Genomic DNA, 144,179 nt, shown 5'->3' on the forward strand with positions numbered 1-144,179 from the left:
CTCACCCTCACTCACCCTCACTCACCCTCACTCACCCTCACTCACCCTCACTCACCCTCACCCCCTCACCCTCACTCACACTCACCCTCACCCTCACTCACCCTCACTCACACTCACCCTCACCCTCACACAGTGCAATAGTTCTCAGACCATTTCAGTTAGAGCTTTTAGAAATGTTTATGGCTTTTTTTATTTGTAATACTTTAGCATTGGCTACAGGAAACAAAAATGCTAAACATTTACAAAAAAAACCCATAAACAATTCTAAAAGCACTAACTCTAATGGTGCGAGACCTATTGCATTTCCAATGCTTGTTTACTTTCTGTTCTGAAAAAAAAGCTACCTTGGGAGCTTGCTCTCTACGAGCACAAAATGATTACAGCGCAGACACTTTAAACACGGCGCACGCTCCGCAAACTTCATTCATGTGAAGAGAGCTACCATAGCATCGGCTCCCTTCACAGCAGAGATATCTCTCATAGCAGTCGGAGATCTCTAAAAGGGCTCACTCCATGCTCACAAGCGGGGACAAGCAGAAGGCATCAACAGGCACATCACACGAGGCACAGAGTGCGAGAGCCGCGCGCTCACATCCTGATGTAGAAATATACAAATGATTACAAGAAAGGGCCCACGGATGAAAATCAGCACAGCATCCACAGCAGTGTAGGAGCTCACTCAAAATGCAAAGAAAAAAGGAATAGAAGACACTACATAAAGTGTGCTACGTATTTGGGAGATGCACCCCCTAGGTGGGTGCACATGTCAAGCAGTCTGTATTACAGGTGAATGTATGAGGCTCCATTACTGTAGGGGGTACACATATGCATATTGCACACCATGCTGGGAGTGTAGGAGGCACACAGTAACTGCACTGGAGCATGAAAGGGGCGCTATATCAAGGGCGCACACAGCTAGATGCATATGCCAAGCTGGCGGTATCATAGTGGCACACAGCTGGGAGGAAGCGTATGTCATGCAGGCGGTATTAAAGGGCAGGGGTTTACAGGGGCATAGCTACCATTGGTACAGCAGGCGCAGTGGCACCGGGCTCCAGACTCCTAAAGGGTCCAATGAACCTTGATCATTTATGCCTTTTTTCTAACCTAGCAGCAGTCAAGGGACAATTTTCCTTGCTTGTACCTGGGCTCAGGGCTTCATTGCTATGCTACTGGGGGTACATGGCAAGCCGACGAAACCACAGCTGAATACACACCATGGAGAGAATGTGTCCTGGGGCAGGAGGGATACATAACACAGTGATGGGAGACGTACATGTGCACGAACTCACATCCGGTTGGCATCGCACCGTGGGGAGCACACATATAGCTAGCCCCTGCGGCCACTGTAACACGCTCATTACATTTGAAATTTACATTTACTGCTGTAGTGTGAGGATGCATTTCATGGAAGGGAATATAAAGAAAGTAGGGTTGCCAAAAGAAAAATGCCAGCCATGTGTTGGGTGGTAGGTGGTGGGTGGGCCGCCGGGAGGGGGGCCCCTCCATGTGCTTTGCAGGGGGGCCCCCTCAAGTTTCGTTACGCCACTGCCTCTTGCTTAGCTCCTTGGGGAGCTTGATCCCCACCATAGAGGCGGAGGTGGACCTGAAAACGATCACCCCCTTGGCTGAAACCTACTTGAGTCTTGCAGTGCAGAATCTCAACCAGAGAGCTCACGTTGTCTTCAAGGCCTCATCGGTCATCCACGCAAAAAAAGTGGTAGGTATGGCGAAGAGCACAGACTACATACAGACTAGGATCTATGAACCCAACTCCTGGGCTTTGCAGGTATCTTAAGAAAACAGACCAATGCACAGAAACATAATTACAAAGATAGAATGAAACTTAGATAAAGGCATAAAATATGCATTGTAAACTTACTATACATATTGTATATATTTCAGAATTTTCGGAGATTAACAGAAAGTCGTTTAGATTTGGTATGATGGCTACACAAGTCACACATTTCCAGTCATACTCCTTACCTCCTAGCATTCTCTAGAGCAGGCTTCTCCAACCAGTGTCTCGTGAGCTACTAATAGCTCTCCAGGTACCTGTAAGTAGCTCTCCATTTTGCAACCAAGACTAATACATGAGAAGCTTTTACTTGTTTGAATTAATATATGCATACCAAAAGTTAGAGTGTATATTTGAGTCAAAATGTTTTCTTTTCAGAACTCATAAGCTCATATTTGGAGAAACATGGCTGAATTTCCAAAATATATTTAAAGATGATATTTGAGTAACAAATAATGTGGCTTTGGAAAGACATTTTTATAAATGTTATTACCTTGGTGCCAGAGGCACTGCAGCTACGGTTCTTATGTATTACCCACGTGAAGGCATTCCATATTGCCAACTGTTTTTTTATACATTACTGTTTTCAACCATGCCGGATGCACTGAGGTGTTCACTGAAAGTAATCTTGCATATGGTGGCTACTAATGTAACCTTGTCTGATATAGTCACTGTTACAACACTAATAATATGTGATGAGACCCATTGAATATAAGTAGCTCTTATTACAGAGAAGGTTGGAGACTCCTGCACCAGAAGATTGTTGTGTGACGAATAATACACATGTCTACATTTGGCATAAATGTACATTCTCACATTTATTTTCTTCATAGGATAAATTATTTTCTATATGGATAAAAAGCCCTTCTATTAACCCCATGAAAAATAGACCATCACCGACCCACCAAACACATGTGCATTATTCTTTTTATTCAGACCTTGCTTTGCTTGTGTTTCCATGTTGGGAAAGACCATGCAAAGTGATTGTAAATTCACACGATCCTACATGTTTGGTGTGTTATGCTTTTTTGCATTCTTCCTGCCCTCCAGTAATGCCTTGTTTTCCACCTTTAACCCTAAGCTTAGCATTGCAGTAGGGAGGTTGTACTCACGGGCGTTCTGCCATTCTGAGTTCAGTCTTGGAGCCTATCCCCACAGAGCCTCATTCTTTCAATAGGGGCCTTGAAATGCATATACATTTAATCTAAACTAAATCGTAGATTGCATACCATCTAAAATCGAAATACAGCGTAGGTGCACAGAACGTTTTGAAATCGTGGCCAATATGCATAAGAACGTAGATATATCTTTTTGTTTGTATGACAGACTTTCTTTAGAAAAAATATTATCTTGAAAGAACTATGTCCTAAATATTGTTTATAAATGTATTATTCCAATTGGATTCCACATTTCTGTTACTCCAATCAGGTAATATTTTTGTAAATGATACTGAACACAAAATATTTCTGGCAGACTGTCAGACGATATTTTTGTTACAATATTATGGCACATTGCCATCAGTACATAGGCACATAGACACAAAAGTGGAGTTGCAAACATACAGAGGTATACACCCAAAACAACACATGTTAAGCACCAAAAGGCCGAGATTACACAGTATAATGTTGATTTATGTTTACCCTTGTGCTATACTTCTTCTCACATAGGGGTCCATTAGGATGGCGGGCAGACTTTGCCCGCCCGCCATCCCCGTGCAAAACGGGACCGCCCGCCATCGGAGCGGCGGTCCCGCCTTGGCCATTAGGATGCACCCGCCACACTGGCGGGCGCATCCTGTATTTTTACCATTGCGGCGGGCGTACTGAAAGCGCCGCCCGCCGCAATGGTAAAAATGCACGTTGTGCATTTCAAAGCACAACATGACAGGCACCACGCGGTGCCTGCAATGTTGCACTTTGAAATGCGGGGGGTACCATAGGTCCCCCCATGTGCACCCCCCCATACCCCAGAGTCCCAGGTGGCCTGCAACGGCCCCGCAGCGAGTCTCCGCATGCCTTTCCATGGCGGATTTGCTGCCACGGAAAGGCGTTCCCCAAAGCCCATCATAATATGGCTGGCGGTGTCTAATAGACACCGCCACCATATTAAACATTTTCCGCCTCGGCCGCAAGGCGACCGCGGCGGACGGTCCTTCCGTCCGCCGCGGTCCCCCCGCCATACTAATATGGCGGGGGGGTAATGGGTGGCGGGCGGCAAAGGATGTCGGGCGGATCGCCACCACCCGCATGGCGGTGGCGATCCGCCCGACATCCTAATGGGCCCCATTGTTTTAATCCCCATATTTCTACCCCACACCTTTTGAATTCTGCTATGTTATAGCCTCCACTAGCCCTGCAGGAAGCTAATCCCATGAATTTACCACCTTGAGCCATTACCAGCATCTTTTTTTGTTTTGCATACTTGTGTTCAAAAGTTGCATACCTGATGGAGTATATTTCCCTCTTGTACTGCATTTATCTGCACCATGTATTGTAATGTATGCCCTTTTATCACCTCTTGTACTCTTCTATCCCTTTTCGATGCTATTTAATTTTATAGTCATTTACTTTGTTTAGCTGAAGTCATATTAAGACTATGTTCCAGTGCACAAATACACATAATATTCAGCATTGACAGTAGCTATGCAGCCTTAATTTTTCGAATAGGCATGTCTCATGGGATGGCAGCCAGCAGATGCCAGGGGTTGGCAGCCAGCAGATGCCAGCGGTTGACAGCCAGTAGATGCCAGGGGTTCGCAGCCAGTAGATGCCAGGGGTTGGCAGCCAGTGGACGCCAGGGGTTGACAGCCAGTGGATGCCAGGGGTTGGCAGGCAGTAGATGCCAGGTGTTGGCAGCCAGCAGATATAAGGTATAGGTCTGGTGACCATCTGACTGAAGGGGGAGCAGACATGCGCATGCACAGATACAGCAATCGTGGATACATAGAGAATAAGGCTGACATATGCATACATAGACACTCAGACATGTACACAACACTCGATCCTTCACCCTCATGCAGAACTAAGCTGCAGCATTCGAGCTTTGTAATTTCCTTCTCTTCATCCATTTCCCAACTTTGCTGACGTCACCTGCTCCCACGGATACTCTTCTGAGTGACAGTGTGCTTTTTGAATGCTCATGTTAGTTTATGTAATTGATGGTGTGCAATTCTCTATAGATGGATTCAGTAAAGGAGTATGTTGACATTCAGTTTGCCGTAAAAGAGACAAGCTGCAAGTCCAAAGACATCGGGAAAGATGACTTCGAGCTCAATAAATGTGAACACAAGGAAAATGGGGTAAGTGACTCTGTTAGCTATGCCCACCGCCTGTTGGTAGTGAGAAGAGTGAAGTTAATTTACTCATTAGTAAGGGCTGTTGTGTTGCAATGTGTTGTTGTTTTCTCTGCAGTGGCTCTGTACATGTGGCTGTCGGACATGAGTATGCTTGTCTGTGCTGCCTCTAGCTAAATTGGCAGTAGAGTAGTGTGGTGGCATAGAAGATCCGATTGCCCAATGGTTGCAAAGCACTGCACACACAGACAATCCAAACCGTGGACAGCCAGGAGTGCAGAGTCTGTCCACAAAAGGGGTGAAGGAGTTCCCAGCGCCCTGCTGTACCATGGAATACCAGCCCTGAGAAAAACACAGCATCAAAATGGGCACAAAAAATGGTTGAGATTGACTCTGCGTACATAACTTGACAAATGTACTCATAAAGGAACACAAATGCGGACAGTCAAGGAGTGAAACTGATTCGAACCTGAAACAAGCTACTTGAGATCATTGCACCACATGTCCTAGCATCTGATAAATTCCTCCTGATAGGTGATTTTAATTACCACGAGGAACTACAAGCTAACCTGGATACCGAAAAGTTAATCTCCAACATGAATACTCTGAGTCTTGTTCAGAAGGTCATAGGCCCCATACACCGGCTGGTCACACGTTGGACCTCCTCTTTTCAAACTCCCCTGATATCATGGTAGACCCTCCCATCGTATTACTTTGGGCAGATCATTACTCATTGAAATTTTACTTTCCCATCACCATAGCTAAAGTGGCACTCGAAAGCGAACTTACATTACGCAGGCCCCTGAAAAAAATCACATTACCCAAGTTTTCAAAACACTTTCACCCTGATTTGGTAACTCCTACCATAAGTGCAAGTATAGCAGCACAACATTTTGACAATGCCATAGAGACAGCAGTGGACAAAATTGCCCCCCCTGAGTAAAGTCAAGTGTAAGATTAGAACTGCCCCTTGGTTTACAGAGCAGTTAAAAATCACTAAATACCTATGCAGAACTGCTGAGAAAAAATGGAGGAAAAGCAAAGATCAGGCCGACCGAAAAGCATACAAAATATTGCACTCCAGCTATATGAGTGACATAAAGGCGACAAAGAGAGCATTCCTTACGGAGCGGATAAATAAAGCTGCAAACTCCTCCAAAGAACATTACCAAATCTTGAAAGAATTTACCACCTCCAGAAACCCGTCAGCAATACCGAATTCCCAAGAGTGGACCAATGCTCTTTCGAACTTTTTCAAGGATAAAACAACTGCTATTCACCTCTCCTTTCCTCTTCATCAAAATACAACGCAGTCTGAAGCTCTGGCAAACTTGTCACCCGACCCGCTATATGTTCTGAATTAATTTGTAAAATTTGACTGCGATGCGACCATGTCAGTCGGGCTGAAAATAAAGTCCGGGTCTCCCACTGATCATATCTCCCCCAAACTCCTCTCTATACTTGCCCAGTCACTGGTGGAACATTTGACCAGCCTCTTCAACAAATCACTCACGGAGGCAGACTTCCCTACAATATGGAAAGCAGCAAGAATTAAACCAATCCTAAAAAAGCCCACGGCCGACCCTAACATCCTTTTAAACTACCAGCCCATCTCATTACTCCCATATTTCTAAAAATTCCACGAATTCTTTGTCAACAAACAGCTTGTGAGCCACCTTGAAAATCAAGGACTCCTAGGCCCTTCACAATCTGGCTTTAGGGCATCACACAGCATGGAGACAGCGTTGGTCGAGGTTGCTGACAATATCAGATTGGCTTTAGATAATCACCAATCAACCATCCTCGTCCTGCTCGACCTGTCTGCGGCCTTTGACACCATCTCCCATCACATTTTAATTCAACGGCTGTGGGAGATTGGTGTCAAAGGAAATGCCCTAAAATGGTTCACTAGCTACTTATCCGATCGTACAACAGCTGTCCAGATTGACAAAAACATAGCAGATAAAAGACCTGTTAAGATGGGTGTGCCACAGGGCTCTATCTTGAGCCCAACACTTTTCAATGTCTATATGACACCATTGGCCAGAGTGATCAGAGCCTATGGCTTTGATTTTCTATCCTATGCCGACGATACCCAGATTCTAATCACTCTGGGCCCAGATCCAAATGAAACCAAACAGCTTTTAAAAAATTGCCTGACCCATGTTAAGAAATGGATGAACGCCAATCACCTTCAGCTAAATGGCAGCAAATCAGAAATTAAGCTTTTTGGCAAAGCTGCAGAACTCTGGACTCATGAATGGTGGCCAACTAATCCGGGCAGTTGTCCAATGCCCAAGGAATCAGTCCGGAACTTAGGTTTTTACATGGACAACAAACTATCCATGAAAAACCAAATTAATCACATTGTGGGCACTTGCTTTGGACTAATGCGCAGCCTGAGGAAGGTCTTTAAGTGGATCCCTGTTGAGGCCCGGAAACCCCTAGTTCAGGGTCTATTCATAAATAGAATGGACTATGGGAATGCGCTTTTACTCTCCATAAATGAACACCTCCTGAAAAGGCTCCAGGTTCTTCAGAATACTGCAGCTCGGCTGGTTCTCAATCTTCCGCGAAGATCCTCATCGGCCCTCTGTTTGAAAAGCCTTCACTGGCTCCCGGTGAAAAAACTAATTCTTTTTAAAACTCTATGTTTGGCCCACAAACACATGTATGGAAACTGTCCAAAATACTGGTCTCAAAAGCTAAGATGATATCAGCCTTGAAAGGAACTCAGATCTAGTAATGAGTCTCGGCTGACGCCCCTGAGAATACAAACCTCCAGAAATGGCGGTCTCGCGTTTTCTTTTCTCGCCCCCGCCTCATGGAATAAAATGCCTCTTAATCTCCGCATTATCCCTGAACACAGCCGCTTTCGCAAGAAGCTGAAGACCTGGCTTTTTTCAAATTATACCACTTTGATGCTCCTGTCAGAGCAGTCTGCAAGCGCCATGAGACTCCCCGGATGTGATTTGTGCGTGATACAAATGTCCTCGAAACATGAATTCATCCCTGAAGGAGGTTCTGATGGTGGCAAAAGAATCCAGGGGCCGTATTACACATTATCACTGTTTGCGCCAGGCGCACCTTTCAAAAAGAGTGCTGGCGCAAACAGTGATAATGCCCCCCATTATGGTGTGTGCGATGCCCTCAGGGCAGGGGAGCAGCGCATTCATGTGAAAATACAGAACAGCCACTCCGTGTTTTCACAGTGCAGGCAGCACATGCCTGCACTTTCAAAGGGGTTAAGAGATCCCCTTGCAGGGGGCACAGTCAGTGACTGCACCTGCCTGCAAGGAGATGTCTGGGGGATCCATGGGACCCCCGTTACCCCTTGCAGAGGGTTGCTGTCAGGGTGCGCACTGACAGTGTGCCACCTTTTAAATGGCACACTTTCAGTGCGCCTCTTGCGGGCTTCTTTGACTCTGCGCCTATGTTTGTAGTATGGCGCTGGCGCATAGTCAAAGGAATTCCCTCTTTTACATAGGGCCCGCCCCTATGCAAATGAGGGAACACCCGTTGTTGATAGCGCTGGCGCTTTAAGTGTGTCAGCGCTATCGGCATTATAGAAGGGGACGCACAACCGTCTGCGTCCCCTTCTAAAATACCAAAGTGTCCTGGGGGGACGCGCAAATGCCTGTTGCACCCCCCTCCGGGGCACCATCTGTAATACGGCCCCAGGTCTGTCCTGGAATCGAAGACTGTTTAGATGTCGCCAGACAATTTGATATCCCAAAAATTCTGACCTTTATAAAATGGTGCTCAGACATCAGGGTCAATGGAAATACGAGTATGGGAGGAGCATCATCGCCCTTAGAACACCCTTGCAAATCAGGAGGGGACTGTGCAGTAAGAAGGTATTTACATTCTCTGTTGATTTTGTAGCATTTGCTGTGCATGTGGTCCAGTGTCAGACATACTCTTCTGACAAAACGTTGTATATTCTTTTAACAAGGAGGTTGGGATTTACTTTTCTATTCTCTAACCGCATGCTGAGGGAAATTTATTACGTGAACCAAGATACAATCTTGCTGGGGTACAGGGAATGCCTGTTTTCCAACACACGTGCTGCAATCAACAATGTCTCAACAGGTAATACTTTAGTAGGCAGTTTCACAAAGTAAAAACCTGAATTACAGTTGCACGGTGAGAAGGGGAGACAACAAAGATTTGTATGAAACTCATAGAGCAGTCTGTATTTAGAAACATATATAGACAGCAATAGTTATATCAGCACTATTTACATAGTATCTGGGTGTAACCAAAACATTCATGTGCACATATGTGTTCGTACAATAAGTGAGCGGCGCAAGTGACACATGAAATAATGTGAGGAACTGTGAACAGCTCAAAAAATATGATTTGAAAGAATGGTTACAAAACAGTATATTAGTAGTACAAAAAATAATCTACTGATTTGAGGAACCATGAAGAAGCCCAAAGATGCCCTGAATGGTTGATGGCATCACGCGGTGGCAAGCCTTTGAAACTTTGACAGATTTACCCTGGCCATAGGAGTTATTTTCTACCTCTTGTGGACTGTAACCCGGTCCTGATGATGACCTGACTTACTGACAGGTTGAAACGCCGTCGACCATTCAGCAAGGTTTATGGGCTATTTCCTGTCGTTTTTCTTGTTTTCTAACACACAACATAGTTTAAATAGTTGGAGAAGAACAATAATTATATTTCAAAATATATCAGAAACAAGGAAAGTACAAATGAGTCATATTGTTTTTTTTGTAATTCTGAAGTGTGATGGAAACAAACATTTTAATAGAATCAAAACAAAACGAGACGTTGTACTTGTATGATGGGCAAATGTTAAACATATACTGAAACCCTATTTCCACGTTATCGCTTATGCTCCATATAGAGTTAGCACTAGCAGTATAACTACTGCCGTTGTGGTTGTGGTACTTTTTTGGGCGAAACTGCGATACAATATCTATTTTGGTATTTACTAGGCCAAGCAAACTCCCATTTGCTTAGCTTTGAGTGGCTTTGGAAAGAAAAGTAAGACAATGCATTGTGCAGCCTTGTGTTACTTTGCATGAGGTAGGTGTTACATGGGTAGAGCATGGCTTTTCTCTACATCCATGGGTTTGCGTCAAAATGGTCTGCCTAACACTTCCAAGGTAACAAGGAGAAATATCTTTATTTCTCTTTGTTTCTTCCTCTTTGCATTCTGCAGCACACATGCAAAGAGGAACAAGATGATATACAAGTCGTGCAGCGGACAAGCGCAGCGGGCGCGCCGGTGGCGCGCCAAAGGCAAGCCCGTCTGCGCCCGGATGGGACCTAGGGCCCCTCCCCCTGTGTATTTTATTTTCACCTACACCTCTGCTGAACTATTGCACCTTCGGGGACCTTGGACTATCAGTGGTGAACTTTGTGAAAGCCTTGCCACCACTGGAATCTTGTCTTCGTCTCCTTACACTTCCCCTGCTCTCCTGGATGGTTCTCATAATTCCCCTATCACAACTACACACCCTGCCTCGATCCCTTCTAAACTTTCTATTTTTTATCTAAATAACCGTTCATTAGCCAAACATCAGGTCGAGATTTTCCATCTACTCGACACCCTCCACCCAGACATCCTGTTCCTTTCTGAAACCTGGCTGTCATCGGAGTCTACACCAAATATTCTGGCTGTCCTCCCTTATAACTATTATATTCTCCAGGCCAATCGACCAGACGGGAAGACGGGGGGAGGAGTTGCTGCCATCATTGCTCATTCACATATTTTCACCTCCCTCACTATCCCCGACACTCCGCTGGCTGAGATTCTTACTGTCACTTTGCACTCCAAAATTTTTCAATTGGCTTGTGTTCTTTGTTACCGCCCTCCTAATCCTTCCCCAAATTTTGTCCAATTCTTTAGCAATCTTGTTGCTGAGCTGGCAATTAATCATGCCAAGCTCCTCATTCTGGGGGACTTTAATTATTGGCCACATGATCCCATTGAGAGATCCTGCTCTAGACAGTTTAGGGATCTGCTTTCTGGGCTAAACTTCTCAGAACTTGTCACAGTAGCGACACATATTAAAGGACATACCCTGGACCAGGCCTGGAGCCTCAACTTAGACATTTTTGAGTTTGAGGTTTCCCCTTGTGCCTGGTCTGACCACTATTCTGTCTCATTTTCTATCAGCCTGCCGGCCATCATATCTACTCATTCGGCTGCCCCTGTTCTGATCCGAGATTGGAAGCACGTAGACATTCCTTCCATCTGTTCCAATCTCACTTCCACCCTCTCAGTTTTTCCAGATCTCTTGGACACTCAATGTCAGCCACATGTTCAAGCTGACGCTCTCTCTTCCTGGCTGACCCAGGCGAGATATACTTGTTCCCCCCTTAAGATTTTAAAAAACAAGCGACCCCACGACGCCCAACTTTGGTTTGTGGAAAAGTAAATTTTGCCATGTTGTATGTGCCTACGTGTTCCCCATGTTATGATATATGTGCATGATCGATATGCATGTATTCCCCTCTGATCGATTAAAGACGCAATTACAGTTGTGTCCATCTCTAGTATGCCAGTTTCCAGTCCTCGTGAACACAACGAATATTAGGCCTATGTAAAGCTACGTTGCCACGTTCTACAGTGTGCACGTTAATTCATTGAATTGTCCCCGTTTCTAGGCCTCAAAAGGGCCCGGACTCAGATTCAGCTCCTGTCTCCTGAAACCTCTCCAAGGAGCGATACAGCCCCCACCTGTATCCCTGACCCTTCACTTACTTCATGCCTCGCAGTGCCCGGCCCGGCCTGGCTCTGCCTCCCAGTCTGCCAAGAGTATGTTATGATTCTAGTTATCAGTCCAGCCCTCCTTCTCTGCATTCCTAAGCTACTGAATCACATCAATAGTTTCCGTCATGGTCTAGCCTTTATGTCTCCATGTAAGAGAAATACTGTATTAATATTCATAGAATATTCCTCGCACATGCAATACATTTAGAGTTATGCATGCACCAGTCTTAGTGTCTGTTAGCCTTTACCCTGATAACTTTTGGATTCCATCAACATGTACTATAAGCACCAGATACTAGATATGCCTAGGTACATGTCGCTCTGACCCTCCAGACTTTCGTCTCCTCTTCTAGTGCAGAAGTCATAGCCCCAGTTCTCCCCGGTAACACGTCATTGCCAGTTTGCGCGCACCACTAGGTTAAAGGTCCCAGCTGCTCAGGTAGCCCCCTCCATGTTTCCGCCCCTTTTTATGACATATTCTGTTACGTTTACATCACATGTCTATGTATACGCCCTGTACACACCTCTTGTTACACCCACTTTATGCCTTATCTTTCGCGACTGCTACAAACTCCGCCTACTGCTACGCCCCCTGTATTGAATGTAATGTATTTGTTTAACTATAAATATTGTGCACTGTTATTAAAAGTTAGCCTATTCCTGCCCCCGGCAGCTGCCATCCGATTCCCATGCAGGCTGTCCTGTTCCTGTCCTTTTATGATTAATTAAAGCCTGTATACTCCTGCTACCTCGTATCTTGACTCTTATTTATTGAGCTAACCTTTTATTGATTATAGTCAAAAATAGATCAGGTAATTAATTATTTATTTACCACATAATGGCGCCCGAATAGGGACTTGCCCTTTCCCCACGCGCCGGAGAAGCCACGCAGGCCCCCTGATCCTCTGCAGCCGTGACGGAACCATACCGTGCACGTGCAGATATTTCTGCTTCAAGTATCCCTCAGGCCCACGGAGGAGACGGAGGTTGCGGTCCAGCGTCCAGACGAGGCGGTGGAGGAACGCGGCGAGTCCCGACCAGAGCCCAAGCCGAGAGTCCAAGGTCCGAGGTATCCGGAGGCCCACATGTAACTGAAGTCCGAAGTTCGTCCGTCCGTCGTCGTAGCAGTCCAGTCCAGTCCGAGGCCTTCCGTTCTTGCTGCCCGGTGAGTACCGTTGCTGGGGTAGTATCTAGACAGGGTCAATTAATTTGTCTCTGGTCCGTGGGTTTGGGTACACAGATCCAACACGAAGTGTCCACCTAGGTGGATGCGGGTCCTGACGTGTCTCTTTATGAGACCGGTAAGTTTTCGTACTGTTTTAGCAGTACATCTAGTCAGTCCAGTCTGTTCTGTTCTCGAGAAATTCTTGTGTTCTGTTTTCAGTATTTCAGGTAATATTCTGTCCGAACTGTTATTTTAAATGTTAGTTCATGTGTTTTCAGTGTTGTGGTATGAGTGATTTGTTTCCTTAAAGTTATTATTGTGTTTATCGTGTATTGTATTGTGTTCAGATTCCAGTCTAGTTATGCCTCTGTTCTCAAGACTACGTCAGTTAAAAACTAGAAAAGGTCTGCTCGAAGAAGCAGTTCCTGTCCCGCCTAGGGACAGTCCAGGTCATTTTATGTATCATAAGCATGGCATAAGTGCCATATTATATCTAGACTTATGGGTCGAGTATACTAAAGATCTAGAAGAGAAATATAGATGGCCTGTATCAGGTACATGGGAGGCCGAGTGCATCATGCGAGTAGAAGAAGCATTATGGAAAAAGAAAGCCAGACAGTCCCAGAAAGATGCCATCGAGTTATGGCGCAAAGAATCTCATAAAAGAACCGAAAAAGAAATCAGAAAGTCAGAATTAAGTAGGGAATCCTCAGAAAGAGCCCAAGAAAGAGAATTAATCGAAATAGGTGAACGAGTTAAAGCCGAACAGTCAGACAGACAGAGAAATGCCCTTATTAAGGGTATGTATCCTCTTCTTGCCGAGGGCTTGCCAAAAGCAACCCCGGAAGCACCATGTAATTTTCCGCCACCATTAGTTCCGATTAAGCTACGTCACAAACCGACCGCAGCTGATATTTTTCTCTCGTCCTATTTGGACGACACAGTCCCAGAATATGCAAATCCTGTTCCGCCAGCTCCTGTAAATAATGTAATTCCTGCTCCTCCAGCCACCGGGGCACCTGTTACAGCACCTGTTACAGCACCTGTTACGGTACCCCCGGTCCAGCCCGTAGTACAAGTACCCGCTACATCAGTCACTCTCCCAGCACGAATAGTACCAGTCGACGATTCTAGTTTAGGGGCTGCGGGGGGAGGTCCTCCTGGTACCCCGCCGCCACACAAACGTGTAACGTTAGTCGAGTTACATGAACGTGCGTTACAGCGTACGCCCAAACAGCAGTCCGTTGCAGATATCAAGCGAGCTCTTACCAAATGCCGTTATGATCCAGTCCCAGGCGATGATAATATGGTTATATATTCATTGCGCGTAAGACGGGTGACCGAGTATTTGGACACCCTACCGAATATGAAAGAAGATCTAGACAGAGTATATCGTTTCATCCGTACAGGGGATGATCCAGAAAGTATTGGCGAAGCCATGTCTCTAAGGAAAGCTGAGACCCAGCTCATGCTATTAAAGTTTCTAGTTAATTGTTTAATAAGGGAACAAGATTATCCGACTAAAGATCCGACCGAAATGAAAGTCCTGACAAGGTGGAGTGATAATATAGCCGAGGGAAGACACAAGACACTAGGTAGTATAGAGAGTATGTACAAGAAAATTCGTAAGGAAATAATAAGGTTACACGAGAAACGCAAAGCAGTACAAGTAAGCGAGAAAGAAGACGACTCTTCTACTGAAGAGGTAGACGACGAGAATCCTACCAGAATAGCGTATGTAGGTAGAACTAGACTTCCAGACCGACATACACGCCTAGAACACAAGAAAGTCTTTCCTCCTCCAGCACCAGAACAAGGTTCTCTCGAGCAAGTATTTCAAGTTACCGATCACATTCTGAAATCACGAATCGGTTATAGTGAACTTAGTACTATGCATGAACAAGAACTAGCCCGATCAGCAGTCCGATGGACTACTGATTCTACCACTTTTCCAGACGAAATAGTGGCACAAATGTTTCTGAAACTGCCCCCAGCCGAGCAGCGACTGGTGGGTATGTATATGATCCAGCACCTCATTACACTGTATGAGGGACAACATTCTGATCCAGGTCCGTTACATGATGTTCTGATCGAGTTACTCCAGTATAGATGGAAAGGTTTAGGTACCGATTTAATTAGTATCATTCTAGAACAGCGCCACAAATATAGAACGTTCCTGAACCCGCATTTTGTTCACGTCTCACCTCCAGAAAGTAAACCATTTTACATAGATAGGCAGCATCCGTTACGGGAAGTACACCCAGTTAAGACAGAGGGTGGTGAAATGCAACGAGTATTTGTTTACACCCCTATCACAAAGATGGAACTCTTAGAGATGAAGAAATTAATTCCCTGTCACGACAAAGATCCAGCAGGGTTCCATCGAGAATTAAAAGACATGCTCCGTATGGGAGAATACACGTATCCAGATATCATTAAAATGCTAAAGGTCCTGTTGCCCGCAGGGGTATATGAAAAACTCAAGGAAAAAGAATGGGAGGTGGGAGAGAAAAAGATTGATTGGGCAGTTCTAGAAGCTGAAGATAAAATACGGGTACCAGGTACCGGTCTTGGGGAGAAATGTAAAGAATTACCCGAGTTATTGATTCAGGTTTTGCCAAGGTTATTAGCCACGAAAAAGGAAGATTGGGATGCAATCTCAGCATGCAAACAGAAACAGGATGAAGATACTAGTGATTTTTATTCTAGATTCGAGAAATGTTTCATTATTAACAGTGGTTTGAAAACAGGTAGCGAGTCATACCCTCATCTTTTTGTTACTAAACTAGTCGAGAATTCAAGTCCACAAGTTAAAAATCGAGTTTTGAAAGTCGAAAGTACCTGGCAAGCTAATACCCCGTCACAAATGCTTCAAATGCTCCAGTATCACCAGAATAGAATCAGGGAAGAGCAAGAACACGAAAAGAGACGTATGAAAGACACGAAAATGAAAGTATTAGTTGCACAATCTGTTCCACAAGACAGTCAGAAGAGGGGTCCGAATCAAGCCAGTCATCCTGCAGCTCCAGTTAAAGGGACATGCAATTATTGTAAACAGCCAGGTCATTTTATAAACGAGTGTGCAGTTCTGAAACACAACATAGCAACTGGTAAGACTAAAGAAAGACCACGTCTGCCTAGACAAGAACAAGTTTCACAGATTTCTCAGTCACCACAGAATGCACAACAGACAGTTCCAGCACCGCAGCCTATCGCTGCAACACAACATGTTACACAGCAGATGTACCAGTATGCACAGTCAGAGTATCCAGAGTATCAACAGTATTCATGAAACAGCCTAGAGAGGGAGGTAGGCTTGCCTCTCATCGAGATACCTGTAGATCAAGAGGGTCCCTATGTACACAGTCAAGTATTAGGGAAAGACAGAAAGTTTTTGATTGATACAGGGGCAAGTAGGACTACTATCAGTCATGACGAGGTTCCAGGGGCTCCGCTCTCAGGCTCTAGAAATGTTTCCCTTGGATTTTCAGGAAAGCCTATTGTGAACGAGATTTCAAAGCCAGTTTCTCTAGAAGTTGGTCCATTATCCCGAACTACTGATTTGTTACTTACGAAGTCATGTCCAGAAAATTTGTTAGGCATTAAAACATTGAAAGAATTAGGTGCAGTTATTTGCTGCTCCCCAGAAGGAATCCGATTGTTTTTAAGAGACTTTAAAGGTCACTATGTATTACGTGATTTTGATCCAAGGTTACTAAATGTCCCGCAGCATCTATGGGCGCAAGGTCCAACTGATGTAGGTTTTATGCAAATCACACCCCATCGTGTGACTCTCAAGCAAGGTATAGTCTTGCCACGAATCAGACAGTACAGATTGCCACCTGAGGCTGTAACAGCCTTATCCAAAATTATTGATGAGCTTATTTCTCAAGGAGTGGTTGTAGAAACTGACTCCAATGTATGTAATTCTCCTATCATTCCAGTCATGAAACGTACTGATCCAAATGCACTTCCAGTATATCGATTAGTGATTGACCTTCGAGAACTTAATAAATGTATCATACCCCAGTATCCAGTAGTCCCAGATATTTCTTCCCTATTGACAGCCATTGATTCTGAAGCCACGTTCTTTACTGTAATTGATCTCAAGAACGCATTTTTCAGTGTCCCCATTCATCCAGACAGCCAGTACCTTTTTGGTTTTTGTTTAAATGGAAGGAGCTATAAATTCACACGAGCTCCTCAAGGTTTCACAGAAAGTCCTAGTATTTATAGTCAAGCACTTAAAAGACAACTAGACAATATTCACATGCCAACTGACACTGCCCTGCTCCAGTATGTCGATGATCTATTGATCACAGCCCGTTCTGAACGTGACTGCGAGCATGCGTCACTTACAGTCCTGTATTTCCTAGCCGAGATGGGGCACAAGGTGTCCCCTTCGAAGCTTCAATTCTGTGTCCAGCAAGTGATCTACTTAGGCCACTTACTGTCCAAGTGGGGTAGGCAGTTGACACCAGACCGTATCCAGTTAATAGCGAGTCTTCCACAGCCCAAGACACAGAAGGAGGTACGAGCTTTTATTGGCCTCACTTCTTACTGCAGACAATGGATTCCTCAGTATGCATTTCTAGCTAAGCCACTGATACAGTTAACGACACAGGAGGCAGCCGTATCGACTGTCCTCCCTTGGACATCTGAACATACACTTGTTTTTAATGAATTAAAGAAAGCTTTATGCCAAGCACCTGTTCTAGCTACACCGAACTACAGTAAGTCTTTTACACTTTTTGTCACAGAACGTGATGGTACTGCATTATCTGTTCTCACACAAGATCAAGCAGGACAGTACAAGCCCTGTGCTTATTTTTCGAGCACACTAGATCCAGTAGCCCAGGCTCTGCCTGCGTGCCTCAAGTCAGTTGCAGCCACAGCTCTAGCTATCAGACAAAGTGATTCCATAGTATTAGGACACTCCCTGACAGTACAAGTTCCACATTCCGTGGAAGTTCTTTTAAATCGAACACAGACTCAGCACTTGACAATTGCACGTTTAACAGGTTATGAACTGACACTGTTCCAGCCACACATAGAAATCAGACGCTGCAACGTTCTAAATCCTGCTATACTGTTACCATCAGTTACTTCAAATCCTGCCACACATGACTGTGTGGAAGTAGTTAACACTATGACTAAGCCAAGACAAGACCTGACAGACATTGCATTACCTAATCCCGACCTCACACTTTATGTGGATGGTTCATGTATGAGAACTAGTGTCGTGTATTTCTATAGGTTCTGAATCGATCCCCCTATTCCTGACCCTATTCTGGTTAAACTACCTAGCTAGTTAACTAACAGTCAGCCCATGAGGCAAGAAATTCCCCATGATGCAGATACCGTTATCTGACGCAGTCACACTACGGCACAGGAACGTGTTATCTGATTAGGTCATAACGCTTGAGATCTAATTAGACAAGCGATATTCCTCCAGCCCCTGATAAGGCATACGACGTTCTCATAACAAATCAAACCTATGACAACCTGGATAATCCGTGCGGCCATTGTTTTGATTTCACAGAGAACTTTAGTAAAGAATGTGCTAACGAGCAAGTCGTATGACATCTTTATTGACGTACCTATGTCCATCCTTACGTCAATCCCGGCACCTTTAAGGTATAAATATTGCCGATCTTGCCCTATGCAAAACACACGCGTGGTGACAAGACGGAGCAGCCACACTTGCCGAAGCCGAGAGCAGAAGCAGACCCCGCAGGCAGCAGCCCCGCCTTCCTGACGCGCTGAGAGACGCGCTGCTATCTCAAGCCGAGAGACCCAGCACCGGCGCTTCCGGGTAGCCCTCGCAGGCAGCCTGGAATATCGAGAGCAGAGAAAGAGATACCATTCCTCATTCATCCTAAATTCCAGGTACAGAACTGAATAACCCCTCCTAGAGAATTCTTTAGTTATTCACTTGGCAAAAACAAACTTAACTTAAACTGTAACTTTCTATTCCCGCCCACGCATTAGACTTAGGTCAGGTACACGGGGTAGGCGTATTTAGAAACACCAGTTGAGCACGTTTAGTCAAATGTATATGTGTATGTAAATATATTTTAATCATTTTAAACATCATATGGCTCAGAAACCATATCAATGTTTTTACAGTATTATTTTATACTATTGCTTCTAATGTATGCACTTTACTTAACTATAAGTATCGCAATAATATCGATCCATTTCTCTTGTACGAGAAAAGAGACTGATCAATAAATAACATCTTTTTATTGAACACGCCCGTCTCTTCCTTTTCTCTACATTCTGATGAGACTAAGAATGCACGTACTGACTGAGTAAAATAATTGCCTTGTGCTCACACGACTCTTGAGATTGACTCTTGATTAGGGGAGAGCAAAGTTGTCATGTTCTATGGTTGTCAGAAACTAAATCCCTTCTTGTCTAATCAGGGGAGTTAATCCTTCCTTGAACATTCGAGAAAGTTTCTAGCGAACTCTGAGCTTAGCAGGCAAACCCAAAAATTAAGTCTAGTATCGACAGTAGTAGACCTAGTTAACGTCTGGCCTAGGCCTTTACTGCTGTAGGTACTATTCCAATGCGCAGAGCCTATTGGGAAAATAGGAACTACACTACATGGCGCCCAACGCGTTTGGAAAGGGCGATAAAACTAACGTAAGACATTTAGAGTAACTCAGTCGTGCTTTCTCACTCAGACCCCTTTTCCAAAATACTCCAAAGACGTCTGGAGTGGGTGAAAGGTTATAAATCCTCCAAAACCTCGCAGGAGGGAACTCCTATGTATGGTTCTTGGTATAGTCAACGTTGAAGGATAAAACAGTTCCAAAATATTGTGCACCTAATCTCTGTTTCCATAAAGAAACCTGATCTGCAAATAAACATAATACCATCCTGTCTGTAAAATGGGAGACAGTGATGGAGAAAGAGAAGCAGTTAGATTAGCGGCTGAAATAGCAGCAGCTGATAATGCTGCACTAGATGCGGACGCGGATATAATACTCATTCCGGTCGCCAAAAGGAGATCTATAACCTTAAAACTTATAGAAAATGGACTGACACCTAGAGGTGGCACAGTCATATTCGTAATCGAGGCACACGAATATCGGCAGACAGAGGTATACTATACATGGATACATTTTCCAGCAGCAAATGCTGTAACAAAGTACTTCCACTATTACAAAATAGAGGTTCCTCCAGAAACGTACACTCCTTTCGAGGAGGTGGAAGTACCACTCAAATTCCAAGAGCATTTGCTCTTATTTGATGGCGCCCTAAAACATAATAATCACATTACAAGGCTCGGTCCTTTAGGAAGACCAGGAGCAACGTGGCCGGTCTTAGCCGGATACACACCACATCCAGACATCGACGAGATGCCTGCACCAGAGCTATTAATACAGCTAAAACAACTACTAAAAATTCACAGACAATTAGTTCAGTATGTAATGCGGACTTCTACAATTCAGCCAGCGATTAAACTACCACAGCTGACCTCTCACCAGGGGAACACAAATAAAATTACACCACAGAACATCCAATCCTGCCTAGGTAAGGTTCCAGCTAAACGGGAACAGATACCATTCTGGTTGGCACAGAAAATCACCCAAATAGAGGCGGTGTTTCCTGACACCACCCCGCTAGAAAAACACAGGATTCTGACTATATGTCTCCCAATGGGAATCGCACCACACATTGAGGACTGTGACACTTGGGGTACAGTCTTTGCTTCCATCTACACAAAAACGCACGGTGTCCCATCCATTTCGGTGATACCAGATGTGCTAAAACTAATTCAAGATGAATACGGTCCAGAACCTGCTTTAACTCTTGGTATGAAATTACTGAAAGACTTCAAGCAGGTCTCGGCTATATTACTAGCCAACATAAAAGGTGAAGCAGCAAACGTGGCGATCCGCCAGAGGTTAAAAGAGACAGATATAGCAGACCAACCAGCTGAAATTGCCAGAATCATAGAAAAATCCTATGAAGAACTAGGCAGAGATAGTCTAGGTGGAATACCGGTAAAACCGCAACTGACTACAAGTCCAGAAAAAATATTTTTTAATAATAATAATTCACCAAAAAAGAACTGGGATGGAAACAAACAATCCAATCCAAAAGAAAAGAAATTCCAGTCCAGAGGAAGGTCTCCTAGGCGAAGAGAGAAATCTCCAAACCCGAGACAAAGGTCACCTCAGAGTGAACCCTCTGGGAATAGATATAACCTTAGAAATAGGGATAATATTAAAAAACCTGATAGATATCAAGACATTGATACACGTCCCTCTCAATCTTTTCAGAATTCCTCGCAGAAATCGGAAAGAAGAGGACGATCAGAAGAGCACGCCAAGTCCAAAGACAAGGAACCTGCTCAACTGAAAAAGAAATCACAATTTCCAAAAAAGAAGGTAGCCAGTATCAAGGTAGTTAACAATGCCGAGAATACTGAGGACACAATTGAAAAACGGAGAGTGGGCTCAGACAATGCTAGACAGCGCAGTAGAGGTGAGCATAGCTCGCAAAGTCCTTATGAATCATCTGGAGACAGTGGACACGAATGAATACCTTCAAGTGGAAACTGCAGATACCAGAGTTAGCAAGCCCCACAAAATATACGAGATAACATTACGTATAGAGGGAGATAAGACTAGGAAAATAAGGGGACTATTTTTGGATAACCTATCCAAAGGCTATGACATCCTTCTAGCTGAAAAAGACTGGCCACCGGAGTTTGTCAGGGAGTGCCCTCATGGCGAAGAAGTAATTATGCCTGCCTTCTCGAATCAAATACCGATTCATAAAAAATACACACTTGCTAGAAAGTGGGCAGTGGCCTTAGCACCTGCTTTATATAAAAATCATGTAGGATGGGATGAGGATTCTCCTCCTCACAAAGTCCAGTTAAAATCACAACCAACTGCACAAAGGCAGTACCCAATTAAGCAAGAAGCTAAAAAACAAGTAAATGAAATACTAGATCAGCTAGAATACCAAGGGGTGATTGAAACTTGCACCTCACAAATGAACAATCCTTTGTTTCCGGTCTCCAAACCAGACAATTCGTACCGTCTAGTTTTGGATTACCGACACCTTAACACATGTTGCAAAACTTTTGCAGTACAAAACTCACACAGTGCTGCACTAATGAATAACATAGTGCGCAAAAAATACAAAACAACCTTGGACATCTCCAACGGATTCTTTTGTCAAAACATAGCACCAGAGAGCAGATATTTAACTGCATTCTCAGTAAATGGCACTCAAAAACAATTCTGTCGGTTAGCCCAGGGGTACAAGAATAGCCCGGGGGTATTCTCAGCGAGAGTAACAGAATTACTACAACAATATGATGATGAAGCATTATCTTATGTCGATGACATTTACTTAACAGATGATGACTTGGAAACTCACTTGAAAAGAGTGAACACCATAATACTTGGTTTCGCTGCAGAGGGTTACAAATTCAACTTCAAAAAGTCCAGAATTGCCCATCTGACGGTCCTATTCTTAGGATATGAGTTATCAAGTGAAGGCAAAAGCCTGGCAGACAATTTCCTAGAGAAATGTGCCGTAATCCAAGCTCCTAAAACACTAAAAAACCTACAGTCAATTCTAGGCTTCCTAAATTTCGGAAGAACTTACATTGCTAATTACGCAGAAAGGGTCAAGCCCCTTTACGATCTAATTAAACCAGACTTTAAAAGATCCAGTTGGACTCAAACACACACAGAAATTTTGAGATCCTTACAAACAGACATGCTAATTAAAACAAAATTAGAAACCCGTGATAATACACGCAACCTTGTGATCCAAGTCATCCCAGGGAAATGCGGATACACATACCTGACCTCTAATGAGGGAGAAAAGGTACCAATTGCATTCAAATCACATTTGTACACAAAAGCTGAACAGAGATTCAACAACAAAGGAAAAATGGTTCAAGCAGTTCAAACCGCAATAGCTAGAGAAAAAGACATAGCTGATGGTAGACATATCACAGTCAGAACAGCTGAATCAGCCTTCGAGGCATTAACAACACCGTGTAATTTACCAACAACAACATTGGATCCAGATTGGTTGCAATGGGTAAATTCAATCACAACGGACAAAGTATACTACTTCTTTGATCCAGAACTAGAAGAATTAAAAAATCTAAAATATGAAAAAACGTATCCTCTGCCAATCGACATTCTGCCTCTAAGACATTACGCCTGTGTAATCTATACAGACGGACATGCTCAACCCTCCGTTTGGGGAGAACATGCATACAATCCCACATGTGAGATTACAAAAGAAGTGTGGCACGGAGGTAAACTAAGACCTCTATTAACAAAATCACACTCAGTAGAAACTAATTCAGAACTACAAACTGAAATATTAGCTTTGAAAATGGCGCTAGATAATGCGGATCGCGAATTCCCGACACTTATAGTGTCAGATTCATATTTCTGCGTCAAAGCATATAACAAGGATTTGCAGACATGGATTCAGAACGGTTACAAAGATGACACAGGTGCACCAATAAAGCAGAGACTTCTCTGGGAACAAGTAGCTCTTTTGAAGAAAGAACTACCAAAGACTCACGTGACTCACTCACTGAGTCATCAACGTGATGGCGTTCACGTTGTGGGGAATTCATTGGCTGAGACAGCCGCAGCGGCAGCCACTAAATCGGCTCCCGTAGATCGAAAAAAGCGTACATTAAAATACATTGACGGCGAAACATTGCTGGCGGTGAAAACGTCATCAAAAGGCGACTGCTCAGCGTTACCGATCAACTATCCACTCAATTATACATACATAATCGATGCAAACTCCGTCCCTTTTGCTCGAATCCCTGGAGTGGGGGATAGAGTGATTCCAAACATGGACAGGAGAAACTTGTTAATCGCAGACGCACACATGGGCGAGGGTCACAGACACCTTAAATTAAAAGATTCTCTGGAAGAATTACAATCACGGTACTGGTGGCCAGGCATGAGCCTGCACTACACCATGTTTGTAAAAAACTGCCCAAACTGTAACAGAGATCGCAGTGGGGAGAGAAGCAGTTTAATACCTCGTCGTATCAAGGCAGATAATATTACCAGCAAAAAGAATGGCTTGCGATTAACATACACAGGCTAGTTCCACTTATAATGTAGATCCACAGCACTCGGCTGACGTCCGGACTGTTATACAAGATTTGCGAGTCTAAATGGCATATACGCTAAGAGCATGCTACGTTCGACCAATTTTTCTTTTTCTCAGGCAATCCAGCCTGGGGGGGGAAGGAATGGCCAAATGAGCACAGCCCAGCGGGAATCTTCTCACTTCCTTCCTGAGGGTATGGGATGGTGTAAAGAAAAAACCAAGACAGAAAGCAATCTATAATAGAAAGGATATTAGGTTCGGGAGCTGGGTGGGTCAAACATCTAATAAGTGTCCAACGTAGTCTAAATAACTTGCCAAGAAATTCTCTGAAGGGATTCAGTCCGTACGAATTATTATTCGGAACTAGGATGTTGATCTCTGACCTTGATAGTCAGACTTCAGTGGTAACAGAAAAAACCTTTGATGTCAAAGACCGTTTGGCTATTTTGCAGGACTTAAACAAAACAAGAAAAGACCTGAGCAACATACAGTTGAAACAACAGCCAACAACCACTGAAGATTCACCACCTGTCCCAGCAAGACCTGTCTGGATTCCAAAAGTCGGGGATCTAGTCAGGGAAAAGATCGCGGTAAAGAAGGAATTTGGGCCTTCTTACAGAAAAGCAGTTCCTGTCTTGTCTGTCAACGGGACAAGATCAGTTGTACTACCGCCACTTGCTGGAAAAAAGGAGAACCGAGTTGTATCCATCGACCTGGTAAAACCACAACATGTGGCCGATAACAAACAGTAGGCCAAGTGGACTCCCAATAAGTAGCAGAACACCAAGGTTTGCTACCAGTACAGAGGTCCTAACAAAGAGGCTCATCACATTCGAAACGCCTACAGAAGAACAACAAGGACTATGCAACAATGCAATAGAACTTAGACCTCTGAAAACCCAAATAAAGACATTTAGTAGAGACACACCAATCTATACAGAAGTACCAAGTGAAAATGCAAGAAACAAAAATCCTGAACCAATTGGAACAATTGACAGAACTGCATCCGGTTACTTCATCAACTTCGATGATTCCTCTGAAGGCTTCAGCGAACAAAAGACACAGCCATCATCAAAATCCTTTAAAGACAAAGCAAAGGAGCTTTTGAAACAACTAAAAGAAACATATCTGATTTCTCCATGGATTGAATTTTGGGTGGGTTTTGGTGCATTTATCCTCATACTTTGGCTCATCATGGTATTTACCTTGGGACGCTTCATTGAGGGAAAATATGCTAAAATGGACACAGCAAGTCAGAACATCAACTTGGTCCTCAAACCACACACATCTTCACACGTCGAGAAACGAGAACTTTCTTCAGAACTTTCTTCAGCCAACTTCACAGCAATTCCAATACCTGGTGGGGTAGCCTGGGACAACACTGACTATGAAATTTATGGTCCGGTCGAGATCCTGAAATATCCACACCAAATCAAGATCTCTTTGAGTGACTTTGCAAAACCAAACTCATTTGCTGATGATTGGGACTTTGAAAGTATTAACAATATGATGTCTGACTTAGTAATGTCTGCTAAATTTACAAAACATGATTATTTGCAGGGTTCTACAAATTATGATAGTATGTATTGCTATAACCACTATGGTAACCATTTCTTGCATAAATCTGCACAGCCTAGAAATGTTTTAAGTTATAATCAATGGGAACATTGTGCTACACCTCCAAAAGGGAGCTCTAGAACCGTATATGACAAATATTCATATTTTTCAGGTTTTAACATAACTAATGCTGAAACATTTTATTACAAATTGTCAAACAAGACAGGGATGAAAACCATGATAACCAACACAAAATTGATATATTCAGATTCTTTCTTTGAAAAAATGAATACTTTTGGATTTGATTATTGGGACACACATGTTGATTTGAAAAGTGTTTGGGGTACAAAAGAATGGCAAGTACAGGGTTTAGAAGCTTTGTTTAGAGCCTGCATGATCCCAGAACAAATGATATTTTTAAATGACACCGTCCAACAAACCACCTGTCTTGGCCTAGCAAAAATCAAAGATTTAAATAACCTGTCTATTCCAAAGCCAACAATGTTTAGCAATAACTCTGATACAGATGAAGAAATAGACATAAACCATATACTTAACCAAAACAGAACACATCCTGATTGGAAACAATGGTTGATCTGGCCCACAGATACAAATAACTGTCAAGATAGATTCCTGAATAAAACACAGGGTTTCAAAATGAACAGGCCAGACCCTAGATATCCTCAAAGACATCACCCAGGGATAATAACAACCTACAGTGTGGGCAAATTATGCCTCCAATGGCTACAGTATTCCACACTGCCTGAAATTAAGCAACACCTAACTTTACTTACTGATGGTGCTGACTTGCGTGATTTCATACTGGGACCACGCAAACAGCGTCATAAGCGTTTCATAGCAGCCTCTGTATATGCAGCATACAATGAGGCCTGGAAGGTTACTCAAATTGAGACAGCAGAAAGAATACGGGAAATTGACCGTATTAATTTGGAAAAATCACTTTCTGTAGTGGACAATGGGTTAATGACTCTGTCCTCCAGAATTTTTTCATTGGACAGCATTGTGTCTTCAGCAATCGATATATTATCGCAAGACTTACTATTATTACAACATGGTCAGTCACAATTGCGTTCTATTGTACAGCTTGGTTGGACGTTACAAAATCTGCGTTCAGGCTATGTGCCTTGGCGTTTAATCAACACAACGTCACTATTCCAAATCTTTAACCTTACTGATAGACAAATCGGTATGGCGCAGAAGGGTGCTGATTATACAATCTTGAGCATTGAAAAACTAGAAAGATTACCAATGACAATGTCAGAACGACCTGTCAGTGAATGGATAATACACGGAATCATAAATATTCCAATCTCAACCTTCAGGTTTCAATACTGCCAAAAATATATACAGGCTGGCATGTACGAGAAATTGGGAAAAGGGTACCTTAAAACAACTTGGAACCTGCCCTATTCACATGCATGTGTCAGTAACAAAGGACAGAAAGTGTTTCTTAGTGGCAACAATTGTGCTATGTCACTGAGCGGCACGCTTCTGTGTAACGGTATTAGTTTGCACGGAGCCTGTGAAGGGAATTCATACAACCTTTCATGTCACCAGCAAGGCGCACCTGCAACTGAAATAGAACCATTCTTTCAAAGACTCTATAATGGGAGTTACATTCTTATTGTAGACCGCAGATGCTGTAGTCTTATGCCCGGGACTCCTTATCTCGTCACTACGACGGCGAAGGTCAAGTGCTGTGGACGTTCTTTGTTCCCCTGCTCCTTTCCAGACAGGGAGGCAAGGGCATGGCCCGGTCTGAAAATTACTTCTATTCGAATAGACACTTTAAGCAGAATGAAAACAGTGCTTCTTCAGACGCCTACAAGGCTCACGTCATCTAAAGAAACGTATGATCTACAAGTCGCAAGGACGACTGCAGAGATACATACATTATTATCAACCAATTCCCCCGTACATTTCGCGGAAATCCTGAGCGAAATCTTAAATATTTCTGATACCACAGGGGTCTCAAAGGTATTTAAGACAGTATTTTCGATGGCATTAACACCATTCAAAGCCATACTGGGTATTTTTCCAGACTTCGTCCATTCGATTTTTGGCGGACTTCCCCTGATCCTAGGACTAATTGCAGGAATCCTATTCCTGGTCCTTATTTTTCGTTATGGCAACCCATGTCACAGAACAAAATCTCACGACAATGGAAGATACGATCCTAGCCATTGGATACCGGGACCGGATATCAAAAATTCTGGGACTCTCCCGGCTTAGAGACCTAAACATGACTTGGTTTCTATCATTTCGACCAATGTGGCAAAGGTGTGTTTTACCTGTACTAAGGTGTCTGCTATGCGGAGAAGAATGCGTGTTAGACACCTGTCTGACGCTACAATCGGATGCGCCAGTGGATGCAGATACACTGTTGGTTCCTACCAAGGTTCACGCACTGTGCTGCCCTCAAAGGCTGCCAATTCTGATGACGGCATTCCTGGAATCTTCACCACTGCGATTGAAGAGTAGTGAAGTTCAAGATGAAAGCAGCATCGAACAGGTACGACCTTCTGTCAGCAATGCAAATCAGAATGTCAATGGAGACAATCATGCGCACGAATGCATGGTTACCCCTATTTCCGACTTAGTGGAACTTTCCCATGAAGCTGTTGACAGTTTTTTCGAAAGCCTGAATGATATGATGTTCTCTCCGGAACAGAAATAGAGACTTTTGAGTAAACTCGCACGCGGCGTTCCCTGAATTCGGCCTTCAACTTTAATAATAAAGTCACATGAACAATTACAATCCAGTTCACGGACAGCAACTTTTTTGAGCAAGCCCGTAAAAAAATTTTCTATATATTTTTTCCCGGGACACTGATCTTCTGCTTAAAGTAAGAAACTATTCCTAGAGAACTAAGATTTCTATTTTTTTTAGATTCTTTATAGACTTTATATAGACTTTAGCTGCCCACTGGTATGTTCACAATATATTTTATGTGATGAAATGGTTTCGACTTTTTTTCTGTATAGCCATATTAAGAGCCATTTCATGTGTATTTCTCATATACCAACAAACAATAATGCATAACAATGCGTGTTTACTTTTGCATTTGATTCATAGCTTAAGTGCATACGATATATATGACTGCAATTTTTCAGTATATTTGAAAATTTCAAAATGCATTTATGTATTTTGGGGTGGTAAGGTATACACTATACTCTATAGTATGTTGTACTATGTTATACTATGCATAGATTAGTAGATATGACCATAGTTAGCGTGGAGTGGGTGTCGTGTATTTCTATAGGTTCTGAATCGATCCCCCTATTCCTGACCCTATTCTGGTTAAACTACCTAGCTAGTTAACTAACAGTCAGCCCATGAGGCAAGAAATTCCCCATGATGCAGATACCGTTATCTGACGCAGTCACACTACGGCACAGGAACGTGTTATCTGATTAGGTCATAACGCTTGAGATCTAATTAGACAAGCGATATTCCTCCAGCCCCTGATAAGGCATACGACGTTCTCATAACAAATCAAACCTATGACAACCTGGATAATCCGTGCGGCCATTGTTTTGATTTCACAGAGAACTTTAGTAAAGAATGTGCTAACGAGCAAGTCGTATGACATCTTTATTGACGTACCTATGTCCATCCTTACGTCAATCCCGGCACCTTTAAGGTATAAATATTGCCGATCTTGCCCTATGCAAAACACACGCGTGGTGACAAGACGGAGCAGCCACACTTGCCGAAGCCGAGAGCAGAAGCAGACCCCGCAGGCAGCAGCCCCGCCTTCCTGACGCGCTGAGAGACGCGCTGCTATCTCAAGCCGAGAGACCCAGCACCGGCGCTTCCGGGTAGCCCTCGCAGGCAGCCTGGAATATCGAGAGCAGAGAAAGAGATACCATTCCTCATTCATCCTAAATTCCAGGTACAGAACTGAATAACCCCTCCTAGAGAATTCTTTAGTTATTCACTTGGCAAAAACAAACTTAACTTAAACTGTAACTTTCTATTCCCGCCCACGCATTAGACTTAGCTCAGGTACACGGGGTAGGCGTATTTAGAAACACCAGTTGAGCACGTTTAGTCAAATGTATATGTGTATGTAAATATATTTCAATCATTTTAAACATCATATGGCTCAGAAACCATATCAATGTTTTTACAGTATTATTTTATACTATTGCTTCTAATGTATGCACTTTACTTAACTATAAGTATCGCAATAATATCGATCCATTTCTCTTGTACGAGAAAAGAGACTGATCAATAAATAACATCTTTTTATTGAACACGCCCGTCTCTTCCTTTTCTCTACATTCTGATGAGACTAAGAATGCACGTACTGACTGAGTAAAATAATTGCCTTGTGCTCACACGACTCTTGAGATTGACTCTTGATTAGGGGAGAGCAAAGTTGTCATGTTCTATGGTTGTCAGAAACTAAATCCCTTCTTGTCTAATCAGGGGAGTTAATCCTTCCTTGAACATTCGAGAAAGTTTCTAGCGAACTCTGAGCTTAGCTGGCAAACCCAAAAATTAAGTCTAGTATCGACAGTAGTAGACCTAGTTAACGTCTGGCCTAGGCCTTTACTGCTGTAGGTACTATTCCAATGCGCAGAGCCTATTGGGAAAATAGGAACTACACTACACTAGTACAGGGGAACTAGTAGCCGCGTATGCAGTGACTACTGAAACTGAAGTTATTGAAACACACCGTATTGACACCCTGTCTGCTCAAGCAGCAGAGCTAGTTGCTCTGACCCAAGCCTGCATACGTGCCAAGAACCTGAAAGTAAACATATATACAGATTCACGTTACGCATTCGGAGTTGTACACGACTTCGGAGTGCTCTGGCAGGAGAGAGGTTTCATGACTTCTCATGGAACCAAGATTCAGCATGGTCTCCTCATTCAAGCTCTGTTAGATGCAATACATTTACCGACAGCTATCGCTATCATGAAGTGCAAGGCACACACGAAAGTCACTGACATTATTACCCAAGGTAATGATCTAGCAGATCGAACAGCCAAGCTTACAGCTCAGACACCAGACATTCCAGTTAACAAGACACAGACATCCACTCCAGAACAGACTACTTGTATGACAGTTAAGGACCCCACACAAGATGTCATAGACATACAGTTACATGCCACTCCCGAAGAAATCAAGAAATGGTCCGAACAAGGAGGGGTCCAGACAGATCAGGGATGGGTGACGAAGGGAAAAGCCACATGGTTTCTCCCCGACTCTATGGTTCAAGTCATTATTAATACCGCACATAGTCCAGCACATCTAGGAGAAAAAGCTATGTTAGACAGTATCCAGAACCTTTGGTTCAACAAGCACTTACGATCTGCAGCCAAGCAAAAAGTCCGTACTTGTATGATATGTTGTCAGTTCAATCCAGGTAAAAGTGTCCCGGTGGAACAAGGTGGATTCCAACCTCCTGACCACCCTTTTGAAGTCCTCCAGATGGATTACATTCAGATGGAGCGATGTCGAGGTTTCAAGTATGTCCTCGTAGTTGTATGCGCTTTGTCCAGGTGGACAGAAGCATATCCAGTTCCAGATTACACAGCCGCGACCACTGCCAGGCAGTTGGTTCGTGAATTCTTTCCCCGTTATGGACTCCCTAGGGTCGTGTATTCTGATAACGGCCAGCCATTCTCATCTGAGCTTATGAAACATGTTTCCCTTCTGTTAGGGTACCAGTGGAAGTTCCATTGTGTGCGCCATCCTGAAGCAGCCGGTCTCGTAGAGAGACATAATCAAACTCTGAAAATCCGTATTGCTAAGACATGTAAAGAGAAAGGTGTAGACTGGCTAGTTGCCCTGCCAGTTGCTTTATTCTTCATGAGGATGGTTGCACATTCCAGATCAGGTCTGTCCCCTTACGAGGTCGTATTCGGCCGCCCCCCAAATATGTGGGGTACACCTAGGCCCCGCAGTATTACAGATGTTTCCAGTAATATGCTGACAGATTACCTAGCTTCCTTGATGTCTGCCCCACACTCTTGTCGTTCGCAGGTTGCCGCTGCATTCCCAGACAATACTGAAGTGAAACCACACGAGGTCATTCCAGGCGACCTCGTGTTGGTCCGGAATTTTGATCGTTCAAGTCCGCTGGAGCCTCGCTGGAAGGAACCGAGACTTGTCCTTCTGACCACCCGTACGGCCGTGAAGTTGGAGGGCCGTAAGGGATGGGTCCATCTGTCGCATATCAAGAAGTTTCATGGACTCCGAGAAAAGACATTTGCCAAGAACATTTTTAAGGACTGCCAAAATCCTAAAGACTGCCCTATTCTCAAGGACTGTCCCGCTACTGACTTTGAAATCAAGCCCTCCCTGTTAGAGAAAACTCCGCAGCAGGAGTATAAGTTAAAGCTCCGGTCTAGTAAAATAAGTCAGCCAGTTTAATTGTCTAAGTCCCTCTCGGGTGAAACGGTTAGACAGGTTTCTGACATGTATGAGATAGACCCCCATAGTGAGAGAGTTGGTCAAAACTCTATCAGATGTATCGTCATTTTAAGTTTCTTATTGTTTCTAAGTTTAATGGTTACCTGCACAAGTTATGCATTACATTTATGTTTTCCAATTTCTCATGTAAATAAGTTTTCTAATGCTACAGTAGAGCACACATTTAGTGATCTGCCTCCTCACGAACTATCCTATCGTCTTGCTATGCGCAATAATACATTCATTAGAATGTTACACTATTCACACCAGACCAGCAATGCCACTAATTGTTGGGTGTGTGGTCGACTCCCCCCTTTCCAGACACTGAAGGGAGTTCTGCCACTCTTTCCTTATCCATTTTCACATAATGGTTCGTGTGGAGCATGGTCCACGTTAACGTCATCCTCCAATGATATGTCCCTTCTGAATCGAACATGTTTTCCAGACAAGCAAGTTCTCCCCCATAGAACAGGGTTAGATCTAGAAAATGAAGTTTATAATTTAGGTAATTATTCTTCGAATTTTATGGTCCTGAATGTTCAGTCTGATACTACTCCAGACTTGCCTGCTATTTCAGTACTACCAGTCAAAGGCGAATTATGTGTCAGAAAGAATGGTTCCGCACATGTAGGACATAGTGATTGTACTACTACTGTCGAGTATAGTGACAGTGGGAAATCTATTTTCAAAGCCTCACGTCATTCTTATTTTGTTTGTGGCCAGACCGCATATGTTCGTCTGCCCCTCGATTGGGATGGAACATGTTACATTGCCTTCCTACTGCCACCAGTTTTTCTAGCCCCATCTGATTATCATAGAAACACACATCTAGTACACGTCAGACATAGAAGGGAGATCGAGTCCCCAATTGTCGATCAAACTGAAACTGCTCTAGAACAATATCAAGATTTCAATAAAGGTTTCTTCTTCTTTATAGGACCTGTCCAGAATAGTAAGTTAATACGTAGGTTAACCAGAACCCTCTAAGCAGTAGTGAATGAGACTACTTCTGCTCTAGGTAACTTAACCGAAGAGCAATCTGCTATGAGATTTGTCGTGCTCCAAAATCGTCTCGTTCTTGACGTCATACTGGCCGATAGAGGAGGAGCATGTAGAGTCATCGGATCTAGTTGCTGCATTTTCATTCCTAATAACGCGCCGTCTGTTTATTCAGCCATAACCAGACTTCACAAAATTGCCCATCAGTTACACCAGAATCCAGGCACCTGGACATGGTCCGGTTGGCTCTGGGATATTATATCTGCCTGGGGATGGAAAGTATTGTCATTCCTAGGTATTGCAGTAATGATCATATTCAGTTGCTGCCTCTGTATACAATGTGGCCCTGCGATTTGTGGCATGTGTGCTACCTCTTGTATTCCTAGTCCTAAATCCCGTTCCAAGACAATTCGAGACGAGCAAATGATGCTATATGAAATGATAGATGGTATCATGAATATTGATGTTTCCTGATGGAAACGTAGGGCACAAGGAGGGAATGTGGAAAAGTAAATTTTGCCATGTTGTATGTGCCTACGTGTTCCCCATGTTATGATATATGTGCATGATCGATATGCATGTATTCCCCTCTGATCGATTAAAGACGCAATTACAGTTGTGTCCATCTCTAGTATGCCAGTTTCCAGTCCTCGTGAACACAACGAATATTAGGCCTATGTAAAGCTACGTTGCCACGTTCTACAGTGTGCACGTTAATTCATTGAATTGTCCCCGTTTCTAGGCCTCAAAAGGGCCCGGACTCAGATTCAGCTCCTGTCTCCTGAAACCTCTCCAAGGAGCGATACAGCCCCCACCTGTATCCCTGACCCTTCACTTACTTCATGCCTCGCAGTGCCCGGCCCGGCCTGGCTCTGCCTCCCAGTCTGCCAAGAGTATGTTATGATTCTAGTTATCAGTCCAGCCCTCCTTCTCTGCATTCCTAAGCTACTGAATCACATCAATAGTTTCCGTCATGGTCTAGCCTTTATGTCTCCATGTAAGAGAAATACTGTATTAATATTCATAGAATATTCCTCGCACATGCAATACAGTTAGAGTTATGCATGCACCAGTCTTAGTGTCTGTTAGCCTTTACCCTGATAACTTTTGGATTCTATCAACATGTACTATAAGCACCAGATACTAGATATGCCTAGGTACATGTCGCTCTGACCCTCCAGACTTTCGTCTCCTCTTCTAGTGCAGAAGTCATAGCCCCAGTTCTCCCCGGTAACACGTCATTGCCAGTTTGCGCGCACCACTAGGTTAAAGGTCCCAGCTGCTCAGGTAGCCCCCTCCATGTTTCCGCCCCTTTTTATGACATATTCTGTTACGTTTACATCACATGTCTATGTATACGCCCTGTACACACCTCTTGTTACACCCACTTTATGCCTTATCTTTCGCGACTGCTACAAACTCCGCCTACTGCTACGCCCCCTGTATTGAATGTAATGTATTTGTTTAACTATAAATATTGTGCACTGTTATTAAAAGTTAGCCTATTCCTGCCCCCGGCAGCTGCCATCCGATTCCCATGCAGGCTGTCCTGTTCCTGTCCTTTTATGATTAATTAAAGCCTGTATACTCCTGCTACCTCGTATCTTGACTCTTATTTATTGAGCTAACCTTTTATTGATTATAGTCAAAAATAGATCAGGTAATTAATTATTTATTTACCACAGGTTCACCAAAGACCTCAGGGACAGGAAGCTCGCTTTGCGCCAATTGGAGCGCAAGTGGAGGCTCCACTATTGACCCCTTAAGAAAACCCTGTTCCTGAAGGCCTTACAGGACTATAAGTCGGCTATCGTGGCAGCTAAATCAGCACATTTTTCGGCGAAAATTCTTGGGGCCAGTTGTAAATCTAAAACCATTTTCTCCATTGTGGATGAGCTGGTCAAACCTGACCGCATCATCACTAAATCTCCCCCATCGCAACTTCTCTGTGACTCTCTTAACAGTTATTTTATTGATAAAATTACAACAATAAAATCCAGCATTCCGGTTGCTACCATTACACCACACCTCTCCACAGCTGCCCCTAATCACTTGTGCTATTTGGCATTCCCTCCTCTTACTGAGGACATCTTCTTCTCTCTTTTAGGGAAGGTGAAATCGGGCTCGCCTCAGGATTGTTGCCCTCCTGATATCAGTGGTGAGATCTATCATAATATCCCCACACCCCCTTTAGCCCTCCTGAACAATTCCCTTTCCTCCGGAGTGGTTCCCCTTTCTTTTAAAATGGCGGTGGTCTCTCCAATTTTGTAAAAACCTGCATCAGATCCCGACATTCCTTCCAATTTTCGTCCAATTTCCCTCCTTCCCTACCTGGGTAAAGTCTTGGAAGCCTATGTGGGTAGTTGTTTGAGCAGCTTTATTGAATCCCCTTACTTCCTTGACCCCCATCAGGCCGGCTTCAGACCCCAGCATTCCACCGAGTCTATCGCCTTGGCCGTTCACGAGGAGTTAAGAAGGGTGGCGGATCAGAACATCTCTCAGGCTTTGGTGCTCCTGGATTTGTCGGCAGCGTTCGACACGGTTGATCACTCCATCTTACTTGAACGTGTCGAGCACGCCGGCATTCCAGGGGCTACCACTGAAGTGGATCGCCTCCTTTCTTCAGGATCGTACCCAAGCCGTGTCCCTTCCACCTTTCTCCTCAGTGAAAAAACATCTTACCTTTGGAGTCCCGCAGGGCTCCTCGCTCTCACCACTTCTTTTTAATCTTTATATTCGCCCCCTCATCTCGGAGCTTCAACAGAAATCGGTCACCATTTTCAACTACGCGGATGACCTTCAGATCATCTTCAGTATTGATTCTTCTCCGTCCTCTATACAACATGTCCACTCTGTAATGAATTTTATAAGCTCCTGGATGAATCATAATCAACTCAAACGTACTCCTGACAAAACGGAGTTAGTCCTCACTGGTCCCCACGACAATCCATGGAGTTCGCTCTTCTGGCCTCGCTCACTTAGACCCTCCCCATCCCCGGTTGACACTGTCAGGAGCTTAGGGGTTACTATCTCCAAAGATCTTTCAATGAGGGCACAAATTAAGACTGTGGTTTCCACTTGCTTCTATCATCTGCGTCGCATACGGAAAATCAGCAGATTCCTCACCCACGAAGTCTCTTGTTCAGGTCTCCCTAGGATTACTCATCTCGCGAATTGACTATGCGAACTCACTATTCGCGGGTATCCCAGCATATCAAGTAAAAGGCCTCCAACTTATTCAGAACCAGGCAGCCAGGTTGGTCTATGGATTGCCCAAATCCATTCACACAAAGCCCCTGTTAAAGAACCTTCATTGGCTCCCAGTGGCCCAGTGCAGCCTTTTCAAACTTGGCTGCCTGATTCACAAAGCTCTTTCCTCTCAGGGACATTCATTTCTTCCCTCTTACATCGACATGTTCCTCAGCGCGACCTCCGTTCATCCACTCACAATCTCCTCACTCCTTGCTCCTTTAGGCGGAAAAAGCATGGAGGATTGTGGTTTTCCTCACAGGCCCCTCTCTTTTGGAACTCCCTCCCCCTTGCACTGCGTCTTCTCCCCTCTCATGCTCATTTTAGAAAATCCTTGAAAACCTGGATCTTCTCGTCTGCATTCAACTGAGTTCCCCAGACCAGGCTTAGACAGCTCGCCCATCCTAGCGCCAAGATACCGTAGGTGAACGTGCGCTTAATAAATACCATTTACCATACCATACCAAAGGACAGTTTTTGTCCTGGATTGTATTCCTTCCTGCACATAAACTATCCTGACCTTAATGCGGGTAACCTTGCGATATGACACAAGGATGTCTGCATTGGCAGTAGGCAGCCACAAGTGCTCCAGCACTAGGAGAGAGAGTAGAACTGAGCCATGTCTCTCTAAAAATGGCGCAGCTCTGCTTTCTCCCATTTAATCCACACAGCGCAGCAACCTGACCTGATTATTTTAGTAATTTAGGTGCTGTTTCAATGGAAAATGTGCATTACCCTACCTGGTCATACTTTAGTCATATATTCAGGACAATGTGCTCCAAAATGCACTAGTAGACATGTACTACTCTCTTACAACTCATGCTGAATGGGTGTCGCTCATTTATTGTCCTTTGTTTTTGTGTTACGCTTGAATTTTCCACTATGTCCATAACTTCAGTGATGTAGCATTGATGGCAGCATCCCTACTCTGAACATTGTTTTAGGGCCATTGTCAGACACAGGCTACTGTATGTTAGCTTAAAAATATATCTACAGTGGGAAAGGTTGCCCTAGGAACCATGAAAAATATGGAGTTCCTGTTCGAAATATAGAGCGCGGGTTCAGTGAGTTAATATAACATAGCCAGAGGAAATAGGCGCAAATGAAAAGAAAAATTCTGCTCTGTGTGATCCGGGTGCTAACAGAACAGGAGTTGAAAGTTGTCTAGGTGGAAGAAAGAGTGCTCAACATCTAAACTGTCTTGTCCTGAGAGATGCAGTCATAGCAATTCAAATGTTGTTAATGAGATTTGTTGTATCAGAATATTCAATGTAAAATATTGCACAGCTACAAAAAAAAAACTAGAATATCAACTAGAAAAACATTGTGAAGATAAGTAAGTAGAGGTAATTGTGGATTTACCATGCCTAACTTTGCATATACACTTTGAGGATACATATGTCTTTGCGGTAAGTAGATGTGGATTGAAGAATAGGAAATCCGTATGTAGACTTAACTTCGCGATATTCTAGCTACAGTATTTTTGCAGAACAATATTATTTTTGGTTGATAATCTGACATACAACCCATCGAGAATTGTAATCACTTGTTCTCTTAGAAATAAGTTTCGTTTTGTATATCAAAAAGAAAACGTAAAGAAAAATAACATTAAAATACATCTAACTTGGGGCCATTCCGCAGAGAAATTTCCCCTCTGAACAACATTGCTGTAGAATTTCTGCAGCCCAGAACAACAATCTGAATCAAGGGGGGACAACTTGCAGGGGTTACTCAAATCAACATATGATACAAACGGGTTCACCTTTAAGAGACTCTTGCTCAAGTTGAGGCTGAAGGTGCTGCTAACCAGTAACTATGAAGTGACGTAAGTAAGTTCAGCCAGAAAGTTAACCAGATGACAATATGGTTGGATGCAATGGATGTGTGTGCCACTTCTGCAGAAGACGCTTTTATAAATTAGGGAAGGACTCTCTTCCCAGTTTACAGATGTTGACTTGAAGTTGAATGGATTAAAAAACTGGCAGCATCACAACAATGTGCGGGTTACTCATTTTATAATAGGGAGTTGATGGATTGATCCTAAGATCTTCATTGTTAACTTTTCTAATGGCCTTTTAAATCTTAGACTCAATAGGGCTTTATTCAAGAGAGGAAACAACAGAACAAAGCCAAGTCCCCTTTCAATCTATGTGCATAACCTTTGGCGGCATCGAGCACTCCATGTCAATACTTGCCTCATGCATCCAATAGAGTAGGTGGGTCATGTCTTCTTCAGTGCAGTTCTTGGCAAATATGACCCCTCATTGACCCTTTGAAAGGTGATCTTGCAGCTGGTGCAGGACTTGATATACCAATTCACTTCTGTTCTAAGCAGCCAGTAATCTAATGAGGCTGAAGTCAAATTCAATTCAAAAGAGCTTTATTTGGTTGTAAAAAGACAGCCATAAAAGTACAATATGTTAACAAATACATAAAAAAGAGCGAATAAAAAGATATGGTCAACATGATAAAATATCACAAGGATAACAGATTCAAGATTAGCACCATACAGTTCTCTTGAGCTTCCATCATTTGAAGAGCAAACAATTAATTTTCTTAGGGTATGGCTCCTAGCATGAGAGCTACAATATAAGATGTATAAAGTGCTAAGTGTGTACAGGGCTTTTTGCAAATAACCTTTTTTTACGTTGTTGATAATTGATAATTGTGTCTTTTATGATTTTACTATCAAAATAAAGACTTATGAACTGAACTGACAAGTTAAAATTCCGTACACCAGTATTAGTAGAAAACACAACCAGGACTTGCGTTTATCAGTTACAGAGAATCTCCAGATAGAAAAGGAGCAGCCCATACCAATTGTCAGTTACTCCAGGTTCTGCATGTGTTTAACAACCAGCTTCAGGAATTTTGCTATCTGTTTGGCAAAAGGCTCAGCATCTAAAAATTGAAGGGCAAGGAGTGCCGGACGGCATCTGCGTAGGCCAAAGACTTTTAAAAGCGGTATTAACCACTGTTTCCTCAGATCCTGATAGAATTTACAAAACAGTGTTGTATGGATCGTCGTTTGAGGGGAAACTTAATCACAAGGACACAGTTTTAGCGATTTTTCCCAGGTGTTAGTTTTTGGGAAAATGACCAGGTGATGAAAGATGTTTGGTCTGAACCTAATTAGCAAAAATCTATCGTAACCTGATAGGTTGTAAGTTAGATATGGCTGAACCGCCAGAGTTGTTTGAATTTGTAGCGAGTGTTGCACTGTAACTTTGCAAACCTCGCTAGACAGTCTGAGAGATTCTAAGCGAGCCAGGCAGATCTTTTTAAACTGTTTCCTCTGTATTACGGTTATTAAAATAGGGGAATGATAGTATTGCGACATGCCAAGGTCGCCATGGAATTTCTTGATGTAAGCGATCCAGGCAATCTTTTGGGCCTTATCTAGGGAAATACAATCCTCTATGAACCCCCGACACAGAGTGGTTTCACTAGACGACCAAATGCGATGCCATAGGAGAGGGGGTTGGATCCTGATTAAGTCTGTTATGTAAGGCAGACTCACTTCCAGATGACATGCATAGGTCGAAGTACCCCGCGGGAGTGCCAATAGAAATCTCAGGAAGATGTTTTCTACCCTTTGCACCTCCTCGACCTTGGCGTAATCCCAAACGCCAGCCCCGTACGTCACACTGGATATACATTTTGCCCTGTAGATTTCCAAAAGTTCTAGCGTAGGACGTATACCCAATGTATTAGCAAAGTTAGCTAAGGCAGCTGTTGTCCTCGAAAATGTGAGTTTTCTGGATTCGATGGCATACTTCCAGGAACATTTATGGTCAAATACAATGCCTAAGTAAGGATACCTGGTTGTGCTCTCTAATTTTTGATTTTCAATGTACATAGCCTTGGTGTTCTTATTCTTAGTCCTCGAACCTGCGGAAATAAAAAACTTTTTTTAATGTTAATCTTCAGGTCGAGGTTGGCCATGAAGGTATAATATTTCACGAGAGCACGCTGTAGTTCCATGGGGGTATGGGCTAGGATTACAGCGTCGTCCGCATAGAGTAAAACCGGTATAGGGCGATTGTTTATCTTGGGCATATCCTGGGACCCTTCTATCATGGCTTTTTTCAGGCCGTTAGTATATAGATTGAATAGAAAAGGGGCCAGGACACAGCCCTGCCTTACCCCGCGCTCCACTCTGAACGACTTTGTAAGCTCCCCCCCAGGCCGTATCTGACTCTAGCTGTGGCGCCTGAGTAGAGTTCACGTAATAAAGTTATGAGTGACTTCTCCCCATGTCCCCTAAGGTACTCTACAGCTTGTTGTGGTTGACGCAGTCAAAAGTTGCTGAGAGATCGACGTATGCCATATACAGTGCCCCTCCTTTAGCGTTGACATGTTTGCCTATTATTACGGATAAATTAAGGGCTTGCTCTGTTGTACCCAAGCCCTCACGAAACCCAAATTGCAGATCGGATAGAACTTTGTTATCTAATGCCCACTCTTGGAGGCGCTCTAAAATAACGCGGCCAGCCACTTTCCCAGAGAATCCAACAGGGAAATAGGCCGGTAGCAAGATGGTGATTGGCGGTCCCCTTTTTTGAAGATGGGCACAAGAATTGATTGAGACCACGAGTGATTAAGTCCCAAGGCACAGGACGCTTGAAGGACCCTAGTTAGAATTGGCGACCATAGATCCTTATTAAATGTGAAAAGATCGACTGGAACCCCGTCGGGTCCTGGCGCTTTACCATTTTTACTGGCCATCAGGGCAAGCTCCACCTCCTCACGGGAAAGGTGTTGGATTTAACCCCGCTGCAATTGACTGTGTTGCGGTTGGTGGAAGGCTGAATATCCGCTCAAAATAGTCAACCCAGAGCTGTTCATCAATCGCGACGTCAATACTAGGATTAGCCGTTGTATCAGATAGAAATGGGGACTTCTCTACCTTCCAGAAGGCGGCGCTGTCCCTAAGAGTACATGATCTATGCAGTTGGTCCCAGAGGTCTTTTTTCAGGGTGTTCTTCCTACACTTTAAGGCCTGGTTATAGTTCTTCCTGAGAGCTGCAATTTCCTTAGTGTCTCTGTCCTTTTTATTTAAGGCTACTTTTAGGTTCTGATAGGCTTTGGTGCAAGAGCTATCAAACCAGCCCTTAGTTATAGCTTTGCCAGTTTTTGTTTTAACAAATAGGATTTCCTTTATTGCTACCAACAATTTGGAAAAATTTGCCAAAATACCCTCGTTGGTGGTGGCTGGGTCAAGACATTTATCGATTGCTGGTCTTAGGTTTGAGATCAGTCTTTCTGTGATGCTCAGCGGATCCACTTTTTCCCACCTTAATGAGTAGCCATTTAATTTGTCTAGAGTTAAGTTATTTTGGCCGAGGATCGACTTGATGTTAAACCTCTCACGTTTCTGAATAGTTTTTAAGGTGATACTTTTTGGGTAGTGGTCGTTGATTGTGATATCATGGGTTTCACAGTTAAGTAGGTCTTTTCCCGTTGCCACAGAAATAAAAATGAAATCGATTGCACTTGGCCTGCCTCTACCATTAAAAGTAGGTGTAACGGGTATAGGAGGGTATAGCAAATCGTTAACAAGGGCAAGATCTAGGCCACACATGGTTTCGTTCAGGGAAAGCCCAACTGAAGTATGGGGAAAGTGGGTAACCGAGTCGCCGTTTTCATCAATAATGCCACAGACTGTATTTGTGCTCTGCGTGCAAAGAGTTTGGTTAAAATCCCCACCCCATATTATAACCAGCTCTTTATGTACCTTATTAGATACGTCCTGGACGCAGGAATATATTTCCTTTACAACTTTTATTAAATCGTCCACAGGGAGGTTATTATAAAAATTCACGATGACTAGGGCATTGGTGTTATTCTGATGGAGAATTAGTATTTGGAAATTTAAATCCAATCTAATGGGAACTATGCTTGTAAATTGAAGGATATTAGATACAAAAATGTTAAGTCTTCCATTTGCTCTGGCAGAGTTTGAAGGTAGTGCAGGAGAGAAATATGTCTTGTAACCCTCAATGTGTAATTCGGATGGTGCCCATGTTTCCTGTAGACATAAAATGCTAAAGTTGCAAACGAAATCCAACCAGATGTCATTCACAACCTTTGCACGGAGACCAGCAACATTCCAGAATAGTATTTTCAGGGATGGGTCGTCCTTGTTTATTACAGGTTCGGGATCCATTCCCGTGATTTCCTTATGATGGCTGATCTGGGTGATATTAACGGGATCTTCGTTATGTGCAGCACCAAGTTTATCCGAATTATCTAAGCGTACACGGGGGGTGGACATGCTGGTCGTGGTATTAAAAAACAGACCCTCCGAATGAAGTCAGTCCACCCTTTCCAATTCGGAGAGCTTATCAAAATAATTAAACGTTGGTATGTTGTATCTGTTATATCCTTGTAATGATGCAATGTTCCAAAGTCTCTGTGCTCACTGGATTCCAGAGTGTGGAATCCAGGGGGCAGTACACAGATGAACAGTCACTGGATGAGTTGGTCTTGGATCTCCCTGGGGTTGTTACTATAAATAAACTACTTATTTTATCTTCAAATCTACTCTACCTGAAGTCATTTCAGTGGCCACGAGGATGGGATTGTTTTGAAGAAGTTCAACTGAATTAATGAAGACTTCATGAAGAAAATCAATTGATGAACTGAAGATTTTCTTTCAACTGATGAATACAACAACCCCAGATTAAAACTGAATATTTCTGTGGATTTCCAAGGCATCTGATGTATGTATTCAATTTTTTTACCTACATCGTGTTAATGTTTCACCTTATTGCGTTTAAAATCCGAACTTAATTGATAAATTCTTCGTGGTAAAAACTCGCTAATAATCACTTTGATTTTACCACTTTGCGCAACTTTAATATTTTTGCCTAAGCGTATGCCAAAGCGTAGCGCAATTTCAACATTTTTACCAAAACGCAATCTCAACGTTAAAGATCTTCATAGACTACCAACGTTTCTTACTTGAAAAACGCTGTATTCATTCAACTTGATTCCTTCGCGTGCACTCGACCTTCCCATTGTTTTGGTGTCTCTTCAAGCGTCTACAACAAGCAACGCATTGGCGCCAACGCTCCTACGTCACAGCGTATTATCACGCTACTACGCATACGTGGCGGCCATTTTGAATTACCATGGCAACTTGATGCCATTGATCTTCACGTCACGACTCGGCTGCAATTTCCTGGTTTACACGCGTTTTTACACGCTACGTACAAATTCCTTCGTTACAGCTTATAAAACGCTACCAAACTTGTTTATTTTAGTGACATATTTTGAACCTCAAGCATCGCTATAATACTGGAACTGCTTAACAATAATCTACTACAGCTACAGTCTACAACTACATTTAACCTGACAACGGTGACTACATTATTTATTTTAATTCAACAGACAACGGTGACAACTTTTATTATTTTAGTTACTTGTTTTTCTTCATTTCTTCTTATTGTTATTGTGTGCTTGTTATTACCTCTGTGATTAATATGGATGTTTCATCTTCTGTGATTGCTCCCCCAAAATTTTTACAATCTCCTGGTCCTCCACCTATGAATTGGGAAGATTGGTCTGAATCCTTCGAGACTTATTTGGAGGCGATAGGTGGTGATGTATTTTTGCCATCCAGGAAACTAGCTTTACTAAAACATAACTTAGGAGTCGAGGGCAGGAAAGTCTTAAAAACTTTACCTACCATCATTCGTGTCGTTTAAACTGTTGTTGACAATGATGAAAGCAGTGAAACCAGTGAAACAAGCACAAATGATACGTCCATAGATGTATATTCAGATGCATTAAAAGCACTAGAAGAAAACTACGGAAAGAAAACCAGTATTATAGTTGAAAGGCATACATTTTTCTCTAGAGCACAGTTACCCGGTGAAAATGTACAGCAATATGTGGCATGCTTAAGAACTTTAGCCATTACATGTAAATTTAAAGATTTACATGAGGAAATAATTAGAGATCAATTAATAAACAGAATTAAAAACATAAAAATTCAAGAACGTTTACTTGAACTCAAGAATCCATCTTTACAGAAAACACTTGACACTGCTAGAAAAATGGAGAATACTTCCCATTACGTTAAAGAGTTAGGTTCTAAAGATGAGTCCAGTAATGTTAATGCCTTAACTTCAAGCTACAAAAAATCAGACTATAAAAGCGATAGCAAGGAATTTAAACCCAATTTCAGAAATAAGTCTGTTTTCACAAAAAGAGTATGCTTCAGGTGTGGTAGTCAAAAACACACTGCTGACTTCAATAAATGTCCTGCTAGTAAAGTTACCTGCATTAAATGTAAAAAAATTGGCCATTTTGCTAAGTGGTGTAGGACTGGTGATAATAGTAATTGGAAACGTTCGGTTAATCTTGTTGAATCAAATGTTGAGAGTGATGATGAAGAAATTGACAGCAATGACAATAATATTGAGGTAATGATGCTGCAAGATGACTTTGTCAATAATATATCTGATGATTATTGCCCACCTAAATGTGAAGTGTTAATAAATGAAGTATACATGATGTTATGGGCAGATTCATGTTCACCGTATACCATTATTGATAAAGATATGTGGGAAAATGGGAACAAATACTCCTTAATAACTTCTGATGCACAACCTAAAGGGTATTGTGGCATTAAATTACCGGTTGTGGGTTATTTTAATGCTAAAGTAACTTTCAAAGGGAGGTCTTGTTCAACAAAAGTATATGTTGTTGAACGAGGACGTGCACTATTAAGTTGGAAAGATCTTAAAAAGATGGGGTTACTACTGAACCCAAATCATCCTGATCAAGTAGTTTTAGCTTATGATTATCTTGACCAAGTTTTATTAACCAATGAGGATTCATCTTCAAGATGGGAAACTATCTTTCCAAAATTGTTTAGCAAAGATTTAGGATGTCTAATCAAATTCGAACATAAAATCATATTAAAAGCTGACAACACTCCATCTGTCCACAAAGTAAGGAATGTACCTTTTGCCCTACGGAATCCTTTGAAGGAAGAATTAAATAGGTTATGTGATGCTAAGGTAATAGAACCAATTGAAGCTTCAGAATGGCTTAGTCCCATCGTTTTGGCTCGCAAACCCAATGGAAAAATTAGGATGTGTGTAGACCTGAGGGATCTAAATAAAAATATTTGGGTGGATAGATATCCCCTACCACATATCAACGAAATGATTTCTAGTATTAAAGATGCCATGTACTTTTCTTCAATTGATTTGTCAAATGCATATCACCAAATCAAATTACACACTGATTCTAGACATCTAACATCCTTTATTACACCTGAGGGTGCTTTTCAATATCTCAGGATGCCATTCGGATTGCCATCTGCGTCCTCAGTTTTTCAGAGAGTCATGTGTAGCATTTTGAAGGATGAACTGAATGTAAGAATTTTTCAAGACGATGTTCTTATTTGGGGGAAGGATTTAATTTGTCATGACAATGCAGTTCACAATGTGTTGCAAAAGTTACAAGATGCTGGTTTAACTGTGAGTGGTGAAAAATGCAAGTTTGGAGTGAAAGAAATTGATTATCTTGGTCATACCATCTCCAATGAGGGTGTTAAACCTAAAATGAAATTATTAGATGCCATTGAGAAAGCACCTCACCCCATTAATAAAGATCAATTACGATCATTTTTGGGACTTGCAGAGTACTATTCTAAATTTGTCCCAAACTTCGCTGATAAAGTATATAATTTAAGATTACTGATGAAAAAAGGTACCTCTTTTGTATGGTCAACCTTGTGTCAACAAGCTTTTGAGAACATCAAAAATGATATCACAAAAGCTGTAGCTCTTAAACCGTATGATCCTAATCACCCTTCCATTATAGTGGTGGATTCCAGCGCTTACGGTTTAGGTGCTGTTCTTATGCAAAGGCATGATGGAATTGAACGAATCATAGCCTTTGCGTCTCGCACACTTAAAGGTGCTGAACCTTCATATTCTGTAATTGAAAAGGAGGCGTTAGCATGTTGGTGGGGTGTAGACCATTTTAAGACTTTTATTTGGGGAACTTCATTTGAATTAAGAACTGATCATCGACCTCTTATTGACATTTTTACCACTAAAGGTGCTTCAAGAGCTACACCTAGAATAGCAAAGTGGTTATATAGATTACAAGGGTATAATTTTCAAATAAACTACGTTCCTGGTCATAAGAATATAAGTGCAGACTGTTTATCCCGCCTTCCTTTGCCTTGTGTCAAAAATGATACAACAGGGGATAATGATGAGTGGTTAATTGCCAGCATTGAAGAGTCTTGCAACAATGCATTCAGTAAGCAGGAATGGGTTCAAGCTGTGTCTGATGACATTTTGTTACAACAAATTATCAACAATCTACACGTTGGTGTAGATCTGTCTTCTCTAGACAAGTCCATTTTGGCAGACTATAAGATGGTTTGGCCGGAATTATCGTTCTATGATGGAATTCTTAGGAGGGGTGACAGATTAGTTGTACCTGCAGTTTTGCGTGACAAATTATTGAATTTGTTACATGAAGGACACAGTGGAATGACTAGCATGAAAAGAAGGGCTAGAAATGATTTTTGGTGGGTTGGAATGGACAAAGACATAGACAGGTGTGTTAGAAATTGTCTGGCATGTATGTCTAGTGACAAGTCTCACAAGTCCCAAGAAACTACCATCTCTGCTACACCTTTTCCTGACAAACCTTGGGACAAAGTGGCTATCGACATTTGTGGTCCATTTCACGTTAAGGGTATTGAAAACAAGTTTGCAATTGTCTTGATGGACTTTCATTCTAAGTGGCCGGAAGTGGCTTTTGTCAAGGATATTAAGGCCTCCAATATTATTGAATTTTGTGAGGGAATCTTTCGTAGAGAGGGCTATCCAAGTATTATCTTATCTGATAATGGTCCTCAATTTATAGCAGAGGAATTTTCAGTTTACCTTAACAAAGTTGGTATAAAACACATGACAACTTCTGTATATAATCCAAGGGAAAATGGTTTAATAGAAAGATTCAACCGAGTGTTGAAAGAATGCATTCAACTGGCCAGCAATAATGATGATGATTGCAAAAATGCTGTCAAAGAAATGTTATGGTGTTACAGGAATACTCCTCATACAGCCACTGGAGTATCTCCATTTTCTTTATTAAAAGGGCGTGCGGCCGGATCTAAAGTCAAGCCCTCTTGGATGTCCAGAAACTGTCCAAGAGTAATTGATAGCAAGAATTTAACAAGTAAAGTTCAACGATATCAAAACAAATATGTTAATTATCACAATTCAAAAATCAACTGTAGTGGTAGAGCTTTTATGGTTGGTAATTGGGTACGTTCACAATTAATGGGGAATCGGAAACCTGGTTCCTCTAAATGGTCTAAACCCAAGCAAATTGTCTCAGTTACTGGTAACATCGTGAAACTAGATGATGGTAAGCAATGGAATATAAGAAGCATTACAAGATGCAATGATCTTGAATGTAAACACATCTTTGATCAGGCTGTGCGTTCTCAAAAATCATCTGTTGAGAAAAGAGATGTTCCTATTTCTGATTCCACCTCTTTATCTACTGTGCCTAAATGTAATCCTGTTCCCACCTCAGTGTCTTTATCTACTAGGCCTAAAGGTAAACCAGTGTGGATGAAGGATTATGTTTGTTCATGATTTGGTAACACTCTGACACATGATATAGGTTAACAGTATAGTTTATTGTTTTTCTTTTAAGTTTTGTTTTATTGTTTTTATAGAAAGGGAGATATGTTATATCCTTGTAATGATGCAATGTTCCAAAGTCTCTGTGCTCACTGGATTCCAGAGTGTGGAATCCAGGGGGCAGTACACAGATGAACAGTCACTGGATGAGTTGGTCTTGGATCTCCCTGGGGTTGTTACTATAAATAAACTACTTATTTTATCTTCAAATCTACTCTACCTGAAGTCATTTCAGTATCTAATTCTTGTCCCTCCTATCGGTTCCGCGTTTGCTGAACCCCTGTAGCGGATGTTTGTCGGCAAAGGGGGGGATTGGGGATAAAAGAAACTCAGATCCCTAATGCAAATTTCACGCCCACCAAACTGGGCAGGCCAATTACATATGTGTTGGACCACCCGCCTGTCCCTAAAGTTGATAACAATGCATTCTCCAGGGAAATCCTTTCTTCTATGGCCCAGCCAGCTTAACCTTCTAGCAAAAAGAATTTCCACTGGTATATCAAAATGGAGGGGCCTATTCTTGTTTAGCCAATATGCGGCTTTATTTCTTAGCTCAGGGTAGGATTCTGATTTTTCTTGGGGCAACTCCGGGACACCAACTAGAACTACGGTGTATGGTGCTGATTGTGGGGGTAAGTCAATGTGCGGAAATAACCTCTTTGGTTTAGTAGTCAGGGAAGAATCCTTGGCTACACAGATGTTATTATTTGGCAGTCCCGGAGAATCCACGGCATTGCACTGGGGGCCTTCCCCTATTTCCAGGTCCTTAACTTCACCCACACTCAGAGCCCTCTGTAAGGGTCTGCCCATGCTTTCAGTATTCCTAGTTGCTTGAACACTAGGGGCCTACGATCAGGTAAATGCTGGGTAGTTTTATTGGTACCAGTTTTTTAGGCTCTAGGGCGCGACTGAGGATCCGTAGCCTTTACATGTGTGCTATCCGTTTATTGCCCTAAGGTAATAGGGCTGTTTTTTATTACTTGCTCCAGACCGTCTATTTTTTCACCTACACGCTTTACCCTTTCCAGAAGTGGTGCCATTAAGGATTTCATAAGAATTTCGATTTTATCCAGGAGTCCCTGATTGGGTAAGGGAAAAGGTGGAAAAGTAACTGGCTTTTCTATGATTGAGACAAAGGGGCCCCTGTCAATGGATGTATGTCATTACGACGCACACTTTTACAACGCGTTCCATTACAACGCGGTTGTAACAACGCAAGTCGTTACAACGACTTGCGTTGGGGGGCGCAAATTAAAACATTTTAATTTACTATTCCAACACCAGTCCCCGTGGATAGTAGGGAAGGTGTTGGGATAGTAAACTAAATGATTTACTATCCTTGAGCGCTCCCCAGCGCAATTCGTTGTAACAACTTTCGTTGTTATGACCGCGTCGTAATGGAACGGCGTTGTAATGGTTGCGTCGTAAACGTCGCATACCCCTGTCAATGGTTGATGTAGATGCAGTGTCAGGAACGTTGTTATTGACAGTTTTCCCTTTTGTTACACAATGTTTAGTAGTAACTTTCTTCTGCTTATTGCCACCTGCGTTCCCCTTGACCTTTGTTACAGTTAGACTTTCACTGTTTATGTGGTTTAACTTTCGCCTAGCCTTCTGTCCTCTAGTTGTTACCCGCGAGTTCTCATTAATCATACTCGGGGACGAGGCAGAAAGCGAGATTGAGCTTAATGGCGTATCACAGGATCCGATACCTATGGGGTCCTCTACCTGGAGAGGTGAATCAGGAGAAGACTCGTGTAGGAAAGGAGTGGGAGTCATGGATAGCCTTGTTGGTAAGGGTGTGGGCTCAGGTGACACATTGACCATTGCAGGGGCAGTATCCTGGGTTATTGAGGTGGGATGGGCCCTTGGGAGGGCGACAAAAGATGGCGCCAATATCGAGTCCTGAGAGTTAATAGTGAACATCGATATATTATTAGATGGCAAAGGTGGAAGGGAACCAGCAGGGAGCGAGAGGCGGCGTTCTGTATTTTCAATGGCATTAGCCACCACCACGATGGTTTTCTGCAGCATACGGTCTATTGCTGTCAGACTGGGTAGTGGAGGGTTTGGGACTGGTGGAGGGTTTGGGACTGGTTTTTGCTTTGGGATGGGGACAGGTAACACAAGATTATTCTTCCCCATTCTTAACCACTATGTATGCAGGAGTTAATATTGTTGGCGCGCGTGCTGTGGTGTAGACAAGGGCTAGCAAATACAACTCTGTGGATAATTGCTCAATAAAAATTACTAAAAGATAAAACTCACTTTCTTATGTACGACAATAGTTATTTATATTAAATAGCTCTTTTTACACTGATACTAGGTCACAGAGAACCTGCCAGAAGTAGCAGGCATGACAGACTATAGAAGCACCAGCTCACATAGCTTAGAGTGGTGGCCCGACCCGACCTCTCCCGGCCACTAACGGCCACAAACGGTCCCGCCCTTGTCCCGGGCTTCTCCCGGCGCGTCCCGCGGGCATTCTCGCGGGACGAGGGACCCACCGAGTCTTTATGCGCCTCCTGGCGCGGTCACTGGACATGCCGGCGTGCCCCAAGGGATCCTGGGGCTTGTAGGCAGGAGGTGGAAGGTGGACCGGCGGAGCAAAGCCTGGCCGGTCGTTCGCTGTGCAGGGGGGGCGGAGCCAAGCCCGGCCGCAGGGAAGGAACAGCAGACAGAACAAGTGGCGGCAGGTAAGGAGCAGCCCCAAAGGTAGCGTCCAGCTAGCACTGGAAGCTAAAGGCTGAAGTCATTTTTGAACAATTTAACAGTTCTCCCATTTTGATATTTTCTTTTTTGTAGCGGTCTTCCGGAACTTGTTAACAAGTAAGACAGGTTGCCAAAAGTGGAGATGGGACATAGAAAAGGTTGTTGGGGATGCCTCCGTTTCATACTTTGTGGTGTTCTTTAAAGTATTCGGATAAATCGGAGGGGTGAAAGTGGAGGAGCCCAGAGACAACATCAGAGGTAGTTTCATATTGAATGTCTTTGTAAAATACTTTAGCCTACCTGATGCTCGCATTATTAAGCCATGAACACATCTTTGCCATGCTGTGTGGGGTTCTGTACTAGCTACAGATCAGGAAGCATATCCATTTCAAAGCCTTGACTGCACTGCGTGAAGCTGTCTATCAGAAGTCACCTGACCTCATTCCCTCAAAATTCAAATGGTGCATTCCTGGTGGCAAATTCTGTTCTGCTAACTTTACATTTCTTAAATGCCCAAATACAAACTACTTGGAGTGGCCTTAGAAGAAGGTTCTTCTCTGCTTATCCCACAGACTCGTCTTGATGCTGAATCACAGTCTTAAAATGTATGGAAAGCTCAAGAATAATCACATGAATCAAATTAGTAAGGTCTACTGTGAAAGCATAGTTGCTTCCAGGTAGAGATACCATAGTACAGTGTTTTACGTCTAATATGAAAGCATAGTTGCTTCCAGAAAGGGATTCAACAGTACAGTCTTTTACAACAGTAGGGGTTTTTAATGAAAAGAGACAAATCAACATCCTACTGCCAACATTGTTGCTGATGCTCATGTATTTTTTTTTAATTGTTTCCTGAGGTCTTTTAGTTTTTTTTTAAAAATGATTATATTTAAATAGTATTGATGTATGTGTAAATGTGTAAATATGTCTTTTTATGGTTTTTAACCGATAATAAAAGCTTTTTGACTGACTGACTAACTGATGCTAGAAAGGAATTCCTTAGAGTGGCATGCCTATGTCTTTTAATTACCTGTTCCATGTACGAGATACTATTCTGCTTACAAAGTAGGCTCAGGTATTTCAATTTCTTTGCTATCTAATAAAATATGATTGAGTAGTCTGCAAATCCTTGAACAGGTACCTATAAAATTGGGTACTTGTTAAAGATGTCCCTTCTTCCCAATATTTTAGCATTTTGCGGCGAGCCACTAATTGCAGATATTGGAAGGACTGTAATATATATCCCAGCCAGTGCATCTGAGAGAATTTTACAATTGTTTTTTTTTTAAATGATGTCACCCTTTACAGTGATTTACTCTTTCAGCTATGCAAGGAGAGGCATAGTGCTTAAATTGAGCCAGTGGTTGCTTGTCATGCACCGGCACTTAATTTTGGCACTGGCACTTATTTTTTGTCAACAACCGTTTCCCGAAAGCAAAAAAGGGAAAACACGCAACTGGGAAAGATGAAGGAAGACAAAGACCAGCCTATTGTTACAAAGGGAGAAAGCAGGATCATGCAAGAGTAAGATAAAGAGAAAGCAGCGAGTGTCTGGTTGTGGATCAAAGAGGCCTGATCTTGTTTAAGAGTACCAGCCTTCGTTTTCGGTGTGCCAACATTTAATTTAATTTAATTGTGGGTTTATATAGCGCTAGGAATCGACTCCCGGAGGAGTATCTCCACGCTTCGACCGCTGGGGAACCCGTCCTGGCTCACCCTGAGAGATGGTCCCAGATGGGTATCTCTAAGGTGCGACCAAGCATCCCCGGCGATCTGGGGGGGCCGTTGTGAAGATGAGGCAAGCTGATGCCCAGAGTTGCCGCGTGTGGTCTCTGACTAGAGTAGGCACTGAGGCGAGAATTATCGAGTCCGCTGACCCTGGTCCACGACCCTGCCGCGTCGGGAATCGAACCCTGGTCCCGGGCCGTTCTCTGCTTACGGGTCTGCCGCATCTAACCAGTGAGCCACACTTCTCCATTCAATTGCACTGGCTGGGGGCTTCTGAACTGAGTTTCGGTCACCGGCACTCATTCTTTTACATATTAAGCACTGAAGAGGCATATAGATTTGTGGGTCGCCAGGGGTATGAATTCAATATTACAAAATTTAGATTCTTCTTGCTGATTTTATGTGTTGGGAATCTTATAGGGTGACCAAGTAAACTGATTTGTTAGGGGTGACTAAAACAAAACAGAATGTTTCCTTTGAACTAAAAATGCTGTTGTTGAAATGGGCTCAATCAGTGAGGAAATGTTGCAATCGTTTTTCTGAATGATCCGGAGACAATACAAGTTGTGAGATGAGGAGCTCGGATTGGCTATTCTTAATAATCATATTATAAAATTGCTTACTCTGATTCATCTGTAAGGTACAGTTTTAATGTACTACGGTTGATATTAGAATGCTGTTTTTTATTTCTCCTGCAACACAACTAAACTATTTAAATGCGGTTTTCAGACATATTCTCAATGCTTCAGGCTTTAGCAGAAACATATTGAACTTTGTACATATATTTCCATCATACTGTGTCAGTTAGCTCGTTTGGCAGGCGAATTGTGGGAAATGAGGTACACTGTATCTAGCGTTTGCTTCTAGTAAGTGACTATTCTTAGTTATTCAAACAGGTTTGTCCATCAATAACTGATATTCTTTTGTAGTTATATTTGCTAGGTAGTAGCCTAATTAAGATTTGTATTGATGTGGAAAGTTGGACAATAAACTTTTGAATTTATTTTCTATTTAATCTATGTGTCAATAATGCATTGAGCATGAGTCTTTTTTTTCATTGATTGTAAAAATAGGTTTAAAAAACGACTTCAAATTACATAATGAAATGAAATTAAATGAAAAATGCTTTTGTATAGTGCATGGCTACCTGGAGGCATCCCAGCACTGCGGAGATGGATCGAGGAGCAGATGGGATTATGGGAATATACATGTCTTCAGGTGTTTGTTGAATGTCAAGTGGTTAGCTTCCTTGGGGATAGAGAGAGGGAGGGAGTTCCAGAGCCTAGAAGCGTTATGGGAAAAAAGGCGTCCACCTGTCCGAGCCTTCTTAATTCTGGGGACCTCAGCCAGGTGGAGCTCATCCGAGCGGAGATTTCTGGTGGCTTTGTATGGTTTGATCAGGGTTTTGATGATAGGCGGACCCTTGCCCTGTAGATTTTATGCGCGATGCAAAGGGCTTTAACATGTATTCTCTCCCGTATCGGAAGCCAGTAGAGTGATCTAGGGCAGTCTTGGCTGAGCAGCGTTTTTTTGTGCCCATGAGAAGTCATGCTGCCGAATTTTGAACCACTCACAGTTTAGAAGGGACTGGGTTGGGAGCACCCAGATAGAGGGCATTGCTGTAGTCCAGCCTGGAGAGGATAAGCGACTGATTCAGGAGCTTTCTTGAGTGGCAGGGTAGAAGAGGAAGTACTTTTTGTGCAATTCTCAGCAGACCATAGCAGGTGGCAGTGGTTTTCCTGGCTTGGGTTCTAAAGTGAGATTGTGGTGGAGCCAGATACCCAGGCTCTTTATCTCCTTTTTGGGGGTTGGAGAAGGCCCCATGTAAGTCGGCCACAGGGTTTAGAATTAAAAATTGCTTGGTTGCCCAACAGCATGAGCTTGGTCTTGTCACCGTTGAGTTTGAGGTGGGATGAGCTCATCCAGCTAGCGACTTCTTTGAGGCAGGAGCACAGGTCCATGGGGGACTGTTCAGCCTGGTTCAATGCCACGATAAGTTGGGTGTCATCTGCGTAGGTAACTATTTGGATTCCGAACAGGGCTACTATCTCTGCCAGTGGGGACATGTACATGTTAAAAAGTGTGGGGCTGAGAGATGAGCCCTAGGGAACCCCACATTGAAGCGGCACGGGTTGGGACCGGGAGTTACCTTCGAATACCTGGAAGAATCTTACAATTTGTAGTGACCCTGTCTTTGGGAGTTAGACTAGAACCAATGAATCGCGACAACTTGCACAGATAATTTGTGGTGTGAATGTGTGTGAAGTATGCATGTGCGGTTTGATTGTTGTTTGTTCTCTACCTGGTCATATTGTGTTCATTATATGAATTTGTGAATTATTTCTCATGTTGCCAAATTGAGTATACAAGAAATGTCTTTTTGTGCTTTTTAATGATAATAATGTTTAAAAGATATAACAAAGAAAAAAATAATTCAAATGACAAATAAAAAAGTGAATGGAGATAAGTAACAGTACAATTTGTGTTTTGTTATGCCCATGATAGAATTTAAGAGGCTACAACCCTCAAATAAATAGAGAGGTCATGATGGAGTTTGTGCTTTGAGTAGTTGCTGCATTATATTTCTCTCCCATCTTCTCCCTGACCTGTGAATTAGTACCTTAGAGGGGGTCCCATTACTTTCATAGAGAATCTTTCTTCCAGGAACGATTTCAGCCAGGACAGGGCCGTGCCAGTCACTCCCACTTTTTTGAGACCGTGTACCAAGGTGTGGTGGTTCACCATGTGGAAGGCTGCACTTAGGTCCAGGAGGATGATGGCTGAGGATCCTCCGGAGTCAAAAATCTTTCTAGACTCCTCCACCACCGCTGTCAGTGCAGTCTCTGTGCCCTGGCCAGGGCAGAAGCCAGTCTGGGAGGTGTGGAGTAGTTCAAAAGTTTCGAGGTGCGCAGAAAGTAGGCGATATACATATTTTTCTGCGAGCTTGCTAATTCTAGGGAGTAAGGAGATGGGGTGGTAACTGCCCATCTCCGTGGGAGCTAAGTGTTTTTTTTAGTAGCACCTTCACCATGGCATTTTTCCAGTCTTGGGGAACTGTGCCCACTGCTAAAGAGGCATTAATTAAGTTGGTGATGGGGGAGATGATGGTGGGTGTTGCCAACTTCAGGATGTTAAGAGGGGCAAGGTCGAGTGGAGAACCGCTCTTGAACGAGTCTAGGATAGAAGGGAGTAGTTCCTCAGTGAGTGGAGCGTAGGATTCTAGGTGATGGGCGTTATTCTGAGGTTTTAATTTGCAGGTCTCGGGCAAGTGCTCATTTTTAGTGAGTGGGAGGAGATTGAGGATATTTTGGATTTTGGTGGAAAAAAATCCTGTTAATTCCTCGCATCTGTGGCCAGACGGGTCTGAGGTTGTGGGCGGGTCTGGAGATTTTATGAGTTTTTTTTGTGATCCGAAATATTTCTCTGGAGGAGTTGGAGGAGGATAGTTTTTTTTCCTCGTAATAGGCAGCCTGGGCTACTTTTAGTGCTACTTTGTAAGATGCAATGGATGAACTGTAGTCAGATTTTTTCTCGCTTGCAAAGTCTTTCCTCCATGCTTTTTTTTAATCTTTGACACTGTTGATTCAGTTTAGGAAGTTCAGGGGTGAACCAGAGGGATTTATTGGATCCGTTTTTTTTTAGTATGGTTTTTCTGGGTAGTACTACATCCAGTGAATCCTCAATCCACGAGGAGAGCTTTCTGTTGGCTACTGAAGGGTGCGGAGTCGTGGGTGGGTATGGTTAATACCAATTCACGAGCCCAGTCCTCTATGATCAGTTTGGGCTAGAGGCGGACTTGGATGCGTGACACTAGTGTATGAGAGCACGAGGTGAATGGATGCCTCGAAAAAGGGACTAGAAAGTGGTCTGAACAAGGGAGGGGAATGGGACCCTTCCCTTTTAATTCTGCTATACTTGAGAAAATAGGGTCAAGGAGATGACCTTGCATATGTGTGGCTTGGTGAATCTTTAGGTGTAACTTGTAGGCTGCGAGATCGTGGGCGAGGTCATCAGCCACCTTGTCTGAGGGGTAATCGAAATGAAAATGAAAATCTCCAAGAAGGTTAAAATTGGGCGACCCACTGGCAAGATTTAAGACCGTTTCAAGTAGCGAGCTGCAGAATTGTCCCTATGCTCCTGGGCAGCGGTATAGGAGAATGCCAGCAAAAGTGAGTGAGGGGGTGAATTCGATAGAAAAATGGGCATTTTCACAGTCTCGGAGCGGGCTGTCCAGGATGCGGCAGATTAAGTGGTCTTTGTAGACCAGGGCGATCCCGCCGCCCTTACTACTCAGGTAGCCAGGAGTGAGTGCTTGAACAACGTCTGGGTCTGAGCTTGGAGAAAGCCAGGTCTCCATGGCGAACAGAACATCTAGTTCTGTGTCTTGTAATAGTATTGACATTTCAGTAGTATGTTTTGGCATGGATCTGCAATTCAGCAGAGCCATGTTGAACGGATTCCCTGCCGAGGGGTGGTAATTTGCCATTGAAGACAGTTTGTATGGGCAGTATAGACACTTGTCCTGCAATTTCTCAATGGAGATTAAATGGGTCCATGATGTCTTTGGGACTTTCATTATGTGGAGTAATTTTTCCCTAGAGTATCGGAGGTGGGCTGAAGGAGTAGAGGCAGGGGTTCAGGGCCCCGGGCCCGGTCTGGCGTGGACGGGTGCATACGGGCTTGCCTTTGGCACGCCTTCGGTGCGCCGGTGGCGCGCCCTCTGCGCGTAAAGAGAGGCATCGTTTTTTATGGGAGAGATCAGCTGAAGGTCAGCTGACTTGCCTTAGCCTATTGGAAGTTGTAAATCACTTCCTGTATGCGTGAGAAATTCCCTCCATCCAAACCGAAGAATCGGCGGTGGACCGGGGACGTGCTAGCAGTGGATAGTCAGCTGATTGCAAGTACGAGTGATAGCAACAATTCAATTTTAAAAAACGAGTGGGTTTAAGAAGCACAAATACAAGCAAGGGAGCCCTTTCCCAGGCGCTCCTGGTCACAGTGTTGGTAGGGTGACAGTCTCACCTCAAACGCGTCTGAACTCTGAACTCCGAACAAGCATTTATTTTAAAATAGATAGTGATCCTTAAATCCTCTGCTGATGTAAGGATGACGAGATAGCAACCCTCTATCCTTTATAAAAAATATGTCCTGCCACTACTCCGTGTGCCAAGGAGGCAGAAGAAAAGTAAGACTGTTCAATGTAGTTGGCCTGGTCCACTTATGCAAAATATGGGTTTCCTGTATTAAATAATCAAAACACTATAATTTTGAAACCAATTAAAAACTGCTTGTCTTTTCATATTAGCATTTAAATCACTTGCAGTAAGACTTATTATTCTCATGGATCAATACTAAATGTCCATAAACTACTCCGTAAATCAATTTATATTATTTTTGACTGAGAACAGACTTTCCTACCACCTGTAGTGCCCAATAGAAAGCACCAAGTGCACCAACAATAAGCTAGCCAGAGGTGCAATGGCACATGTTTCCGTGGGACATACTGTTCATCATGGCATCTATAGTCTGAAAACACTGGCTGCCACACACTGCCTTAGTTTATTTATTGCATCATGGAGTAATATTTACCTCTTACCTTCCTCCCAATCTCAGAGAATGATGCGCTGCCGAGTGTGTTTCAGTGCTACGAATCAGGAAAATATTCTCATGCATGGACCAACAAACTGCACACCAAAAATGAGGGTAAGTGAGATGATTTTGCTAATAGTATTGATGGAGAGCGGTAATTTCTTCTGGTAGTTTCTCAATGCAAAACCCTCATGCTACCTCTATTTTACCGCTCAAAAGGTGTTGGGCCCTTCACACCATGTATTACCATCAGGAGAAATTTAAATAAAGATGAACAGTCAAAATACAATTATTATTGTAAGCCAATAAAGAGAGTTGTTGATTATTTTAAAGGGTTTTATTTTCTAGTCAAAAAGTTAATTTTTCTCTGACCCTTTATTCATTAGTAAAATATCAATTAGGTTACAGAATTTTGGAAAACAGGAAAAATATCAATAATACAGAACACATTACAGTCTGCATATAAGCATTACATGTAGTTATGAAAAATGTGGCGCAAAATTTCAGTCACAATTCTTAAAGAGTTTCTAAGAAAAATAGTCTTGCAAAGCTAATCAATAATTAAATAGTTGCCAAAAAATCTCCCATTAAGAGAAATAAATGCATAAGACAAATAAATCTTTTAGACCTAATTAATTAGTCAAAACATGAACTTAAAGTTTAGCATCTATCCTGATCCACTGCACTCTCTGTCTGTCTGTGTCTAAAGAGGAAAGCAGCCCCTCCTTCACCAGACCTCAAAGGAATGCGGCATGAAGTGCCAAGATATGACGTGGAAGCAAGAAACCTCCCCCTGAATCTCCTCGGACGCAAACCTACCCTTCAGCAATCTCCCGAGACGTTTCTCGTACCTAACCCATAGAAGCCAGCTGAGCTGAGAAAAAAGAAGAAGTGGCAGCTCCCATCCAGAGAGGACAGTATTTATACCATAATTATTGGCAGAGTACACAAAGATGTAACATTTTTCAGTAAAACCTTACGTGATTGGTCAGTCATAAAGGCATGAGGTCACACTTCCCTGACTCATTCTAAAAACCTGACTTCACTAGTCTTAACAAAAGAAGCATACATGAATAACTACATTTATAAACATTGCAACATTTACTAGGAAAAATGTTTCAATCTAATTCATCTTTCCTTCCTTCTCAGCGCAGTAGATGGACACTTTTAACTAACTGGTACATTGGCAGAATGACAAGAATTCAGGTTGTCCTTGACTTTTTGTCATGAGGAAAGCTGCCACAGTCTGCGCATGCTCCCTTCTCATTAAATTGCAAGCCATAGTCTTGATGGATTCACAGGCAGCCATGTTTTGTGTAGGCCCCAAAAATAAAACAAACACAAAGATAATATTAATTTCATGTAAATCAGTCCATTATGTGTCCCAAGTGCATTATTAATTCACACACATTATAAAAAGAGGTGTTATTAACTGAAAATGTTTATCAAAATATGCAACAAGTCAAAGTCTATTAAGACAGGAATAATTAATGTAGATTATATGGGATGGGCTGGGAAGAGAGAAACACATTCTATTAATCTTCAAAGCTAAAAAGGCCACATTTCTCTAGACTGTAAAAAATACACATGTAAATTCAGCAAAAGCATTTTCAGGCCTCACTTTCATGTTTTTCATGTGCCATGTTTTTAACTTGCACCAAAATGTGCGTGGCAATTTAAATGCAGCCTGTCTGAAGCACAAAAAAATAAACAATGCATGACTGCAGATGAAATCTGCTCCATCAGTATCACCTTGACTATTTTGTACAGTTTGCTTTTGAGATGTCATATTTGTGATTTCTGGCTGGCGGCTATCTGCAATCTCTGTAGATTTTCCACTCCCAGTCAATTCAATTCAAGAAGTCTTTATTCGATTGATGCATCATAAAAGACATAAGTTACAATATACATCAACATTTTTTTATATGAACTAGATAAAAACATCTAAAACCATATTAAATCACTTAAACATGCTTCTTGTGAATGGATACAAAATTAGCATAAACATAAAAATTAACAAAGAACATAAAATATAGTGAACTACTCATAAACAGGTAGGCTAAAGAAAACATTATTGAATCCCTAGTTGATTATTTTTAATGAACCTGATTCTAAGAATCCAATCCCACCCCAAAAATGTTGCTACACCCACAACGATTAATGGGGACAAATTAGTTTTTAGAATTCTGCTTGCTTCAACAGCCGAGCGAGTACCTAGGCTTCTACAGACCGGACGTTACCCCCCACATGCATCAATCTAGGATTTTGCATTTCTTAAATAGCGAAAATTAAGGAATCGCTATTTAGGAAATGCAAAATCCTATGCATCAAGAAATCCTAAAAGTTTTTAGGATTTCTTAATTTTCGAAAATTGCGATTCCTTAATTGCGAATCGCAATTAAGGAATGGCATTACATTGATTCCTATGGGCCTAGAGGCCCATAGGAATCAATGCCGTTTTGCATTTTTTTTTTTTGCACTCGCAATTTGTTGATGCATTGCAAGGGTGCAGAGGGGGGTCCAAAGGACCCCCCCCCTGCACCCCTGAAATGTATTTTCAAGTGCATGTTTCACACACACATGTCCTAAGGACATGTGTGTCTGTAACATGCAAGTGTAAAAAATGCATTTTTTTGCTATTTTAAAAATGTTCGCAAATTAACACGAGGGTCAACCTCGTGTTAATTTGCACTTCCAATTTCAAAATTCGCTATTTTTTACAAATTGATGCATTGCATTTAAGGAATCGCACAAATGCGATTCCTTAATTGCATTTGCATTTTTAAGAAATGCAAAAAATAGCGAATTGTTTCATGCATCCCAAAAACGTATTTAGGAAGTGCAAACGGCCGAATTTACCGATTCGCACCGTTTGCACTTCCTAAATAGGTTGATGCATGTGGCGGTTGACCACTTGGCTCTAGGAGCATTATACAAGGGGCAGACAAACAAAAAATGGTTTAAACTTTCACCCTGACCAAGGCAGTTCGGACAGTGCCCGGTCCCACCAGACCCCCACTTTTTAGTAAAGTCCCTTAATGGCAACGAACCACATCTGAACTGGTGGAATAGTTTACGATCCTGGGGCTTTGCTATCATGTCCCAATATTTTTCAAACTTGGGAACGTCTTTAAAGACGATAAATAGACTAGTCAGATTGCTGGAGCACAAACATGAATGTCTATTGTGAATCACCCATTCCCAATAGTACGATTTTAAATCTTTTTTAGAGGGAAAGATTGCAGATTCGGGATCTGACCACAGATCACCATACCCCAGGGCAATTAGGGTTGATCTTAAATCCTTAAACCAGCCTATGTTTAAAGAACCAGGCAGATATTTGACCTCCATACAGGCCCTAGCATAAAAATGGAATTCCGGCGTTGTCCACAGACGTCGCCAGTATGCCAATGGACGAAATCTCGCTTGGTCCTCCACTGGTTGGCACCCGAGGTCATACAAAAGCGGGATCCGCGGAGTTGACTGAGGCAGACCCGTTGCCACCCTGAGGAATTTATTTTGGGCTGTTCTCAAGGGATCCAATTTGCTAAAGCCCCATAATTCCGCCCCATATAGGACTGAGGGTAAAACCTTTGAACCATAAATCTTAACTAGTGGTGAAATTGGCCGGGTAAAAGAGCCTTTGTGCTCTTTGATCAGAGCACCACCTATCTGTCGGTGCTTTAAAGCCATAAGCTCAACCTGGTGGGACCAACTTAGGGTCTCGCTAAATGTAACTCCCAAATAAGTGAAAAACTCGGTTTGTTCCAGGGGGATACCCCCCAAAGTCACCCTTGCAGTGATCTGATTGTGTCCTCTTAGGACCATAAATTTAGTCTTGGTCACATTCACCTCAAGCTCATGTTCGCTGCAGAAAAACTCAAACCTCGACAGGGCCTGTTGAAGACCCTGTCTGGTTTTTTAAATCAGGAGAGTGTCGTCAGCGAACATGAGCAAGGGGATTTTCATTCCAGCTAAAGTCGGGGCGTCTGTGGGATAATTATCAAAATAATTAGTAACCTTGTTAATATAAAGGGAAAAAAGGGTAGGGGCTAAAACACACCCTTGTCTAACGCCTTTGGCCACAGGGAACCTATCCGTCACCTCCCCTGGTTTTCCCCAGCGGACTTGGGCATAGGTATGTGAATGTAAATTCACCAGAAGGCGCACAAGGGGGGCTGGCATACCCAGTTCTAATAAACCCTTCCACAACCCAGCCCTTGGAACGAGGTCAAAAGCAGACCTCAAGTCCACAAAGGCTGCGTAGAGGTTACCCTTGCCCAAGAGAACCGTCTTCCAGTAAAGAAGCATAAAACGGAAGGCCTGGTCTAGGGTACTCACATGAGACCTAAAACCAGCTTGAAGGGGGGTTAGAATATTGTACTCGTCAATCCATTCCTGGATCCTGGCAAGAACAAGACGGGCTGTGATTTTTTGCACCGCGTCTATAAGGCTGATCGGCCGGTAGTTAGATGGGACCGACCGATCACCTTTCTTGTAAATAGGCAGGATTTCAGCATCTGCCCAGGACTCAGGAACCCTAGCACCTGAGGCCAAGGCATTAACCAGCTGAACTAAGTATGGTACCCAAAGATCATGATCTTGTTGGAATAAATCCGCTGGAATGCAGTCAGGACCAGGTGCCTTTCCCCTTGGAATAGATTTCAAGACTAATTCAACATCTCTAACCGTAAACTCTAAAGGATCAACCGACAATGGCCAGCAAATATTTTCCTGCACGCTACTGAGGCACCTAAATTGTTCCTCAAAGTAGCGAACCCATTGTTGCTGATCCACCGAGGCTGGACTTGGGCAGACATCCTGCGGCAGACCCCATTTAAGAAGATGCCAAAACCGTTGCATGTTCCTGGAGCTACATGCTTCGGTTAGAGTTGACCACCGTTCTTCGTCCCAGTTAGCCTTGGCAGAACATTTAGCAGCATTAAATGCCTTCCTACACAACCTAATTAAAATAGGGTTCTTAAGTTTTAAAGCTTTAAACAATTCTACATGAGTCTGTCGACACTCATCGTTAAACCAGTTGGAGGTTTTTATGATCCCCCTTTTACCCCTTTTAGAAATGGACTTTATAAACAGTTTTTTTAAAGATGTAAACAAACTGTTATGTGTGTCAGTAATAATTGTGTTAATCACCTCCTGTGAATCACATTTAGAGATTTCAGCCAGGGAATTAGAGACCAAAGATCTGATCTTAATACGTGCTTCAGCATCGACAGAGATCTTAGGCCAACGTACCCTCCTCATGTCATTGGTGAGTACAACTTCATCCTGGACTAGATTGGACAAGCATTTAACTGGCCCTGAGAAACTGAAATCCCTTAATTCCACCACCAATGGATCATGATCACTTTCCGGGCGTGACTTTACTTCCATATCCACTACCACAGACCACAGTTTAACATCCACTAATACATAATCAATGCGGCTGCTATGTCTGCCATTACTAAAGGTGTGTTTACCCAACCTATCAGAGCGCACTCTACCATTTAAGGCACGTAGACCCTGATCCAGACACAAACCCTTAATAAAAATAGCCGCCTGGGACCATTTTTTAATCGGGGCTAAGTCCAGTTGTGGGATCCCCCAAGCCAAATCCTCAGGCTCAGTTAAAAGGCCATCATCCAAACTCAATGGTTCAAAACAGGTGTTTAAGTCACCCATTACAACCAAATGACCGACTACTGGAGCATCACTTAAGAAGTCATCCAGACGGAGGAGGGTTGAAGAGACCTTACCACCCTGGATACCCCTAGCATATATATTAATCAACATAATGTTCAACCCACTGGTAGATTTGATGCTAACCATTAATATGTCAGGGCTATCAATAAAAACCTCCTCGGCAGTCACACCCTCATACTGACAAACCCAAACTGACAAGCCACCCATAGCTCGACCTCTTTGACCTCTAATAGCTGGTTTACTAAAGTTCAGGTAGCCAGAGAGGAATATTGGTAAGAGTGCCCAGGTTTCCTGAAAGGACCAGACGTCACCTTGACGTATAAAGTTGATCCAATCAGGAATACACATGCGCGACTCCAGACCCGCTATATTCCAACTACCCAGGATGGTGCCATTTCTGTCTGCTGGAGCACTAGTACAGACTTTGACAGTGGGAAGAGCTTCGTCACCAAAAGTAGTGACTTCTTCTTGCAGAGGGGCGATTCCAACTGTAGAACCAATATCCCTCCTTATGTCATCAGTATAAGTACAGGGGTGCCCACCTTGGATACCTGGCACCGTTATAACACTCTCAACAGATAAATCAACAAATAACACTGTATCAGGTACCAAATCCATATCACCAGTCCCGCACAGATAAGCAGAGCCCCCCTTAGCACTTTGGGCTAGTTGACTCTTTGGAGATTTAACATAACAAAGTGAGTTATCTTGGGCATCTACAATACCCGCACAATCTATATTACCCTCCTTAACCCTAGATAGGATAGCTGGTCAATCATTATACTCCAGCCCCGATAAGGGCTCATAAAAGTTCCTCAACGGAATATTCCAATACTCATTGGGCTGGGTATATTTACTTTGTTTGTTTAGGGCGGGACACAAACTTTGAGGCTGGCTAAAATGTGAAGAAGCTGACATAGTGGGAAAACCAGAAAACTGGGACTTAGGGTTAACCCAGTTCGGGGTAAGTGAAGAGCTATTGTAGGTAGATTGTGCATAAGATCGAAACAGGGTCCCCGGGTTTATAGGTGGACCATAAAAACTGGGAGTAAAATTGGTCCATTTAAGTGTGCTGGTGTTCTCTTTTGGAGCGAATTTGGCCAGGTGGTTTAAACAAGGTCTCGGGGTAAAAATAGCTAAGATTCCGCGTGGAAATCCCTCCCTCATTGTTTCCCACATACCAATCGGTAAGATGGGGAACGACTCTATGATCCCTAAAGTTAATGATCACGGTATCGCCCTCTATATCCTTTGGGCGAGGACCCACCCACTTGCATCTTCTAACTGAAATAATGTCCCCATTTAGATGGGCAGGAAGGGGTCTGTTGGTTTTCAGCCAGAAGATGACTTTATTTTTTAGGTTAGCGCTATTTTCCCGGTTCCCATTGGAGATTGGGGGCACACCCGTCAGGATGATGACAAAATTGGCTGAATCAGGGGGGAGTTCTACAATATTCCTACGATTTAAAGGTTGTCTATAAGCGGGATTGACAGATTTAACAGCCCCTTGTTTTGCCGGTGGCATAGTTCCATCAGAAGATGGCTTGTTCAGGACCACCATAGGCTTCTCTTTAACAGAATTGATTACACGAGAGTGTTTGGATGTCAAATCCAGGGCTTTAAGTTGAGTATTACCTTCAATATTATTATTATTTGTACTTTTATTTTTAGAATGATTGCTAGAAGCAAACGTGGAGACACTGGGCTTAGAGGGTGGAATAGGCTGCCTATCAGAGCTCGTAGGATGGCATGTAGCATCGAGAGCCAGAAGGCAATCCACTTTTTCACCCAGTATCCTTACACGCTCCAATAGGGGTAACATATAGGATTTTAGGAGTTTCTCAAAGATCTTGAAACACTCCTTATTAAACCCAATAGCAACATCTTCGGATAAAGTCGGATTATGAGGGGTACCTATGAGGGCCTCAACCACGGGAAGCACCATAAAGTGGTTAGTAGGGTTAACTATAGAGGGAGAAGGGATTTGTTGACTAGTACCTTTTCTTTTAACACCACCCTTTTTCCTTTTTTTCTTAGGTGGGGAGCACACGACCCTTTTAGTTTTAGTGGACTTAGAACCGGTGTCACTAATGATATGTGACTGAATGTTCTTACAAGGACCAGCACTGTCAAAAGAGCGATTAGTAAGGGTTGAGTGCAAATTGGGAGCCATAGTCTGAGCCGCAGTCTGAGCGACTGGAGTATTAAGATCTATGAGGCTAATAGTAGCAGAAACAGAAGAAGGGCTATTTATGAGGGCCTCACTATTGACAATGGAACGTGCAGGGGAAGTATTTAAGGGCCGAAATATACTGGGAATTTGGTCCATGCTAACCAAATCCAAATCACTGGCCGTCTCCCCTTGAGCAGCCATTTCCTGCGTGATATTTGAGTCAGGTTGGGTGGTCAGTGGTAATTTCTTAAGATGTTCGATAGAGCGACGACGCTCAGCGCGTCTCTCAGCCAAAAGGAGCTCCTTATCTATCTCCTTGTTTGCCTTCTCGAAATATTTGTCAAGAGGCCCAAGTATTGAACCACCCACACCAGAGGGGAGTGAGCTAGACATCTCAACAGCTGGACAAAAGATACAGTAAATAAACAATAAGTGACAGAGACCTGGCCCAGCCCGGCCTCCTTCGGCCCCTGACGGCCACAGACAGTCCCGCCCTTGTCCCGGGCTTAGCCCGTGCTTGGACCCGCGCGCGTCCCGCGTGCGCGATCACCAGTACGTTTAAATAGGAGGGTTGGGGGCGGGAAGAGACACCAGGTGCGCTGTGATGTTAAAGCGCTAGGCACCCTGGGTCTCGCAGTCCCGGCCCCGGCAGCGTCAACGGTGAGTCCCGAGGTCCTTGTAGTTCAGGAGCAGGAAACAACACAGAGTCTTAAAAAGGATTAAAACACCAAAGTCCAGCAAGGTATTCCCACGTAAAGGCTGCGAGCGGCTCCCGCGGAGCGGGGGCCGCGAGCCGCATATAGCCGCGGGAGAGCTGGGGGCGGGAAGAGACACCAGGTGCGCTGTGATGTTAAAGCGCTAGGCACCCTGGGTCTCGCAGTCCCAGCCCCGGCAGCGTCAGCGGTGAGTCCCGAGGTCCTTGTAGTTCAGGAGCAGGAAACAACACAGAGTCTTAAAAAGGATTAAAACACCAAAGTCCAGCAAGGTATTCCCACGTAAAGGCCACTCCCAGTCTTTACTTGGAGTAGAAAATGTAGTGGTTCCGACGTGTGTCCTACTAGAAATGGGAAATGAATCATAGTTCAAAAATGGGATGGGCTAAGGGCTATAAAGGTGTGTCTCTAGGCAGCCAATATAAGTTAAAAAACATATGAGTTAGTAATCCAGAAAGAGTGCTTACTAAAAAAAACACCCAAGTATTAATCAAATATAGTCTAAGTTATCTGCTCCGAGCAAGTACCACACATGCAAGCACGCACACACACACGCACGTGCACACACACACACACACACACAAAGCATTCATGAATGATCACAATCACTTTGAGCCAAAATGGGAATATGAAACAGTTGAAGAGCACGCATTGACAATAAACAGAATAAACTCATTCCAACCTGCTAACTGTTCTCTAAAGCAATTTGTGCACTCTTTGATAACCACCCATGCACCTGTTGAAACAAAGTACATACATCTACAATTAAACAGAGTTACCCACTATAAATGAATTCATACATAGTTCATGTAGGACACCCGAGCCAACCAATAAGCACAGTTGATGTCTATATGGTATTTTCAACCCATGGACTTCTGTTTCCAAAAAGTCAGGCTCAGGGGCTGCATTAGCAAAAGTGCCCTTGAGAGACAAAGGATGTTTGCACTTTGGCCTTACAGAATTGGCCACAGATAGTTGCTCAGCCCATCTGTAATAAGGGTGTCATGGGGGTGTTCTTTCCTTTGCATGGGTGGTGGCTCCATCAAAATGAGAAAACACTTTGGGCCCCATTAGAATGGCGGGTGGATCGCCTCCGCCAGGCCGGCGGTAGCCACCGCCGGCCTGGCGGGGGCAATCCGCCCGCCATCCGTGCTGGAATGACCCCCGCCATATTATCATGGCTGGGGGATCTGCGGCGGACGGAAAGACCGTGCACCGCCCGCCACAATGTCAGGAATGCTGGATGCACCCGCCTCTGTGGCACTTTACTTGAGGTTGTTTGACAAGGACCAAACCTTCAACTTGACATTCCTGAGTTCTTGCATGTCTTTTCTCGTCTGCTTATTATTTCATCTTATTTGTTTTCAAATTATCGCAGCTTGGATTCTTTTCATAATCTTTAGAAGCTTTGGCAGCTATTTGAGGTACTATTATTTTTCGAACCTGCCCGAACATTAGTTCTGGCAGATATTTTCCTGCTGAGTTGATTGATGTGTTTCTATATTCTCCCAAACTTGAAATAAAGCTTGATTTACAGTCAGTCAGTCAGTCTCTTCTTTATTCAATCAATTAGAAAAAGATCATAAAAGCACAGAATAAATACATAATAAAAATGTCATCGTCGTAAAATATTTCATATTCGATCTAAATGTAAAAATAAAAAGAATAAAAAGCCATTTAGCCACAAACTTGTAAAAACACCACTATAGTGTACAGGACAGGTTAACTCGCCGTCCGCACATGAATACTGACAACCCCCCTCTTCCTTTTTCTCATGCAGGCCCAGAGAAACGAGGCTAATGAGAAACATATTAAGGGGTCGGATAGCAATTTTAAAAAAGAAAATTGCAACTCGGCATTGCCTAATATTCTTCTGCTTTAAAATAGGCTTAAGTTAGTACTTTCTCTCTTTTTCGGAGAGACTACAAAATAATACCAAGTGCAATTTAGTTTGTCTTGAAAGGCTATCACATGGACATAGACTTAACTTCGCATGAATATAGGTTTTCTCCGGATAGCCTAGCATTAGAGGTGTCATATTCATGCAGAACCTCAACAGTATAAATCTGTGCTGTGGAATGGTTACATTTGCTAAATAAAAGAACCCTCTCTCTGTCAGTGGCAGATTCAGGCGATAGCTAACACCTGCATATTTTTCTTTATAGAGTTCCTTCCACTTATAATCCTCCATTGAGATGAACATGCTAGAAACCTTTTCTTTGAGATCCTTCTACAAGTCGAGGGTTCTTTGAATAGATCGTGAAGGCCAATTTCCTTCAGAACTAGTTCCACATAACCAAGCCACAACGACATTCTACTGTTTTCCATGCTCAAACAGTCCCTTAGTATCAGTTGTGTGAGTGACACTGTATCCCTCCGCCAAACTGAGTGCCACGGTAGGATTGGAGCCAGTTGAATTGTGTCTTGGATGTACGGGAGGCCCAATTCCAGATGTATAATTTGATGAGGAGGAGGGAGGCCGACCGAGGGCTTAAAGAAGTTGTTTTCGGTGGATTGGAGAGTGTTTATTGCTACCCGGCCCCATACTCCCGCCCCATAAGATACCGCCGCCTTAACCTTGACCTGATATACGTTTTTTAGCGGTATCAAAGGTCTTACACCCAATTTTTGGGCAAACGTTTTTATAGCTGAGAGGCTTCTCTCCATTCCCATCTTCCTACCTTCCACCAGTTTTGACCAAGTTTTGTCAAAAAGAACCGCCAAATAGGGAAAAGTGTCAACCACCTCCATTCTCTTTCTATCTACATGTTGGTAGGGGATTTATCTCTTGGCATGATTTACCTTTAGATCTAGGGAGTCCATAAAATATACATAAGTATTTATCAAACTTTGGAGTCCACGCCCTGTCCTAGCAATCAATACCGCATCATCCCCGTATGCCAGGATAGGAAGAGGCTGGGAACCAACTACATGAACGTCGCAAGGGGCCTTAATAAGTGTGTTTTCAACGCCATTTGTGTACACAGACAAGAGAAATGGGGCAAGAACACAGCTTTGTCTTACTCCTCCAGCAATTTAAAAGGGGTGTGTGCAGTCACCATTTTTCGTATATCGGACTATTGCCATAGCATTTACATACGACTGTCTTATAAAATTTATTATGGCATGGTCGACACCTATCTCCTTTAATCTCTTCCATAGCTTTCCATGGACGACGCAGTCAAACGCTGCCGACAAGTCGATGATAGCCATGTACATCCAACATCCCTTTATTCTAACACATTATTTTGTGATCATTGCTAGATTGCTGGACCTGCTAGGCCTGTATTAGTATATTATTCTACTTCACCCAACCCTCTAGGTTAAATAGAATGATCCGACCTATGAGTTTCGATGTAGTATCCAGCAGGGAAATGGGTCTGTAGTTTTTTGGATTTGCCCTGTCCCCTTTTTTGTATATCGGGACAATGACACCCATGGACCATGAGGGAGGGCGGCCTACCATAGCAATAGTATTTAAAATGTTCATTAGTAAAGGGGCCCATAAGTCCAGTATTTCTTGGAAGAAGTCAATTGGGACTCCATCTGGTCCTGGGGCTTTGCCTGGAATGCATGAGTTCAAACCTTCAGTGAGTGTGAAGGAAAAAGGACTAAAGGTACTCTCTTCTGTGGTCAATGGTGGTGTTCGTGGAAGAGTGCTAGGGACAAAAATATTATAGGTTACCCAGGCTTCCTCACCTACGTTACTGTCTAGTGAGGGGTCCTTGGTATTTTTAAGATGTGGAGCATTCACTAGCCTCCAGAACTCAGTTCTGTTACCTGTTCTGACTGCCTGGTCGAGATCTGCCCAAATTTCCTCCTTCCTATCCTATTCTCTACTTGGCTGGCTAGCTTATATGCAGCCCTTAGTACCTTTATTTGGTCTTGGTTTCTGGGGCTAGTTTTTAGGGCGTACATCAGTGCCTTCCTTGTTTAGTACAGGGAGAATAAAACCAACCTTTGCCAACTTCTGGCTTTGACCCTTTCGAGCGTGTAAGAGCCATTTTTACATTCTCTAAAATGCCACAAAAGGGCATTAGTATTTCCCCTTGCTCTGCATCTGGTTCTATACATAATAATATCTTACTTCTTGTGCTTTGTACAATGGCAGAGGTCAGTTTGAATTTATCAATGTGAGCCCACTTTAGTTGTATTCCATTTCTTCTTGCCACAAGGGGGTTACCAATATTCTGTGTGCAAAAAGGATTTTCTAAGGATACCTTTAAGTGCAATGAGAGGATGGCATGGTCGCTAAAACTTGTAAATTGATTTCGGGACCTAGTGGCCCTTCGACTAATTGGGGTGGTAAGTAGTATATGGTCAATAGTTGACTCTTCACAAATTTCTCTGAAACGTTCCCAGCGGGTTACCTGTTACAGGTTCTGCGTCATAGGTCATTTCCATTTTTCTAGAGGATAATATCCTATTTAAGGCATCACCATATTCATTATGGGTGAAGTGATGTATGGGGTCCCCCCAAATCCTCTAACCCATACACGGGGCTTTATTATACTTACAGGGGTGTATATTGAAATCCCCTAACCAGATGATATTGGGTACATTTCTAGTGTTTCCTATGATGTGTTCAAGAGCTTTATCAACCTCCCCAACAATGGAATGAATATTTAGGCCAAACTTATTATTGTGGATGTTAATCAAGATCCACATGCCTTCCTGTTTTATCTCAAATATAAGAATGTGAAAGGTTGGGTTGGCAGAAATAAACTTCATTACCTTTCCAGGGAAATGATTTGGGATTAGAGTCAAGATACCCCCTTTGCCCTCCCCGATACCGATGGTTTGGCTGGAGTTTGGAATGAACATAACCATATAGGAATATTAGTTCTGTGGACCAGGTCTCCTGAAAACATAAGACATCATGGTCCTGCCAAATTTTTTGCCAATTGTCTCCCAGTTTTGAGAGGATACCAGCCACATTCACGATGCTATCTTAAAGAGATCTTTTGTTGACCACCCTTGCAGATTGGGTAGATATGGGCTCTCTCTGATAACAGGGACTGGGGTGACTTGGCTTTCACAATGTACTGGAGTATTGGTGCTTGGTTTGTGTAGTCAATCACATTCCTCAAGGTCAGACAGGAGGGCAAATCTATTTTCCAGGGTTATATCTGGAATCCCAAGATAGCCCTCTGGTTTCTTCCACGCCTGGCCCTCCATCAGGGGGCAGTTTTTCCTTGGTGCCACCCAGAGGGGGGTCTATAAAAATAACCTAGTGGTAGCGCAATAATCTGAGATCTCTTTGATGGAGCTTTCCTTAACGACTCTAAGAGATATCTGACAACAGCTTTGTCCTTAAAGTTTAGGACCACACAGTCTCCTGCCAGTTCTTTCTCAGCTGAGTCTATCCAAGATATCCTTCTGGCCATGATCAATCGACTCAAAAGATTCCTGCAAAAAAATCCTACCTCTCTCAGATTCAGTGTCAGCCAGTGTAAGGCTTTGGTCATCAGTTGATCTGTAGACTCCAATTGACCCTCCCTCAACTCTGGTAAATCCCCTAGCACTAATACCAAAGGTGCAGCCATCGGGGGGAGTTGAAAAAACTGTAGTCCAGGCACCCTGTGTCCAGTGTTCGGTCTTTCTTCCCCTTAATTATCAGAGTGACCGCCTGCTCCCTTCCGTAACCCACTGTGACCCATAGATACTATATCAGGATTGAGGCTCCGGTAAGATCTTGCATCCTCTGCTCCGCTCAGATGTTGCAGCAGGGACTGGCGTTGGACGGCTGTATTGGAATTTATCTCCATATAGGTGTTTGTATTATCAGAGTTGACAGTGTGGAAATATGACGGATTAGCCCTTTCAGTGGACACAGTCTCAGTATTTGGGCAGTTCGTAGGTAAGACCATTCTACGCGACTGTGCTTGGATTTGAGTCTCTTTATCCGATCTTAACTCCGGCCTAGTGGGCAATGTCTTTAACAAGTATGCACTACTTGTGGCCTGGGTTTCTAGGTCTGCCAGCTTCTCTTCAATCGGGTTAATTTTAATAATATGGGGTTTAACAAGGTGACCACCAAGGTTTCAAATCTCAGCCACATATCCTCATTTAACATGGGACTCGCAGTAGACGGGGGACTTCTATCAAGCTTTCTCCACCTTGTGCGTCATACTCCCCTACTAGTTTGTCGCTCCCCTTTACTTTTGCTGCTCTGGGTTTTTTGTCAGTTTATTGGTCTGCGGACCACCTCTCCTTTTCCTTTTCCTCTTGCCTGGATGCCCATTGTTGGTTCCATGGGGCTTTTTCACCCCTATGGCACTAGATGATGTTCTTTTTGGTAATGGAGCGGGATCTTGCTGCTCCGGGACCCCACCAGTAAATGATATCTTTTCTGCTTCCTGGATTAATGGAGGAGGTTGTGTGTCAGCAATATGCACAATTACATCCCCCAGAGCAACCCCTGTCTGCAACACAGGCTCCAAAGATAAACAACGCTCTGTCAGTTCAATTTCATGATTCAAGACTGGCGTGGCTCTAGTTAAAAAAGAGTCAAGGGTCCCCACTAATCCGTCTCCCGAGCGGTCATTCAGGGTCTTGCACTTAGTCATTTTGCTCATCTTTGGTTGTCTGCGATGGACAATAGGCGTTGAACTGCAAACCAATATGCAGGAAAGGATAAAGGATAAAGAGCAAGAGCCGTTACCTGTACAGGACTAGTAGATGTCAGAAATCAGAGAGCGGGCCCAGTTCAGTCTCCTCCGGGTTTTGACGGGTGTGGACAGGCCCGCCCCTGGCGTCTGTCTTTTAGCGCATGCCCTCTGCACCAGGATTTCTCGGCAGTGAAGTCCCCGCTACTGCCGGTCTCTTCTTCGCTTCTCCACTCCAAGTGGCTGGTGACTGGTGGCTAAGAGCGCCGTGGGCCGGCGTCTGTCTTTTGGCACGTGCCCTCCAAGCTAGGATTTCTGGGCAGTGAAGTCCCCCGCTATTGCCGGTCCCTTCTCTGCTTCTCCACTCCAAGTGACTGGTGACTGGTGTCATTTGAGGTAACTTTACTCTTTGAACAGTGATTATAAGGGTGGCCATGAACCTTTCAGCTGTTCCATTTGCTTGAGGCCACAAAGGAGTAATCATTCTATGATTTACGCTCATGTAAATCATAAATCATTAGAATTTGTGACTATTGAAAGGTGGAAAACTATCTGTTTTTTGGATACTGGTATTCTCCATGTTGAAAAACATCCTCCAACACTGGTAACATAGCTGATGCTGATGTTGATGATATCTGCGTAGTCTTCAATAATTACCAATAAATATTGTCCAGAATCTAAAGTGTCATAAAAGTAAACAGTGAGTGTTGACCACAATGCATCAGGTAACTTTAACCTTTTTTATATTTTCTGGAAGTGATCCTTTCATCGTACATTGACATAGATAGCAGGATTGAACAACTTTATCCACTATATCATTTAACTTTGGAAACTAAACTTCATCTCTTAAAAATCTCTATGTTGCCGTTGGTCCTCTATGACTGTCATCAGCAATCTCAATTATTTATTTTTGTAATGAATGAGTAATCACTAATCATGTCCCTCTTAAGAGAATCCCAGATGAAACTACAGATATCTCATCATGAACATTTTTAAAAGCAAGAATATGTTTCTTACACACTACAGTGGGAAAACTAGATGCCACATTTATAATGCGTCATCTACTTATCTCTCAAATTAAAAAAAAGATTTTTTATCCACTAGAGAGGTTTCCATTAATTCATTTTCTGAAATTCTTTCTTGAATTGCATTTTCTTACAAAAAAAGGAACTATTCCTTTGCAACTGAATCGTGACAGATAGTCTGCTGGATTGTGTTCTTTCCAAGGGTGATGCACTATGTTGAAATTATGGTTCATCAATCTTATAGCTCATCTTCTGTGCGAGGTGGTAAACTTGCCCTTGGATTTCCAAAAATCGGTGTTAATGCTGATTGATCAGTTATTATCATAAACATTTTCCCATATAAGAATTTTCTTTATTTTTTTACTTTTATTTATGATAATGCAGCAGTGACATTTGAAATTTCATTAATCAATAAATAATTATTCACAAAGGTACACATTTTAAAAAACACGACGATGGCCGGCATTCCTTCAGTTATTAAATACCCCAAATTAAATTACATTACAGAATAAAAACTTCCTAAAAAAACTGCCCTCTATCTAAAACAACTTGCTATCTGCAGTCTTCCCCTTCCTCCCAGTTCTGCAAATTTTTCGTAAGCGTTTTATTTGAGCCCACTCTCTTTGCGTGCAAATTCTCATGAAATGTGACCTTGCACATTTTGGCATGCCAGTGGGTCACAGTTGGATTTCATATTCGCAAAAATCAGTGACTTTTCACTAAAGTAGCAATGAAAAAAAACTGTGTCAGCCCAATGGAGAAATGGAGAAATTATTAAAGACTGTCAGAATGCCAAATAGGGCTCCTGAAGCATCAGTAGTGACTTATTTGCCCAATCCGAGTCCTGGTTACAAAGAAAATGTCAGTCCAGTTGGAAAACAACCTGGGACAACTAAATATTATGTTGAGCCAGTCACCAATTTCAGATCCATATCAGAAACATGCCACTGAAACTCCGCCGTACATCTTTTTGATCTTATCTGGCAAATAGTATAACATCCATTTACAGTTATAAGCCATTCTTTTAAAATTAGCCGCACAAATGGTTTTACTACTAACCTGAGTACAGTAACACAATTGAGTGAGAGTTATTTTGCAACCTATAGTGGAGGTGATCTTGCTCATGGGGTCAGGTAATAAATTCAGACCCAAGTTCTAGAGTAAACGTCTATACCAATTTCCAATTCATGCAAATCAGATGATAAAAATTGTCCAGCAGATTTTTTCAGATAATGTATTTGTGTTGAAGGTATAGCTTGAGCAGAAATGCTTGACTTGGGTATAGCTAAAGAAAAGTGTAGGGCTAAGCAAGAGGATATTTTTCGTTAATGTCGGCCATGAAATGATTTGATTGTTATGGAGAAAAACATTAATCTTCCAAAAAGCCAGGGTGGCCCAGCGGCTAAGTATAGACTGACCGAGTTGTAAACCTAACCCAGAGCAAGAAACAAGTTTTATCTGGGGGTGTAGATGAGGAAATTCATATTCTTGCCAGATCTGATTGAACTGATTTATGAAAATTCGAGGGATCTTACACATCGTTTTCTTTGGTAATCTGGGGTTCTGTAAAAAGGAAAAGAGATCAATGTTAACAGCGTTCATCATGATGTTCAAATAGAAATTATCATCACTAGTCATCCTTTTGAATGCACACGACAACCAATCTAAAAGGGTCGCTTGACAGTAAGTTTTAAATTGCGGAAGTGCCAAACTGCCATCTTCCCATATTAATTGGATGGCCCGCAGTTTTATCCGTGGTTTTTTCCTTTGCCAAATGAAGCCATGTATTTCTGCATCAATTGCTTCAAAGAAGGATTGTGGAATTTTAATCATTATGTTACTAAAAATAAATAAAAAACAGTGTTAACACGTTCATTTTGATCACAAAACCTGCCCTATGATCATGAGGGGAAGATTCTTCATTGCTTAAGTAAGCCACTTGCTTTGGTGAGGTTGGACATTAGAGACATAATTAAGAGAGAATAAAACATCAAATGTTTGCCTAACCTAACATCTAAACACCGAATCGGGTGCTCTGTCTGATGCGCCACGTGCATGGTAGCAGGAAGAATATTTGAAGTACTGTTGAAAAATAGAGCTTCAGATTTTGACTGATTGATCTTGTACCACCAATCACTGTAAATTCAGAAATTCTATCAAAAGCACGTTAGCACGTATCTGCGGCTAAATAGTGGACAGTACTATACTTTCCTTTTCTGGTTGAGAATATTTATGTTTATGTTTCAGTTAAACTATGTGACATACTATTTCTCTTCGAGGCTTATGTTGAACTACATTCGCTCCAAGTCCCACAGGACTTGCATCTACACAAGTTCTATACAAAGCATCGGATTAAAATATGCTAAATCAGTAGACAATGATATTTGATCTTTTCAAATCCAGTGTTACAATCATCCTTCAATTGAAATGGCTTTCCTTTTTTTCTTAACTCATGAAGTGGACTGCTTATTGTAGCATAATCTTTTTATATATCTGACACAATATCTAGTCATTTCTTGAAATTAATGGAGTTCCAATATATATTTTGGAGTTGCAGTCAAATTTAACAAAGACACTTTTGCCAGATCTGGTCGCGTTTCTAACTTTGAAAAATATGCCCACAAAATATAAATTTCTGATATTTCAGTTTCACATTTCTCAACATTTAAGGTTAAAGCAGCTTACACTAAACTCTTACACACTTCCTTTAAAGCAAAATCATGTTCTTCTTGCGGCTTTCCATAACCTGAAATATCATCACTGTAATTCATTCAGGTTTTTTTAAGTCTGATGATATTTTTCATAGTATCTTGAAAACTTTCTGCACCAGAGCATATAGTAAAATGTAATCTTTTTTTTCCTAAATAAAGTTGTTATATATCTTGATTGCTCAGCTAATTACAATTGATGATATCATTTGTAGGAATCTAATTTCAAAAACAGCACTGCACCTTTTCAATTGCTGATCATATCATCTAAATATGGACCTGGGTGTCTTTTTCTTCCAATTGCTAAATTTAGTATTCTCATATCCACACATTCTGATGCTATCAGTATTCCTTGTTGGTATTATCAAAATTGGTGAAACCCAAGGAGTTGGACCACTTGTTGGCTCAATTATGTTTTGTTGTAAAAGAGAGTTAATTTCATCCTCCACTTCTTTTTGTAAGTGCTTAGAAATCTGTCTGTGTGAGTTTGAGCAAAAGCTTCATTGATATGTAATGTCAGCTTCTTATTTTTATATTTTCCCAATCCTTTAAATAAACTTGAGTAATCCTTTCACACAGGATGCTGCATTGTTACATTGAATATTAACACAAATAGACCCATTATATGAGCAGTGACATTACTCAATAAGCATGGTCCAGGAACTTCTTCTTTTAATACATGAATTTCTTCTTCACTAGATACATTTCCATATTCCAAGGTTTCTGTGAACGTAGCACACATCACAGGTTTTCTGGCTCTCCACTGAAAAGCACTCACATTTGACACATTGGCTTATTTTGTAATTTCTCATACTCGGTGACACACACCACTAGCTAGAACAAAAGGCACTGCTTTATTTCCTACTGTAATGTCTATGGTTACTCTTTTCTTAATACCATCTCTGTGTATGAGACACATCTGTTCATTTCCTGTGTTTGCTTTATTCTTTAATTCTTGCATCATATACAATTGTTAACTTGTTTCTCCTTCTTTGTCATCCTCCTGATCAGAGTTATGATTTTCCATCCATCTTATATATTTTTTATTCCCTATTCCTTTCTATTTTTGACTATTTTCTCTTTCTTTTCAACTTAGATCTGATTTAGCCCTATATACATTACCGAAATGTTTCAGTTTTCCACACTTACAACATCTTTGTCCCATAGCTGGACACATTCCTAAATGAGGAAATTGCAAACCACACATATAGCATGTTTTCTTTTCCTGTTTTTGATTGTTTACTTTTTTCCTTTTGTAGATTTTTCCTTGTCATATGACAAATTTATTCTATTGCTTTTGGCCTTCCTTTTCCAAAGTTTTTTCTAAATTCTATTGAATTACAGTGTTCAATAATCCTGAGACGTATTGCTTCTTCATTAATAAATTTCCCAAATTCACAAAAGGTAACCAACTGGCTTAGTCTTGTTGCAAAGTCATCCATAGATTCATCTTCATGTTGACATGCAATGTTGAACATGTGCCTCTCAAATTCTAATTTCATTATGGTTCAAATCTTTCATTTAAACATTTGATTTATTTTTTATACTTTCTTGTATCTTTTTCCTGGATATGTCACAATCAAATCAGCTACATCATCGCCAACCAAGTTAAGTAACAAATATCTGGCCTGAGTAGGAGGGAATCTTTTACAATTTGCTTTAAGAAAATTTTCAAATCTTCGTCTCCATTTCCCCATCACTGAGCAACAGTTTGTTGGTCAGATAAATTAAATGGTGTACCAGGGCTGCTATGACAAGCCAAGCTGCTAAGATCAAGGCCCGGTAACAGGCAATAACGCACACACACTCATTGTTAGTGGTTTTGCCAGAAGACCACGTGCGATCCTCAGCCCCTTTATTTATCTACTTAGGTCATACCGGGCCAGAGGGAGCCATGCATTACATCCGGTTTTTAGCTGAGGCCAAATAGTGGCTGGGCGGCTCCCCTACATCTGGTAATGGTCTCCTGAAAAGTGTGCTTGAAATGTTTTCTTCTTCCTCTTGAATTTGCTCACTGTTTTTTTGATGGTGCACTTCCAGTTTCAATTTCCTCTTCCATTACGTGTATTTGCTATTTGATTGTCGTTAATATTGTCTATTTCCACTTTATATATATCTTGTATTTACTTTATGTGCCTGACTTAATTATGGAACTCTCTAGTCATTAAATGAAATTCTGCCTCACTTCAAAATGGCCACTGAGATTTTTGCTAATCTCATGTGTTCTCCTGTGTCCCTGACTTCATTATCATCATCAAACCACATTATTCGGTTCTTACAAACCATAATAGTACCATAAAAGCAATACATAAGTCACATATAACACCCTATAAAATATCATAACCAAATCATCAAGGGTGAGGGCGACAAAGTGCAGTACTGGAGGTTATAAATCAGTATTCATGAGGTTAAAAGTCTTCACTGTAAATAAAACAGTTAAAACAGGGCCTCATACTATAAATAATTCAATGTAAAAAGGCAAGAATTTAAAAGCTGACAATACAATAGACTTTAAAAATACACTTAGGATAGCATAGGATGAAGTTTTTTCCTTAGTCTGACAGCTGCGACGAAGAAGCTAGCAATGTTAAAAATCTCCCATGGGTCATTAAGCAGTTGCAAGTACAGTAAAGCGGGTTTGACCTGAGTAAAGCCTTTCCCCTGAAGAATCAGAACGAGGAACCTCCTACGGATATCATGTTAGTGGTCACAGAACATAGTAAAGTGCATTGTTTCCTGGGTCGAGAAACTGTCACGAGTACAAGGACCTAGATCACACGTCCTGCTCCAAACTTGCGAATTACCCAGAAAAAAGTAAATCAAGTTAAAACGAAATCTGGTTAGGAGCAGGCAGTGGAATGGCTTCATAACAACCCTCAGTTAAGGTTCGATCTCTGGGTTAGTTTTTAACAAAAAATGGGCTTTAACTGTCGTTTCATTAACTCAGTCTCCTCCCACTCTCCCGATTTCATGTTTGAAAAGTGTAATTTTATCCACGCCAAATCATCATTTCTTATTTTATCAGGGAAATCAAATAGATCTGATCGACCAAGCTGAGTTAAAATGTTCTTAACATAATTGAGCCATGGAATGTAATTAGCTTGTTCCAGGGTGACACATTCCCTAATAATCTTATTCAGTGTTAGATGCAGATTGAGCCATGTTTTAAGCCAACAGAGCACCAGGGCCAGCCTCAGCCTGTCCACAACAAAACCAACACCTAATTCTTGCATAGGTAGGAGTCGATTGAGGGACAGACAAGAGGGTACGAAGAAATTTATTTTCGACTATCTGAATCCCCTCCATGGGCTTATAACCCCAAATAGCTGAGCCATATAATACAATGGCTAAACATTTGGGGCCCGATGTAGGTAGGACTTATTTACCGATTTTTAATTACCGAATTTTACCGATTCGATAATTAAAAATCGGTAAATAAGAAGGGGGGGTATGTAGGAACATCCAGATGTTCCATTTACCGAATCGGTAAATATCTGTATTTACCGATTCGGTAAATACCGACCGGTAATGCTCCATTCATTCCTATGGGCTTTGAAGCCCCCTGTCAGATGTAAAGTGCCTGGTGCATTTAATGTCTTGATTGACCCTCACCCTTGCGGTGAGATCCCTGTGTAGGTCAGCCAAGAAGTAAATTAAATTTGAGTCAATGCCCATGTCTAACAGGATATGCCAAAGCTTGTATCTATTTACCAGGTTGAAAGCCGACGAAAGATCCATGCCAGCTGAAGTGTACCCTCTTTAGCTATAACATATTTACCTGCTAGTAAATATAAATTGAGGCACTGAACCAAGGTTCCCCTACCACTTCTAAAACCATATTGAAAACCTGTTAAAACCTCATTTTCTTCCAGGCACTTCATTAGCTTATTTAGGATCACTTTCCCTAAGACTTTTACTGCAGAATCTATTATTGAAATCAGCCTATAGCAACATGGGATCCCTCTCTGGCCTTTTTTAAAGACCGGTATGATAATAGAAGATGCCCACGATGACGGGAAACCCTGACAGCTCGACACATTAAAGACGTTAGTCAGGATTTTAATTTTAGCCCATAAATAGGGATTCTGCTTATATAAAGCAACCAGGGCACCATCTGGGCCGGGGGCGTTATTGCTGGTCATCTGTGTAATTGCCAATTCTACTTCACATTCGTTAAAAACTATTGTTGGGGAGGCCATCATAGATTCACAGCAGGTGGTTGCTTTCGGGCTATCAATGGCCTTACATATGGCTTCAAAAGGGGAGAGCTATTGGTCTTCTGTGATATTACATTCAATGGGGGCATTTCCTTCCCCAGTGAAGAAGGGTTTATTTACAATAGCCCAGAATGCAGAGCTGTCTTTTATAACCTCTACTGATAGGAGGGTACTTCATGCCTCTTCTTTGATTTCGTTTTTTGTAAGAGAGAAGGCTAACTTATACTTCATTCGTAGCCTAACTATTTGTTCACAATCTCGTGGGACCCTTTTCAATTCACTTATCAATTTACGATGCGCTTCCAAGCATTTACTATCAAACCCTTTCTCTCCTATAGCATGCAGTTGTTGGAAGGGTTAAGTCTGACGATACCTGCGTACAGATACCTTCGAAAGCTAAAAGAACACCCGGTCCCTGTTTCGAGTTGTCGAGACAGATTGCTATCATATGCCCAGTCTGCTCACAAAGGTCTTGGAAAAATAAGTCCGGGAGTACTTTGACCCATTTAAGCCTCCGTCCTTGATCAGATATTTTAAGGCAGATTTCACCCCCTAGTTTTTCCAATTTCCCCTTTAGACCACAACCTCTGTCCAAGACAAGAATTAACGGATTGTGGTCGCTAAAATAAGACCACTTAGCTTTATAGGAGATTACTTGGGATGAAAGAGTAGAGGAGATAAAGATAAAATCTATAGAAGTATCCCTTCCCTGTGCTTTAAAGGTCGGAATTCTCTCCTCTTTATCTAGATGGTTACGTTTGAAAAGATCTACAGCAGCCAACTTAACAATGGCACCTTCCATTAATTTCAATGAGCAGCACCTGACCTCAAAATGGCTGCCGATGTGACTAATCTTGCATTATTTCAGCACAATCTCAGTAGGATCCTTTCCCTTAACAATTATAATATTAATTAACTGGCTTTAGCCTCCCAACATCAATGCTGCTCATCTTAAATCCAGTGAGCTTAGGACATTTGAAGATCTTATGTAGGCCTGGGTGGAGTTTGCAGACTTTTTTTCTTCGGGACTCCATGAAATGCCATAAAAACTCTGCTGTGCTCTGCGGACTTCTGCCAGTGGCAAAGTCGGTTTAGTTGTGCTGCTTGCACAGATTTTTAGCTCCGGAAATATAGCCTACAATGTAAAATCAGCATGAGAGACACTACACATCGTGCCAGAGGCACTGCTTCTTTCTGCCGCTCGAGTAGACATTCTACTTGAGCATCCGCTTCCTCAACGCGAGCAGCAAATTTCTCAGTGCTAGCGGTTGCGACCTGCCGTGGCCGCCCACATTGATTATTCTCTCCAGGAGGAGGTCTAGAGCACGATTTATTTCGCGAGCACTCCAAAACTTAGCATTGGCAAGCTGATCGATAGAATAAAATCTGCTTCGAGTCACTTCTCTGAGTCTTTCTGAACTCTGCTCTCTGCATGAAGTGGGCAAAACTCTGCGAACTCTGCCAGTGGAGCTGAATTTTTCGCCCACCCCATCTCTTGTTTATTACAGATTATCATCAATGTCAGCTCGATCAGCAGATCCAAAGTACCCCTTCTGTGCAGCTTGTTGCCAATCTGTCAGGACACGCTCTCGCCAGGGAGAACATCAGAGACTCCATACAACTAGCTACAAGTAGATTTATTCATAGCAGCTATTCATCTCTTCTCCACATAGCCCATGCCCCACATTCTAAATTTAGCAAAATATGACACTCCCCATATGTCAATAATTAAGTCCAAAGTGCCAGGCCCAACATTTTGACAAGGGTGCCCACCTCATGTCAAGAATTATCTACAACATTATCTACAATATGCCAATTCAAGATTTCTGCCACTGATTCTCTGTATTTATACATATGTGACCTTTATGTCAAAAAATACCTCCAGTATGTCAGGGATAGCAGTTGTTCACAGTTGCTCGCCCCCATTTGACATGGCTGTCTTCTCCCTTACACAAAGGTTTGCCTTCAATTTGCCAGTGCAAGTATTGTTGCCATGGATGCCCCATATACCATGAATTACGCTACTAGTGCTGTCTCTTTTGCTCGGAATTACCACCAATAAGCAAGCACTAGCATGCTACCAGGGTGTCTCCATAAGCCAAGTATTTCCTTTGGTATGCCATGACTAGTGTCAGACCCACAGGATATCCCACACTCACTCATATGATAACACACTGTCTCATACATTGTCACATTCAAATGTTCACATGGCCTCACTCACATTCTCACACACTGTCTTACTTACATCCAATCAATCATATACTCAATGACTCCTTCAGTATCTCACTCACATGCTCGCACAGTCTCATTCACATGCTCACTCACTGTTTCACTCGTGCTCACTTGCACACTTAGAGCCCAATTAGGATGGCGGGGGCGATCCGCCCGCCACCCATGCAGCAAAGACCCCCGCCATATTACAATGACTGGGGAGTCCAAAGCGGACGGAAAGATCGTCTGCCGCTTTTCCGCCCGGTCGACTATTCCACCTGGTCGACAAGTCGGCAGGGCGGAAAAGGGTTCAATATGGTGGTGGTGTCTGTTAGACACCGCCAGCCATATTACAATGGGGGCAGAAACATGCCTTTCCGTGGCGGCATTGCCTCCACGGAAAGGAAGCAGAGTTTACTTGTGGGGGCTGTTGCGGGCCCCCAGGGGTGGAGGATGCACATGGGGGGTACCTATGGTACCACCCTGCATTTCAATGTACAACGTGGCGGGCACCGCGCGGTGCCTGTCACGTTGTGCATCGAAAGGCACAATCTGCCTTGAGGCATTGCGGCGGGTGGTGCTTTTAGCACCGCCCGCTGCAATGTTTCAAATGTGCGATGCGCCCACCACTGTGGCGGGCGCATCCTAATAGAGGGTGCGGGACCGCCGCTATCATTGCAGGCAGTCCCGATTCCCGGGGGTAGGGACGGGGGGGACAAAGTCCGCCCGCCATACTAATGACCCCCTAAATGCCTCACTCTCACCGTCTCAATCTCATACTCACTGTCTCACTCTCATACTCAAATACTATCTCACTCACTGTTTCACTCATATGCTCAGATAATCTCTATCACATGCTCACTCACTAACTCTGACAGTCACTCTTTCATTCATACACTCACTTGTTCACTCACACACAGCTTCCCACCCCCACTTGCACATGGAACATCTTAGAGCATATTTTGATAACCCTTCAGCTCCTCAGAAGCCAGTGCTCCAAGGACCCTCTTGGCAGGCACACAACTCCCCCCAGGTCAGAGTTCCTGCCTAAAGCACTGAAGAAGGAAACAGAAAGCTGGAGCCTGCACCATACATCAGAGTGGAGCCGAAGTCACAGGGTCCTTGCTGATGCAGGCTCCAGCTTTTAGGCTCCTGCTTTATGACCACACCTTTCCCAAATTTGTTAAATGGGCTGGGAAAAGAAGGAAGACAGACAGACCTGATGAAGTGATCCACATGTTTGGAACTGTTTTCTAGTAAGCACCCTATGGAAGAGGCTATCGATCTACCGGGGGGGGGGGGGGGTTGGTAGGGTCCTTTTGTACTTTGGGAAGCAGATAGAGAACAGGTGTCTGAGGAAAATCCCATTTTAAATATCTAAGTATTAATAGTCTACATATTCTTTTAACACTTGTTCTCGCCACTCATGGAGGTTATCTCAAAATTTCTCAATTGTTTGATGATATTTAACAAATTACTAAAATTCATATTAGCCCAAAAACACAATCCATAAAATACAAATATTAAAATGCAATAAGAGGTACTGTAAAATAAAATCCCCCAAAATATATGAAAATAAACAAAATATACCAAAGTAACAATTAAAATAAAAATATAAGTGAAACTCAAAACTTTTAAAATAAAAACTACAGCAATTAATACAAATAAATATTTCTTCTACAAAAAAACAAATTTCTTTAAAACAACCTGTACTAAATTACTTAGCAAATCTAAAATTACTTAGGAAATATTTACCAATTTAAACATTTTTACAACTAAATACAATTTACAATGAAACAAACAAAAACATGACACATTAATAAATGTAATCAATAAAATAATGTACATAATTAATAAAATAATGCTATGATTAAAATGTAAAACAATTAATAATTCTTAAAACCATTGTATAGTAATGAGTTTAAATAATTACATAACTAATAATATAATTGAGCTCAAGTTTATTATGCCTCGGGGTATACCTCCAGTTCAGAACACCATTCAGAGATCTTGGAGTAGGCCCCCTGAGAGGCATATCCCACCAAACTACCTCTGACAGAGTGGCCAATGTACCCGATTGTAACTAAACACCTTCTAACCCTGAGCTTTGGTCTAAATATTCTTTGATGTGCATAAATCTCCCTCCTGAAAGCTTTCTTTTTGTTGTCGTCATTGCCAATGTCCGAAGTTAGAGGAAACTAAATCAGAGTCCACTGCTCAGCTGAAAACACAAAAGGCCTTTTTCAAAAGATTTTGCGGTAGGGGGGAGGCGCAGGCCTCCCTGCAGCGCTGCCCTATAGCAAAAGAAAGGGGCAGAAATGTGACGCATCTATGAGATACTGCGCATTCCTGTCCTTTTCGCCTGCATTGGCGCACAATGGTCTGCCATGCACCAATGCAGGCACTTTGCGCCATGGTGCCAAGGTGCCTGCATTGCGGGGATGATCAGTTTTGAGCAGGAAGAGAAACCTTCCTGTACAAAAATAATCACAAGAGGCTTTTTCCTCTTTCTATGTGTGCTGTTGATGTGTGTTTGCATGTTAAGGTTCTTATGTAGTGTACTTCCAAGTGAGTTGGTGGAGTCCACCAGAGTTGGCATGCAGTTAAGTGCAGTGATCAACTTGGACCATTCCTTTGTCTCCTGGGAATTATTAGGGAGGGGGAGGGATTAGAAGAAATTATTTTTTTTGTGAGTTTAGCTTGAGGAAGTTTGTTGTTATCCAGTGGAAGGTCTTTTCGAGTGCCATGTTCCTCGATATTATGTCTTCAATGGAGGAGATCTTGATGTAGAGTTGAGTGTCGTCCGCGTACATGTGGTAGACTATGTTTGCCTGCTGTAATAGTTCGGTTAGCGGTTCGACAAATAGGTTGAATAGGGTGGGGGATAGGGTAGAGCCTTGTTGTACACCCAGAGGGTTCGGTGAGGAGCGAGAAAGATTTTCGTTCACCATGTAAGATTGAGTTCTGTTTTCCAGAAAGAATTTGAAAGATAGAAGGACTGAGCCAGATAAACCCATCCTATTTTACATTCTTTTTAGAATTTTGTCATGATTGACCATGTCAAAGGCTGAGGAGAGGTCAAGCAGGACTAGTAGACAGGTTTCGTTGTGGTCAAGAGCAAGGAGGGTGACGTCCACTATATGTAGAATGGCTGTTTCTGTGCTATGGCCGGGTCTGAAACCCGATTGGTGGGTGTTCAGAAGGTTGAAGTCCATGATGTGTTGGTTCAGTTGTTGTTGAACACATTTTTCCAGGACCTTGGCTAGCATGGGAATATTGGTTATGGGTCGGAAGAGTTCGCTGTCGGTTTCTTTAGTATAGGGGTGACCTGGCCTGTTTTTAGGCAGTCCAGTATGTGCCCTTGCGCTAGCCAGGCGTTGATGATTTTGGTCCAGAGAGGGGAGATGATTTGGTAGATGTGGGGAAGGCAATTTGAGGGGACTGGGTCATTGAAGTGGTTGTTGAGTTTGGTGGTTGCTAATGTTTTGGTGATGTCATTAAGATTGTAAAGTTTGAAAGTGGACCAGTGAGAGTTCTTTTTTGGCAAAAGTAACTCGGTTTGTTCAGGGATTTCTGTTTGAGAGTACTTTGGGGTGGCTGAGTTTGCTGCTGCCATGTTAAGCTTGAGTTGGAGGGAGTTTGTTTTTGCTGTGAAAAAAAGAGGAAAATTCTTCATTGCTAAGCTGTGATTTTGCTGTCAAGAGAGAGGATTTAGCCAATTTGTTAGATTGTTGTTTTAGAATGTCAAAGAGTTTCTTTGGTCTGTTCTTGGCATTGTCTAGTTCTGATCTAAAGAAGTCTTTTTTTGGATTGAAGAATACTTTTGTTATAGGAGTTTCTAGCTTGCCGAAGTAGTTTGAAATGGGGATGGGAGGGATGTTGTTGCCATTTCCATTCTGCTGATCAAAGTTTACGTCTTTCTTTATTTAAGGCTCCGTTAAACCAAGGGTTTTTATATTTGTCTGGAATTCATTTGAGCTTAGTTGGGGCAGCTTGGTCAAAGATCTTGGGGGCATATCAGCAAGGGCCTGCGATGATTATTGCTCAGCGCTCTTAGCGCGAGGATAATTATCACAGGCTAACGCTGGATTCTGTCACGGAGATAGCATGCTATCAGCAACGCGTATCTCCCAAGTGATAGAAATCCATGCGTTAGCCACAAAACAGTGCGATTATCGCTGGTATTCCAGCGATAATCGTACTGCGACCGGCGGTACCGTGCTGATAGGGCAGGGTGGATTTAGCCATGTAATCCACCTCCCATTGGATTACATGGCTAAGTCAGAATAGAAGCAGGCATAAGAAAAGTAGCGATAACCGCGGTTAGCGCTACTTTTCTTATCGCTCTGCATGTTAGCGTACACCTTGATAATTGGAGAAATGTCGGTTAGCGACATTTCTCCAGTTATTTTGGTGAGTAATGCCCACTTTGCATCTCATTAGAGATGCAAAGCTGGGCGTTCAAGAAACAGGCGCTAAAGCATGGATTCATGCGTTAGTGTGTCCATGCTAATAGGGCAGTAAAATTATCGCCGCTTTGCATCCAAAAACGGACGCTAAAGTGGCGATAATTTTATCGCATCGCTTTGCTGATATGCCCCACAGTCATCGTGGAGTTGTAGTGGTCGGTGAGGTCACTGACGTTAGACATGTTGTTGGGAGGGATAAGAACTTTCTCACAGTGGAAGGATAGGGTGTTCCAGTCGAGGTTTTTTGTGTTTCTTTTCCATTGTTTAGGTTTGTTTTGTAACAGGAAGGTTTTCTTGGTAGCGGAGGAAATACTGAAGGTGATGATGTGATGGTCTGACCAGTCACAAGGGGTGATCTGGATAGATTCAATCCTGTTTTGTTCTGCTAGGAAGGTTTTGAGGGCGTGGACCTGTTTGTCAAGGGGGTTTCCCCAATGGAGATTCAAGTGGCCGAGGAATATGTTGTTGGAGAGAGGGGTAGAGTTTGTTGTGATGATTTCCATAAGTTGGTCTGTAAATAGTGCATTCTTACCTGGGGGATGGTAGAGGATATGTGTTGTACATTGATTCTTCAAGTAATATGGTTGTCTTTTGTCTTAGTCCTTTCTTTGTGTTTTCTTGTTCTCTCTCTACCACAATGCCTATGTATGTTCTGACTTCTACCTGGAGAATTCCACTAGTGTCAGTTGGTGGTCTGGTCAGCTGGCGAGGCTTGTGCTCGGCTGTGTCCTACATTAAATCTATATGTAACCAACATGAAGTATCCTGTCATCTGTTCGCATCAACAATACAACATTTTGGCGACGTTTTCTGCTGACCAGACCAGGGAAGAAACCATCAAACACAGCCTGAGCTACACCTCGCTAAAAGAACCCACAACGGTCAACTTATCTACTGCCAGTAACATTGTCAGAGGAAGCTTGAAACCAGATGATTGAGGAAAAACTCAAAGGAATTTAAAGCAACAAAAGAATTGTGAGTACATTACTCATTTCTGGCAGTACGGCGCAATTTTAACTGTGGCAAGTAGTAAGCTGTAGGAAAATAAAAGCGGTGGTTTAACCAGAAACTTTGAAGCGCAGTAAAAAAAAAAAAGTAAGAAACCAGCCGCAAGCATTTGTAGCGCCTCGAGATTTTAAGAAACCTGTCTAAAGTGGCAACTAAAGTTGAACTAAACTACACCTCAAATAGCTGCAGTTAAAACCACGTACAGAAGCAACTGACAATGCTGTGAAACTCTTATCAAAATTAAAAGGAACTAGTAACTGCACGAAATCCGTCCAATGAATTTCTCCTGTAATATTATAAATGAAGTGTTAGACACGGGAAACAGCACAGATTCAAACGAAGTACTTTTGAATGCAAACCAGCTGCTAAATATAAACGAGAGAATCGGATAAACGGAAACATGCTGCCATAAACGAGTGAACAATACACTAAATCGGAGAAAGGGAAAAGAAGCTACACTCAAGTTTTTTTACCGTGAGTTTGACACCCAGTTAAATGTTTGTTGACTGAGAGTACCGGTTGACTGTGGTTCTGTGTGTCTGTCTCCACGCTGATCTGGTCTTCACCATGGCACTCTCTCTAATGATGACGTGTTCGAATCTCCGTGGGACTCAGCGGAGAACCAGCCTGTTCTAAGAGGTCGTCATGACAGAGTCATTACAGTCTGTGGACGAAGCCTGGGTACATCATCACGGCAGCGTGTGACGTTTTTCTGCGACGTAAAGCAGCCATTTTGTAACTCCACGCATTGTGTTCTCATCGCAACTGGTTTCGTGAACATAACGCAACGCAATCCAGGAGCAGCATGTAGTGCTGCTTCAACTGAACTGACAACAATATCTTGGTGTCTAGCCTGCTCTCAACGTGACGCCAACAGAGGGGAAAACGGTCACGAGCATACTGAATGTTGTTCAGATGGTGAGAGAAGCGGAAAGGTTGCTGTTTTGTTTAGGTATGATGCGTGTCAGAAATCATAAACACGTGGAGAAATTAGGTTTTGTCAGTTTCACGTTGAATGGAGGAATATTAATTTCAATGTGTAGTTGAATACAGTTTTGGTGTCAATTCATTAACGATAGTGCCATCTTGTGGTCTTATTTAGTATTTTTGTTGGATTTAAGATCCGAGCAAGACATTTTCCACTGCAGTATTGTGAGTAGTACAATGCAGCGCAGAATTGTACCTGAAGTCAAAAAAAATAAAAAAATAAACACAGAGAACCTATTGACAAATGCACGACTAATAACTTTTAACAGATACCGCAGGAAGAAAGTGTTTATGAATCAGAAAGGTGCCTTAGAACTAGAATGGAGTCTGTTTACCTAGAGGAGGGGAATAAAGACTTTTCCAACATATTCTCCAGCTGACATATGTCCAATAACTAACAGTGTACAGAATCTACAGGAAGTAATTAATCTATCAGAAGCGTGTTTGTTGACTCTTCCACAGCTAACACTTGTCATCGGAAAACTAGTACAAAAGTGTTCCGAAGAAGCTAGAAGTCAGAGGTAAAAGATACAGGACTGGACAAACGTCGTTGCTAAAGGCAAAGTATGGACTGTGGTTGTGCTAGAGGAGACATGGTTGTCCCGGAACAAGGAGCGGAATGTCTCAGTCCAAAGATTGAGTGCATGGACAGTAAGTCCACAACAGGGACAAAAGTCCCAGGGAAGACTCTAGACATGATGTTCACAATGGGGACAAAGGTCCCAGGTGAGAGTCTAGACAGTAAGTCCACAGCGGGGACAAAGGTCCCAGGGGAGACTCTAGACATGATGTTCACAATGGGGACAAAGGTCCCAGGTGAGAGTCTGGACAGTAAGTCCACAACGGGGACAAAGGTTGGTAAGTCCATAACGGAGGACGAAAGTCCCAAATGAGAGACTCTGGTCAGCAAGTTGTAAGTGAGTCTCTGGACTGTAGGTCCACAATGTTGACGAAGAAGAGACTCTGGTCAGCAAATTGTAAGTGAGTCTCCAGAGACTCTGGTCAGCAAATTGTAAGTGAGTCTCTAGACTGTAAGTCCACAACGTTGATGAAGAATCCAGGTTAGTTACAGAGAAAGGTCGATATGTGTTTCGGGACCGGAAAGAGACATGAATTTCAGTGTCTAGCTGTGAGAGGACAAAGTTTACCGTCAAGTGTCCGGGACTGAAATTGTACTGATGGTGACTTCAAAACTTAGTTAAATCTGAATTGGGACTGTGAGTCCTGGAGCATGTCACTGAAGCAAGGTGAGGATTCTGTGTCGGAACGAATCCAAGAGGTAAATTTGAGACTGAAGAGTTTCAAGATTTTCCAGGTCTAAGGATTGATGACAGCGAATTGTTACAGAGAGGTTCTGAGAAGAACCAGGACTACGAGCTGTTGTGTCTTGTTGTTAGGCAGCTCCTTAGCTTGTATTTTGGGGGTCAATGTGGAAAGTGTGTGGCTGTTCTTTCCCATGGTGGTGTCTTTTACCCAATAGTGTACCCTTCTTTGGGGAGGGGGTGGGGCCAGTTGGTACCCATGGTATACTCTATGTAGGGTGTGTTGGAGTATAAATTCTAAAGTGTGAACCTTGTACAACGTTTGTTGTTGCTTATGTTTTGGGGGTCATTGTGGAAAGTGTGTGGCTGTTCTTTCCCATGGCGGTGTCTTTTACCCAATGGTGTACCCTTCTTTGGGGAGGGTGTGGGGCCAGTCGGTACCCATGGTGTACTCTATGTAGGGCATGTTAGAGTATAAATTCCAAGGTGTGAACCTTGTGCAACGTTTGTTGTCACCCTGTTTTGTTGTGTTGTTGGTGGTTAGGTCACCGAGTTTGTTAGTAAATGTTGCATTATTGTGAGAGGTCAACACCAGGTGTGTGATGACGGTTTCAACAGGTCTCTTCTCCTTTTGTATTCTTTATTATGAGGTTGCACTGATATTTGGTGTCTCATTCTAATCTGAAGGGCCATTTCCTCCGTTGTACTCTGTCTAGGAGGGCTTATGTGTTTTCCCTGGTTGGAGTTAACCTTTTGAGTGTTTTGGGGGTCAGTGTGGAAAGTGTTTTGAGAGCTGTTGTGGCTCTACTTTCCTATGCCGGTGTCTTTTACCCAATGGTGTACCCTTCTATGAGGAGGGTGTGGGGCCAGTCAGTACCCATGACATACCCTATGTAGGGCATGTTGGTGTATAAGTTCCAGGGTGTGAACCCTGTGCAACCTGTGTGAGTTGTTGTTGTTGTACTTTCCTATGGTGGTGTTTTTACCCATTGGTGTACTCTTCTTTGGGGAGAGGGTGGGGCCTGTTGGTACCCATGGCATGCTGTAGGTTTAGTTTCAGGGTTTGTACTCTGTGTTGTACCCTTCTTTGGAGCAATAGTGTTGGAAGTTAGTCAATCTTCAGGTTAACCATCCTGTGCTGTCGTGTGGTGTAGCCTACTTTGGAGGGTGTAGAGTTGGTGAGTAATCAATACCTATATTAGTTCTCCAGTTGTCTGGATTAGTTTTTCTGAAATGGGTTGTAGGGTTAGTGCTGCTCTTATTAGTCATTGCCCATGTCAGTTCCCTGGTTGTCTATACTGAGGTGTACCCTGTTTAAGGAAAGTTGTGTTATTTACCAGGTTTGGTTCCTTATGTTGTTCCTTATTTTGAGGGGTCATGATTACACTGCCTGTGTGTCCGTAAAAAGGGAACTTTTGGGTTTCTTTAACTTTCTTGGGGTATGTTGTGTTTCTCCCAATTTCTAAGGGAGGGGATGGAGTGTATTGATATTTCGGACTTATCCTGTTATTGTACAACATGGAGTAGGTGTTGTTTGAGTGTTTTGTTTCATCTAAGAGTTTCATTTCATTCTGTGTCTCTGAATACTCTTTTGTCTTTGTGGTTGTCGTTGCAGTCTTTTGCATTGTAATCTTTGTTTCCTTTATTTCTTTTCTTTTCTATAAAGGAGGGAGATGTGTTGTACATTGATTCTTCAAGTAATATGGTTGTCTTTTGTCTTAGTCCTTTCTTTGTGTTTTCTTGTTCTCTCTCTACCACAATGCCTATGTATGTTCTGACTTCTACCTGGAGAATTCCACTAGTGTCAGTTGGTGGTCTGGTCAGCTGGCGAGGCTTGTGCTCGGCTGTGTCCTACATTAAATCTATATGTAACCAACATGAAGTATCCTGTCATCTGTTCGCATCAACAATACAACAATATGTAGCTTGTGGAAGTGGTTATCTGAAGATTTGACAGAGATCCCAAGATATTCACATGAGTCCATGGGTTCGGAGTGAAACTTCAAGATGGTAATGTTGGATCAATGAATGCAGGCTAGTCCTCTGCCCTTTTTGAGAGGTCTGTCTAGTCTAATAATGTTTTAGTTAGGGGGGACTAAAAGGTCTAGGCATGGGGAGGACGCTTCAATGAGCCAAGTTCCGTAAGGATGATTATGTCAGTTTTCATGTTCAGGGTGATGTCGGCGATGTCCGAGGCGTGTTTTGAGGCTGAACGGCAGTTTAGGAGAAGGCAAGTATTTGAATGTTTTTGAGGCGCTTTTTGATAGATTGGGGGTAGTGAATAGAGAATGCACTCTTTCCTTCAGGTATCATGCGTGGACCGGCCATGATGTGGAAAGACCTTGGTCTAAGTGGTATTCTACCTTTGGGTGGGGGGAGGTGGTTTAATAGAAGGTGGGAGCCAATTGAGGAAGATTGCCGTTTTGTTGTGGGCCTTTAAGGTATATCCTTACCTCTGGTAACCAACTCTGATTTGAGTGAGTTTATGTAAAAAAGAAATTGAAAAGGGATTAAAATGCAACCTTGTCTGCCACCATTGCTAGAATTAAAAAGAGAAGTAAATTCACTGTTTAAACTAAAACAAACCTGTACGGTCGTTCCATAGTACTAGCTCTTCAAAATGTCAATCAAGGCATGGTCAATACCTGTCTTGCTCATCATATCCCATAACTTGAACCTATCAACCCAGTCACACACACTGGAGGGATCCATGAATGCCATGTGAAGGGCACCACTCCTAGCTTGAACGTATTTCTCAGATAACAGGAGCAGGTTTAGGGTTTGCTCTACTGTACCAACTGCGAAAACCGTATTGCACTTCAGTGAAAAAAATATTTTCCTCTGCCCAGTCTTCCAAACTTTGGAGAGCTACCCGCCCTAAGATATTTACAGAAGAGTCCAAAGGGAGATGAGTCAGTAAAAAGTTATCTGGCTTCTGTCCCCTTTTTTAAATATAGGAACAATGGTAGACTCCTACCAGGAATTTTGGATATTACCTCTTATCACAGCATGAAAAACAATTGTTAACGGGGGTGCCCAAAATGTAAAATTATGTTTATAAGCATTTATGGAAACCCCTTTTGGCCCTGGTGCCTTTCAAAATGGGGACTTTAAGGTAGCTCTTTCTACTGCACACACTTCTATAGAGTTGCTGAGGGCTGGAGTAGTATCAGGAGATGGAGGCGCTTTACCCACTGAAGCTTGGGCTATATGTTCCCGACCAAAATTTTAGAAAAATGACAGACCCACTCCTCTGCAGGAAGATGACGTTTTATTCTGGGCGTTTTCTTGTCTGAAAGAAAGGGTCAGTTTAGTACTTCCCAAAAAACCCTAGAGTCCCTGAGTTATGTGATGGTTTGCAAACCATCCCAAGCCTGCCTCCTTATCTCCTGTTTCCTCTTATCTAGGTTGACCATATAAATAAACTGTGCCTGTCTAATGTCCTCAATATTACAGGGTGACACGTTGAATGCCATTTTTAACTGTTTCAAGGCAGCCTTACCGGTGGTACTGGACCATTTAAACAGGGTAGATCCTCTTGTGTTTTCTTGATGACCAACATACTTGCAGCCAAATTTCAAAGACCATAAAGCCTCCCAGGACATCACATGCCTGTGCTGCCTCAGAAAAACAACACATGACTTCAGCTTGTTTTATAATAATTAAACTATTCAAACATATGGCATGATCTACGTTATCCCATTAAGTATATATGCCTTTGTTTTTGGTAGGCTGTAGATCAAGGGACTGGCCAGGCTGTGATTTTACCTGGAAATATTTTAAGCTTACAACCATGGAGTTATGATCGCTGATACTGAAGAAAAACATAAATGAATTCTGAATATACTGGGCTGCTTGTGGTTACATCAGAATAAAATATATTGTATAACCTTTGCCTTTACCTATGAAGATTGACGGACAAACATCACCTTCCTTGACAAAATCGGAACAAAAAATTACGTTTTGTTTAACAATAATCTGATCCCGCACAGCCCCATATGGAGTGTGTATAAACTGCGTTGGATTTCCCCCATGCAAGTCAGTAACCCCACAGACACTATCTCCCCTGAGGGGAAAACTAGGATTGTTAAAATCACCCATCCAGATGATATCTATCTTAGTGACGTTCTGGTGGCGATATCCCCTTCCCCTTATTTACAAAGTGGTGTTAAGCCACTTAATGTGGCTTAACGCTGCCGTGTAAATAAGGCCCTTTTTCACACTTCACTTGATGTGAAAGAGGCGTGCAATGTGGGTTGCATTGGGTGTTCCGCCACAACACCCAATACGGCTTTATTTGCGCCATCGCTAGGGGAAACACAGGTTGCACTGTATTTTTGTAAATACGGGGCATCCCTGTTTTTTTAAAAATGGTGGAGCGTGGCATTACCAAATTTTGATTAACACCGCGCTCCGACATTGTGTTGTAAATATCCCCCCAGGTCTCTTGACGACATACAATATAGTAACTATTGATATGATGCAACCATTTGCAATGTCCAGCTTCTTGCTGACCCAACTATATTCCATGACAGGAGGCAAGTGCAGCCAGGTCTGGTGACACCATCTTGGACAGAAATTACATTCAGAGCCTCTCCTCTACAAATCTCCAAACCCACTACAGGGGGTCGTCATCATCAAACATCATTATTTCGGCCGAAGCCATAAAAGATCCAATAAAACCCAACAATACAAATTCAATAAATGAATTACATATTAAAACAAATTAGTACAGTGAGACATCTAAATTTAAGGAAGCAAGAATATAAAAGAACTATGCATAAAATAGTACTGCTTGGTTAATAAAAATTATAAAGAGCCATAGACACGTAACCATGATGTGCTAATAAAAGAGCCCATAGATGCCACCTCATCTAGATCAAAATAGCCCTACAATGTCTTATCAACCACATAGTTCTCAGGGGGTATTAATAGGGGAGGAAGTGTAGGTGAATCAAGAGGTGCTGCATAGTGATTTTCATTAACAAAACAGGCAATAGGCTGAGGGACCAAGTTAGAGTCCAACCTGGGCATTTTGTGAGCGAGCCCTAACTGGTAGGGAGGACAGTCGATAAAGGAAGCTCAATGGAAGAGCTCGGATCTTACCCGGGCTATTCACTAAATGGTCCAATATATATAGTAATCGGCTCGCCAACCAAGGATTTCTGAAATTCACCACTATGCAATCACCCCTTGAGATTTTGGGAGAATAACCTAACCGGTCCATCCTCCTAACCATAGGAATTTCATCACCTAAATCGACTCACCTGAGTTTAACTTACACCAATGAACAACTTTTTTTTTAAGCACTGCCAATCTTCCTGCACACCCGAGCTCACAGATGGTACATCTTCCAATAGAATGGCATAAGGGTTGCACTAAGGGAGTAGTTGCAAATGATCCAAGCCCTCCAGAGTCGCAGCCATATTACCCTCTAGACTAGCAAAATAATAAATCTGAACAGGATATGGCTCTTGGGTGGGTTTCAACGGCTTTTAATATAGAAACAAGTAAGGAGGGTGGTGAGGTACTAACTTGTCAGTAGGAGTAAAACAAGGATTAACATTATGAAGAGAGGACGAGCCATTAATGTGAGTAGCTTGATCTAACTGAGACCGAGGAGGGAGTTGGCGAGTATTTTGGCAATAGTCCACAAGGGCCAGAACTCTATCCCCAAGAGCCTTAACTTTCGTAGAATTATCCAATCAACGATCCTTCACCAGAGTCTCCAGACTGTCAAAAGAAGTTTACATACATGATATACTTCTGCCGTAATGTCAAGCTTGATCAAGTTAACCCTATTTTAAGTTAAAGGGTCGGGCTTCATACATGTTCTTTTGGTGTATGGGAGGAATCAGGAGTCGACAGCTCCAGGCACAGGAAAACCTGGAAGTCCCCCGCTGTGCAGCACTCCAAGGAAATGCAGCAAGAATGTATCCCCCATAGGTCATTCGAATGTCAATGTTTGGAAAATCACTAGGGTCGAGAACATTTTTCATTTCATTTTTTTTATTTCATGAAGCTTTATTCGGTTCATAACAATTGATGACCATAAAAGCACATAGCAAAATGCAACAGGATAAAATACAGGTAAATTACCAATAATGTTTAAAAGATCATACTTTTCCTAAAAGCCATAGATTTACAAATAAAACTCGCAGCATAAAAACATATATAGGGGCAGTCCATATTATATAATAAACACATTGCATCCTCCACAGTAAGAATACCATACCTAAGAAATACTGGTTTCAGATATGTGATCCTAACATTCTGGAACAATGTACAAATGAGCATAAAATAATAATAAATAATAATAAAGTGCAAGGTGCTTTGTTTAGAATGCCCATCGCAGGGACATGGGCCAACCGGGTGCTTTTTTTGATGTGGGAAGGCCACCAAAGCATGAACAATTCCAGCCCTTAATCTAGTCAATACAAATCTGTGCGAGGGCCTAGTTACCACGCTCAGATAATTCTGGAATCCCTCGGTAACAATATACTTATTAGAACAATTTTTTAAGACACCTGTTAGCCCTTCCCTCCAGTACCCCGCTTCTTCCTTTAAGACTTGACATGGGGATTAGGCCAATCGATGAGGAGCTAGCCTTAAAACCATTAAGGTACTGGCGCCGGCTCTGGGCCACACCAGAGCTGATTCATTACAGACAGGAGCTCAGAGAAATACTCTCCAGTGTGAGCGCATGTAAAATTCCCTGGCTTACCTTTATTAAGGAGGAACTTACAAGGCTGGGATTTCCTGTCTTATGGGCTGATCCTGAGAGGGGCTGTAAAGAGATTACGCGCAGCATGCTCGCGAAGGCATTTCGTGCAGAGAATCTGAATGCGGCCATGTGCAATCCCAAGAATGGCTCTAGAACTGCTTCCTTCCTTATGGTCAAAGACTCCTACCACTTTGAACGATTCCTAGATGACATTTACCCAGCTTTAGCCAGAAAATTGTATGTACAATGGAGGCATGGAGTACTACCTGTACGAGCCTTTACTAGTCACTGGTCTACTCCTGCCCCGGAAAAATGTCCTCTCTGTGAATGTGATAGCGAATCTGAGATATATGTCCTTTTTTTTGTCCTGCATACCATAAACCCAGGAAGCATTGGCCCGTTCCCTTGTGTAAAAATCTTGGTTTCCGGCAATGTACACATGCACTTAGAGTTTTAAAGACTGACACATCCGGACCCATCGTTTTTGCTGTTTCACATTTCCTGGTAGCCATGTGGCGTATCCCCACAGTTTTAATTACCCATGGCTAAGTTAGACATATAAGTCAAGTGACTAATCCTGCTGTGTTTAGTCTTTTTATCAGAAACGTATTTATTGCTCTAGTTTTTAATGTAATCTGTAAAGTCTTTTGCTATGTCTAACTGTGAATGTCACCCAAGTATATGATTGCCATACGTTTTTATCTGTGCTTTTATGGTATTTTACCGAAATAGAGATCTTATGATGATGGAACTTCAACAATATTTTGATGGTTCGATGAGTGGATTGGGCCTACAGCAAAGTTATTTTGTGGCAAGTGTGTAATCATAAACTTTTGCCATCTGATCTTTGGAAGTTGTGTTCTTGCCCAAGATTAACAGACTTTGGATATGGAGGGAAACATAAGCATCTTGCCGTTAGGCTTTTTCTATAGACATTTACAAAATGGCCAGGCTCTGACCCCTTTATCGTGGGCACAAGTTCCTACTCAGGCAGAAGATACAAACATTCCATGTAACAATTGTTTCGTACTTCTGACGGTTCTCAATGGTATGGACTGACGCTATCAGCATTTTGGTGATTTGAAATGTGCTCATAGATGGCCCAGATCCCTTAGAGAAAGGCCTAAATTAGACTCTCAGGTAAATGATACCACTGCTGCCTTATTTCCTTCTTGTAGCCAGGTACTTGAGGTTACACAGTCTGTTAATCCAGCCACCATCACTACCTTCCTCAGCCCTATGATTGACAGGAGCTCAGGTCCCCTCCTGAAATTGATTTGTTGGAATATGTAAGGTCTGATGACCAAGTTGGACAATGAGGATTGGCTTACTTAAATCAAATTATTTGCCTTTATCCTGGTTCAAGAAACCTGGTGTTTGGAACTTCTCACCTGGGACAGTTATAAGTTTTTGTGTTCCAGCCCATAGATCCAATAGGGGAAGAGCAAGTGGAGGTTTTATGATTTTCGTTCATATGACTTTCCATTATTCATGTGGCTATAAAACATGTGGGCTTACAAATGCTATGGGTTGTGCATTCTAACAAATTTCATTTTGGGGTCATTCATTTTTATAATGTGGTTGGCCCTTCCTGCAGCACTTGCAATTTAGATTATCTGCTTTATACTGTGCAATGTTTACGTAGAAGGTCTTTTTTCATTGTTTAATCATTTTAATTGAGGGGATTTTAATGCCAAATTGGGCTCCAACCACACTGTACTTCAGCCATTCTAGGCCTACCAGGAGGATTATATGTTTTTCTCTTCTTATCGAAGGGGTGAAAAGCTATATAAGTACTTACTTGAATTTGGGTTGTATAACGCAATAGAATTGCAGGGAGACAGTGACTCTGATACACTCACTGTTACTGTGAGGGGTCGGGTACAATCATAGCCTATATCTTTGTCTCTCCCACTATGAGCCTGTCAGCTTGATCAGTAGTTATTTCATTAAGTGCTTTTGGTGACCCCATTAAGCTTTCTATTAATTTACAAGTGATTACTCACCCGTCTGGGTATTACCTAAAGTGATCATGGGCTAAGGATCCGGTGGCAGGACTTTTCAAGACTTCTTGGTGCACTGATCAAATCTAATGTATTCCTATTTATGGGACATCTTTTCTCGTTAAACCAGTCTAGTGATACAATTATTCTAGCTTTCAACGCCCAGTGCTTGTTTAGAACAAATCCAACCCTGGTTGGTTTAATGAGGGTGACTAACAAACAGCTTCAGGAAGTTATTAAATCTGTCCCTAAAGGACAGGGTGAAAATGGCTGCTTGTTGAGTTGCACATAAAAAAGCCATTTGTACCAGAAAGCTGGCGGCATAACAAGAAAAGTGGAATAAGCTTGCTGCAGCTACCGCAGTAAAGGGCACTTGTGGTTTCTGTAAAATCATCAATCAACCTAAAATTACTGAAGCTCACAATAATGGATTAAGGACAAATCAGTGCAGAGCTGTGGATTAAACATGTTAAAGCCATTTATTCTTAGTCAGACTTTACAGCTTGCAGCCATATAGAATTACCACCATCTTTCCCACTGGATATTAGACTTGACTTATCTGAGGTGTTTGAGGCGATGTGTCAGTCCATCAAGGAAGGCCCCCGGGCCTGATGGGGTTCTAATGGATTTCTATAAGGAGCACATTAAGTTTTAGGCACCTGTTATCACCAATATGGTTAACAGTGCCATTATCTTCGGCCTCCCGAGGTCTTGGCATATGGCCGTGATCATTCCTCTATATAGAAAAGGCTGTAGACAAGATCCCTGTTGTTATAGGCCAATCTCTTTGTTACATTCTATGGTCAAAATAATTGGGCATATCATCCTTAGCAGGATTGAGAGCTGGGCTGGCTTTAACCAAGCGATTTCGCCTGGGCAATATGGGCTGAGGGAGGGACTCGCTATCCTAGTGCAATGCATTACCTTCTACTTAATTATTAACAAATATACAACAGTCAAAAAGGGGGAGGGGCACTGTTCCTTTCTTTTATGTATTGAAGCAGTGCCATTGACAGAATTAATCATAGTAAATTATTGAAAATCCTGCTAGACCTGGAGCCTGATTATGACTAGGTGATTTTCTCACAGGCTTTAAACTGTGGGGGTAAGTGCCACAGTAAGCTATGGACCAGAAGGTGAATGCACTGATCCCTTTGATTTGCAGCGAAGTGAACTCCAAGGCTGTGTCCTAGCACCCATCTAATTTCTTCTTTATATAAATGGTTTAAACAACCGCCTGCAATTTTCAAGGAAGGATTTGCCCAAGATGAAGTCCACCTCAGTACCAGTCCTGCTTTCTGCAGACAATGCTGTCTGATGTCTCGCACCCTCAATGGTTTGAGGAGCCTAATCGATAGTTTTGTTGACTGTTTAGACAACTTAGATTTGGAAACTAATATTTCTAAAACTAAATATGTGATATGTGGCTCCCCAGTAGTTAAAGTTGGCCCCTTCTGTATCAAGAGTAGGCGTGTTATGAAGGCTACTAAATTTCTATACTTAGGAATTACATCTGATTCCAAATCGGTATGCACCTGTTACAACGCATTCGTTACTCCGCGCTACCATTACAACGCGACTTTTATAACGCATACCATTACAACGCATTGCGCTGGGGGGCGCTATAGGATAGGGAATGGTATAATTTACTATCCAACACCTTCCCTAGGGTCCACGGGGACTGGAGTTAGAATAGTAAATTATACTTACCACTATCCAGCACCCCAAAGCGCTATGCGTTGTAATGGTATGCGTTGTAATGGTCGCGTTGTAATGGTAGGTAGTTGTAACGGTATGCGGAGTAACGTCATACATCCTCCAAATCTGATGGATGGCCTGTGTATCAATCAAAATAAGCTATATTCGACAATACATGTTATAAAGGCATTGAGCATGAAGTACTGATTAAAAGAATAAAACAATGAGTTAAGATATTATGAAAATGTGGACAAATAGTCATCAATACATCCTAATACATTATGAAAAAACAAATTCCTGTGAGGGAGAGCAGCAACATGGGTATTATCAAATGGTACCTAAGGCATTAAGATCTTTAAAAAACACCACAGCTCAGTAGTAGTGTACTGATTTCACATCCACAAGTGGCGTGGTTCCAGGTTCAATTAGTCGCAGTCAGTGATTGAGACGTTATAGTCCACATCCATCTCAGGAACTTTGCTATCGGGATTTCATAGCGGGGTGATGAATCAGAACGCAAAATTCTCAGGGTGACACTACTTGAACTGATACCCATGTTCCAGCATAGGTGGGGCAGACAAACAATACATATGAGTAGGTTTCTTCTTGATCAAGACGTATAGGCCATTTCTTGTCGCCTAACGTGGTCTATTTGATGGTAAAATACTTTATTGATAGGCTGCCCACTCTAAATTGAAAATAAAGTTTGCTGTCAAAGGGCTTTAAAATTGCATCCCAGTAATGTTCGAGGTTCGGCCAGGGTTTGAATGGTAAAAAGCTCCACGTCAACGTTGTACAGTCACTTTTCCTGTTTACATTTCATTCGATCAAATCCCAATATCTTCCGTGCATTATGTCTCTTGATGGGAACTGGGTGCTAATTGAGGTTTTCCACAGGTGCGACAGACCCATACTGGCCAAGGCACCTCTAATATCACGTAGCCACGTATTTGTGGAAATGATCAATCTCGATGATATCTCTAAGACCTTCTGAAAAAGTAGCCAGTTCCGGCGTACACCAAATTCTACGCCAGTATAAGTTAGGGCATTACCTAGCTAAGTCTACCAGTGCTTTCCAGCCTAGATCATTTAGCAAGGGTAGCACAGGAGTACTTTGTGGTAGGTTTGTGATGACTTCGAAGAACCTAATCTCCGATATGGCTAACTGTGTAAGTTTCTCAAAGCCCCATAATTCTGCCCCGTACAAAACTGAGCTACTACCTTAGCATTATAATTCTGCTGCATCTGACTAACAGGCTTGGTCAGGGATGTTTTAAATTCATTACTTAAAACACCAGCTAATTGACAGTGCTTCAATGTCATGGTATCAATGTGTGACCTCCATCTCATTTCCTTCTGCAGGGTGATATCTAAATAGGTAAATGCATCTACCCGCTCAAGGTATGACTCATCGACAATAATGCTACCCTTAAATGATTGTGTGCTGGTTAAAAGTCATAAGCTTAGTCTTTCCTGAGTTGATTTTTAGGCCTCGTAGAGAGTAGAATTCTTCAAAACGTCGCAGCGCACGCTGTAACCTACTAGGAGTTTTTGAGATAATAAGCGTGGCGTCTGCGAACATTAAAATTGGAATCTTTTTCCTGCTAAAACTGGTGCATCAGTTGGGACAGTAGTTAACAATTTAGCAACTCCATTAACAAAAAGAGAAAATAGTGTGGGCGCCATTACCCACCCTTGACAGACTCCCTTCTCAACAGGACAGGGGTCTGTTTTATTCCCCTGTGGTCCCCAACGTATTTGTGCAAAGTTTTTCTCGTGTAGGCAGACAATAAGGGAAAGCAGATCAGTGGGCTTCCCCAAATCCTGTCGCACCACCAAAAGTTTGTTAAGTGAGGCCAGGTTTAAAGCTGACTTATGGTCAACAAAAGCAGCATATATGCTTCCCTTGCCAAAAACTACGGTCCACCAGTATATTAGAATGAATCGAAAGACCTGGTCTATGGTACTGATATGCGCTCGAAAACCCACCTAAAGCGGGGTTAGGATGTCATTGTCATCTATCCACTCTTGAGCTTTTGCCAGGACAAGTCGGGCTACCACCTTTGGGATCGAATCATTAAGGCTTATTGCCCTATAGTTTCCTGGCAAAGACTTGTCCCCTTTTTTGAATACTGGGATGATCTCCCCCACAGCCAGGTATCTGGAATGGAAGTGCCATGGGCAATGGAGTTTGCTAGTAACATTATATACCTGCTCCATTTGGCCTTATCGTGCAAAAAATATCTGCAGGAATACTGTTAATGACTGACACTCTCCCCCCTGTGATGGCACCAAGGGCAGCACTTACGTCCACCAAGTCAAATACATTATCGATTAAATATAAGTGAGTCCGGAACAGCTCACAAACCTCTACATTATTGTTTGCATATTGTATGGCAAAATGATTGACCAAGGTATCAGGGTCTACGTGGTTTTGCAGGGGCAATGAAACTCCATCCCTAACACATTTTACCAGGTTCAAAAATTAAGGAGGGAATCCTCCATCTCTGCTAGGGTATTCTCTACGTCACTGGCAATAGTGAAAAAAGTATCCTGTTTTTCTAAAATCATGGGCTATTTAACTCCTTGCGTGCTGCCGTCGGCCGTTGGCCAACGGCAGCACTACCTCGCTAGTGCTGCCGTCGGCCAATGGCCGACGCGGCCCCACCCATTTTGCGGAAGTGCCTTACTCCCGCGAAATCGCGGCCGCCGCAAAGGGGTTAAGTCGCTGCATATCATTTGTGATTTGCAAATCACTGGTGGTGAATGGATTATGGGTTTGTTTTGGTTCATATAATTTCCTGAATTCAAATGCTGAGAATAGTGGATTGGGATCACTCTCCACACGGTCCAGCATTACCATATCCTCGAGGGTATGCCATTGTTTTAAACTAATTAAAAGATAGTCAATGCGGCCGTTGTTGAACGTGTCAGTCCCTTGCCTATCAGATATGGTTCTGCTACTGGCCGCCCTTAAGCCGTTTTCTAAACAAGTAGATTTAAGTTGAATAGCTACTTCTGTCCGTCTTTTGATTGGAGATATTTCAGGACATGGGATACCCCACAGCGCATCTTCCTCCCCTGCCAGGTCATTTTCCTCACTGTCAAGAGGCTCTAAAGTCGAATTAAAGGCCCCCGCTATAACAACAGAAGCGGCCCAAGAAAGATTATCTGGGAGTTCACTTAAGGCCAATATAGTTTAGGACCTCCACCCCGCTATGTCCTTTTGCATATACGTTGTAAATATCGATGTTACCATAGGGGCCAGTCTCCAACCGAATGGCAAGAATGTCATTACTCTCGGTCTGGAGTACCTGTATTTGAAGGCCAATGTCCTGACGGAACCATATTGTTAACCCACCCCGAAGGAAAACCCTTGCCACTATGAATATCTGGAATATAATAGTTTAAATACCCTGGGTGATGAACTGGTTCTACTGACATAGGGGCCAATTAGGATGGTGGATGGAAAGCGTCCGGACTGCCAGTCTCGAGGGAAATGACCGTCCGACCGCACCGTGGGGAAACCGGCGGTGCTAATAGGATTCCCCTCCAGCTAAACCCGACCGCGGCGGACGGATGTCTCCAAAGACCGCCGACCTTGGACGGAACCATAGAAAAAACGACCGCCTCGGACGGAGTGGCCGCGGTAACAGGCCCAACCGCCTGGGTCCATGGCGGTCGGGTCCGTGCGGTGGCTCTTGTGGCAATGCTTTCCCTCCCCGTTGTGTTGCTTCCGCCATCTATGAGATGGAGGTGTTTCCGCTGCGCTGTTCTGGTTTGTTTGTGACATCGTAATATTGCGGACGGTTGGGACGTCATTCCGCACGGCGGTGAGCCTGGATTGGCTCCGTCCGCCGTGGTGTCTAGTGTGTTCCCGTGGCGGTTCACGTTTTTACGCGGCGGACGGTAAATGTGCCCAGTTCCCCTTCCTAATATGGCAGACGGAAGGCCCGCTGCTGGTGGACGATGAGGTGCATTTTCCGCCACCTCCAGCCCAGCGGTCATGCATCCGTCCACCATCCTAATCGGCCCCCAAGTTTCCTGGAAAGCGCATGTCATACCTTTTGACGAAGGTGTGCCAGTCAGGGGAAACACCCTTAGACCTCAGCTGATAAAAGTGCTATTCTATGTGATGTTGGATGTAAATCTAATATCATCCTACCCCTGTGATCTACGGTCCCTGGTCTACAACCCACCTAACTCTTCACCTTAGTGGGGCAACAAGTCTCCAGGGAAGATTTTACTTCTGGGTGGGAGACAATAAACTCACTGATGTATGCTGGCTTGGTGACCTGGGTACGAACAATGGCGGGAGTGAGAGACCTTCAATCTATCTCTCGTAGAGGTGACGCACCAATATGGGATGTTATGGGATGGGCTAGATTTGTCTTTAAAACCGTTTCCGGAGGATTATATTTAAGATGAATGTTGGTTCTGGTGAGGTGTTGGGTACGGATATCAAAGGCCACCAGATTCTCAACAAGCGTAAGTGTAATAACATCAAGGGCAGCGCCCAGATGAGAGTATCTTTTAGCCCCCATAATGTCATTCCTTATTACAGACCGGCACCCTCTCGCCTGCTGGATCCAATGAATGCACTTATTTATTAGGGATTCTTCATCCTGTACTATTCGTCTCATATCTGGGGTCCTAACGACAGTTTGCGTAGCTAGAGTCATCTTTGCCTGATGATAAACGGGACCTAGTGGGGGGGCTAGGGCCTCAATAGGTTTAAAAGATTGTTGGAGGCCTGCCCTATTTTGAGCTACCTCACTAGATTGTCTAGGATCTGGGAGATCGTCTTTAGCACACATAGTTATATTTTCTCTACCAACTCTACTCATGCTATGTCTTGTGGGACACTCAGATAGCTGTCTTACATTGACCACCCAACCCCTCCCACCCCCGTTTGTTAGATATGCAATTTGGATGGGATCCCAATTGTGTATTTACATGTTGCACGTATATAAGTACCTTGCTTAGAGAATCAGAGAAGCTGCCAACAGTTACTTTAAGAGCTCTAATTTCCTGCACTAGATCTATTATTTGCAGGGTTAGTAATCTTTGAGAGGGTGCCTCAATTAACATGGCATTTGTGTGGTTTGGTTGACTGTCTCTGCTATTTGTTTCTGGACTATTTGAGTGAAAGACTGGACGTAATACAGATTGAACATTCCTTGTGTGGCTTATACTAGCCTCCGTACCCTCATTTTGCACTTCACTTCCTGGGCTGGTATGGGTAACGGGTGGTTCTACATGGCCTTAGAGAGGAGAAAAACTATTGCTACTAGGAAAAACAGGCAGATTAGACATGGTCTCTTGCACTGTGAGGTCCCCGCTTATAGGTCTCTTGGGTGGTACGTTTGGAGCGTCAAGTGCCTGATTCCTGCTAACTGCCCTTTTAAACATAGCTGGTATACAGCCAGTATACATAGGGCTTCTAGGTATCTGTGACTTGGTGTACTTAGGCGAAGTATCGATGAACGTTGGATCAAGAAGACGCTCGCATTCGGATAATAAGCTGTCTATACAATCTAGTACCCCTCCCCCTGCATCTGGGCTTAGGGTCAGGGCTTTCTTCTTCACCTTCTTTTCACAAACGTCCCTCGATCCTCCCTCAGAAACTTTTCGCTTCCCCATTGCAATTCAGGTTGACAGCGAGGTAGAAAGAGGAAACTCAGCCAACAAGTAGCCCACAAGGGGAGACTAATAGTTATTCAAAGAGCCGCTATCTTAGCACAGTACCTTTTTCCTTGTTGTAGATGTCATGAATATTGAGACGTCAACCTCTGAGAAGAGATGTCAGGGGGGTGGTCCACCCCAGCCTCTTCAGGGCTATGACGGGTGTGGATGGGCCTGCCCTTGGCCCGGGTGCGGCCCGGGCGCGTCTTGCGCAGCGGGGGCTCACGTTTAACTTTATGCACCTCCGGGCACATCCGTGATGCTGCGTGGGCGTGGCAATGGAAGGGGAGTCTGGGGGATGCAGCCCCTGACCCTTGTTCCCGATGTTGCAACAGATGCATGTTTCACTATCTCATATTTTTATAGATATAAATGGAAATATTGTTATATTTTATTTCAAGCATGCCACTGCTCTCTGGCTACGTCATGCTAAATATATATACTACAAATAAACAGATCAGTAAAAACTGCGGAAACAGCTCATGCTGTGCTGTCTCCTGTACCCTGGGCAACAGTATGTTAACTTGGTGAGAATTAATCTGTCATAACCTGGACAGTGTAAACAAACTGTCATTATGCTATCTCTGTGTCTGGAGCAACAGTGCATTTTCCCCCTCAGTTTGTTTTTGTGACTTGCGATATGCAAATACTGTTGCCATCAAAACAGCTTCACGACCACACATGAAGTAGTTCCGCGCCATCCACCCTGTCTGACACAGAAGTACATTAAACAGTGATTGGTTATAACATTGGCTTGCTTGTTAGTGAGCTAAAATAATACACAGTCATCGATCAATCCTTTGAGAAGTAATCCAATGAACAAGGCTCTGGGATCTATTACACTAAAATATAAGTGCCCAATTTACAATGCCCTGATAAGAAATGCATTGAGCTAATTTGTGGCAATATCCATACACATTGCAACCATCTACAGAAGACGTTTATTCTGTAGTATGCATGAAAGTAGATTATTCTTTATTACAACCTCTGACTCAAGCGCATATTCCCCCAGCGATGTCACTTCCAGGTCTTTCCCAACTTTCATCAACATTTCAACCCAAATATTTTACAACTTGGAGTTGTACAAATAATCTGCTCAAAAGGTGGATTATTGCTTAATGGGGAAATGTGTATTGGCAGAACCATTCACCACACGTTTGACAAATGTTGTTCTCTAAACGATACTGTCAACAACTATTGCTCCAATTTCCGCTCCAGATGCCACTTTCAGAGCAGTCATAAGGACTTCAGATTACCTTTCAGTTCCATCACACACATCCTTGATTACTTCACTTCCATCCTCCCCTTACTGCTTTATTTTCAAACCACAAATATGTTTTGCCATCACTATCACTCCCTTCCATAGTGTCTCAACAAGATTCTCCATCTCTCCTTGATAAGGCTTGTTGGCTCAAGTCTCACACCTTCCACACCTTGCATTCTCAGGGTATTTCTCATCACTTGCACTGTTGGATTCCTTTCCAACCAAGCAATTCCTATGGGCTCAGTCGAAAAGTAATTCGATTCAGATTTCCGGATGGCTTACGGCGGGCTCGGAGAGCCTGTCTGCCATCTGGAAACCCATCAGTACTCACCCGGCCGCCTCTTTCACATGAGGCAGTACGATGGCAGTTTCCCACTGCCTTTTCGTGCCGGTCTTTCTGGCACGAAAAGGCAGTCGTAAACTGTCTTTGGGGGCCCCCAGTAGGGCCCCAATGAGTGTGAGGCCGCCAAATGGCGGCCTGTGGGGCACCTATGGTGCTTCCCTGTTGATCCTTGCACCCAGTGGCAGGCACCTTGGGCTGCCTGCCATCAGGTGCAGGGATGAACTGTACCTCTGCATTTAACAATACGAGCATGCATTTTGTTCGGAATGCATACTCCCATTGTGAAGTATACGAGTGCGACTGAACAGGGTTTGGGTGCATCGTACTTGCAGGGCATAACAGACGACAGTAGGTCAGTCGGTTACATTTCGGACATTGGAATTCGCCCCTTAATGTAAGAAAAACACTTTAAAATGTGTTTGACAGGTGCCATAATGACCATTGATTGATAATTAAAGTAAACAAACACAGAAAGGCTATGGTAAAAACGAATACAGATGATTTCATGCTAAATTCTAATTAAGAAACATGTCCAGGGCTTTTCACAACCTGCACAGGTATGTGTGTGGATATGTCCTCCTGTAACCCATAGGTATCATCTGATGTTGCACTCACCGCCAGTTCCTGGTGAGATACTCAGGTTGTAGTATGCATGAGCGTACTTTATTTAGTAATACAACCTCAGACTTCAGCACATCTGTTGCCTTCATGCCTGTTACAACTTCCACTCCAGGTCAAACCCAAAAATTCTAAACCTGCGAGCTGTACACAAAACCTGCTCTAAAGGTGGATGATATTTGAGGGGAAATTAGTGATGAGAAAACTAGAATACACCACGTCATATGTTTGAAGCCACACAAAGCCACCATGCGTGGCTTTGAATGGCTTAAAAAATATGGAGTAATGCAATACAGTGCAAATCGCTGTGTTGCATCACTCTGCGCAAGGGAGGCGTTCAATGGGCATTGTGTGGGTGTTCCCATGCAACTCCTATGGTTTTTAATGCATTCCTAGATTTACGAAACCTGGTAAACCTGGAAAGGTGCCAAAAAGATACGCCTCCCCAGGTGATGCATAGCAAGGAGAAATAGGTTTATTTCTCCTTGGTTTTTCCTCTTTCTATGTGTGTTGCATTCTTCAGCACGCATAGAAAGAGGCAAAAGCCTCTGAAGATTGTTTTTGTGAAGGAAGGTGACCCTTCCTGCATAAAAATAATCCTGCCTACAAAAGAGGCACCCTTCGTGCTCCCTCTCAGCACACATATCCACGGTGTGTTAAGTGGATCCACTCTTGTCCCCCCACTGACACCGAATGGATTCACTCTATTAAAAAAATCCCATATTTTGACCGGGCTAATAAACTTGTCAAGCGAACAACATTCTGGGAACTATGGGACAATTGGTTTAAGCTTTATGTTTCCAGTCTATCACATTGAGCATGTTATTTTTTAATCTATCTTTCTGCATCTTTCCCTCTCTTTGGTTCCCTTTTGTCTTTCTTTTTCTCCCACATTTCTGTCTATCTCCCTTTTTTAGGGGGGTCTTAGCACAAAGCATGTTTACATTTATTCTGAAACTTTATGGTCCAATGATTAACTGTATGCTACAAAGACTGCTTTGGTGCTGGGATCACCTTTTCTTTTCAGTACCTGTTTCAGAGGAGCCAGCTGTATTTACCAGCTGAGATGTATTGGTGCAGACCCGGGATACCTCCATCCGCCAGCCAAAATGGCGCCAGTGCAAGGGGAAAGGTCAGGAATGCACCGTATTGGATAAATAGGGTGCATCCCTGAACTTTCCTTGTGACGCAGGGCAGCTCAGCAAGGTGACATGCTGTGTTGCCCTGCGCCAAAAGGGTCATAAATATGCCCGTAGTGTGTGTGGGAGACGGGTATTGATCTGTTTGTATCTCGTTTCTGTCCATAGAGATGTATTAATCTCCATTGACTAATGTCAAGAGAATGTCAAGTTAATGTAATTATTCTTTCTTTTTGGCTTCAGAATCCTCAATTGCTGTCATGTGAGACTCTGCACCCCAATATATGGCCGATATACCCAAGTGCTAGAACGGCCCTTCGTCATTGAACCTATTAAATCTGAAGGCACTGGAGATGACAAAAGGTGAAGACCGCTGAGACTATCCATCCGACCAGCTCAGTTCCAGATCTCCACTAGTGCTGTTTTTACATTTTCTGTTGGAATTTTAAATCAATAAATATGCGAATACTCTAATTATTAGGCGTTAGTCCATTTAAACTTGCAAATTGTGCCTAAATATTATTCTTAAAACATGCATTTCTGATGTATCCTTTTGTCAAAAACGGTCTTATTCCAGGAGGCATAATAAGTCATTGCTGAGTTATAAAATTGCAAAGTAGTGGGTCAAAATAAATGCAGCAGTGGAGCTGTTGCGTGTTGAATTCGATTGGCCAGCCAGGAAAGTCCTGGCTCCATATTACAGAAGTACACCAGGGGAGCAATGAGCATGTGCACCTGCATTGTATGCCCCGGGAATCTTTGGTAGTACAAAAGGGGACGCAAATGCTTGTGCATTACCTTTTGTAATACATATAGTACTGTTGCACATGCGCCAGTGCTACCATTAGATGGCATTCCCTCATTTGCATGGGGATGTGTCCCCATGCAAATGAGGGAATCCCTTTGCCTCTGCACCTGCACCATATTACCGCCGTAGGCGCAGAAGCCAACATGCCTTCAGGAGGTGCAATGAAAGTGCGCCACAAAAGGTGGCGCACTTTCAGCGCACCTCCTAAAAGTAGCTCTCTGGAGGAATGAAAGAGGGCCCCATTGCCCCCCAGGACCCTGCCTGCAGGCGGGTGGAGTCACACACTGAACCCGCCTGCAAGGGAATCTTTAATCCCTCGTAAAAAAGTGCAGGCAAGTTGCTGCCTGCACAGAGAAACACAGAGCAGCTTTTAAACAGCTTCTCTGTATTTCTCTTGAATGTGGCAGCATGAGTTTGCGACTGCCCTGAGAGCAGCAAATTCAACATAATTGGTTGCATTTTCCCTGTTTGCACCAGGCACACTTGCTTAAATATGCGCTGTGACGCAAACATGAAAAGTGCATGCACACTATTACAGATAGAACGCACTTTACCTGTTTGTGCCGCAGCGCATGTTTGAGCAGGTGCGCGGGGTGCAAACAAGGAAAGTGCGCCCTATTAGGAAGAATGAGCTGCCCTCAGGACAACGATGAAATCACGCTGCCCCCAGGGCAGCGCATTCAAGAGAAGTACGGAGCAGATGTTTAAAAAACACTTTTAAGAAGGATTAGAGGTCCATTTGCCGGCAAGTACAGTCAGGGCCGGTTCTAGGATTTGGGAGGCCCTTGGCTAAAAGGGAATGTGCGAGGCCCTTCTAATGTAGATAAGTGGCCCCTTGCAAGGAGACCATTCACAGACACTGTGGGAGGCCTATTTTCCAGCATTTTGTCGCTCCCCACAGTTTTAACTTTGAGCCCACAAGCATTTCTCCCACCTTCAGTCCGATAGGTGTGAGAATTGCTTGTGGGCTAAAAGTTAAAACTATGGGGGCGCCAAAATGATGGACAATGGGCCTCCCACAGTGTCTGTGAATGGGTCTCCTTTCAATTGAAGGGAGCGTCTCCCTCACTTATGTATCCAGATACCATCCCTGAGAGGCCAAGGGAGGGGGCCCCTCCATTTCAAAGAAAGGTGACACCTTTTTTTTTAATGGATCGCCAGGGAACGGACAGGACACATCACCAGTGCGTGGCCCTATGCTGGTGGGCTGAGTACGAGGCCCTGGGCAGCTGCCCATGATTAGCGCCGGCCCTGAGTACAGTGAATGACTGTACCTGTCTGCAAGTGGATGTCTGTGGGGGTCCATGGGACCCTCTTTCATCCCTTGAGAGGGCAGCGTGCCATCTTTTTTTAGTGTGCTTTCATTGTGCCTCCTGATGGTATGTTTACACATTTGCCATGCACCGATTCAAATGAGGGAAGGCCTCTCGATATCACTGGCATTACATGGCCACTAGTGCTATCTGTATTAAAGATGGGGCCGCACGTGCACTAGTGTGGGATGCTCTCTTATCGTCAAATCATTTAAAACAACACCTATTGAAGAAATCATAGCTCCAAAATGTCTCTGACATTTTGAGAGGCATCACTATTACATTTAGCCCTAGTACAAAACACAACTGCTTGAGCATCTAAACAATTAACATGAAGATTTTAAGGAAAAGTAAAACTAAGTAGTGTGTACCCACATAATTGGCAGGCAACTTAAAATAAGCTTGCTATTCACACACGTAATAAACTCTAAGAATAATAGAATCCTTTCCTGCAAGCGCTTCGTCTGTGTTATCTAGAATCTAAAACTTATGTTCACACTGACTCAGCCCCATACACTGGTTGGGAGCCTTGTAATCCCTTCTTTATATACAGCATTTTCCTAGATGTTGCCTGTCCATGTTTAACTTAGTGTAAACTCCCATCTTCTTATTATTCTCTTTCTCATCCTTCTATGCATCCTTCATGATGTCTATCCCTCTCATTGTTCTATTGTGTATTTTAGCCCGCTTATCTTTAAAATCATCAATACATGTCTTCTCAATGGGGCTTGCTAGACAAGTCATATTATATCTATGGGCTCTGACAGTGTCAAACTTTGTTGAGAACCTAAGGAAATGACACACTGTCTCGATTTCCTTTGAATTAGTGTAAATATTCAAGTGTTTATGCATGGAAAGTTCTGAAAAGATTAAGGGCCTGATTTAGATTTTGGCGGCAATGGTGCCACTGTTGCTTTTCCATCGGATTCCTCATTCGCCTACTAAGCGATCTGGCCACTCTATTTAGATGCTGATGGGTCCAAAGACGAAAGACCATCGGAGTGGCACTGACAGCCAGGTATTTTCACCAGCGTCAACGGCTCTGTAGGCAAAAGTGGCTGTCTGAGAGAGTACAGCCAGTATGCCCACCAGGCTAGTCACAATATGCCTTCATGCCGACGTGACTGTGGGAGGGGGACACCTCCACACCTGAGTTGACGGATTGGGACAGATATAAGGCTGAATCTTACCTTCTTTCACACTCCCTTTACTATCATGGATCCGATTGTACAAGTCCTGCCTTTGCTGCCGCCACTTGACCACGAAGCAAATTCACACTGTCATTGCCGGAATCAAAGGTAAGCTTCTCTTATAACTTGTTACCTTTTGACTTGTCAGTTTACATTTAATCAAGACTCATGCATGTTAAAATCTCTCTTACAAGCAATAACATACCAATGTGTAATCCATATGTGTGTGTAATGTTGTTGTTTAAGAAATTTTAAGAAACACACCTTTATCATTTTATTGTAATTTTAAAATTGGTGCATGTTGCCTTCATGTTAGTGAACACTTACACAAACATGGACATCAATCCAAAAACCAAAAACTGACCAGAGAGATGTATTAGCTTAATTTTCCGAAACTTAAAAATTATAAACATATGCAGTACAGATTATTGGGATAATTGCAATGTAATAAAATGTAGAAATTGCACTTAATAAGGTGAAATGTTTGTTTGAAAATAACTGTAAAAGCAATGTCAGTTTCAAAGTTTTATCAATTTATATATATATCAATTTACCATCTCCCCTTGTCTTGTAAATTTCCTGTATTTAATTAGGTTCATTGACAGAATATTGACCACAAAAATATAGATGAGAAAAATATTGAGAGACAATTATAGAATACAAAAATATCGACTCCCTATACTCAAAAACGTAAGTACAAAAATAGTGAAAAAAAATATTGTTTACAATAATAAAGTATTATTAAATATCGATTTTAAAATATATATAATTTAAAATATAGAAATAAACAGATTAAATACTAACTTTAATGTATAAAAAAGTATAATTAAATGTATAGTTGTATAAATACACCAAATAAACTTCCTTTTAAATATGTAAACACACACACATATATATATATATATATATATATATATAAATCCAACCAACAGAGTTGCCTGTAGTGAGGAGCCCACGCAGGTAATTTGCTTTAGCCAACTTCTTTAATGGGGATTACATTGCAGGCAGTGGAAAAGAACTTCGCAATGCATTCAGTCTTGCCCGACGCGTTTCGTGTAGATCACTTCATCAAGGGCTGTAGGCTTTTGAAGGAGTTCAGTCTCAGTCACTTTCACAGCACCACATTAAATAATCAGTCCCCGCCCAACTGGGCGTATCCACTTGCATGGCATGCTGGACTTCGTAGTGCTGTAGTTTTCCCTAGTGGGTCGCTTGAGACTGGACCCAAGTTTTCAGATTATATCCCCAATGGGTAGCGTTGTATCATCTCTCACGCTAGCGATGTTTGTCGAAATCCACCATTGGGCTTTACCTGCTCCCAACGCCGTCACGCCGTGTGGCGCCACAGCAGGACTGTACAACGGTACAGCAAGGCCTCCCTCGCGGCTCAGGCTGCGCCGCAAAAATCCAACCAACAGAGTTGCCTGTAGTGAGGAGCCCACGCAGGTAATTTGCTTTAGCCAACTTCTTTAATGGGGATTACATTGCAGGCAGTGGAAAAGAACTTCGCAATGCATTCAGTCTTGCCCGACGCGTTTCGTGTAGATCACTTCATCAAGGGCTGTAGGCTTTTGAAGGAGTTCAGTCTCAGTCACTTTCACAGCACCACATTAAATAACTTGGGTCCAGTCTCAAGCGACCCACTAGGGAAAACTACAGCACTACGAAGTCCAGCATGCCATGCAAGTGGATACGCCCAGTTGGGCGGGGACTGATTATTTAATGTGGTGCTGTGAAAGTGACTGAGACTGAACTCCTTCAAAAGCCTACAGCCCTTGATGAAGTGATCTACACGAAACGCGTCGGGCAAGACTGAATGCATTGCGAAGTTCTTTTCCAATGCCTGCAATGTAATCCCCATTAAAGAAGTTGGCTAAAGCAAATTACCTGCGTGGGCTCCTCACTACAGGCAACTCTGTTGGTTGGATATATATATAAATATTCATATATAAAAATATAAATTAACTAATATTTTTAATTAATAATATAATCAAAAATGAAATTAAATAGCATAATATTATCAAAGATAAATGTAAACATATTTAAATATACCAAAAACATAAAATATTAAAAAAGGGAATCAATTTAGTTTAAAAGAAAATGAAACAACACACATTACAGTTGATTAAAAATAAGTTACAAAGAATATTATAAATTATACATATTATTAAAGTCAATCAAACATATATTTATATAAGTTAAACATAAAATAAATTATTACAAATTAAAATAAATACATCTACATTGCCCAACATATAAAAAAAACCAGTTTATACTAAATACATTTTAAAATAATTACGCTCACCTAACACAAAATATTTTACATCACACAAAAATAAGATTTACTATTCTAACTACAATAAATATAAATTACATTAAATATAGCATTACAAAATACTACAATTTACTATGCCCATTACATTTAACACAACAATAAAATGTATAATTAACAAAAAAAAATTATCTCTCCAGTCAGTACAACAGTAGGGAAACTGTTGGATTGCGGTGGCTAAAAATAACTATTCCCACTCCAGGGAGGGCAACAATAGGGAAAGTGTTGGATAGCTGAGGGATAACATTTACTATTCACACTCCAGCTAGTGCAACAGTTGAGAAAGTGTTTAATAATGGAGGAATAAAATGTACTATTCCCACTTCAGTGAGTGCAACAGTAGGGAAAGACTTGGATTGTGGAGGGGTAAAATTCACTATTCTCACTCCAGTCATTTCAAAATTAAAAACAAACAAAATATCATTAAAAAAACAAGGAATTATATATATACATATATATATATATATATATATATATATATATATATATATATATATATATATATATATATATATATATATATATATATATATATATATATATATATATATATCCAAGACGTTCCACACTCAAAAGGAATGAGGCGGCACACCAGTTACCCAGGCCGTTCCTGGCCCGCCATGTAATGGCGGACCAGATACAGCTTGGGTAACTTGACAAAGGCCGTTCCGAGTGAAACGTGTTGTTTCTTTACTAGTAAATCACTCGTCACGGAACTGGTATGCAGCCTCATTCCTTTTGAGTGTGGAGCGTTTTGGATTATTGTGGCTGCCTGCCACCACTGCTGGCACCGACACGTAAAGGAAGGCGCACAGCATTTCTTGGTAGTCACTTGCAACCCATATATATATATATATATATATATATTCACTGAAAAAACCATAGGTTTCACACCAGTTATAGTTAGGAATTAGCATTTAAAAAAACTATTAAATTCACTGAAAAAACCATAGGTTTCACACCAGTTAGAGTGAGCTGGAAATTTTACTCGCATAAAGCCATTGAAATTCCCACGTTATAGTTAGTTGGACTCACTATAACTTGCGCGTGCAATGCACTGCTGATGACGTCACATATTACATCACTCATGACATGGTCAGTGACATCACTCATGACATCACTGATGACAACATCCAGTGAATGTGAGTCTTTCTGAAAAATAAATATTAGTGAGTAATGTTTAAATATTTAAATATATGTATTAGTGTTTCACTTTGTGTATAAGTGGCTGCATAGGTTGGTGAGTAACTACATGTGTATGTATATGGGTTATTAGATGTTTTTTTAATATCAGTATGAGTGTCTATATGGTTTGGTGGGGGTATTACTTAGCACATAGATGCATGAGTGACTGACTCTCTGTTTGTATGTGTTTTGAAGACAGCATATGTGCAGGACTGTATGGGTGGATGAGTGTGTATATGTGTATGTTAGTGAGTGAATGATTGTCTCACTAGTGTCTTTATCAGTAATTTCATATGTTTTAATCTAGTATATGTGAATATTGATGTATATAAATGAGTATATGTGAGAGTAAGAGATTGTAAGAGTTCCTGTTTAAATAAGTATGTGTTTCTATAAGTGATTGTTTAAGAGAATAAATATGTGTAAATTTCCATAGAAGTAAGGTGGTAGTGTGTGTATAGCTCTATATGCAAATAAATGGATGTTCAATAGTTTATTTGCATGTGTGAGTATGTGTGTGAGTAACTTTTGGATGACTGTCGGTGTGTAACAGGATGTATAGGTGTATCACTACATATGATGAGTGAGTATATGTATGAGTGACTATATAGAACTGTTTGTGAATGAGTGGATGTGTATATAGATGGTGGAATTACTGAATTGGTTGTTGTAACTGATATGGGTATCTCCATTTAAAAAAAAAAATTAGTTTCTATTTTTGAATATGTGTTTCAAGGGTTACATTACACTGAAAGGAGGTCTGTCACTCTGTCACAAGGATGGTGTCATCAGTGATGTCTTGAGTGATGTCACTGACCATGTCATGAGTGATGTAATATGTGACGTCATCAGCAGTGCATTGCACGCGCAAGTTATAGTGAGTCCAACTAACTATAACGTGGGAATTTCAATGGTTTTATGCGAGTAAAATTTCCAGCTAACTATAACTGGTGTGAAACCTATGGTTTTTTCAGTGAATTTAATAGGTTTTTTAAATACTAATTCCTAACTATAACTGGTGTGAAACCTATAGTTTTTTCAGTGAATTTCAAAGGTTTTTTAATAGCAAATCTCTATAGGTATGAAATGTAATATTTTATACAATGAATTTTATATTGTATATTTATGTAATACTATTTTTTATGTATATATATATATATATATTTTTTTTTTGCCCCCGAGCGCTCCCGGGGCGCGTACCGTTGCGCTTACCGGTAAGCGCAGTATTGCCGCGTCCCGGTTCGCGTACCGGTTCGCGTCCCGTTACGCTATTGGCGCGAACGAAAACATCATCGTGACGTATCGCGTAGCCGCCTGATGCGTCTTATGACGCAAGGCGTAAACGCACCCGGAAGCGCCTGAGCGCATACGATCGCGATACGTAAGCGCCCCCGGGCGCGCAGCTGGGCGCGCCCCGGGGTGCGTAGCGTAAGCGCGTCGGGTCATGTGACCTGAACATAACACTTTTTATTGGTTCAGAACACTTTTGGTTTCCAAATGATGAAAGCCCGGGTCATGTGACCTGAAAATAACACTTTTCATTGGTTCAGAACAGTTTTGTTTTCCAAATGATGAAAGCCCCCACCTTTTTTCCTCATTCTCACTTTGTTGTTTGAGTGAGGAAGACCTGCTTCTATTGATAGAGAAATGACTACAGTAGCAGCAGCAGCTGGAGCATCTGCACCACCACCACCACCACCACCACCACCACAAGGACCACCACAACATCACATTGGTGGTCAAGAAGAAGAGGAGGAGGAGGAGGAGGAGGAGGAGGAGGAGGAGAGAAGGCAGTTCCTGCCTGAAGACAATGCTCCATATAAACCTAAGGAGCACTTTATATGGTAGTTTTTTGAAATCCCAAGGGGTGCAAAGAAAGTAAATGCTGCAAAGGAGACCTGTCTCCTCTGTGGCGCTGTACTATCCAGGGGGAACCCTGCAAAAAAATATTCATTTGGGAATCACACAATGATTCGCCACATGCAACGATTGCACCCCAATAACTATTCTGCAGCAGAGGTGAGAGAACTGTGCAGAAACCTTCCCCAATCGTCTTCCAGAACCTCAACAACCAAAGAACCCACTCCATCGGGTCCAGAGGCAAGGCAGATGGTTCCAAACATACAAACCAAGTTTGGTAGATACAAAATCGTTTGTATATATTGTGGCAAACCAATTACTTATGGTGAGCAAAGTATTACCCTCATCAACCTTGCTGGTGATAACCACAAGTGCCCGAAAAAAATGTAATTTTTTCATGATTTCTTTTTTTCTCCAGTTGAGCCATTTACAATTCCCTGTTTTTTGTTTCTCCCCATAAAAAATACAAAAAAAATATAAAACTGTTCAGAAAAGCCAAAAAAAGTAAAAAAATTTCAAAAAACAATAACAAAAATATAAAACAACAAAAAGAATAAAAAAACAGTTCTTTTTAGAAGTACCTCCAATTTATAAAAAAATTGTAATTTTTTTTTAAACTCTGTCATTCTTTTTTTCCCAGGGTACGCGCACCGGTACGCGTACCGGGGCGCGCACCCAAAAAAAAAAAAAAGAGTGAGCATGAGGGAAAGACACAGAGAGAGTGATGTTAAGAGAAAGAGAGCTAGAGGGAGCAAAACAGAGGGACTGTTTATTACATAGTAAGACAGAGAGAAGGTGTAATAGGGTGTAAGTGAGAAAAGGAAAATGAATAAGGGAGCGAAAGAAGGGAAGAGAGAGGAAGAAGACTAAAGCAGAGGTACTGGGAGAATGTGAGTGGGTGTTGAAAGTAAAAGGAAGGACAGTAAAGGATGGGGAATGAGGGTTAGTGACGGAACCGGAATAAATGAACAACGGTGAGGGAGGGTGAGAAAAGAGCAGTGAGTGTAAGTAAAGAGGGGTGAAAGAGGGTGGATAAAAGTGAATAAGGGTAAGACATGCGGAGTGACAGAGAGAAAGGACAGAGAGAGTAAAGGAAGGAGTGACTGAAAGGGTCTGAGTGAAGCAGCAAAGAAAGGTGAGTAAGGGAGTGTGGGTGAGTTGTAGGGAGTGAGCATGACGAAAGAGTAGTGACAGAGTGAGTGGACAGAGACAGCGACGGTAATAGAGACAGAGTGAGGGAACGGAAGTGAGGAACTGTGAGGACAGACGGACTGAGAGAAGGAGTGAAGTAAATGAGTAAGGGAATGAGTGAGGAAGCGAGGGAAGGGAACAGAGGGTAAGGGAAGTACAGCAGGGGGACTGAAAGAAGTTGAATGTGGTAGGAGAGTAAGGGAAAAAAGAGTAAACATGGAGGATAAGAATAAGTGAGGGAAGCAGAGTAAGGAAACAGGAGTGAGGTAGGGTGAGAGAATAGTAGTGAGGTTAAAGCAAAGGGTGATGACAAACTATATTTTTTTAGTGACACTTACCATATAATTAATGTAAATTTAATTACATGTTTTTACTACATTTTGTATCTGTGAAAGAGAGAAAAAAATAAGTTATAATTAGTAAAATATATATTTTAAAATAGAAGAGACAAGAGGTTAAAAATCATAAAAGTGTACTAAGAAATAAAGTAAGAGTGAAAGACACAGAAAGGGAAATAAAGTAATGTAGAAGGAGAAAAAGAGGGAAAAAGAAATAGAAGGAGAGAAAATTACTATGAGTAAGGCAGATACGTTCAGTGACAGAGGAAGAGAAGAAGAGAGAAATGAACTGAAGGTAAGAAAGATACTAAAAGAATGTGAGTTAGCAAAACTAAATCAGGAAACAGGAGTAAGTAAAAAGGGAATGACTGAGAGAGAAAGGAGTCTGATTGAGGATGCATTTACAAGAATGACGAATGGAAGATGACTGAGAGTGAGTGAAGGGGAGTCACAGAGTGAAGGGATGAAGGGAGAGAGGATAATATAGAAGGATTGAGGGAAATGGAGTGAGGAAGTTAGTAGACAGAGGGACTAAGGGAAGGACTGAGTGAAGTGGAATACAATGAGTGAGGAAAGGAAAATGAGTAAGGGAGCAAAAGAAGGAAAGAGAGGGGAAGAGGACTAAAGCAGTGGAACAGAGAGAATGTGATTCGGTGATGAAAGTAAAGAGAAGGACACTGAAAAATAGGAAATGAGAAGTAGTAATGGAACCGGAGTAAAAGAAAAGGGGATGAAGAACGATGAGAGAGGAGCAGTGAAGTTGTTGTAACAGAAATGATAGAAGGTAGATAAACACAAGTGAGCATAACACAAGGAGAGTGAGGGACTGAGGACATAGAGGTAGTGAACGAAAAACAGAGAGAAGAGGACAAAAGAAAGGAGCAAAGAAAGATAAGTCAGGGAGAGTGGGTGAGTTATAGTGACAGACTGCGACAAAAGAGATGAGTGAGTAAAGAGGAATTACTAAAAGAGCAAAGAAGGAAAAGACGGAAAAGGGAAATAAAGCAGAGAGACTGAAAGCTAAAAAGTGATGCAAGGGAGAGAGGGGATGCAGACAGTTGAAATGGGAATAAGGGGTTGTGAAAGAAGTGGAGTAAAGGAACGGGGGTGAAAGAGAATGAGAGAAAGACATTATGAGTGAGTAAAGAGAGCTGAAAGAGGGTGGAAAAAAGAAAGTGAGTGTGAGACAATGGGAATACAATTTAAATTACACAATACAAACTATAGAATAACTTGTACAACATTTTACATAGTTTATTTTTGCTGTTCTCAGAATATATTGAATTTTACTAAAAACAGTGAGTTCAAACTACTCATCATACACACAATTTAAAAGATTGTGTTTAAAAAAACATATACATTTAAAACTCACAAATGTACACTAATCCTTGATTCACTTACTTTTCTTTTAAGCCAAATAGTACATCATGAAAATCCTTTTCATTGGAAAATACTCTGCTGTTCTCTAAAACTTCCATTTCATCGACTTTCTATAAGAAAAGCTCCAAGAACACCTGAAATATTTTTCAATGTTTTCATTTCCTCTTTGTGTTCAGTCATGACTCTTTGCTCAATCCTTCACTTTTCCTTAAGGCCAAATAGTGTCAGATGCATCACTATGTTTTCAAATTACTCTAAACAAACTCTGAAATTACCGTTTTCCCGACGTTCTGAAAGAAAAGCTCATAGAAAATGTTCACAATGTTTAAATATTCATATTTCCAACTCTGGCTTACTCATATTCAACATTTCCTATAATACTGATATCATTTACTGTGAGATCCACTTACAGTACCTACATGACAACTCAATTTTTTATATTATTTTGATCACTTTTACTCAGAATATAATTTTAAACAGTAAACTAACTTTTATTAACTGCTCCCGTCTTCATAGGCCAATTACCTTTACTTAAATTTTGGTTCTAAAAACACTAGGTATGAGTTTTTTAAGTCAAAAGGCAAACGTTGTTTGAAAGTCAAATGAGTATCATTACACAGCTTCCACCCTTTTTGACATTTTAAATAGCATGTGTAATGCCCTGATGTTGTTGCTGGACCGTCATGATAAATAATAGCTACAGTTGCAAAGGTTCTTCCTGAAATTGATAACTGAGAAGCCACGAAATTTTTAATAGAAGTTGTCAATTTAGTTCCATCAGGTCTACATCGTTGGAACATTAAAATGACATACTGACCATAACTTTGTATAAATAATGTGGACAGCATTGCAGACTTACATTGGGTACACACCATATTGTGATCAGCTGCTTTAACTAGATTATTGAAAGACACTGATTTGCAGTCTGGTAAAGTCAAATATATAAATCTTTCAGTGTCTATTCTAGTACTACTTGATAAACTACAATTGTCACAGTCATGCCAAATAGATTTTTTTCTACATCTACTACACCTTCATCTTCTAATACACCAAACATATACATTAAAAATTCCTGACAATCCTGCTGAATATTCTGTGAAAATTGATTTTGACCAGAACATATGTCTAAAAGATTTCGAATTTCTGAAACACTTTCTATTTTTGCTCTATCACTGCTACATTTCTCAAACACAGAATTCAATAAACAGCAGAATCATTGATCCCGATTTTCAACAATCTGTTCTTGTACATTTTGAAGAAAAAAAACAACATTAACCACTACATTAGCATTAGCATAGCAGTTGACACCAGAACTGTTTTCAAACTGAAATCCAACAACATCTTCAACAGAATCCTTTTTCTTTCTGCTTACAATTCTGCTTACAATTACAGTTTCATCTACTTTTTGTCTTTTTGCGAGTACCTCACTGCAATTATTTTCATTTCTTCTTTATTGGCCTACCACACGTTTTTCAAACAGAGGATATTGAGGCAAATGTGGAGCATACTCTCTTCTTAATCTATTGTATTCTTTAACACAATCTAGATCTGCACAAATCTTTGTCTCATCACACTCAATCAAGTACAATCCTGATAAAGTTCTGACTCGTGATAATGCCACATATGCCATACCCTCTTTAAACACAGAAGTTCCAATGTTCACCAGAGCACTATCTACACTTAAACCTTGAGATTTATGAATTGTCACCGCATATGCCAGACAAATAGGAAACTGTTTTCGGCGAACATATAAGTCTTTCACAAGCAAAAATCTAGCTGAACAACGACTGATTTGTTGTATTTCATCAATGCCATCAAATTTAATTTTTAAAAATTCAATTCCATCTCTATTTCTGTAATTCACAAAATCAACAACATGACCCATTGCTCTATTTACCAGACCTCTTTCAACATTTAAATTCCTTCTCAAAATGATACAACAATTTAAACACACATACAGAGTCTTTTCAAAACCAGCAGTTTTGGATATACTCTTCTCTAATAAATCCAATTTTGATTTCAAATTTTCAGACAAAATAATTGTTGCTCCCATATGCTCTATTTTATCTATAGCTTCCAGTTTCACAATTTCTTCATTTTCTAACTGTAACATTTTGTTGGTGAAGATGGAACATTCTTTCACAGTTGGCATAAAACATATCCCAGATTTGTTCTCAGTAATTTTCTTAAAAATATTCTCTGGAAGAATGTTTTCATTTGGATACAAGTTTGAAATTAATCGTGCATGTAAAGCTTCCTTCCCATGCTCACTTAGTTTTCCGATTCTTACATCTTGTAGAATATTTTTATAATCTTCATCCTTTGCCTGTCGCATATTTTGAAGCAGTTCTGCATATTTAAAGTTTAACCATATATTAACGTTTCCAATGCTTCCTAGGCACTTCCTGGTATCTTCATGCGTGAGCATTTTAAACACTGGTTGTCCTTTCACTGGAGTCAACTGCAGTAGATCTCCAAAAACAATAATGTGTTTTCCTCCGAATAACACATCATAGTCTGTTCTAAGAATTTCTTGCATTCTCAAATGCACAAAAGCAAGCATTAGATTTGAGACCATGCTTACTTCATCAATGATAAGAAGTTTCATTTTCTTCAGTACTCTCGAAACTTCAGAACACGCATCTCCAGATAACTTGTGGTATTGCAATTTATTATCATGCTCAAATGGTAACATCAGTAAACGATGTAAAGTAATCCCTTTAATGTTATGTGCTGCCAGCCCAGTTGGAGCGGTTACAACACAAGACAGCGGTGATTCAGTCCTTTTCTGCAAATAAATTGCAATTGCTTTAATCAGAAAACTTTTTCCAGTTCCCGCTTCTCCACTCACGTACAGTTGGACAAGCTTAAATGATGTACATGAGCACTCTTTTTTCTCATGACTGAATCCATGTTCAATCTGTTCTGTCACTTCGTCATATATCTGTTTCTGCTCAATTTTTAGTTGTTTCACCAAATCTTCTAAGTTAATTACATCCTCTTCAGCTTGTTCCATAGCTCTTTCCACCTCATCCATGGCAGTGGCAGCTTCATTTTGAATAATTGGTCCTCCTAGTGGATCCTGACTCAATGAAGTAGAACTCTGACTGCCTTGAGAACTGTCTCTAGCAATCTCTGCAGCAATTGTGGCTTCTTGCTCTATTTCTTCGTTCAACATTTCCAGATAATTTGGAAAAACAGGACATTCTATGGTATCCTTGGTTGCATTAAAAGAATCTTCGTAACAGATCAAATCTCCAAGTAGTTCCTCTTCTGTACTCCATGGCTTAAAGAGTTGCAAAAGAGCTAAATAGTAAAATTCCCTTTTCTCTGGATTTTCGCAACTCAATTTTCAATGATTAATCAAATGACCTTTTCTCTGTTTCACTAGACATCCTTCACACCCAATGACAGCATATATTCCATTATTGATATCTTCTCTGATGTTCCTCTTATAAATATAGTTTTGCAGAACTTCATACAAAGAACTGTTCTCAAGATGACTACTTCTATTTGGATAGTATGTATCCAACATGTTTGTCTTCAAAATATATGTACTGTTTGGTTCTTTCTCCGCCAAATACTCAATTTCTTCTACAGATTTCAATACTCGGTTTCGTGTTGCAGCAAGACCTAGACTCGCCCAAATGATGGTTCTCGATTTGGCATAGAGACTTGCTGATGATAACCGATCTGAACATTCATATGCTCCAATTTCTCGATGCGACAACATCTTCAGACTGTAACTGTATAATTTCTTGCTTATACTCTTTTCATGTGAAATGTCCTCCCACATTTCCTTCAGTTCTGTCTTTTCTTTTTTTGTGATGTAAGACGTCACATATCGAGCCACAGCAATAGAGTTGTCAGCAACAAACTGAATATCCATGTTAGCATTCCACATAGACAAAATCACTGGGTTGTAGTCGTTGATGTACTTGGACTCTTCGTTTCTTTTTAAACTGTATGTATTTTTTGGTGATTTCCTCGTCACAGTATGTCGTAGAGAAGACATCAAATTATTTACTCTTCCTTTAGAAATCACTGGTCGTGGAAACCCGAAACGACATTTTGTGTAGAACTTTTCCTTGTTTTTGAATTTTCGACAACAGTATTTCCCACAACGATGGGATTGAAAGTGTAAAACTTGTTGTCTTAAACTGTTTTCTTCGGTAGTTTTCGGAACAGCACATGTTGAATACTCTACAATGAAACTCATCACTGTTTCATCCGAATCTGTTCCAAATTTGGGTGCATCTTTAATCCATAACAACATATGTATGTGAGGAGCACCTCTAGCTTGATACTCCTTTCTCCAAAAGAAATCCAAAACCCCTCCAAGGGGAGGATTTTTTTTGTTGGTAATAAAAGACATCATAGCTTCAAATCTATGATTGAAATATCTGCATACATTCACTGGATCCAAAGAACACAGTTCTCCAGGTGTTTTAAATTCTATATTTTATATATTTGCATTTGCCTCGCGTAGAAATTGAAGTAAGTCGTCCCATGCATACTCGGCACAGCTAAGAGTGAGGAACCATGTAGGAGTTCCTAAGTTTCTTAGCATACATTTCAATTCCCCATGACGACGGTACCAATACTCGTTTGTACCATGCTGACATGCCATGAGATTGATTAGATGAGATTCCAAAATATTATCTTGCAGATTGACTTTCTCCATAAAGTCCCATGCCGAAACATTTTGTAGATGTGCTCCACTTTTCAGTATATGATTTACTGCATAAGAAAGCCCAGACAAGTCACTTTCATACAGTAGATGAAACAAATATGGAATGCATTGACGAAACCTAGGATCTTCAGCATATAATCTTAAAGTCCGGTATTCAGAGGCAGGAGTTTGAACTGGTCGATCGTCATATCGTCCACCTCGACCTGAAGGAAATAGCTGTGGAAAGGAACGAGCTTCCAAACTTTCTTCCCATACACTAATGGGGCTTCCTTTTTCTGCTTTCATTTGAAACAAGTCAATTGCATTCCCCATTACTTCTTTGGAATGCAAAGGATGAACAGTATAATGTTCATATATTTCTTCACTTCTAGACACATCAACTTTTTCAATTTGGCCGGCTGAATAATCACTGTCTTCTTCTGCAGCTGTTTCCTCTGCTTCAACACATAAATGTTTGTAGTACTCATTGTTTTTCACCAAATACAACGTTGCCTTTTTGACTTTCCTAACATCCACTAAATCTTGCCAGATTTTCTTACTCTTTGTCGGAACCCCATTAACAGGAATAACTAAAGGTTCCTCTTCCACTTTTTCTACACCAATTGTATCAATATTTTTTTTTAAATCTAGAGGCAAATAAACAACTCTTCCCTTTAATCCTCTCTGTAAATCTAAAGGAGGCAATTTCCCTATCTTAGGCTCCATGCGAACAATAGCCTGAAAAGGATGGACACATTGAATCAAAATAGATTCATAAGTATTTAAATCCATCAATTCAGCAGGAATGTCTACCAACTCAAGATTATTATGAACAGCTCTAGCAGGCACTCTGTTTTCATTTAATTTATTATACATGTAGTGGGAGAGAGGCCTTTCCTGGGGAGCATAGGTGGTGAAGCCTGTGTCTAAGAGTGCAGTGGACTAGACTTCATGAAGCCTATCCCCCACTTCACTCTTAGACACAGGCCTCATCTCCTTTGCACCCCTGGACAGACCTCTCTCCCACTACACTCTTGAACACAGGCCTCACCTCCTCTGCACCCCTGGACAATCCTCACCTCATCTGCAACCCTGAATAGACCTCAACTCATCTGCACCCCTAGACAGGCCTCAGCTCATCTACACCCCTGAAAACGCCTCACCTCATCTGCACCCAGTTACCATCAATTATACCAAATACATTGAGGCCTGTCCAGAGGACACAGATGAGGTAAGGCTTGTCCAAGGGTCAGAGGAGGTGAGTCCTCTCCACTGCACTCATGGACACGGGCCTCACCTCCTTTGCACCCCTGGACATGCCTCACCTCATCTCCACAACCTACTTCCTAATCTGAGAAAACACAGGTGACATAATTGTAAAAGGTTCAAATATATTTATTTAATCTTGCAGACACTATTTATTCCTTCTCAAAAATGTAAAATTCATTTGATCCAAAATCGTGTTTCCAATAACATTTACGAAACAGAGCGCAGGTCCTATGTACAAGCATTCCATTTCACTACTGAAACATCACTATTTTTCAAAATACATTTCTTCTATCTAGGAAATGTTGATACCAAACATTATCATTAAACTTAACAAAAAGCAACAAGAAAAAAACTCAATGTGCTCCCTAATCTAGAGTAACACAAGTGACATGATTCTGAAAACTGCAAATATATTTATTTAATCATGCAGACACTATTTATTCCTTCTCAAAAATGTAAAAGCCATTCATTTGCCCCAAAATCGTTTTTTAAATAACATTTTAGAAACAGAGCGCAGGTCCTATGTACAAGCATTCAATTTCACTACTGAAACCTCACTATTTCACAAAATACAAATCCTCTATCTTGCAAATGTTGATACCAAGCATTATCAAAAAAACATGACACAAACCAACAGCAAAGAAGCTCAATGTGCTTCCTAATCTGAGGTAACACAGGTGACATCCTTGTGAAAGGTTCAAATATATTTATTTAATCATGCAGACACTATTTATTCCTTCTCAAAAATGTAAAAGCCATTGATTTGCCCAACATCGTTTTTTAAATAACATTTTAGAAACAGAGCGCAGGTCCTATGTACAAGCATTCAATGTCACTACTGAAACCTCACTATTTCACAAAATACAATTCCTCTATCTTCCAAATGTTCATACCAAGCATTATCAAAAAACATGACACAAACCAACAGCAAAGAAGCTCAATGTGCTTCCTAATCTGAGGTAACACAGGTGACATCATTGTGAAAGGTTCAAATATATTTATTTAATCATGCAAACACTATTTATTCATTCTCAAAAATGTAAAAGCCGTTGATTTGCCCCAAAATCGTTTTTTAAATAACATTTTAGAAACAGAGCGCAGGTCCTATGTACAAGCATTCAATTTCACTACTGAAACCTCACTATTTCACAAAATACAAATCCTCTATGTTGCAAGTGTTGATACCAAGCATTATCAAAAAACATGACACAAACCAACAGCAAAGAAGCTCAATTTGCTTCCTAATCTGAGGTAACACAGGTGACATCATTGTGAAAGGTTCAAATATATTTATTTAATCATGCAGACACTATTTATTCCTTCTCAAAAATGTAAAAGCCATTGATTTGCCCAACATCGTTTTTTAAATAACATTTTAGAAACAGAGCGCAGGTCCTATGTACAAGCATTCAATGTCACTACTGAAACCTCACTATTTCACAAAATACAATTCCTCTATCTTCCAAATGTTCATACCAAGCATTATCAAACAACATGACACAAACCAACAGCAAAGAAGCTCAATGTGCTTCCTAATCTGAGGTAACACAGGTGACATCATAGTGAAAGGTTCAAATATATTTATTTAATCATGCAAACACTATTTATTCCTTCTCAAAAATGTAAAAGCCATTGATTTGCCCCAAAATTGTTTTTTAAATAACATTTTAGAAACAGAGCGCACGTCCTATGTACAAGCATTCAATTTCACTACTGAAACCTCACTATTTCACAAAATACAAATCCTCTATCTTGCAAATGTTGATACCAAGCATTATCAAAAAACATGACACAAACCAACAGCAAAGAAGGTCAATGTGCTTCCTAATCTGAGGTAACACAGGTGACATCATTGTGAAAGGTTCAAATATATTTATTTAATCATGCAGACACTATTTATTCCTTCTCAAAAATGTAAAAGCCATTGATTTGCCCCAAAATCTTTTTTTAAATAACATTTTAGAAACAGAGCGCAGGTCCTATGTACAAGCATTCAATTTCACTACTGAAACCTCACTATTTCACAAAATACAAATCCTCTATCTTGCAAATGTTGATACCAAGCATTATCAAAAAACATGACACAAACCAACAGCAAAGAAGGTCAATGTGCTTCCTAATCTGAGGTAACACAGGTGACATCATTGTGAAAGGGTCAAATATATTTATTTAATCATGCAGACACTATGTATTCCTTCTCAAAAATGTAAAAGCCATTGATTTGCCCCCAAATCGTTTTTTAAATAACATTTTAGAAACAGAGCGCAGGTCCTATGTACAAGCATTCCATGTCACTACTAAAACTTCACAATTTTACAAAATACAAATCCTCTATGCAGCAACAACATTTTATCAAGCATTTTCAAAAAACATGACACAAAGCAACATTAAAAAACCACAATTTACTTCCAAATCTTCTCCATAGAGTATACAAGTCTCTATCTATATTAAATGAATCATTACTCACCTTTACAAATGTTTTGGGAGATTCAAAACAGTGTCAGACACACACACCAATATTTCTTTAGCAGAGCAAAAGGTATGTACTCCAGGCACTGCAACCATGAATGGCACAGAAAACCTCTAATTCTACACACATATCCCTCATGTTAACCAATTAAAACTCTTCCCTCTCTATTTTCAAACCAACACCCTTCCCCCCCTCAGCCCTTTCTACCTGTTACCATTGCAACTCCCTCCTCATTGACCTCTCAGGTTTAAAAGTTTATTCTACAATGTTGCAAATGAACTCAGCAAGGATGTTTGACCTCTCAATACACCAGCTTATCCGGTGCAATGTTTCTTTAAATGACTTTTTCTTAACTATTCAAATTACTTCTTTCACACAACAGAACCATGCACCCTAACTTTTAGTTTTCAACTATCTGAATCCACCAATCATTGCTTGAAACTCCACAGTTTGTTTTTGCAAACTCCTACTGTTCCAACTGTCATTTTATTCCTACACTTCATCTGACTGCACCAGAACCTCCTCTCACCATGTATTCTGTCTGGATTATTGGACATAGCTGCATACCTTTGAGCCCAGTGGATGTAGCTATCAGAAATGTACACAACCTTGATTTACCAAATGTGCACATCAAGTGGATTGGCCAAAGAGGATTGAGATGTCATCAATTGATGCCATTGGTGAAAACCTTTTACCATCTGCCACACCCTGACCTCATAATTTTGCACTGTGGTGGAAATGACCTAGGCACTTTGACTGGGGTAGGTCTGGAAATGCTTTTAAAGGACACCTTTGGGCAATTGATGACACTTTTTCCACAAACTGTCTTGGTATATTCCAATATTTGCCAAAGACAGAAATGGAAGTGGTCCAACCAATTTTGTCCACAATTTGAGAAAGCACGGAAACATATGAATAAATCTGTTTCTGCTTACATGAGAGACTATGGAATGGGTTCAATATACAACAATAACTTGCATTACAACATGCAAGATATCTACAGAGGAGATGGTGTGCACTTCTCAGATGAGGTTAATAGAATATTCCTCCTGAATTTAAGACTGTGCATTGGAACCTACTTGTAGGTACATAAATCAGCCACAGAACCCAAAAGCTCTTTTCAGGGCTACCCTACCTCTGATCACTCAAAATGATTATTTTACTCTAACTTTTTTCACTATTTTTCACCAAAGTACGCTCCCCGGTACGCTCCCCGGTGCGCGTACCGGGCGCCCCCCCCGCAAAAATTTTAAAAACAAAATTTTTTTTGGGCCTATATGGGCCTCCTAAGCCCCCCTCAGAAAACCTAGGGGGTCAGGGGGTGTCTACCATGCCCCCTTATACCCATTCCCAACGTTGTTTATCCTCCATCTTGTGTCTCAATTCTACCGAAACACAAGATGGAGGACTCCCGTTGCGCTGCCGGTGCGCGTACCGGGGCGCGCACGGGTAAGCGCCCCAAAAAATTTTGTAAGTCAATTTACTTAAAAACCACTGGAGAAACTTTTACCAAATATACAATAGGCCCTACTACATAACTGTCCCTACCATTTTCCCTAATTTGGTGGAATTCCATTGAGCCATTTGGGCTGTAGCCCTGTCTAAATATCCTGAGGTAAATTACATGACAAAAACACATATGAAAGTGTTAGAATTTACAACCAATTAAAATGTTACTTTCGTTTTGTATTTTTATGTGCTGACATTTGATTGGTTATGTACATGAATGTATATGAAAAATGAGAGGGAAACACGGCCATTTTGACTAGTATTACCTGAGGTACATTTCTAAAGGATTTTCACTGAAAACTTCAACTGCTTTCTGAAAAGTAAGTTGTTAATTTGTAAGGGGAACTATGTTGTGCACTTTAAGTTAATTTGGAAAAACGTTTTCTGATAGTTATTTACTGTCCCTCTGTTATAGTTATAGATTGAGATAGGCTTCTCTGTTATAGTTATGGATTGAGTTAGCTTCTCTGATATAATTTTGAATTTACTTAGGCTTCATCACATGCACTTTTTTATATTTCTACTTCCTGCCTGAAATCATACACTGCCCAAAGATAACTTGACTGTTAAAAAATCAGAAGTACCTCTCTGAACTTAAACCCAACAGTGCCCTAAGTCTACTGATATAGTTATTTTTTATGCAATTTACAGCAAGAAAATGGAAGATACACAACAGACAATCAATATTTCTTTCGAAGTTACTGATGAGGAGATTCTTTTCGAAATTACCGATGAGGAGATTCTTCAAGAAGAATTTCTTGACTTCCTGGATGAGTCTCTTGACCAACAATTCATTGACTGTTTAGATAATACGGAATAATGCAATACACATTTGGAGGAGATTCCGGATAATGAAATGTTGCAAGTGTTATTAAATTATGAAAATTCAGAACAATAAATTTATATTTAATAATTAAAAATTGTTTGAGATATTATTCATTTTTATATGTAATTCATGAAGTAGTACCAAAATGATTATAATATAAAGTGAGACTTACAGTATACTGTGCAACTTTTTTGTGTTACATAGTAAGTTTGCTCATAGTTACTTCCTTTCTCCCACTATATTATCTCGAATGTGTATTTGACATCTCTTTTTGATCTCCAGCCTCCTTTCTCTCACTGTCTGTCTCTAATGCACCATATCACCACCAATTTTGTGTAGATTCAGAAGAGAGTAAAATGTAATACTTGAAAACATCATAAGGGAGCAGGGTAGACTACCCATGATCCCATAGGCTTTCTCAAGTAGTGCTTAAAGGATCTGTTTCTGCTTTCCTGACAGACTATGGTATGGATTCCAAATACCACAATAACTTCTGTAACAACATGCAAGATATCTACAGAGGAGACGGTGTACATTGAATTTAAGACTCTGCATTGGTACCTACATGTTGGTACTTAAATCACCCACACAACACAACAACTCTATTCACAGCTACCCTACCTCTAAGCACTTTAAATTATTATTTTACTGTTTCACTGGGTTTTCCCCATGGTACGCTCCCCGGTACGCTCCCCGGTGCGCGTACCGGGCGCTCCCCCCGTGAAAATCGAAAAAAAAATCTTTTTTTTTTTTAGCCCCGCGGGGCCCTTTTATGGCCCCCACATCAAACCTAGGGTGTGAGAGTGGGTCTACCCTGCCCCCTTTTGGTCATTTTCCCCTTTGTTTTTGCCACCTCTTGTGTCTCGATCCTGCCGAGACACAAGATGGCGGCCGCTCTGGACTGTTTGGAATGTTGACAGACACCCGAGAGCCAATCAGCTTTCCGCTCGCGAACTCGCGTAGCGCGCTGGAGGGCGCCCCGGTGCGCGTACCGGGTCGCGCTTATAGATATATATTTTTTTTTTTAACCTAAATTACTCAAAATCCTCTGGAGCACATATCTTGAGACATAGCAAAGGCACATCGGGCTACCAGTCCCTACAATTTTGCCAAGATTGGTGGGAATCCATTCAGCCGTTCGGGCAAAAGAGTCCAACCGCCCTATGGAAATTAACATGGAGAAAACACGTTTTGGGACCCCCCTTTTATCTCGGCCCCGCTTGACGAATCCCCCCCAAATTTTTAGGGAAGGAGCAGAGCGAAGCGGGCCATCTTCTTTGAGAAATTCGCGAAGATTCGTCCACGGGCGCCAAAGTTATTCCCAATAGAATGTTGTGGATTTCCTATGGAAAGTAGATCCTAACTATAACTACCTACTGGCGACCGCCAGTAGGTACTATATATATTATATATATATATATAAACAAAAGAATCCCACTTTGGTTTCCCAACGTATTTTCACCCAGATATGCAGCATGCTGGGAGTTGTAGTGTTTGCTACTCTACACTACTACCAACGATCAAATGGTTGGGGGAGGCGTGCTCCTATCAATTAGGGAGTGCTGCAGAGACTTCAATTAGCTGGGCGCATGAACATTCAGTGAAGCAGGGGCGTCTGAGGAAGGCTCACGCCGAAATGCATCACGCCTTACCTGCCAGCAAATAAAGAACCTCTTTCTCCAGTCCTCGCTTGTGGCTCCTTCTTTCAGTCTTTACTGGAGGTGGTTTGTGATGTTGTTCGTGTCGACCAGAGGCACGTCAAGGAGCTCCCGTTTCGTCAAGTTGGCTGCCCAACCCTGGTACCTGCGCAAGCATTTCTTTCTCGTCAAGCTATTGGCACAAGGGCAGTCCACCTACAGGCAAGCAGGAAAGCATGGGACGCTGCGCAATAAGCAGTCTGTGACTTCATGGATGGTGTTTGGTGCACTGTCACTAACCCACGATCTGGCGGACCTGTACCCTGCAGGTTGAAACGGTACAGCGGGGACTTGAGGGGTTCTCATGCATCCATAAACTGTTTCAAGTACGCCGAGCGCTGCGGACGCCTGAAAACGAAAGAATTCCACTTTGGTTTCCCCACGTATTTTCACCCAGATATGCAGCATGCTGGGAGTTGTAGTGTTTGCTACTCTACACTACTACCAACGATCACATGGTTGGGGGAGGCGTGCTCCTATCAATTAGGGAGTGCTGCTGAGACTTCAATTAGCTGGGCGCATGAACATTCAGTGAAGCAGGGGCGTCTGAGGAAGGCTCACGCCGAAATGCATCACGCCTTACCTGCCAGCAAATAAAGAACCTCTTTCTCCAGTCCTCGCTTGTGGCTCCTTCTTTCAGTCTTTACTGGAGGTGGTTTGTGATGTTGTTCGTGTCGACCAGAGGCACGTCAAGGAGCTCCCGTTTCGTCAAGTTGGCTGCCCAACCCTGGTACCTGCGCAAGCATTTCTTTCTCGTCAAGCTATTGGCACAAGGGCAGTCCACCTACAGGCAAGCAGGAAAGCATGGGACGCTGCGCAATAAGCAGTCTGTGACTTCATGGATGGTGTTTGGTGCACTGTCACTAACCCACGATCTGGCGGACCTGTACCCTGCAGGTTGAAACGGTACAGCGGGGACTTGAGGGGTTCTCATGCATCCATAAACTGTTTCAAGTACGCCGAGCGCTGCGGATGCCTGAAAACGAAAGAATCCCACTTTGGTTTCCCCACGTATTTTCACCCAGATATGCAGCATGCTGGGAGTTGTAGTGTTTGCTACTCTACACTACTACCAACGATCACATGGTTGGGGGAGGCGTGCTCCTATCAATTAGGGAGTGCTGCAGAGACTTCAATTAGCTGGGCGCATGAACATTCAGTGAAGCAGCGGCGTCTGAGGAAGGCTCACGCCGAAATGCATCACGCCTTACCTGCCAGCAAATAAAGAACCTCTTTCTCCAGTCCTCGCTTGTGGCTCCTTCTTTCAGTCTTTACTGGAGGTGGTTTGTGATGTTGTTCGTGTCGACCAGAGGCACGTCAAGGAGCTCCCGTTTCGTCAAGTTGGCTGCCCAACCCTGGTACCTGCGCAAGCATTTCTTTCTCGTCAAGCTATTGGCACAAGGGCAGTCCACCTACAGGCAAGCAGGAAAGCATGGGAAGCTGCGCAATAAGCAGTCTGTGACTTCATGGATGGTGTTTGGTGCACTGTCACTAACCCACGATCTGGCGGACCTGTACCCTGCAGGTTGAAACGGTACAGCGGGGACTTGAGGGGTTCTCATGCATCCATAAACTGTTTCAAGTACGCCGAGCGCTGCGGACGCCTGAAAACGAAAGAATCCCACTTTGGTTTCCCCACGTATTTTCACCCAGATATGCAGCATGCTGGGAGTTGTAGTGTTTGCTACTCTACACTACTACCAACGACCACATGGTTGGGGAGGCGTGCTCCTATCAATTAGGGAGTGCTGCAGAGACTTCAATTAGCTGGGCGCATGAACATTCAGTGAAGCAGGGGCGTCTGAGGAAGGCTCACGCCGAAATGCATCACGCCTTACCTGCCAGCAAATAAAGAACCTCTTTCTCCAGTCCTCGCTTGTGGCTCCTTCTTTCAGTCTTTACTGGAGGTGGTTTGTGATGTTGTTCGTGTCGACCAGAGGCACGTCAAGGAGCTCCCGTTTCGTCAAGTTGGCTGCCCAACCCTGGTACCTGCGCAAGCATTTCTTTCTCGTCAAGCTATTGGCACAAGGGCAGTCCACCTACAGGCAAGCAGGAAAGCATGGGACGCTGCGCAATAAGCAGTCTGTGACTTCATGGATGGTGTTTGGTGCACTGTCACTAACCCACGATCTGGCGGACCTGTACCCTGCAGGTTGAAACGGTACAGCGGGGACTTGAGGGGTTCTCATGCATCCATAAACTGTTTCAAGTACGCCGAGCGCTGCGGACGCCTGAAAACGAAAGAATCCCACTTTGGTTTCCCCACGTATTTTCACCCAGATATGCAGCATGCTGGGAGTTGTAGTGTTTGCTACTCTACACTACTACCAACGATCACATGGTTGGGGGAGGCGTGCTCCTATCAATTAGGGAGTGCTGCTGAGACTTCAATTAGCTGGGCGCATGAACATTCAGTGAAGCAGGGGCGTCTGAGGAAGGCTCACGCCGAAATGCATCACGCCTTACCTGCCAGCAAATAAAGAACCTCTTTCTCCAGTCCTCGCTTGTGGCTCCTTCTTTCAGTCTTTACTGGAGGTGGTTTGTGATGTTGTTCGTGTCGACCAGAGGCACGTCAAGGAGCTCCCGTTTCGTCAAGTTGGCTGCCCAACCCTGGTACCTGCGCAAGCATTTCTTTCTCGTCAAGCTATTGGCACAAGGGCAGTCCACCTACAGGCAAGCAGGAAAGCATGGGACGCTGCGCAATAAGCAGTCTGTGACTTCATGGATGGTGTTTGGTGCACTGTCACTAACCCACGATCTGGCGGACCTGTACCCTGCAGGTTGAAATGGTACAGCGGGGACTTGAGGGGTTCTCATGCATCCATAAACTGTTTCAAGTACGCCGAGCGCTGCGGACGCCTGAAAACGAAAGAATCCCACTTTGGTTTCCCCACGTATTTTCACCCAGATATGCAGCATGCTGGGAGTTGTAGTGTTTGCTACTCTACACTACTACCAACGATCACATGGTTGTGGGAGGCGTGCTCCTATCAATTAGGGAGTGCTGCTGAGACTTCAATTAGCTGGGCGCATGAACATTCAGTGAAGCAGGGGAGTCTGAGGAAGGCTCACGCCGAAATGCATCACGCCTTACCTGCCAGCAAATAAAGAACCTCTTTCTCCAGTCCTCGCTTGTGGCTCCTTCTTTCAGTATTTACTGGAGGTGGTTTGTGATGTTGTTCGTGTCGACTAGAGGCACGTCAAGAAGCTCCCGTTTTGTCAAGTTGGCTGCCCAACCCTGGTACCTGCGCAAGCATTTCTTTCTCGTCAAGCTATTGGCACAAGGGCAGTCCACCTACAGGCAAGCAGAAAAGCATGGGACGCTGCGCAATAAGCAGTCTGTGACTTCATGGATGGTGTTTGGTGCACTGTCACTAACCCACGATCTGGCGGACCTGTACCCTGCAGGTTGAAACGGTACAGCGGGGACTTGAGGGGTTCTCATGCATCCATAAACTGTTTCAAGTACGCCGAGCGCTGCGGACGCCTGAAAACGAAAGAATCCCACTTTGGTTTCCCCACTTATTTTCACCCAGATATGCAGCATGCTGGGAGTTGTAGTGTTTGCTACTCTACACTACTACCAACGATCACATGGTTGGGGGAGGCGTGCTCCTATCAATTAGGGAGTGCTGCTGAGACTTCATTTAGCTCGGCGCATGAACATTCAGTGAAGCAGGGGCGTCTGAGGAAGGCTCACGCCTAAATGCATCACGCCTTACCTGCCAGCAAATAAAGAACCTCTTTCTCCAGTCCTCGCTTGTGGCTCCTTCTTTCAGTCTTTACTGGAGGTGGTTTGTGATGTTGTTCGTGTCGACCAGAGGCACGTCAAGGAGCTCCCGTTTCGTCAAGTTAGCTGTCCAACCCTGGTACCTGCGCAAGCATTTCTTTCTCGTCAAGCAATTGGCACAAGGGCAGTCCACCTACAGGCAAGCAGGAAAGCATGGGACGCTGCGCAATAAGCAGTCTGTGACTTCATGGATGGTGTTTGGTGCACTGTCACTAACCCACGATCTGGCGGACCTGTACCCTGCAGGTTGAAACGGTACAGCGGGGAATTGAGGGGTTCTCATGCATCCATAAACTGTTTCAAGTACGCCGAGCGCTGCGGACGCCTGAAAACGAAAGAATCCCACTTTGGTTTCCCCACGTATTTTCACCCAGATATGCAGCATGCTGGGAGTTGTAGTGTTTGCTACTCTACACTACTACCAACGATCACATGGTTGGGGGAGGCGTGCTCCTATCAATTAGGGAGTGCTGCTGAGACTTCAATTAGCTGGGCGCATGAACATTCAGTGAAGCAGGGGCGTCTGAGGAAGGCTCACGCCGAAATGCATCACGCCTTACCTGCCAGCAAATAAAGAACCTCTTTCTCCAGTCCTCGCTTGTGGCTCCTTCTTTCAGTCTTTACTGGAGGTGGTTTGTGATGTTGTTCGTGTCGACCAGAGGCACGTCAAGGAGCTCCCGTTTCGTCAAGTTGGCTGCCCAACCCTGGTACCTGCGCAAGCATTTCTTTCTCGTCAAGCTATTGGCACAAGGGCAGTCCACCTACAGGCAAGCAGGAAAGCATGGGACGCTGCGCAATAAGCAGTCTGTGACTTCATGGATGGTGTTTGGTGCACTGTCACTAACCCACGATCTGACGGACCTGTACCCTGCAGGTTGAAACGGTACAGCGGGGACTTGAGGGGTTCTCATGCATCCATAAACTGTTTCAAGTACGCCGAGCGCTGCGGACGCCTTAAAACGAAAGAATCCCACTTTGATTTCCCCACGTATTTTCGCCCAGATATGCAGCATGCTGGGAGTTATAGTGTTTGCTACTCTACACTACTACCAACGATCACATGGTTGGGGGAGGCGTGCTCCTATCAATTAGGAAGTGCTGCAGAGACTTCAATTAGCTGGGCGCATGAACATTCAGTGAAGCAGGGGCGTCTGAGGAAGGCTCACGCCGAAATGCATCACGCCTTACCTGCCAGCAAATAAAGAACCTCTTTCTCCAGTCCTCGCTTGTGGCTCCTTCTTTCAGTCTTTACTGGAGGTGGTTTGTGATATATATATATATATGTATACATATATATATATGTATATCCAACTCTGATTCTTCCAAAGATACACCAAGAATTGCTCGAGCCCAGAAATTTCTTGTTGCAGCGTGAAGTTTAATAAGACATACAAGCAAGTAGCATGCCCGACGCGTTTTGGTGTCAAGCACCTTGGTCACGGGTTCAGAGTTTGATTCACAAGGGGGTCGCAACCCCGCTCGGAGCCCGCCGCCATTAAGAGGCAGAGAGACCCGCAAAAATTGTGTTTGTCTCATATATTAAATATATATATATATATATATATATATATTGCCACAAATCCCTTTAAAAGGGAATTAGTCCGCACTCACAAGGAGATTCTTCCCAAGTTTCGTCTTTATTTGTCAAGGTTTTCAGCAAATTAGGGTTACAACCAACGCGTTTCACAACTCACAGTTGCTTGTTCACGGTAAGGTAACCTATACAAAAGCTCCTCCTATATTCTTACAGGACGCGCCAAAAACAAATTGATGCGACCTTACTTCCTGTTACCTTTACAGGAAGTAGGCTGGGAAATGTAGTTTTTACTAACTTTTCGCTTTCGTGATTATTATTATTATTCATGGAGATATATACATTTACTTTCAAGACATTATCTGCCATGCATACATACATATTTACAAATATATTATTTCATATATTGGTATTCGTATTTGTGTTAATACTAAATTATCCAATTTTACATAGCACTATTGCCGCGAACGAAAACATCATCGTGACGTATCGCGTAGCCGCGTCCGCGTGATACACACGGCGTAAGCGCACCCGGAAGCACCCGTGCGCATACGATCGCACTACGTAAGCGCCCCGGGTCGCGTCGCGTAAGTGCGTCGGGTCATGTGACCTGAAAATAACACTTTCCATTGGTTCAGAACAGTTTTGGTTTCCAAATGATTAAAGTCCGAGTCATGTGACCTGAAAATAACACTTTTCATTGGTTCAGGACAGTTTTGTTTTCCAAATGATGAAAGCCCCCACCTTTTTTCCTCATTCTCACTTTGTACTTTGATTGAGGAAGACCTGTTTGCAGACCTATTTGTACTGAAAAATGGCTACAGTAGCAGCAGGAGCATCTCAACCACCACCACCACCACAAGGAACACCACAACACCACAGTGGTGGAGATAAAGAAGAGGAGGAGGAGGAGGAGGAGGAGGAGGAGAGGCAGTTCCTGCCTGAACATACTACCCCCTATAGACCAAAGGAACACATTGTCTGGGAGTTTTTTAAAATCCCAAGAGACCAAAAGAAAGTTAATGCGCCTAAGGTTACTTGTCTGATCTGTGGCACTGTACTTTCCAGGGGGAACCCTGCCAAAAAATACTCTTTTGGCAACTACACCATGATTCGCCACATGCAACGCCGGCATCCAAACAACTATGCTGCGGCAGAGGTCCGAGAACTGACCAGAAACCCTCCCCAATCTTCTCCCAGCACCTCCCAACGTAAACAACCCACTCCATCAGGTCCAGAGACAAGGGAGATGGTCCCAAACATCCAAATCGAGTTTGGAGAATTCAAAATCGTTTGTATATTTTGTGGAAAAACAATTACCTATGGTGAGCAAAGTATTAAACTCATCAACCATGCTGGAGACAACCACAAGTGCCTAAAGAAACCTTAATTTTTTCCTGTTTTTGTTTTTGCTCCAGTTGAGCCGTTTACAATTCCCTGTTTTTTGTTTGTCCCCATAAAAATTACAAAAAAAATGTAAAATGTTCATAAAAGCCAAAAAAAGTAAAAAAATGTTCCAAAAAACAATCAAAAAATATAAAACAACAAAAAAATAAAAAAACAGTTCTTTTTAGAACTACCTCCAATTTATAAAAAAAATGCTACATTTTTTAAAAAATCTGTCATTCTTTTTTCCCCATGGTATGCTCCCCGGTACGCTCCCCCCCCCCCCCGCAAATCAAAAATCGGCCCTTTTATGGCCCCCACATCAAACCTAGGGGGTCAGGGGGGGTCTACCCTGCCCCCTTTTGGTCATTTCCCCCTTTGTTTTTGCCACCTCTTGTGTCTCGATCCTACCGAGACACAAGATGGCGGCCGCTCCGCACTGTTTGGAATGTTGACAGACACCCGAGAGCCAATCAGCTTTCCGCTCGCATACTCGCGTAGCGCGCTGGTGCGCGCCCCGGTGCACGTACCGGGGCGCGCTTATAGATATATATATTTTTTTAAACCTAAATTACTCAAAATCCACAGGAGCACATATCTTGAGACATAGCAAAGGCACATCGGGCTACCAGTCCCTACAATTTTGCCAAGTTTGGTGGAAATCCATTCAGCCGTTCGGGCTAAAAGTGAGTCCAACCGCCCTATGGAAATTAACATGGGGAAAACACGTTTTGGGACCCCCCTTTTATCTAGACCCCCGCTTGACAAATCCCCCCCAAACTTTCAGGGAAGGACCAGAGCGTAGCGGGCCATCTTCTTTGAGAAATTTGCGAAGATTCGTCCACCGGCGCCAAAGTTATTCCCCATAAAATGTTGCGGATTACCTATGGAAAACAATCCTAAATATAACTACCTACTGGCGACCGCCAGTAGGTAATATATATATATATATATATATATATGTATATATATATACCCTCAAAGTCATTGATAAGCTCGCTCTCAGTTAAGGAAGACTCCGTGTTCTTAAATATCCACCGCTGTTTATTCACAACGCGTTTTGCTTTGCCAGAAAGCTTGAACAGGTGAACTTGTGCAACCAATGAAGGTCACAATTATAGTTTCTATAGTAATGAACATCAAAAGGGAACATGCATATGGTGAATGGCAGACATATTGGAATGGTGAAAATCGTCAAATACATGTATGCATTACCCAATACACAGTTGTACAGATGAACGTTCATCAATATACATAACGCCATAAAAGCCCCACAACCTGCAACTAGAATTAATTACATAATTTCCATATTTAAATGTCAATTAATTAGTATTAATCAACAACAAACAAATAATGAATTAACAATAAATTACTTCCCACCCTTCACCCCATTAAACCCCACAACCTGCACCTAAAATTAACTACACAGGTATCATAATTAATTGTTAATTAATTAAAGGTAATTAACAACTAATTATGAATTAATCAAAACAATTACTTTTCACCCTTTAACCCTATAAAATCCACAACCCTCACCTAAAATGTACCAAAAGATAATAAAAACACAATTAACATTATAAAATCTCAATTAAATAAATATTAACAAATAGAAAATATTCATTAATTTATTATAATGAAATTACTTTCCATCCTAGGCCCCTGTAAACCCAAAACCAGCTACGGAATTAAAAAATACATTTAAATAAAATAAAATGAATAACTACAAAAAATGTAACACATATATTAAAAATCATAAACAATACTTATAGAAACAAATACATCACAAACATTTAAAATATATACTCAAATACGTAATCAATATTTTAAACAACTATATTTTTGCAAATAATATTAATGACATCTATTCATGACTACGATATTCTCGCAGGCGATATTTCTGTGTCATGATATTTCAAACTCACTATTAGTGTCAGTCGACATTTCTTTTTTAAGTTCAAAAATAGTTTATTGAACAAACACAGGGTGTCAATACATATCACAAAAGCAATTCAATTCAAAAAAGAAATATTAATATTCAAGTAAAGCAGTACATCAATAATAATAAAGGACAACTAAAGAGAATCGGGCTTGAAAATAGACAAAGGGGATACACTAGTATGAACAAAGTCAAATACAATTAAAGGGGAGATAAAATAGGATAATGTAGAAACCAGGAATATTAGGGTGATTAAGGGGGTTTGGAGACCTCTTTCTGAGCAGGTTGCAATTGAAATGAACGCTGGGCACACACATCAAGGTATGACGTAATTGGATGCCATAGGACCAAACATTTCGTCGCCATATGAAGAGGAAAAACAAAAGCAATATCTAGCCTGTGATTATGACATACATTATACCACCATGCTTTAAAGGAGATGTTCGAAAAGTTTTTCCAATTGGTTGTAATCTGCTGAAATGCCACAGCCAGCAACAAATCAATTATTTGAGTATTAAATGAGACAGCTTCCCAGCAAGATGAAAGACTGCCCAGGAAAATGCGAATAAATTAAAAAGGAATCTGAGTATGGAAAATTAAATTAATCTGGGACCAAACTTGTATCCAGAAGTCATGAAAAATCTTACATGAGAACAGCATATGGTATAGGGTAGCATGCGGGGCAGAGCAAGTCCAGCAAGTGTCCGGGGTTGTTGAAAACCTCTTGTGAAGGACGGACGGAGTAAATAGAAGTCTATTGTAAATAAAAAATAGGGATTGTGTCAAGGTCGCTGCTCTAGATGATTTGCGAATCTTAACCCAT

The 144,179-nt window shown here is 42.2% G+C and overlaps 1 long non-coding RNA gene across 1 annotated transcript; it reads left to right on the forward strand.

Moving 5' to 3' along the window:
• The first annotated feature begins 5,051 nt into the window (after positions 1-5,051).
• On the forward strand, positions 5,052-111,144 carry LOC144785199 (uncharacterized). Its single transcript, XR_013601808.1, has 3 exons — positions 5,052-5,096; positions 58,137-58,226; positions 110,914-111,144. It is a non-coding gene; the product is annotated as an uncharacterized LOC144785199 (long non-coding RNA).
• The last annotated feature ends 33,035 nt before the right edge of the window (positions 111,145-144,179 follow it).

Source organism: Lissotriton helveticus, chromosome 10 (genome assembly GCF_964261635.1).
Source record: "Lissotriton helveticus chromosome 10, aLisHel1.1, whole genome shotgun sequence".
Taxonomy (NCBI): domain Eukaryota; kingdom Metazoa; phylum Chordata; class Amphibia; order Caudata; family Salamandridae; genus Lissotriton; species Lissotriton helveticus.